Raw genomic sequence first — 121,896 nt, 5'->3', positions numbered from 1 at the left:
CTGCTTTCATAATGCATCTGCTGACCTTGCTATCTGCAGCCAATGGTGAAAACGCCACTGAAATGGGCCTTGATCACTGGTGCATCAAACCTTACACTGGTGACATTGATCTCATAAAATTTTATTTTATACCCAACCAGCAAATGATGTCAGGCATGTTCAAATCACAGTTAGCAGGGATAAAAGTGGGTTGTTGACAAGTAATATGCTGCCTTTTTTTCATCGAACATTTGATAAAATTGCATTATTTAAACACCAGTGGTTTTAAAAGAGCATTTTATATATATATATATATATATATATATATATATATATATATATATATATATATATATATATATATATATATATATATATATATATATATATATATATATAAAATAATTTGATTTTTAATAAGTCTATTACCCAAATTAATATAATTATTATAAAAAGTTACATTAAAAAAAAACTACTAAACATTTGCCATTTTGCATGTTTTGCCAAATGCAAAAAGGTTTGATTTTCTAATGCAGGTGTCAATGTAACCCCTTGCTCTTTTGTGCTGAGTATTGAGTCGAAACAAAAACACAACACCTCTAAGCACATCAAAACTATTCAAATCTCCAAACCCATCTTGCCTGAGCATGACCTGGGTCAGTGTAGTGGAGAAGCCTTTAAAAGTGTTAATGCAGTTGGTGTTTGTGAATGGGCTGCTGAATTCATGCCCTCATAGCTCTGCCTCTCTCGTTTAACATTTAAATGACACCTAACAAATGGCTCACACGGAGATGGATACCAAAGCAAAGGTGATCCCAGCACCCCATCATGGGTTTATTGGGAAAAAAAGAAGCCCACTGGATAGAGGAAGCCCCATGGACCAAGCAAACTGCTGGATTGGCTCCAGGCCATTACTCAGCTACAGAGAATGTTCTAGTTCTATTACTTAATGTCCTTGGCAAAAGCCTCCACAACATTTGTACTAGCATATAACAGTTACTCAAACTAATGTCCATAAACATGTCTGGGTGGTTTATAATTAGGTCAGTTCAAACATCATATCCGATAATGTTATTTTTAAGCTGTTAGAGCACAAGATGAAAAATCTCTTGATGTAAAACTTTCCCTTCATGATATATTTTCATTTTAAGTGCCTCAGACCAGGGTTATTACCGTTAAATAAAACTAAAACTAAAGTAAAAAATGTATGTTCATTGAAAAAAGCTGAAATAAAATATAAATATTAGATGAAAAACTCCAAATTCTTGGAGACTAAATAAAATAATTTTAATGAAAAATTATTTACGGGAAATAAATAATTAAAACTGAACTTGAAACTAAAATTAATAAATAAAACATAAATGGTATAGCCTAATATTACACAAAAAAAAGTATTTCAAAAAATGACAAGCAGATAAAATGCAAAAAAAAAACAACAACCTAAAATTAAAGTGAAAACTAAATTGATAATAAAGATAATTATATAATAATAAAATGACTACATAGCTACACACTGTTTTATGTCTTTGTCGATACATTCCTCAGGCGTATATAAAAAAAAGTGTGATCGGATGAATTTCACTCAAAGGGAACGTTTCAGATGAGTCATTATTTGTGAAACATTTACAGACATCTACTCCTTCACTATTCTAATAAATCATGCTAAATCATAGGGAAGTGGCTGTAATGACCTTTTAATTTCCATTTTCTTTATGTCACCAAACTGATCCAAATTTAGCAGTTACCCTATATATAGCTACAATGTCCCTACCTCCAGATGACAATAAAACTCCCTTATTTCAAAACCTGGTTACTTCCATGAATTCGTCATATAGGCTATAACACATTACGACAGGGTTTCCTAGAAGGGGATTTGATGGAACCCCAGAGGTTTGTGTGAGTTTAATAAAAAAGCTATTAAGTAATTCAATCATAAATATTTAAAACTAAAATTAAAAAATTGTATATATATATATATATATATATATATATATATATATATATATATATATATATATATATATATATATATATATATATATATATATATTTAAAAAAAATGTTTACCTGCATGCCATGTGTGACCATTAACCAACATCAATTTTGTTATTATTTATTATTGACTTCATTTCATTTTTTAATTGTTTACATTTATTTTTTACTATTTTAACATAAAATCTAAGGGCTTAGTAGCCTATATTAGGGCAAAGAAGTTCAGCTGACAAAAAAGTTGGGGAAACACATACCTCACAAATTCACACGCTACATATCACACCACAGCTCAGTAACAGCACCTAAACCCTGCATGGCATGTAAATAGGAAATACTTTTTACTTTTTATAAGACAAAAGCGTTTTAGAGACAATAATACATGCAATGACTCACTGAGTGATAATTCAAATAATAATTAATGTGTTCCTCAGGAGTTAATTACATATGCAATGCTGTGAAAACTTGTTAAAAGTGAAATGATTTGTGTAAATCCAGTGATCAAATGGGTGGCTCTCAGTTTTCAGTGACAGGTGTGCAATCTGTGTGTGCAATAATTCCACAAACCTGGAAGGCCTTCTGAACATATAGGCTATAAGCAGTAACGTACACCTTTATAGAAAGGATCATTTAAAATATGAATCATGAATAGTTATTGCTATTCTGAGAATAACATGTAGCCTAATCATGTAATCAATAGAAAAGTAGGCTAGTCTAAAACTAGCCTGATTACAAGTATTTTAAAGTAGGCTATCATATGATGTAATGACATTTTTTGGAATCTGAAAACGTAATGCAGGTCACATGTAATAATAAGTCACTATCCAACACTGTGTACATTAAATCAAGCAGATCTGAACTTCACAAGACATTGGGGGAGGGCGGCAGACAGACAGACACGCCCGCGCGACATCCGCTCTGCCAGTGCGCGCTCTCGCTGTGACGCTCGAGCTGTCTGAAGGGTTTCAGTCTGTGCGCGTGTTGTTGACGGTCAGACAGACTAGTAGAGGGAGAGAGAGCGAGAGCGAGAGCGAGAGAGCGGACCTGGAGCGATCATCCTGAGGCAAGTCCCTTTAAAAAACGACAACAGTCTCACCTATACACTGTGTTCATTTTTTAAATGTTTCATCAGATTCTCTACATGTTTCTGAATGGTTGGTGATGGTTTTCTGTGGTTAAGTGGTGTTTATTCCGGGCTCGCAACGGGATTTGTAGCGTTAGCTCTGTTAGCGCGTGCTAAAGGGTTTAAATGTTCTAGCCGCACTGCTAACGCTGTCTGTACGAACGAGCCAGTTTTTTTCACATGTGAAACCGGTTTAGGTGCTGTTACTGAGCTGTGGCATGATATGTAACGTGTGAATTTGTGAGGTATGTGTTTTAATGTGCCGTTTAAAAGGAACGTATTCAGTTCTCAACATGCTCATATTCACATTTAAAAGACGCGTCGTCGTGCTGAACATGTCTTTGATTTAAATCCTTAACCGAGTGAACATTATCTATAATGTTTATTATTTAAAGAAAGAAAGAAAGACACACGTTTGGGGCGATAGCAATTTAACGTTTTCAGGGAGGTCAGGTGTCAGTCTAAATGGCTTGGCAAATGATTCACAGCCCTATAGTCATATAATGAGTTAAAAATCCGAGCTTTCGATTTGACATATTTGGCATTTGATATATGTGGCCAGTTTTTCTGTAGTCACGTTGAGGGTCGCAGGGTAGGTGAATGTCACACCGCGGGCGTTCAGCGCAGCTGTGCCGGGAGAAGGAAAGGCGAGAGACGGATAGAGTCGGGGACAGAGCCGCGGTGTCTTTGCGGGGGTAAAAAGAGTGACACTTTCGTTCAGGGTTAAAAATAGACAGCATTTTTTCAGCGTTTCTGAAAAAAAGGTTATTTTACGAGGAAACGAAACGACGTCTGCGGTCAGGGTCAGTATATCCCGCGATATCACACAAATCTGGTAAAGCATAACCAGACGAAAATGACGTTTTATTTTAAGGAACTTGTATTTTTGCGCGCTTTGGCGACATGTTTAATGTGGCCGATACGCATTCGCCGTTCGTGAGACAGACGCATGCTGTGAATAAGGCATTTAACTCGGTTTTTGTGTTGGTTTTAGCTGAAACCTCACCGATATGCGCTTTGCTTGTGATCTCTCATTTTGCCTTCATAATCATGCTCGGAAATTCCGTTTCCGTCAATGTAAGTCAGGCTTTTGCTTCTGCGATCAAAATATTCTATTCAGTTTTTCCTCTATATAGATGGCGTGTTAGATTAGATATTTTCACAGATGTGGTGGTGTACAGTTATTACATCTTATTTCAAGCCTGCTGTGGTTGGACAGGACTAAATGGCTGCTAACTGTTAGTTACGGTTGCTGTTGGTTATCTCCGTGTTAAACCGACGTTATTAGCGCATTGACTCATTTTACCCTTTGACGGGTTCGGCGTGTTGCAAGTAGAAAATAACAACTCACCAAAACACTGAGAAACTAGCCTTTGATCGATCAGTCTCAAATTAGATTATCCTGATGAGGTGAAAATGTTTCTGTCTTCTAGTTCAGCTATGTCCTTAAAACTAAAACTGTTTGTTTGTTTGTTTGTTTGTTTTTTCTGCTAGATTCCTTTCATGCACATTTGTGGCTTCACACTGATTCATAATCGTTTAGAATTTTTTTCCGAAGCCATTTGGTATGCTATGCTATTTGGTGTTATAATTAGATACTTATTAGTCTTTATTCTTTTTGTTTTATTCACAGGAAGCACATCAAATTATTAATTCTTTCACAATCATGCATGTAGCTGGACGTAAAAGGATTTGCAACCTTTAACACAGTGAGAAAAGAAGAACCAACCCAAAGGTGCCAGTTTTGCCAAATATTTTCCACCCAAGCAAGACCAAATCTGTGTACGGACATGGCCAGCCCTCAGATGAGTCTGAAAACCCCATTCAAAGACCTGACGTCATTCAAAGGCAACATGAAGCGGCTGTACAGGGAGCGACTGGAGGATGCGCCCATCAAAAAGCGGGTAATGGCAGAGATGTACTTGAAACGGCGCAGCCTGGAGAATGTTTCCAAACTCCCAAAGGTCAAGAAGGAGCGTGATGAACATGCCAGCTCGGAAATGTGCATAGAGGAAAGAGAATTCCAAATCGTCGGGGCTTCCAAGGCTTTAGATCTCAGTGCCGGCCTCAAGCACACTCTGGCACAGTTCACGCTGAGCAGCCAGAGCTCCCTGGGAGGTCCTGCTGCCTTCTCAGCAAAATCGGCTCAGGAGTGCACCTCTCCTGCTGGCATGGCTCCCCTACCGTCTCCCCCAGTCCTTGGAGGCGGCCCGCTCTTGGTTCCCTCTGACAGCTCCACCGAGCTTACTCATTCTCTCCTCGAAGGAGAGTCCATCTCCTGCTTTGTTGTAGGTGGCGAAAAGCGTCTTTGTCTGCCCCAGGTACTCAATTCGGTGCTGCGAGACTTCTCTCTGCAACAGATCAACGCTGTCTGCGACGAACTTTATGTTTACTGTTCCCGATGCGATGCCGAGCAACTTCACATACTCAAGGTGCTGGGCATCCTGCCTTTCAACGCACCTTCCTGTGGCCTGATCACCCTAACTGATGCCCAACGGCTCTGTAACGCCCTGCTCCGCCCGGGTGCTGCCTTCTCAGCCGACCCCAACAGCAAACTGCCAGGCCAAGGCCTGCTGAAGGACAGCGAGGCCAGTTTCCATGTGGAACACCAGTGTCTGGGCAAGTGCCAAGGCCTGTTTGTGCCCCAGTTCTATGTCCAGCCGGACGCTCCTTGCATTCAGTGCATGGAATGCCAGCTGCTGTTTTCCCCACAGAACTTTGTAATGCACTCACACAAGTCCCCCGACAAGAGGACCTGCCACTGGGGCTTCGATTCGGCCAAGTGGCCTTGCTACCTACAGCTGGGCCGCAAGCATGAGGGCACGCCGGAGGAGCTCCAACTCAAACAGCTGCTGGATGAGATGAAGGAGAAGTTTCACTACCAGCTAAAGAGGCCTCTGGATAAAGTAAGAGTCTTTTCTTCCATGTTTGCTGATTCACTAAGGTCAAGTTTTGCTTCATGTTCACAAATGGACTTGCACGTGTGTGACCAGATGGTAATGTGTGATAGTCTGCCGAGGAGACTGTTTGCTGTTGTCTGGGCAAGGCTGTAGTTGTTTTGATAATCTAGTGTTGACCTAATTTTATGGGGTGACACGGGGCAGGTGACGCTCTGTGGGGATGTATGACGGGAGGGAAGGAATTCCAGTTGGTCAGGCTGAACGGGAAGTACATTATCTTCCTCCCAGGTCAGAGTAGGGTCATCTTTGGGGGGTGGATGGGGTTAGCACAACCTTAAATTTTACCTTGAATTTGCAAGGCTTCCTTTTTTATTCAAATTAATTCTACAAAGAATTTCCAAAGTATTAACAAAAGCCTTAATGCAGCTGCAAAAATACACCCCCACACACACATTAACCCTTTCCACAAAAAATATTAAAATATACATACGATTATTAACAATGTAAAATTGAAAATAAATATACAATTAAAAACGCAACATTAACAAATGCTAATTTAAGTTTTTAATCCCATTTTAATTTGTTTGTTTTTTCAATTTAGTTTAGTTTACATTTGTACATTCTTAGTTTTTTTTAATATGTTTTGGTTTAAGTTAGTTTAGTTTTAGTATTTTAATGCTGTTGAAATAATGTTACATTTCTCAGCACAGTCTAGTATTTTTGTTGTCTAGTGGCATTGTGTTTAATAAAATGTTTTAGGTTTTTCCAGTCATGTCATGTTAGTTTAAAAAAAAATTATATTTATTTTTTAAACACAGGCATTTTTACCTTGAATATGCAAGGCTTCTGGTGTGATCTGCATCCAGTTTTTTTTAGCTGTACAGTGTAACATTTTGTTCTACTTACACTGCAAACTGGTATTTGTTATCATTTAGCATAACTTAAAACAATTGTTTTGTAGGTTAAGTAGTTTTACCAATGAATGCACTTTGCTATTCTTCTAGTTATTTTGTAATTTTGGCTAATTAATCACAGGAAAAAGCTTACTTCCATGTAAAAAATAAGTTGGATAAAGTTGTATTTGTGACATCTGAAATAGCTTCCCTTTTTAATGGGGAAAATTGTAGTGATGTCGTTGTAATGGGAAATGCCCGCAATGCATGATTGCATAATTTAAAGCCAGAACACTAGAGATTCTTCCACTTTCATGATGCAACCTTTGAAACAAAACTCAACAAAGTGTACTAGTGCACTAAAATCTATAGAAAAGTCAGCTGGGGAAAAAAGGTCTGGATTGTTTCACTCCCATTGACCAGCCATGTCTCATGACCCCCTTGACCAAGGCAGCAAGCCAGAGCTTTTTTTGTTGTGAGTGCTCATGTTAGACAAAGATTGACCCCCTGGGTGCTGTCAGAGTTTTTTTTTTAAATGCAACTGGCAGTGGTTAATTGTTTAACAGTGCGGTAATGTTCGAGTAGACACAATTATTTTTAGTACCGATGTGAGCAAATGATTGTTCTGTCTAATAGAGGAAGAACAGCCCCGGTCTCTCCTGTGTACTTATGCAAGTGTGCCGGAAATACCGTCTGGTGTCTCGTCTAGCACCCAAACCGCATTCCTCCTTCCGCCCTCCCCCTCCACACACTTCATCATGTACCGAAACAGACCTTGAGTCTGTCAGTCATACAGTCACATCTGCTACACAGACTGACCTCACCATGACACGTATACAGTCAGTTACACTGTAACTCTCAACTCACTTATGTTTAACACACACTAATGAAATTGATTCACACACACGCGCTAAACTCCCCCAGGCATCGCCTCTGCTCCGCTCGGCTGAGGGTGAGATATCAAACTCCCAGAAATGTGAGTTAGTCAGTGACACCTTCTCTTTTCATGGTGAGCCGTTAACTGCCGAGCTCCCGACACGTCGCTGTCTGGCGTCGTCTTGCACATGTCCTGACGCTTTTTCTGATCCTTCGGTTTCTTCTTCTGTGATTTTTATTTATTTATTATTTTTTATTTCTTAATTAGTTTTATTTTAAGCTGTAAGGATCCTTCCAGGGTTAATGCATTTTAAATGGTTTAAAACGAGGGATTTGAAATGTTTTGATGTCATATCCTCCATATATGATGGTGTTTGTTTATATTGTTTTAAGAAACCATTACAAAATTAAATAATTGGCACATTTTTCCTTTCTTGTTTTCCATGGACCACTTTGCAGCCCCCAAAGGGTCATGACATGTACATCAGTTTGGAAACCCTGCTGTAAATCTTGATCTTTGTCTCCACTCTCAATGTGCTTATCTATGAGCAACAGTGTTATTTTAGCATTATTTACAGTATTTATTCATATTTTAAGTCATTTTTTTTTTATATTTTCATATTTAATTTTAATTTTAGTTTGTCATTTTTTTGTGAGCTTTTTGTTACCCCCCAATACTTACATTTAGCTTTCATTTATATATATTTTTTATTTTAAATTAGTTTTAGAATTTCAACTTAAATGATTTCAGTTAGAACCATTTATAAATTGTTTTAAAAATGTTGAGTTTTCCTCTTTACCTAATATTATTTTTGTATTTTGGCTAACATTATCAATACTGATTTGAAGACTGTCAAAAAACAAACAAACAGGTGCTTACAGTTTTGTGTCAAACGGCTTTGGAAGGGACTGTAAACAGACATATGTGCGTGCGAGAAAGGTCATTACTCAGAGACGCTGAGCTTACATGGGTTGTGACGGTAAAGAGAAACAACACATGCACACTCATCTGCTAGTGTCCATATCAAGAACCACAGTTAAGTGTGTGTGTACGGGAAGCAGGGCAGACAAGCTCATTAGTTTACTGGGTGAAATGTTCACTCTAAACATCTGTGATGCTGGATTGCCAGAACAAGTGACTCAGAGTTTCCACAGGTGGCTGTGTGGATGTGATGTGACAATCAGGCACTTTAGCTTGCTCAGAACCAGCCCTCTTCCCCTTCATCAAGGACAGTGTCTCCCCTGTCTGTGTGGTTATGGAGACACTGGCTGTGTTTCAAAACCTAGTGACCTGTCTGCCTAGACAGCATATACTGGGTGTTTAATGTTAGGCAGAAGACTGGGTCACTGGGTTTTGAAGTTACTGGTGGAACATGCCTGTTTCCTTAATAGTCTCGTCAAGGGTATTACATTTTTAAATTGAATAAATAAATAAATGAAAAAGAAAATATTTTTCAAAGCATTAAAAAAATTAAATAAATACATGAATAAAAAAAGAAATATATATATATATATATATATATATATATATATATATATATATATATATATATATATATATATATATATATATATATATATATAATATCATAGACAGAGCTAAGGTTAAGCCAGTAGGCCTTAGCTAAAATAGGACATTTTAAGTAGCTTTTATAAAAGTGCCTTAGGAAAAAATCATTACTGGTGTGCATCTTGACACAAAACAATATATAAGATATTTCAATGCAATTTGCTTTCAGTTAATGCGGCTCAAACATGCATTTTAGTCCGGGACTAAAATGGCTTAAGCCTTGTCTATAAAACGGCTATAACTGGTATAATTTAAGATCTTAAACTGTGTAAAATTTTTCTGCTCAGGGAGTTACCACACAGTTTCTGTTCCAGGTGTTCTAGAGAATTCTACGGAGGAGAGAACCTTCTTGAATGGCTTTTGTGTTTGAATATGTCTGGGTTTATGTCTGTTGCCTAGCAGTGTCTAAAGTGGTTAAAGCTTATGGCTAGATGGGCACCACCTGACCAGAGACTGTCAGAAGTGTTTTTACAGCACCATTGCGACATTTGCTGTCCCTCTCCCCTGCTGTTTTTTTTTTACACCAAACATACTTTTTTTTTTTAATCTCCACCCAAGCTTAGATTTATCTGATGTAATATTTTCTCTCTATAATGGAAGGAGTACATCCGTGTAATGGCCTGATAATTAGCTTTGTATGCGTCACCAACACGCTGTTGCGGATCATGTTGGCAACACAAGTTTGAGTCATTTAGGACACTGATTATTACCTGATCTGTTTCTCCCCATCATTTCTCATTCTTTTTTGTTTTCCTAATCATGCCACTTGGGTCTCATACAGATATAAAGTGTGTTTGTTTGTATGACTGTATGTCGGTGATAGACAGGCAGCTGTGATGGTTGGAGGCTTGGTGTGTATGTATACGTGTATGGCAGACAGATGGAGTCCTGTCGATCTCCCACAGAGGCTGAGACAGCGGCTGCGGTGCAGACACCAGACAGCTGCGTCTCTCTCTCTTTCTCTTTCTCTCTTGCTCTTTCTCTCTTTTTTGTGTCTTTCAGTCTTCTCTTTTGTAATTGTGAAATCAGTGACTTAATGCACCGCAGGCATGGAGGCCAATTCTCCACCATTGAGCTCTCCTATTTCCACTTTCTATTTTTCTTTCCTTTTAAAATCTATGAGAGAAAAGCTATCATTTTCCTATCTGAATATGTTTTGTTCTCTCATCTTTTACCTCAACCTCAAACCTTGTTTGTGACGTACCTTGCTTGACAGATTTCTCTCTCTTTTTTTCCCCTCTCATTTTTTTCTTCTTCTCTGACAGCCGCAGTCTTTCTGTTGCTTTGCTGTTTCCGTTTAGTCACGTGTCTATAATTTATTATACAACAGTTAGTTCTGGTCCCCTAATCTGATTTGATGTTTGTTTTTAAAAAAAATACTTCGAAAAAATTACTTGGAATGTTTTACTTTTTAAATTAATTTGTGTGTATCAACTGTTGATCCTGCATTGTTTGAAAATGTGCATAGTTTTGGAGGAACATATTCTCCCTGATCACACAGATTCCTATTGAAATGACTAGATTTGGCTTATGAAATTTTGCCAAGAAATGGTAAGTCTGATGTTATGATGTCACTGGATTCTTCTGAAAATATTTGCCTGGCATTTTCTGCAATCTGCAGAACACAACGTTGTATGTCGGGAGCTTTATCTTCATGTGGCCTGTGTTTGGTGAGAGATTGAAGGGTAATGAAAGGTCAGAGGTGGGAGAGGCTCAGGGTTTTGTCTGTTTGATCGAGGGCATTGAGCTCAGGGTTTGATCCAGTGTAAATATCAGAGACTCCAGTGGACGCTCAGCACCTCAAAATAAGCAACCGAATGACCTAATCAGACTCTGTTTACATACGGGGAGCGGAGGGCAGTGAGTATGTGTTTATGGGATTGAGAGAGAGTGTGATTGAGGAGAACTATTGATCTGGCTGAAGTGGATGACTTTGGAAGACGCTAACTGTGTGTGTAGGAAAAAGACAGACAAGCTAAAGAACACTGTACAAAGTATCCTAACCAGGTTAAGTTTTTTTTGTCGTCAAAAAAAAAATGCTGTGCAAAATTACAAAATCCCTGCTAATCAGAAATTATTTGATGTTTAAATAACACAAGTCTATGTGAAGCAGGATTTTTGGACCAATGAAATTTCACTAAAGGAGAGGCTTGCCAGCATGAGGCAGCAGAAATGTAAAAGTCTGGTCAGGACACAATGTCAGACTAGTTATGTAAAGAGTAGTCTGTTCGCACGCCCACATATATGAATAAATGTCAAAACGCTAATGCATACAAAATGTGTGTAATTAATATGACGAGACTTGCTGACAAATGCATATTGACTTGAATGGATGAACATAAAGAATGGACAGGTGTGCACACCCATTGGCCCCAAGCGATTATGTACCCGATGAGTGATAGGTAGATAAGGTAAGGAACAATAATGTGGTATATGAAAGAAAAAAAACACAGGAGAAAGATCAGGTTCAGCTCAGGACATGCTGCCAGTGGCTGGGCTTCAGCAACTTTTACTTGTTTCCCTTTGCTCTACTCATGGTGTAGCATTCATGTCTAAGTATCACTACAGTGCTTTGACACAGTCCATGTGCTCAGCCGGTCACACACTCCAAGCTCCGTTCATTTATTTCCAACTGTTTGTCCTCATGCACAAACAAATCACTAACTAACCCTAAAGTCCCCCAAAAAAGCGCACACTCTGTGATTTGGCAATCTGTCCTATTTATATAAAGCCCAGAGTTCCTGTTGGCCGTTAAGACAACATACTCCTCCCTGTTGGCTCAACATTCAGATGCTGTGGGCAGATTGGGGGCCCTGCTCTTTGTGCTCAAGCTGGGAATATTGTTGTACCGGTCTTTCGCCAAGTCCCTGGAGTTGAGCCAGCAGCTAGAACAGCCCCAGGACGGACTGCAGACCACGGCTAACCCAAATTTGTCAAGACATGCTTGACTATTCCGCCAGGTGGTTCAACTGCCGTGGTGAGCATTAGTTAGAGAAGCCTCATGTGTGCAAAAGACAAGAGCAATGCCTGCTGTTAATATGATAGTATTTTGTATCATATTAGCACTTAATTTTGGCAGCATTGCATGTTTTTTTTAATGGTTAGGGCATTAGCATGTGCTCAGTGCAAAAAATAATCGAAGATGGTTGATTAAACTTTTTCTTTTCTTTTGACACACATTTGTATCCAAAATGACATGCATTGAATACAGGGAATTCAAGGAAACCAATTACCACGCATTGGTATTGCTAGCACCTTTCTCTAATTTTTACTTTGTAGTAGTAAGTGCATATCTGTAGCTCAAAAAATAGTTGAAATGATTGAAAACGGACTATTTGACCCCTTAATTTGTGTGTAGGTAGGATGTATTTTTGTCTAGCAGAGTATTATTGCACTATTCCTCAAAGTCGCCTTTCCTGGCCCCGTTGTGTGAGGATCTATGTGCTATTTATGTGATCCTGCCCTATGTAGAGCATTCCATATAGTCATTGTCTCCTTGAAAAGGAACTTGCCTTCATAAAACCAGTCTTTTAACATCTCTTGGCATCCGCATGTTCTTTAAAAGACTATTGATTTAAATAATTTGTTCCCTTTCATTCCCACTGACCGCCAAAGACATTTATAGATATAATGTGTAATATAATATTTTCTCCCTGTCTTTTCTGCTTCTTGTCTGACTGCCATAAATCTACTTTATCTGCTTTATCTGATGATATACTTCTCAACCCCTCTTTGCAAAACCAGCATTGTTATTGTACATTTAACAGAGACAGAATAGGAGTTTGTCGGTCCTAACTGGGACAAAAGCGGAGTCAGTGTCCCTCTGCTCCAGATATACCCATCTGACTGTGCTGGCTAGTGATTCATCTTAATGTCCTCTTGCAAAACGTTGAGAGTGCTTCGATTATGTGCTCACACTGTGGTCGGACACCCTTTTGATGGAATGCAATGCAGAGACCGCGGTTGTCTTGCTTGATCAGGAAAGTTGCCAAAAATGGGTCACGAAGATGCTTCCTGCAGTTATCCTCATCTGTGCTTGTGAGGCACTTTTTAGTGTGAAACTGCTGTTTTCGACCCCCAGTTCACTACATTCTCATTAGACTGCATATTTTCCCCCCATTACTGCAGTGCTCTTGTTTCCTAATGCCAAGCTCATCCCAAAGGAAGATGTGTCATTCTGCAGACAGCTCCAAAGACGCACTCACAACACCACCGGGATGTGATTAATGCACTGGTACGCTACATACAGTATACCTGTTCTGTAAATCTCTCTCTTTCTCCTCCCACTTGAGACTGTATTTCCCAAACCATCAGAAAACGTGAGTGAGGGGCTGGCTGCCATAGGAGAACATTCCCCCACCATCTCGTCTGTTCCCTCCTCTCCCTGCGGAGGCTCTAAATGTAGACTTGCTCTTCTCTCCTGGCTGTATGAGGACAGTCTGTTCCAAGCTTGCATCAAGCTGGGGGATTCCTCAACCTGAACAACAGCACCAGCCTGCATGTTCATGTCTCACTGGAGAGAGCAGCACACATTTGACTCTGTTACAGGCAAAACAATGTACAGTCGTTTGAGATGTCATTGTTTTGATTGACTGTCCATCTGTCCAGTAATTATTGATCTCTAATACAAGACATCCTCTCTATTGATTTATCCCAGAAAGCAGTCCCACATGTCCGACATGCATCAGTCCCCGTCTTGTCTCAGCATGTTTCAGCTCTTTAATGTCATGATTTTTTTATTTTATTTGAGAAACTATGCATTTCTGTAAGTTTTCTATTTCAGTCTACTGTCATGAAGCGTCAGTTTGAAGAGAATGTTTAGTGGAAGAAAGTAATCAAAAATAAATAAATTATATATATATATATATATATATATATATATAATGTATATGTATGTATGAAGGTTACATTTTTTGTATGTGCTTACATTAATTCTTCCGCTACAACTTGTATATTATTTAAGCTGTAAAGCTGTTTAAATTTAAAAAAAAAAAAAAAAAATTTAAATAGGTTTTAGGTGCATCATGGCAAAAAAATTTAGGTTTAGAGTGCTTTAATAGAGTTTAATTCTATACTACTTTTCAAACGTTTTAGGCCAGTAAGAAATTTAAAAATATATATAATTTTATTCAGCGGGGATGCTATAAATTGATAAAAAGTGACATATTCTATTCCAAAAAAAAAATATTAAAAAAAAATCCTGTTTATTAGAAAACTATTAAGCAGCACAACTGTTTTTAAAATTGATAATAAGATATGTTTCTTGAGCAGCACATTTCTGAAGGCATTGATTTCACAGATTTCATGTGACATTGAAGTAATGGCTGCAAAAAATTCAGTACATCACAGGAATAATAGATGAGCGTGTTGAATTATACACGTGTACATTTATAAATTAAAAATTTCATGACATTTTACTATATTTTGTTCATATAAAGCAGCCTTGTTGAGCATAAGAATTCTTTCAAAAGCATTAAAAGATCCTATCGCTCAACATTTGAATGGTGTGGTTTTTTAACCCACGTATGTGCCTTGAGGTAACTCTATAAAGGTAATGTATGATATAAATATTTTGCATTGCAAAGAGTGTTTGGGGGTGTCAGCTGTGCCCTTTTGCCTGTTACACAGTGTTTCAGGCATAATTAAAAAAACAAACATGCACTGAATATTTGTTTTTTGTTTTTTGTTTAAAAAAATTACACCTGACGCCTGACGCATGTCGTTGTCCTGGTCTCCTCTCTTTTATTTTCCAAGATATTTATTTTAATTATTTTGTATATATGTATCAAATGTATTGAGTTGATGATTGATAGTGTGTGAGGGTTTATGTACTCTGGTAACATTGTGGATGTGTGCTGACAGTTTCCTCTTGTAGGGGATGGGTAGGACACTGCTCTCCCTCTTTCTTTTTTCAACTCTTTCTCTATGCAAAGCCAGTCACTGTGGCCCCTAACAGGCTATGCCATGCAAAATGCATGAGCCGCCTTGTGTAGAGTGAAATTGTGTGTGTGTGTGTGTGTGCGTGCGTGCGTGCGTGCGTGCGCGCGCGCTGTCTAAAGCTTAAATTTTACGTATGAGACTCAGCTCTCTGTGGGTGGGCAGTTCTCTCTCTCTCTCTCTCTCTCTCTCTCTCTCTCTCTCTCTCTCTCTCTCTCTCTCTCTCTCTCTCTCTCTCTCTCTCTCTCTCTCTCTCTCTCTCTCTCTCTCTCTCTCTCTCTCTCTCTCTCTCTCTCTCTCTCTCTCTCTCTCTCTCTCTCTCTCTCTCTCTCTCTCTCTCTCTCGTGCTGTTGAAGATGACAGAAGTGAAATGCACTGCCAGTTTTGTGTGTCAAGCTGCCATGTTGGTGATTCTCCTGTGCCATGCACACGGTTTAATGACATGCACCTATAGAGACTGGCTCTCTCTCTAACACCTAACAATATTTGTGTAGGCTTTTGAATATACATATATATATATATCAGACATCTTTAATATTTTTTTGTACCCAAATAGTCCGTCTAACTGAATATCAACAAATAATTAGACCTAATTAGAATTTACCCTGTTATTTGTTTAACACTTTAAAACAGCCTAATAATTTTTTTTAAGTCAGGTTTTTAAATTTCATTCCTAAAGAGGTCACCAAAAATATTGACTGACTGGTCAACCATCTTGGCCAGTAGTTTCAATCATGTGCTTAATTTTTCATTGGTAGAAAAACCGCAGAACAATTCAGCAACTTGCGGTCAAACTGGATCCACGGGGGCCATAACCCCCTTCATAACATGGCGCAGAGGCTCAGCTGCCACGCGAACATCCAGATGTTTGTTTTGTCCTCTTTGGTTTTTGTCCTTTTGACCACATCTCACATAGACTGTGCTTGTGTCTTATCGAGAGATGAAGGTCACATTCTGCCCCTCTTGCGTCCTACAGAGAGCAGCATGGGCCGTTTTCAACGTCAGAGCGTGTGATGACTGGTTGAGCCCTAACAGCAGCTTCTGAAATGAGCTGTAGGGTGCCACAGCCCAAAGAACACACTCCTCAGAGACTCATCTCCATCGAGACTCTGTCTGCCAATGTCTTTGTGCATGTGCGAGTACGTGTGGATGCGTGTTAGCCTAGCCGCGCCATGGGAGGCTTATGCGGTTTCTGCTTTTCACCGACACACACTTGAGAGTAGTCGGTTCTAACACGCGTACATACAGATCTCCCATTCATAGGCCTATTTAAAGCCGCCCATGTGTAGGAAAGGGAACAGGCAGAGCTCTGTTTGACTCTGTGAAATCTGAGAGCAGGAGAGGGGAGACCATTCCTCTGTGTGTATTCGGCTCTCAGCCCTCCAAGCTGATCACCGGCACAGTATGTTAGTTTTGCGCGGGCTAATATGCGAGTGGATAACTCACCCGTGTGTGTGTATGTGTGCGGCTCTTATCAAGGCGTATGTTGTAGATTAGACAGTGGATGTGTGTAGACGGCTGTCGGAAAGGGCAGACAGACAGGCAGACTGTGCACTATTGATGACCACGTCTAGACGGAATGTTCGTCTCCCTCCCTCTTCCCTTAAAAAATTTGCTCCAGGCTGCCAGCCAAATCCTCTCAGGAATGAGCACGTCTGAGCCTGTGTGTTTGATCCCCGTGAGTGTGTGCGTTTTGATATTCAGAGGCATGTTGTTTGCTCTGGTTTTTGCACAAGTGTTTTAGTTTGATTATGAATGTTTGAGTTGTTTTAGTGTGTTTTTGTAGGACATGGATTTTAGTACTCAAGTGTGTGTTTAGGCGTCATAAATAATGTCAGGAATGCATGTTTACTTTTATGCGAATCCATACTGGCCATGAGCACTTCCAGGTCAGCTTTCACTACCGAATTCACTCCTAAAAGATTTAGGTGACAACCCAATTTACATTAAATCCACATCCACATGATTAAATCAATTCACATAACAATACACAGCTGCAAGATACCAAAATGTTGCTGTATTTATTCTGTAGTGATTCTGTCTGTTCTAACACACATGGGGCCTTAATCAAGAGAAGCGAGAGGAAAAACATACATTTGTGTAAATTGTATTCCTGAGCAAGTTGTTCCATTGATTTCAGTAGGACAATTCACATAGGAATGAATTTACATTTAAATTTGTCTACTTGTGTTTCAGGAAAAAGACACATGGAATAAGACTGGGTAAACCTAGCCTGATCTGAACTCAGTCTGGAAACCTGTACATTCATTTCTACTGCTTCTGTTAAGTGTGGAACATACTCTGCAAGAACACCGAAATTAGTTCGTTTTCTCGAGGTGGCAAGAATAAGAAAAAAGTTCGTTCTTGTCAGTATATTCCATACTTCACGAGAAAAACAGGTGCCGATCATCTGCATTTCTCCACATTTAAATGTCTGACCAATCACACAGTAGTTCTCGGACACCCGCAAGAAAAAAAGTTCTGCTCAAGCGATGTATTGAGCACAAGCTGCGAGAACTCCCAAACCAGAACTGCGAGAACAAAATGACATCATTTTGTTCTCGCAGCCCTGGGAGCGAGAAGTTTTTTTCTCTGTTCTTGCGGAGTATGTTGCAGCCTTTACACTTTTGTGGTAACCAATCGCAGATCTTATTCACCTGGCTCGTTATTAGCGGGTTTAACACTATGACAGATAGTGAAACGATGGGTCGTTGCCTGTTGATCATGCCTCTTGTGGTGTGATTGGTTGAAGGACTATCCAATTGCATACAGAGTCTTTCAAATAATGCTTGTGTATCACGCCTCTTGTGCAGTAGAAAATACAGAGCAGACTCCCCAGACCAATGATCAATTTTAAATTGAGCTTGGTCTGGTGATAGCCAGACAAGCACGGAATGGTAATTTTGCGGATTTATCACATTTAAGTGTCCAAAAGTCTGTAATAATCACACATTTTGTTGATGATTGATGCTATGTGACGTTTTACATTCTTGTTAAAAAAAACAGAGAAATTGTCAGTAGAGAAATTGTCAGTGTTTTAAATCTTTCTTTAGTTCCCTCTCTTCCTCCGTTTTATCTCCTTATAGCTCACATCAAGTTGGCCTACATTTGTCCACTGTCCAGCCCACATGGAAAAGATGCCTCATCAGTATAGCACAGAGCGCACTGAGCTAAGTCTCACAATGCAAGGCACTAGACTTTTCCAGTGTGATGAATGAAATGGAAGTAATACCCGTAGTGATTTTCGTGGCTCATTATTTGATTTGACATTTTAACACACACTTGGATAACAAATGCTAAATAAAAATGTATTTCTGAGACGACAGCTGGACTCCACTTGCTGACTTAAAAGGATAGATAATTAACTCATCCTCATGTTAGATTTTGTTGCTGATTGATTGCAGTTTTTGAGATTTAAAAGTTTCCACATTAAAATAGATAGGACTTGGTCTTGGATGCCCAAAATAGCTGCCTGGAGGAGTTGCAAAATTGGCCGCTAAGTGAACAGACTTTCCTTGAAAGGGACTTTGATAGTATGCAAAAAACAACATGCTAGTCTTTCATTCTGAACACAGCCGTTGTTTCCAGATTGTAAATGATTGGTGTACTTTTCTTAAATCAACTTGGCCTATATTTGGTCACCGTTCACCCAGCTCACACGTCCTCCCTTTTTTCTCCTTTTCCCCCATGCGGTGCTAATGGTGTGTGAATAGGAGACCTATGTAGGGGGTACAGTGAGGGGCCCCAGCAGCTCTCTGTGTTTGTGACTGAAAACTGCACGTTTGCGCTGCTTTTTTCGTTTTATACCCTCTGCCAGAGCTGCAACAGATGGACACACAATCACCCTCATGTGCCGCCTTTCACACGAATTGTGCTAAACGGTGTGTGTGTGAGGTGCTTATAATGAAAAAGCTACTCACGAGTCCACACACGCTCGGCGTCACTCACAGTTTTGGCAAATTATATGCTTGCACACACCTGTACACATCAAAACAGACAGATATGCATTCCTTGGGTACACGCTCACTCTCTGAAATGTCATTGAGTAGTATGACTGTGTGAGGTTGGCCTAGATCAGCTTCATCATGGGCCGTGCAGCTTGTAATTCCCCACTTACAGTGTAGCTCATAAAACATGCTCGTGCGGGAACTGCAAAAGCCTTGCGTGTTTTTTTTTTTGTTTGTTTTTTTACTTTTTCTCATCAGCCTCTGTTATTTTTTCATGGCTTTTTTCGTCAGGGGATCTCCATAGTTGGAAATAAAGCAATGCGGTCAGGCTTGTACATGTTACAGTGTTCATTGTCAGATCAAAGTGGAATTTGTGTTTGTGTGTCAGTGACCTTATTATGCCCATTTCGAGGGAATGCACGTGCCTTTGAAACGAGGCTTTAAAGTGTTCTTAGGTAGATCTAGGATGATGTTTTGACGTGGGCGTATGGGAGATCCAGGGCAAAAAGAAACAACGCGGGCCCTAGTACTTAAGAACGAAGGGTGTGTGTGTGCAAACATGCATGCGCTGATGGGTTAGGTGGAGCGGTGGTACGTTTCAAATGAATGAGCCGCAGGAATGCTGCTAACTCCCACTGTCGTGGGCCATCTTCCTCTCCTTCTCACACACTCTTTCACAGAGTTTTGCATACCACATATGCTTGTGACGCACAGGCTTTGCATCCTCTGGGTGTTTGTGTATTGTACGTGAGGGATTTGTGTTGGCTACATTTGTCAACGGTGCACAAGCAAGTAGTGTTACAGAATATGATTGTGTGTGAGGCTGTAGCACACTAATTAAAAAGAGATTAGAGATAGCTGAGGTGTTGTGTCCCTGGAAGAGAGCGCTGAAAGAAACTCATAACAAACCTGATCCGCAGGATTTGGGATCTTGTGTGACTTAAACGAGGAATAACCGTTTGAGAAAACTGTCATTTACGAACTGTGTACATTACAATGACCTTCTCAGCAGACAATTTCTTACCACTTTGTTTATATTTCATGTCATTTATATATATAGTGGATTTATATAATGTATCTCACGTTGGTGCAGTTTGAGAGCATAAGACACCTGTTCCAGTGTAATTTTCTCATGTCCTTGAGGAGAACGAAGCAATAACTCTCTCAGTAAACAGCGCCCACAGCTTTCACACAACTATCACAATCACTACTCGCACCATGTGCTGCAGGCCAGCTAGATAAATCCTTGTTTTTGTGTGTGTTTTGCGCTAAGGTCTTGCGTCAAGGCTGCACTGCATCATGTAGTACAGCGGATGGGAAGTATAAAGCAGTGTGTGGTGTCTCTCTGGCTGTTCAAAATAGCATACTACTTTTGCTGGTTCTGCAGTGTAGAAAGTATATATATATATACTCTGCATAATATGCTAATTTTTTTGGATGCACAGAATCTCTGCATGACCTAATATAAAATGTGCTGTGTCCAACTGCTCCCCCAATGCAATGCACTTCATTTGACCTTCTATTTTCAGTATGAGGAATGAATTGAAATCCTAATATCCTACTATCTTTTTTATGACTCATTATTTATTATTTCACTGAGACATTTTTGCACAATTCTGGATTACAAATGCAAAATGTCAATATTTATTTCCTGAGATAAATACGGTTATGGAATCCACTTGTACTATTTTTATACAATATGCTAGTACTATATTCCAAACATAGCATATTGAACCAGTTTTAAACATTAGAATTATAAACTTGGCTCTAGAGAGGCGACAAGCCACAATGAAAAGCAAAAACGTGAAGGGGACAGATGAGAGACTGTGTGATTGCATGCGTCACGGGTGAGGAGAGAGTGTTGGCTGGGCCTTGAAGTGTGGAGAGATGGGCTGGTAGACATAGTGTGTGTGCTTGTCAAGGTTAGACAGGCTCACCACTGCAGTGTGCTCATTGTTTCTGCCCCCCTCGGCAGCTGCCCACCCCTCCCTCATGCTGCAGTCCTCCTCTTCCCTCAAGAAAAACAGCCCTATCTCCTGCACGCACATTTTTTTGCATTTAGCACCAAAGTGTGGGTTGCCATGTCACCTCACCACCGTACAGCTGCTTTATGTTGTGCGACGACATCGCCATTCATTCTTCAGCCTACAGGAAACAGGAGATCCCATAGTCTGCAGGAAGTTGTAATTTACTCCAGATAAAACATGTTTCTTCCTCCTCTGGCACCCACCCAACCACTACTGTTAGTGTCTCTGTGATGGAGGGACGAGGATGTGCGTTACGCGGTCTGGTTTGCTCAGCCAAATAGAGGATGTTACGGATTATAAACATTAGAAACGCACATATGAATCTTCTGAAGAGAACGGTTGTTATGTCAGATGAGTGTAAGGTCTCTTCCCTTTTGTGTCAGCTATATTAGGCTCTGTCTGTGTCTGATAACCATCAGCGCTGAGCTTGCCCTGGATTCATGCTTTGTGACTTGCACGCACGCACACACACACGTACAAGCCCCGCAGCGTGTTTGTTAAATACGTTGAGTAGAGAAGGTGACGGACAGATTGAGTGTGGTGATATGTGCACAAGCTCTCTGATATTAGATGTATTACATGTCTGAACACTTGCTGCTAAGTGTAAACAGTTATATGAATAAGGTTGTTCTCATTAAGCATGTGTTTGTGTATTCTCCCAGAAGGTGGTGGATGACGACAGTCACGGGAGGAAGTCCAGTCCTGCACCCTGCCCACCTAACAGCAAGCTGTCTGATAACGTCCTGGAGAAAAAGGTACGGTCTAATGTATTGCATCGCTTTACACCGGTCACTAAAATGCAAGCCTATTCACGGGCATCTTGGCAACACTTTTGGACGGCTATTTTCTATCTAAGCAATTGACCTGCAAATTCAGATCTTGTCTGCTTGCATAGGAACTGTCTAAAATCTCCAACACTGCTTAGTGTTAAATCACTAATAATATGAATCACTTATAATAAATGTAGTTTCTTTAGCTGATATAAACTGTACTTGTGAACACAACTGAACCACCTCCATATATCTCCAAATGAATTCTTCAAGTGGTCCGTCTCCTCCTTGCCTCCTCCTCCTGTTTACACATAGGCATAGAACGGCCTCCCCATTCATCCACACACACCCACTTCTTTATAGTCATAGCTTCTCACTATCTTGCACTCTCATACTCATCACAGGCCTCAAAACCGACCTCACCCTTCCTACCCACCCTCAGACAACTCCCTCATTTACACCCCTTCCTCTCGTTCTGTCTTTGACTCACTCACTCATTCTTTCATTCAGAAATATCTAATTGCGCATACACACCAGAGACCCAACAGTCATCTGGGTGTCACCCTGCGTCCTTCTTCTATTCATTTCCGGTGTTTTAATCACAAGTGGACAGCGCCAGGCATAAACAGAGTCCAAACTGTTTCATGCAAACTATTTTTAGAGGAGGGCCTAGTTTATTATTAACGTACGCTAACTTTCGAAAGTTCAAGCTTGGTAAGATTTATTTAAGGCTGCATTTATTTGAGTGAAAATACAGTAAAAACAGTAAAATTGTGAAATATAACAATTTAAATTATGTTTTAATATATTTTAAAAATGTTATTTATTCCTGTAATGGCAAAGCAAAATTTTCTGCATCATTACTCCAGTCTTCAGTGTTACATGATCCTTCAGAAATCATTCTAATATTGTAAGAACATCTCTTATTACCATTGCTGAAAACAGTTTTGCTGCTTAATATTTGTGTAAATGTTTTTTTTAGGAATCTTTGATGAATTAAACGTTTAAAACAGCATTTATTCGATTTCGATTAAAAAAAAATAAAAATAAGAAAAAATAATAATAAAAAAAAAATATATATATATATATATATATAAAAATATATAATATATAATTATTCTTTTTTATTGACCTTATATATATAAATATAAGGTAAAGGTAAATATAAAGGTAAATGTCGTTACTGTCACTTTTAATCACTTTTAACCTATGAGACCTATATGTTTTAAAACGAGGTGCAGACAGAGCCTCACTCTTACCCAGTATAGTTCACCTAGAATTTACGCCAAGTCAAACCTGCCTGGGCTGTTTCACTAAACACTGTCTTTCTCTTATCGTCTTCATTAATGCTCTATCTGTCAACCCATGGCCACTGATGGATGAGCTCCTCTCATGCAAGCATATTACAGAAAGATGTTTGTACTGCTCTCTTTGTTTACTCTGCTTCAGGCATCTTCACTTCCCTCTGCAAGTTTCCCTCTGTGTGTTTGTACATTTCTGTGTAATTATTGCTGTTCGACTGCTCCTGCGCAAATGCGCTTGATAGTCTGTGTGTAATGAGACCTTAAAGAACTTCTGTATTATTCATGCACAAATATGTGTAGACATGTATTTTAATGCAGCTCAAACAGTCCATTTCATATTCAAACGGCCTTAAAGTGCTTCATTAATATTGATATGCACTTGTTTTGTGTGTACAGGGTAACTCACAGTCATCACTGGTTTTCAGTCGACTCTTTCCCGATATCAAAGAAGAACCAGGACACAGTCCCATCATCAACCCGAGGTACGACCTTGTTCCAGGATTTCAATAGGAAAAAGCAACTACATATGATAAAATGGGCAAAATTCCATAAATGTCATATACACTGAATCTAGGGATGAGAATGTCATCGAAACCTGAGTCTTTTGATTTTGGCCTTTAAAAAAACACGCCTAGCAACCATTCAGGACATCCTAATAACCTCATAGCAATGCACTGGCAACCAACAACAACAGCGTAGCACTTTAATGGAATTTTCATTTTTTTAAATGTATATTTGCTAACCTCACAGCATAATAAGGGCACTTGACCTAAAGGCTTCGTGTCAGTCGACAAGAAAAAAAAATTGAATTGAATTCCATTGCCACACTTCTGGTCACAACTCCTGTTATTGCTGGAGTTTTCAGTGTCAGTGTTGTATGTGCACTAATCTGAGGGCTTATGTTTGCAGTTACTACCTGTACACATACGATAAGATGGTGGCCCCTAACGTCTCCCTGCGGAAAGAGGCAGAGGTGAGCCATGAGGTTCTGGGGGCCCTGCTTAAACAACACTACAGCAGGAGAGCACTCTCCCACGACAGCCAGCCCACCACAGGTTGGTACACTAACACTATTTAAGTTTACCTAGTAAATTAATGTACATACACGCATAGAATGTACAAGAATGATGAGGTGAGATGTTTATGGACGTGTGTGGTTGACTCACACAGGAGCTGCTGAAAGGCTCTTGCAAATGATTTGTACAACTCACATTTTATAGTTGCTAGTGAAGAGAGGGAGAGAATGAAAAGAGGCCGCTGTCCCTGTGAGTGTCAGATCGTACTAGAGTAGAGTGCTGGGGGAGGGGTCTCCAGTCTCCACCGCAGCACACCATATTTCCTCCCATCCTCCTTTGGCCTGTCTCTCTCGCTCTCTCTTCCTTTCTCTCTGTGCCTCACTTTCCTTTTGTACACTTTTTGATCCTCTTCAACCCCTCTTCTTTCATCTCTTTCACTTTCTCCACTGTCTATTTAAACTGTTTTTCTTTCTTCCTGTCTCTCTTCCTCAGTTGGTATTTGTTATATCCACTCATTTGCCATCCCGCCTCCTCTGTCTCTCATTTCTATCCAGGCTATCCCATGTCTTTCCTCTTTCATCTGTCTTTCTTCCACAGTTTGTCTCTCTTGTTTCTTTCTTCTGTCTATCCAGACTCCCCCTTTCTCTCATCCTTTATCTGTCTGTCTGTCTGTCTTTTTTCCCCTGTCCCTCTTACTCAATCTGTCTGTCTTTTTTATATGCACCTGTTCTCCACCCTGGCCCCCTTTTTTCCTCAATCTGTCTCGCTTTCTTCCATATATCTGTTTTCTATACACGTGCCCTCTGTCTTTCTTCCTTCATCTGTCTCTTTTTTTCCCCCTGTCTCTTCCTCAAGCTGTCTCTCTTTCTTCCATGTACCCGTTCTCCATCCTGGCTCCCCCGTGTCCCTTCAGTCTCTTGTTCTCCATCTCTGACTCATTCTTCTGAGTGTGACAGACATGTCTTAGTCACAGTAGAGGCTAGCAGCAGAGCGAGGCTGTTATGGGGCTCTGCAGTGCCAGACCTGCAGCCTGCCTGTCCTACATTTAAATGAGCTGCATCTCTTTTAACACACACACACACACACACACACACACACACACACACTCTTTCTCTCTCAGTCCCTCTGGACTCCCGTATTGCTCAACTAAACGTACATGCTAGACAGCTGCTGTTTGCCGGGTGCAGGTGATTTGTATGTAGAGCATGTGTAGCACCTTAGCAGCACTAAAAAATATTTTAAACCGCCAAAATCTCCACTCTCCACAAGCATCACATTTCTGTGTGATACTTCCAGGGTTCTCCTCTATGCTGACCTTCAAAGAGAGAGACACCCACAGAGAATTAGTCACACAGACTTTCAGCACATGACGGATAAGGTGTGTGTGGTTAACTCTTTCTTCCCTTTCCCTCAGATCTTCCCGCATCTCCTTCCTCTGTCGCAGAGGAGGCCAAATCCCACCACGCGGGTGAAGCGCACGAGCGCCGCCATCCTCCTCCGCCAGTCGCCATGGAGACTAGCTCGGGCGGCAAGCAGCACGCCCCCATTCCCATGGCGGGAAAAGACAGCGGAACAGAGGACGACAAGGACAGGATCATGCTGGAGATTGTGCAGATGTACCGGCGGCAGCAAGAGAAGCTCAATTCCACCCTTCAGAAACAGCTGCAGCTGGAGATGGTGAGACAGTCAAATTAGACACATCATCCCTACCTGTCTACATAGGCAGCGACCTTCTAAGGATGTGTAATAACTCATAAGTTACTTATTGGCTTTGTACTCTTGACCTAATTACAAAAGGGACTGATGTTAACACGTGCTAACAATGCAGTATTCTAACAAGGTGTTCAATATCAATATAACTCAATATAAACTAGGGGTGACAATGTATGGTCAATGTATAAAGACCCGTTTATATTTTTTAGGGAAAAAATATTAAGCATGGTTTTAATAAAGTCAATAAAAATGTAAATATTACCTGAAGTTTTTATTTTCTATTAGGTTGATAATTAGGTTGATTGTATATTCTTTTCTGTTTGATTATTAAATAAAATAAAATAATTTATTGTCAAAAACTGGGGCTGACAATAGAATACTTAATACTTAGAATACATAATAGGTTATGCCTTGACTGTGCGCGCTCCTCCCCAAACGGACGAGGTGTTTATACTTGACGTGCTCGACGTTGTGCTATTCTTTGAAACGAAAGAGGGCGATTCGGAGTAATTGTTCTATAAACCATCAGGAAAAACCGTCGAGAAGAAGTGGGCTAATGTACACAGGTGGTGATATTTATATTGATATTACATTTCACCAATAACCACACCACAAAAGAATCGTGTAAAACTCAGTAAACCTTGGCTTGATATTATTACTTGTGACGAGAACAAAATATATGTATGCAACTAAATGAACAATCTCTTAAATATTTTAATACAAGCACCTTTGCATATCCTAGTTTGAAACCGCCTGCCTTTAAGTTTCATAAGCACATATATATAGAAAACACAATCAATAAAGTCACATTTTGAATTAGCTTTTTATCTATACATTTGTAGATAAAAATGATGCATAAATATGTGCATATACACTGCATATTCATCATTTACATTTGCCAATTTGGATGAAAATCTTTAAACTTGTCGTATTGCATCTGGGATTGCCTCATCCGCAAAATGATTCATGCGTTTCTGCCCTAGATTTTGGCCTGAACGGGTATCTTAAAACACAGCATGATTTTGCTGGCTTCTGTTTGGAGCAGTTTTCGTGTCAGGTGCATGCCTATGATGTTTAAAAATGCTCGTCTAAATAGGCAACTCTCTAGAGGTCCAGGGAGATTTCTAATTATGTATCTGAGGAGCTCTTTTGTGATCCTGTAAAAAGAGAATGACCTTGTTATAGTGAGTGTAAATGTGAAGGCCAGAGCAGAATGGAGTATTTTCCAGTTGAGCTTTATCACCCTCGACTCGTCCACTACAAACCCCTGACCTTTGCCACACATTGTTTGATGCATGTCTTGATGTGTGTGTGTGTGTAGGAGCTGGAGGCAGTGCGTGGGGGCGAGGCAGCCAGGCTGAGGGAGTTGTCTGCGGAGCAGCTGGAGCTGCAGAACGAGCTGGAGGCGGTGCACACTGAGCATGCTCAGAGACTGGGGGAGGTGCGGCAGGAGCAGAGGCAGCTGGAACACCGACTGGAGCAGCTCAGGCAGCAGAGCTGTGCATGCCAACCCAAAGAACAGGAGGCGCAGTACAATGCGCAGGTAAATATGGGGACCGCCGTAAAAGGACGGAGTCTATCTGAGTGAGCCCGAATTACTTTGTGACACAACGATAAACTATACCCAGCATGAATTATTCCTGTGCCCAATCCAATATGCTGCATGTATCAGCACAGCTCATCTGTGTGTGGGAGTGAATCAGTAACGGGGAGAGAGATACGCATGCACACTGAGATGAAGAGCTACTGCCTGGCAGACTTGCACTGATTTCAGCAATTAATTAGGGCAGTGGTTCTCAAACTTTTTTTCGATTAAATATCCGGTCTAATCAAATCAGACCTTCTAAGTACCTCCTAACACACAAGTAGCCTATTTGTACTGCTGATGTTACTGCACAGGCATTGGGGTGTTTTGATTACATGTGTAAATCTATCAAAACTAAAGAATTGCCAATTGCAAACAAAATTTAAATAATTAAATTCAGTAACATTTGCATTATATTATTTCCAGAATTGTGTTAGAGTTGCACATTTTCAGAACCATTGATTTAGTGTTTGTTTGTGAAATCATGAGTTGTGTTATCTTTTTTAACCAAAAATATAAAAAATTATAACCAAAAAACAGTAATATTTATAATAACGAGAAAAAAATATTGCCTTGGCAACAAAGTAAAATAAGTTAAAGTACTAAAACTGAAATAAAAAAATTATTCAATGTATATTATAAATATTTAAAAAGCACATAACAAAACTAAAATAAAAATCTAAAAAAAAGCTAATTCAAAATATTATTAAATAACTGCATTAGATAAGAAATTGCTTTAAAACATTTTCTGAAAGTAGTGACTTCAGATTAAATTCATTAACTGCACTGAGGCTTTTATACTTGTAGCTTTATAGTATAGTTTTATAGTGAAGTAAAGATAATGCAATAGAGCGAAAATTGTATTTCACTGTAGACAGATGTTTTACTATCATATTCAGTTCAGTTTTTTTGCCGTGGGGCTACAGATTTGCTCTGCTGCTGAAATGCGTTGTGCAGAATTCGCTAGTGTTCCGTTTTAGTGTTTTATAAAATATTCTGTGCATTCCTGTTTGTAACTCCTCTCGTTCTGTCTGCAGCTGTGCGAGCTGCGCTGTCGTCTCGAGCGTGCTGAGGCGGAGCGACAGGAACTGCAGGAGGAGCTGTGCAGAGAACGGGAGGCCAGAGAGAAGCTGGAGCTCATGATCTCACAGCTTCAGCTGCAGATGGCCCAGTCGGGCTCCAAGGGAAGCCGCAGCAGTAGCCCTGCCCAGCCTCCGACCCCCTCTGCAAGCCCCCAATCCCAGCATTCCCCTATTTCTCCGGCCCCAGAGGTAACCTCCGGATAAACTGCTAACCCCTTCTCTCGCACACTTCCACGCCTGTAGCCCAGGAACACGCTTGCCCACTCCCTGCAGAGAGAGACAGACGAACTCAAGACAGCCTCTGCAGAAAAGAGCAGCTCTCCCATAAACTTTCCCTTTGTGTTCCCGTAATGTTTGTTTAATTTAAAAAGACTTTTCGTGTCTCCTTTTTATTCCTCAGTCCCCCTTCCCCCGACCAGTCGTTAAGCATTTTCTTTGGATGTACATGTTTGTTTTAATTTATAGTCGTGCTGAGAGGCTGATGGGACAGAGGAGGTGTTCCTTTTACAGTACTTTTTGCCTCCTGTGGTGTAGGGACAGTGCTTGAGTGCTTTTCCTGTCTCAGCCCTTTGGACACAGGAAACAAAACTGACACTCTGTAAAATACTACCTGTCACACAGAGCCCCAGGATGCCAAACAGCAAGACGCCAGTGCCCTGCAGCAGCCAGAAACCATGTGGATGTTTACTTTTTATTTTCATAATGTGTATCATTTCTTACAGAAAATAATGGGAGAAGTTTTTGTTAATATCACAAAAATATCAGTAAAAAATATTATTATATAGAACTTTGTCACATTTCATACAAGTGATTCAGAAAAAAGGCACCCCTTACTGAGGCCCCCCCTGCTTTAAAAGCATAATTCTCCCCCTCTTCCTTTCCTTCTCCCTTCCATTTTTTCCCCCCTCCGTCTTGAACTGCCTGCCGTTTGTCTTTTCGGTCTGGTGTTGATTATATGTTTCCTGTCTGCACTGCTGACCCTTCGCAGGCTGGTATATGACAAACAACTCAGTTCATTCCTGCGTGATGCAGTAAGCAAAGACTCACATTTTCCCCCTGCTGGAGAACACTATGAAACTCGGCCCCCATTTAACTACAATATCTGCAGTGGTGAAAAATAGGTTTCAGGGTATGTACCGAAAGAGTTCCTGTAGTGTCAAAGAACTTGTTGCTTTTGGTTGATTGAGTCGTACAGAGTGCATCAACATACTATCTTATATCAAAGCACACAGTGACCTTAAATGGGTCATTTTCTTGAGAAAGTTCCTCAAGGATTCATTAGAAATGCAATCAGAGATTGCATTGAAGTACGTCAAAATCACTCTCAAACCAGAGCTGATTTCTTTTCTGAACTTTTTGTTTTTCATATACCCGCCTCTTCATTCCTCTGTGTCATTATTCCGGATGACTGAACAAACAGGTCTGACAGAGAAAAGAAAAACAGACAGGGGGCCAAGGGAGGGACATTAAGGAATTAATGCTGTCACGTTAGCTCACAGTCAATGGGGGTCAAGGAGGTGCGCTTTTTCTCCATAGAATGGGGCCGCTGCCTCTGATGCCCACCCATACATCAACCGTTAGACGGATAAAGAAAGATGGATACGGGAAGTGAAGTGTTTTTGCCAGAAGTGCAGTTCGTTTCATCTTTCTTTAGTTCCAACTGAGTTTATAAACCATTTTAGACAGAAATACGGACTTCTTTCATCATGTACATATCTCCAATAGAACATTCCACTGTGCACAACTCATCGATTTCCAAATCAGCCAAGCCGCAGCGTTTTTCTAAATCTGATAATGTGTACAGTGCAAAACCTCTTAGACGTAAAAGAGGAGAACGTAAAGAAACACCCTGACTTATGTGAATATATCCAGCAATGAAGAATCAAAAAACAAGACTATATTGTAAATGAGTGCTTTGCCATTTTTGAAGTTTTCTTGAAATTATTCTGAAATTATTTAATGTAATAACTAATAAAGATTTATATACACTTTGTACATACGGTAGTCATTAATATATTAACTAAATTCTTATAAATAATCACACTGATCACATTTGCAAAAGCTGGGTGTAGCCCAAGCTCTATTGTTTAATATTGTTTTTGGACTGAAGAGTGATTGTTGATAAAGTGTGTGTTGTGGTGTATGGGGTGGGATGCATGATGCTCAGAAAAACCCCTGCACTCCATCAAACGGGGAATGGGACAGTGGCGTACACTATCCGGTACCTCAGTGTCTCCCTATAGTCTCATCCATTTCATTGGAGCTCACTGAGTCTGACAACCTGTTGTTATTTTGATGGTGTTCGCTTTTCAGCTTTTCCTTTTCCCCATATATAATTTAAAATTATTACAAAGAAGGGAGTGAAATAATGCATGCATTGTTATATACTATATTGTTATGCTAAAACAAAGGTTTATTGTTGCTCAAATGCAGTGATTTTTCTTTCTTTCTTTCTTTTGTATTCTCTCACATAAACACGCTTTCCAACAAATGTTCCTTCATATTGTATGAAAAAAAAACTTCATTCAAATGGGCACAAATTGTGCTCAAGAGCCTAATATAGATGCCAGACACTTTTGATATGAGAGACTTGAGACATGCTTATATATAATTTAAGCGATTGTAGCATTATTGTCTCTGTAATACATTACACAAGTGCGTCGACTACCATTTCTCATTTCTTTACAATCAGTATTAGGTTTCTTTTATTTTCACCACAGTTACCTCTGTAGCAGCCAGTTTCAATGCTGTTTTTGATAGTTTTGGGGTATTAAAGTGTATTTCTGAAGCTTTTTAGAGTATACCTTTTCATTTTTAACGATTCTATGAAACGTGTAAATTGCATTTTGTACACAGGGGGGCGCTGTATATCTTCTATGTAGAATGCCATGTTAAATTTGAACTATGGGCATAGGAATACAGTACTCTTTAGACTCTAGAAACAACAAACCTGTTTTTGGCTTTTGCAGTATTAAGCAAATGAATACAGAGAACATTGTACATATTTGAAAGGTGTGAAATATGTTGAATATATGATGTGTACAGGCCTGGTATAACTTAATTAGCAAAATTGTACATTAAAGCAATCTAATACTTAGAGTTTTCCAGCAAAGCTACCGTGTATTTTGCATTCTAGAGGAAAATATCCCATTTTACAGGGGATAATGAATACTGTGGCTCCCTTGAGCTGATTAATGGCAAAAAGAGACAATAGACAAAAAACTACAATTATATAAACATTTTTTTATATTGGTAAAAAATACACATAGTATACAAATAACTACCTGCCAGCACAGCATGTGTCCCTATTATCTTGATCACACTTTTTTTCTAACTGAGACAATAATACTTAAAAAATAAATAAATAAATAAAATCAAATGTGATGCCCTTATCCCCCCCTCTTTTCTTTTTTTTTTTTTTTTTTTTTTTTTTTTTGAGAACACACTCAACACTGTAATGGAAATTATATTGTTTACGACTTTTGTAAACAACAAAGATATTTAAGTTGTAATTCTGAGATATGAAATGCAGTGTTTGTGTCTATCATTGCATATGTTGCCAATCCTAAAGTGTGATGAGGTTTTTTTTTGTTTTTTTTTTGCTCTTGCATGAAAATGAGACGTTGCTCTCCTACCTCATGTTGTGATATAAGATGTTTTCTAAAGCAGATGACGCATCTCAAACTGTTTATCATGATTGATATTTACGAGTTAAATACATGTACATGCTTTTAGCTAATACCTCAGTTGTATCTAGTATTTTATTGTTTATTTCCCCTATTTCAGACATTGTAAATATATATTGTATAGAAAATGAACTTGGATTCAATTCAAGTAAAGTTCTGTAGTGTCAAACTGGTTGCGTCATTGTACTTTTTGTATTTTAAGCACATATGCTATGACAGATTTAGCACTCAAGCTATGAAATTGGAAAACACTTACTGTCAAACATGTATGATTTTCTTCTGTGGATTTCTTTTAGTACAATTCTAAAAAATACTCATTTTTAGAGAAGCTCACAATCAATAAACATTTATGCTAAGAATTAGCTCAATTAAGACATTTAAGAAGTTTTTATAAACATGCCTTAGAAAAAACATCACTGGTGTGCATCCTGAGACAAAACAATGGCACTGACATGGCCATTGGCATGGAAACATACAATATATTGCCTAAAGTTTTGGGAGACCTGCCTTTACATGAACTTTAATGACATCCCATGCTTAATCTGAAGGGTTTAATATGGCCCAATCTTTCAGAAGGCTTCCCACTGGGTTTATGGGAATTTTTGACCATTCTTCTAGAAGCTAAATGATGTTGGACAAGAAGGCCTGGCTCGCAGTCTCCGCTCTAATTCATCCCAAAGGTGTTCTGTCTGGTTGAGGTCAGGACTCTGTGCAGGCCAGTCAAGTTCCTTCACAACAAACTCGTTCATCCAAGTCTTTATGCTTTGTGCACTGGTGCACATTTTGGAACAGGAAGGGGACATCCACAAATTTGGGAGCATTAAATTGTCCAAAATGTCTTGGCATGCTGAGGCATTGAGTTCCTTTCACTCGAACTAAAGGGTCAAGCCCAACCCCTGAAAAGCAACCCCACACCATAATCACTCCTCCACCAAACATTACACTTAGCACAATGCAGTCAGGCAAGTTGTGTTCTTCTGGCAACCACCAAAACCAAACTCATCCACTGGATTGGCAGACAGAGAAGCATAATTGGTCAGTCCAGAGAATACGTCTCCACTGCTCTAGAGTCCAGTGGCAGCGTGCATGACACCTGTGCATCCAAAGCTTTACATTGTACTTGGCGATGTAAGGCTTGGATGCAGCTGCTTGGCCATGGAAGCCCATTCCATGAAGCTCTCTACGCACTGTTCCTGAGTGACTCTGAAAGCCACGGAAAGTGTGGAGGTCTGTAGCTATTGACTGGACTTCTGTGCCCTGTGCGCCTCAGCATATGCTGATCCCATTTTCCCCCATGTTTTTACGTGGCCTACCACTTTGTGGCTGAGTTGCTGTTGTTCCCAGTTAAATCCACTTTGTTATAATACCACTTAATGGTTGACTGTGGAGTATTTAGATAAAATATCACAAATGTACGTATTGCACAGGTGGCAACCCATGAGCTCTTGAGAGCAACCCATTCTTTCACAAATAAACATTTGTAGAAGCATCTGCATGCCTAGGTGCTTGATTTTATACACCTGGGGCCATGGAAGTGACTGGAACACCTGAATAAAATTATTTGGAGGGGTGTCCCAATACTTTTGGCACTATAGTGTATGTCAGTGCTAGTTGCATTCAGGTAAAACAGCTCAATAATGCATTTAATAATGAATAATGAATGATCAATAATAAATTTCAAGTCACAGGTTATGATATTTTGATCTTAATTTTGGCTAGTTTTATTTGTTTTCCATAGCATTATCTGGCAACACTGCACTTAAACTGACAGTAATCAGAAAAGGCCCTTAGCTTAGAGAATGCAGGCAGGTTATTGCTGACAGATGATACCACATTGGGTAAGACAAACGCATTATATAACAAAACATAATAACACTGGTACACAGATCTGTGGGGTAGTGGTGGGCACTTTCGAAACACTGCTTCATGAAGTTTTGAAACCTTTACAAATGTTTTGTTTAGAATGGAGTGTAGGTACCCACTGGAAGATATCAATCTGTGCCTGTGTGTAGACATTTAGATGAGCATCCACTTAGAACAAACAAAACAAGCCCTGGAAATTGATAAAAGAACATATACAGACATTTAATATTTAATAGAATTAGATTATTAGTTAACCCTCTATAGTATTCATTATGTTCTAACCATGAAATAGTTTTTATTAAATCTAACAAAACAGTACTTAGGGGAACGTTGCTATATGGCACATTTATTTTAGAAATTGATAGATATACTTAGATAAATAAGTAGATCCCTATCACTTAACCTTCAAAATGTCTTAAATCTTCAAAACTCATCCTCACTCTATAAGAAGAGATAGGAGCTATTTCCATAAAATATTGCTGCATAAAATTTCTAGAAAGAAACAATTTTGTTATTTAGGCTATACAAAAATACAACTACCATATAAACACTTCAAATAACTGCAATTAGTTATTTGCAGTGAATCCATAGCGAATCCATAGTAGCATTGATGCTACTATGTGTAAAAAATTCCAATGGGGAAATACATTACTGCATTTCCACTGTGGGACAGCGTTGCATTATGGAAACATTGATATTTTCTCAATTTACAGTAAAACTATGTTAGACAAAGTTGATTTGTTAATAAAAATATCTAATTTACTTTCCCAAGTAGAAAGTATTTTGCATGCTGCAAAAATAAATACAAATAAATCAATATTCTCCTTGAGAAGATATTTTTAGAAAATAGGTTATTAGAGCAGTTTCCGGAGCGCCTGTGTTAGGAGTTTTTGGAGGGACATTTAAATGTAATTTGACTTAAAAACTGCACATCGTTGGCGTCACATCAAATGAGTAGAAATTAATTGTTGCCAGTGGGTTTTCCGTACCATAAAAGGTTTAATTTTTGTAAAAGCTGTTTTAAGGATGTTTGGCCTGAATTGTGGTGCATTTACACTATTTCGCCAGCAGGTGGCGTTTAAACACTTCGGATCATTTTGCGAAAACAATGGGTTCAATTGATTCAAAGCTTTGTTTCTCCCATCACTAATCTGTAGAACAAGGTTACCAAATAAAATATGCAACTACTGGCAATGAAGAAGACTATGCCACAGATACAGCTTTCAATGGAATGGCATTGCATGTTATGAGATCCAACATTAATCTCCAATTGCTTTTGCACTGATTAGACATTCTGTCTGAATCTGTCTTTTTATTTTTTATTTCAGTGAGTGAAGATACAGTAGTGAACAGCACACAGCTACACTATAGCAAAAAACATATAATTATTTGTAATGTCTGTAAAATATTATCTTAAATAAAACATTTAAAATGTCTAAATCTCTTTTAAAGTAGGCCTATAGTGTATATAGTGAGTTGCATTTGTGTTATTATAACACCCCATACATAATTTCACTAATTTTCAAAATGTGGTTATACGGCCTGTTGAATTTATAAACATCATTAGTCTATTTCATATCTTTACTGGGTTAAACATCTTAGTTTGTGTACTGCTGTAACAACGAAACGACATGTAGCATTACAGAATTTTCATTTATGGAATCCCTTTGCGGTCTTAAGTAAATACTCCTAAAATGGTATCAGGAAGGTAAATAAACTGGTCAGATTGCTAGCTTCATTACAACTATAGCTAATTCCATAGCTTGCCTGTATATTTTCGATGTAAGCTTATTTTTATTGGTTCAGTTTATTTGCATGGACGGAAACAGCTCTACGTTAAGGGATACTTCACTGCCTTTTCATATTAAACTATGTTATTCCCTTAATTTAAACGAGTTGATACATACCTCTCTCGTCTCAGTGTGTGCTCTTAATCTCTCTGACACGCAGTGACGATCTGATAGCATTTAGCTTAGCTCCCTAAGGCCAGTTCATTCACTATGGAACCAAACAGAGATCAAGTTAGAAGTACCAAACACCTCCACGTTTCCCCTATTTAAATACAGTTACACGAATAGTTGAACGATCAAGTATGGTGACAAAATAAAACGTGGCGCGTTTCTAATCGGATTTAAAAGGAGAACTATAATGTATGGCGGAATAGCACTTCTGAGAGTACTTCGGCTCGGCGCAGTAAAAAGTCCCGGCCGAAACATCTTCCCTCACATCTCCCTATGCGTCCAAGAAGTCCTCGCTGCAGCCTGTAGCACGATGACGTTGCTGGATCAGATCCAACGCGTACTGGACGCGCATGCGCGGTGGTTTCATTCACAATTCGATGACGTCATATACGCATGCGCAGAAGAGTTTTGAGGACATTGAATGCACAGGAGAGTTTTGCTGGATAGATAAATACTCAAACCGCTCGCGCAAAAATAATGATTAATAACATGCTCACGCCATCAGGACACGCGTTTTGCATTTTTCCTTGAATGTGTAGGCTACTGGTATTTTAAAGTTCTTTACAGATCGTGTTGCATTGAGGATTAAAATTACAGAGACAATTACTTGACTAATTTTTCCTTCCACTCAACAGCAAGTATGATCAGAATATATAAAAAATTAACTGTTTTGCATGCATGCACAGCGAAACTAGGATAATTTAAGCATCACATTTATGAAAAGATGATTTATTAATCAATAATTACTTAATACTATTTATCAGTTCTACAACTACACAGTTTAGAACATCATCTATATACAATAATGATCATACATTATGACTAGTGCATACGCATTATAAATTAACTCAGAGATCTGTATGAATGACATTGTCATAACGATCCACCATCCAGTACGTATTGGATCTGATCCAGCAACGTCATCGTGCTACAGGCTGCAGCGAGGGGTGTCTCAGAGAGTGAGGGGGAGGTGTGAGGAAAGATGTTTCGGCCGGGACTTTTTACTGCGCCGAGCCGAAGTACTCTCAGAAGTGCTAATCCGCCATACATTATAGTTCTCCTTTTTAATCCGATTAGCGAAGTACTACGTTTTATTTTGTCACCATACTTGATCGTTCAACTATTCGTGTAACTGTATTTAAATAGGGAAACGATGGAGGTGTTTGGTACTTCTAACTTGATCTCTGTTTGGTTCCATAGTGAATGAACTGGGCTTAGGGGCCTAAACTAAATGCTATTAGATCGTCACTGCGTGTCAGAGAGATTAAGTGCACGCACTGAGACGAGAGAGGTATGTGTCAACTCGTTTTAGTTAAGGGAATAACATAGTTTAATATGAAAAAGCGGTGAAGTTACCCTTTAAAGCAGAGGAGGATATAACAGAAATTTAATACAGCCTAACTGTTTTCAGTAGTGTATAAGGAACTTACATAATGAACTGTTTCTTTGTAGTGAAGTCGCCTTTTTGAGCTGCCACAGTAACTTAGCCCTAACCGACAAATTGCTCTAGAGAACACGCTCTCTATACTGCCTCAGACATGTACCCACTGAACCTTTAAGATTTACCTGGGGTTAAAATCTCATCAGATCAAAAAACAGATAGGCTATCGGTTTTGTTTCTCTAATGTGTGCCATGTGACCAAGACAGCACACACGCCACACGCACACTAAAATATTACATTCCCAAACAGGTAATTCCATAAATCTCGCCTGTAAACACAGGAAATCTGACGTCAACCATAACTAGAGTAAAACATGGCGGACGACGGACAAGAGTAAACTGCATGTTTGGGCGACCTCGTGGTCCCCGGTTCAATTAAACAACAGAAGGTGGATTGGTTTTTATCAGTGTTCATCACACCATGGTAACTGACACGCGGCCTAACCTGCTCTGGAGCAGGTTTTTTAATGGTTTAGAAGAGATCGCAAGGCATCTCATTCCAAATGAAAGCAGTTTATAGGCTGAAAAAACTTGTGAAATAAAATTTTGCATCTTTTGGTGCTAATTATTTATTAGCCTATATTTATATAAATTATAATCACTTTAAATTCATATGTTCATATAAATATTATATTAATAGAGTGCCGAAGTCATGACGTCACTTTGTAGGCCAACCCGGAAGTTAGCGGCGCATGGGTTCTCTCGGATCAAAAGCCGATGCATAGACATTTGGACAATCGCAAAAAATAAGATCTGTGTTACAATCGTATGTCATTTTCCCTGGACGATTGATCATATATCGAGGAGAGAACCACTATAAATCTGGACAAGTAGAACGGCGCAGCTTTGAATTCATTCGGTGAATTCAAAACGTGAAAATATTTAGAGGCTTTGTTAACCACAGACCTTATTTCAGGCGATTTAGCAAAAACCCATTTAAAAAACCCATAGACTTTAGTGCGAGGGAACCGGAAGTGCTAAAATGCTAACTCACTTCCGTGTTTTGGCCTACAAAGTGACGTCATGACTTCAGCACTCTATTGAGAAGTACCCAAATAGTAATATAAATATAATACATGCATTAAATTTCAAACGTAGCGATTAATTTGAGCTCTTTCTTAACCTAATTATTAGGCATGATTCACAGCATGATATATAGCCATATATTCTTTCAGCTGCCTTCTCAAACTCTCGCTGCAGGCAATTCTTTACTTGTAAACACATTTAATTTCATAATAATTTTTTCAAAATGACCTCATCTTCAGAAGAGAAGTGAATCAAATGGTCACTGTGATTGGCTGTTTGCCGCACGTGCCATACTTTCAGGTGCAGGCGCAGATAAAGAGTTGACAGATAAAGTTTATAAACGGCTTTGAGAAACGATTGAACTAAATTGATCTAAACACGGTTGGATTTATCTGTATTTGTCAACTCTAAACCTACGCTGAAACTCTAGCTAGCTTCATGCATCAGGCTAGAGGAGGATGTACGAGATCAGTGTGACCTGACGTTCTGCCAAGCATTCGATCACTCTTAAAACACCTTGCACTGCAGAAAAAAACTTAAAAAATGATCTAGAACAATTAGCCTACGTTAGCCTATGGATTTTAGGCATTTCGGAAGGGGAGATTAGGCCCCAAACCGGCTTGTTTACCTTGTAGTGCTGGTTTTAATTTTACCTCAGTGGTCTTTGGAATGTCTGACTTCCCACTTCGAAAGTTGTAACTAATCGCATTCAAATGTTCACTTGAGGAGCCATAGCCTACATTTTCTTTTTCAACTAGGAATTCCGCATATTGACGATTATTCCGATAGCACGTGCATCCGTATTATAAAGGGTTGGTTCACCTTAAAAGAATCAGTTTAGCAAGTCATTTGTAATTTACAAACGCACGTGTTTAATTTTTCTTTTTGTAATGCACACAAAAAGCAAACACGCATATAGGCTATTCCAGAATAAACGGTCAGGCATTTATGGTGTGACTTTAATATGGCCACTTTGTTGTCCATAATTCCACTCGTCATCTCCATATGTAAAACAAAAGTACCAGGAACAAAACACATCTGTAATGGTGTCGCTTTTCTTGGAATTCGATGCAAAAGAGTGGCCACACAGTGCCAGAGCGACAGAAAAACTGTTGAGGAAACTCAACCAGACGACGTTTAACTGCAGGTGCGCGTCCATCTCTATCAGCGGTGAGATGATCATCAGAGCGAGAAATGAGGCCCATGTGCTGAGCAACGTATGCATAACACGCCTTAAACACACCAAACAGTATTGTTGAGTGGAATGCAGAGAAACCGGCACCCTCCATTTCTCAAACGGAGCGTATGAGTAAATAACGACACAGGTAATCGTCAGTAGCAATGCAGCGAGAACCTGAGAAGTCTGAGGGCTGCTGAACAGCTTGCAATGGTGCTTCTCATCATCTCCTAAGAGTAGAGCAACGTCAGGGACCCAGAAAACATACAAAGCTGCTAGGATCCAAAGGAGACACACCCCTGCAATGTAAGTCAGCTTTTGTGTCCAGGATGTATTTCTTGAGCTTGATATGGTCCAGAAGTTATCTAGTCCTACAAGGAGGAACACCGGCCAGTGGAGTATGGAGTAGATAAAACAAGCAATCTGAGTCAGTAGGCATATGTAGTACCTGGTGAAGTGCCAGCCTGAGATGTTAACATCTTCCAGATAGAAAATAGCAGAGAGGACAAAGCTCAAGAGACTGTCAATCAGTGCCAAGGAAATGCAGAAGAATCCTGAGAAAGTCCGGATCATGTAGTGTCGCTGTACCACGACCACCAGCCAGTTCAGCAAACTCTTGAGCCACAGAACCAGCAGAAGAGAAGGGACTGATGTGTCCATGGTAAGGCATAGTCCAAGGTAGAAATCACAACTGCCACTAAATAGTCTTTCTTGTAACTGGCCAGTTCCTCACTGAAACCGTTTACACCAGTTGTCAGTAGACACACCCTATTGAGGTAAAGGCCAGCCCTACCCATAAAACAAATAGCCCACTTTCATTGGAAGTTCATTATTAGCATATTTGTCTTTCCCCACATATTTAAATGTAGGTGTAGTTTTGCCCTTTCTTTTATACGTTCATCTGTTCATACTGGTATTTAGATGGTAGATATATTAAATTGAAAATGAAAACTTAACTAGAGTAACCATACCAGCTATACAGTATTCATTTTCATTCATAATTTTAATATTAATATTACATTTACAACTATGATCTAAACAAAGTTTAAACAACATAAACAAGAACCATTTCAACATTTATTTACAAAATGATTTATATCCATCTGTAAAAGATGTATAATTTAAAATATAAAAGAAAATATTTATTTGTAAAAATATATAAGAATAAAAATACATTTTATAAAAGAAATACGTATTTGTTTGTGGCAATAATTGCGTGACAAACAATTTTGTCCCATAAGGTTTCCCCCCTCCCAATTAAAGGGATAGTTTACCCAAAAATGAAAATTTGATGTTTATCTGCTTACCCCCAAGGCATCCAAGATGTAGGTGTGTTTGTTTCTTTAGTAACTCAACTCTAAAAAGAATTAGACCCAATTGGCATGCATTATTAGAGCAACGGTTGGAGTTAAAAATCTTCATTTGCGTTTTACTGAAGAAACAAACACACCTACATGTTGGATGCCCTGGGGGTAAGCAGATACACATTTTCATTTTTGGTTGAAGTACCTTTAAATTTCCACAATGGAGTGGCAGCTGTAGTTGCCAGAATTAAGAATAGTTAATTAAGAAGAATAGTTGCCAGTGTTAAACATATTTACAAAACAACCTATACATTTTACAAATGACAACTGTAATTTACAGAAAAAAAAGAAAAACATTTATCCAGTAAATCCAAACAGTAAATAATTTTTCTGCTGAATTGGCAAGCCCATACTGCTACTAAAATATTTTTTTATATACTGACAACAACCACAATACCACTGGTGGTACAGAGAAAGCCATATAATAAATCAAAGTTAATCACAAGCCGCTTAAACATGATACAAACAGGTAAATATTAATATATATTAAAGGCATATAGTCATGCATACATACAAAACACTGTGATGGTAAGCCAACACTAAAATAATATTAAATAATAAAAACGTGGATGTAACATAAAACCCTAATGTGCATATCTGATAACAAAAACAGCATAATTATTCAAATAAAATCAAAAATGTGAAGTGTCACACATAACTCACATAGCTTTACAAAAAATCCCCTCTAATGCATTGTGTCCACTGTTGGACATTTGTTAGATAAAAAATAAGGTAAGAAATGCATTTAAGAGAATTTATTATTACAAGTCCACATTATCTCTTTGTAACATCTAGCTAAGGTTAAAATATTGTGCAAGAACAAGAAGGAGCTTGACTTTAAAAGGGAGTGGTTACTGGGATTAAGAAGAGGCTTAATAAAAAAATATAAACTGGCCTTTGCTAAAACTGCCTTTTCCAGACAGATTTGGAAATGTCTGACATAAGAAGGCATGTTAAGTTGGCTCCACCCTTCTCTGAGAAAGATGAAAGAATTATTTCCAATGTTAAAAACTTGGTTGTGTCATTGCTGATTGTTCTGAGCTGGGCATAATTACACAAAACATTATAATAGCTTGGTTTCCATCCCTGGGGAAAAAAATGCTGTGCGCCTGTGCCTGTTCACATTTTACAAGGTGCAGGTGCAGCGCAATCCTTATGGCTGTCCAGTGAGCCCAAGACAGGCTTAATAAAAAGGTTTGAGATGAAATGATTTACAGTGGTTTACAAAACAAACATTTCAACTTTCAGACCCCAAAACCGGTTTAAAAAAAGGCATTTCTTGGAACAAAGCTGCAGAAACATTCAACCATGACAGTGAATGTGATTTCACCAAAAACATGTTTCAGGATCAACATTTGTTAAATTCCACCCTCAGACATAAGATATAGACTACTTTTTGCCATCTAGAAGATTCTTTCCATTGCTTCTCAGATTCTGCGCAGCAGCACAGCGAGTCACGATCAGCCTCGTGACGTCATTGTGGACATCCCATAATAATATCAAGCTAAGCCTAAACATGGTTCAGTAGAAATAACGTTCCTGTCAAGATAACGCGGTCTAGTGTATTACATTTCTCAGGTTGTGAAAGACTGAAGTCCAAAGGGGAAGTTTCGCGGTGTTTCCTGTTGTGGTAAGCTCATAAGCTCTGGGGAAGTGTGTTTAGCTAGCTCCGTACCGCTAACTTAGCGGAAGTTTTGGTCGATGGATATAATCCGCTGACGTGTTTTCAGTGCAACGTCTCGTCTCTCTTAACTTGTTCAAGATTATTACTCCTTGTCACCGGACCGCGGTCCTTGTTAGTAGCTTGAGAGTTTGCATGTTTAACGTTAGTCGTACGAATAAATCTGCCTTTGCTTGTTGTGCAGCTCAGATGTGTTTGCTGGGCTGGCTATTCATAGTAATGAAATGCATGGCAGGTTAACTGATTTAGGTTTTCACTCCTTTACACCTTAAATCACCTAGTTTGTGCTAAATTGTATTGTAACATGGCGAATTATTTTCAGATATAATTTGTGTTATTATTAAATAACACATATTTAATGTAATCTCCAAATTAAACTAAAAGTTGCATGTATAATAATAAAATGCTAAATACAAGACATGTATATGTAAATGACACCAGCTGAATAGGTTTGATTCTTCTGTTCTCATAAGCCATTGTTTTGGCTATTTTGTTCAACAATATCCTGTATAAAGCAGGGGTGAGATCAAGTCAGGAACATTGACTCTGGCCCTTTGATGAGGGTGCTAAATTAAGTCTTCTCAACTAATTTTTACAGTTAATTTGATTCTTGTTATAATGGTGAATAATTGTATTTATTATTATTATTTATTCCCCCCCCCCCCCCCCCCCCCATAAGAACTGCAATGGAAGACGGGCTGCCCTCCAGAAAGGCGGAGGAAGGTGGTTTAACTAAGCGGTCTCAGAGACAGCAAGAGCGGCAGGGGAAACTTCCTAGAAGACGGAAAGAGGTGAAGAGGTCTCTTCGGAAGCTGGACTGTCCAGAACACCTGCCGGGGGGAAGCGTACATAGGTTGCCTGAGCAGCACGAATCAGAAGCCTCCGCATCAGCGGAGGACACTGTTGATAGTTGCCCGAAAAGATGGGATAGATGCAGGTATATAAATTGCCGTTTGATTTAGATCAGTGTAACTCTAAAGATAAAAATGTGGAGTGACTTGAGTGAAGTGTCTGTTTGTTGCAGACGAGGGCACTTTCTACATGGACCATATCCTGCTACTCACTTCGGACCCAAAGCTTGCGTTCTTCCCAACCCGACCTCAGTCATGTAAGTAAGCGCAGTCAGGCCTACTTCAAGTAAGGGAAGGCAAGGGTCACATCCCTTGTTACTGTTTAAACATTAAATCAAGCAAAGGCTTGGACAAACAAGTGATAGGGCCATGTGTGCTGAGTTCTGATTTAAAAGGCGGTTTGGATGGAGTTGGAGAGCAGTGCAGTTAGATACTGCTGTTTCTGTCACAGGAGCGTTCATGCTGGAACTTTCTAACGCACCCCTTCCAAAAGCCCTCCAGCACTATGCCTGTTTTACGTCCTCCAGGACAAAACGCTCGTAGAGGGTAATGTGGGGTTTTATGGTTTGATGTTGTTTTGAACAAGTTGCTTGGGTTTTATCATTGTTAGCTGAATGTGTTCCAGTACATTTCAAGTCAAGAGAGATGATTAGAGTGAATCTAAAAAGGATCTATTCGTAACATATTGGAGTTATGGAAACTTGTCTGTTAGCCTTGGTTATTCTTTGGTACAATAAGTAAAATGTGTGTATTAAAGATTTATGTGAATTTTTGACAATTAAACATGCACTATGTAACTTTTCCATCCGCCCATTCAAAATAAAAGCGTAGTTTGATGCCAAGTTTGAGCGGCGAATCTTGGGACAGCCCGTGGAAAAGAATCGGGATAGGACTCGGGCAGAAATCACGTTCATGGATGTGATTATTAACATTACTGTAGTATGAAGAGCTGGAGCAATTGTTAATAAGATTAATGTGACGCTCCTTGCGAGCAGCGGGACTTTTTATTATGACGGAACACAGTCGCTGGCGCCATTTCTGCTTTTCTGGTCATGAGTTTGAGGTAATGCAGATCTGTTTATGATTAGATACATTTGAGTGTGTTGAAAAGGGTTATAATGTTACTCTGTGCATTTGCTCTGCGGCTGCTATAACACTTGTTTTACGCTGCAGTAAGAGTGAAGCGTTTCTGCAAAATAAAACCGGGTAACGCAGATATGACGCAATCGACAGGCGACTGCCCTCATATGTCCCGGTTCATTGGTTAAAATGGCAATTTTCTCACGATTTACAAATAGTTGGAAACGTTTCGGATATTGTAAGTACTCAAATGAACAAAATATATAGCACTGGCTTAGTGGTTTTTGGATATTTTACTGATATTTCACTTTTAAAGTAAAAATAACTGAATGTGTTAAATGTCATTATTATTGTTATTTTAATTTATCAATACTGAAAATGATCTGATCCTAGAACTGTCAGGAACTAAAAGCAGAAGTCCACATTCACAGTGCTTACAAATGTTTGTCCATGACTGTAAGTTGTGTAACGAGCGTACAAAGTACATGCAGTGTTTCTCTGTGTGAAGTGCAGTGCCAACTCTCACAATGTTTGCCTACTCTGTCGACTTTCCCTGCAGGCATATTCAGGATCCAGCCAGCCAGCGGCTCACCTGGAGCAAACCACCACTCAACGTTTTGGTCATCAGAAAGATCAGAGATGAGACCCTGCTGGAGCCATTCAAAGAGCTTTGCAGGTTCCTCGTGGAGGTAGGTTACACAGAATCCAAAAGCCACGCTAGTTGTTGATTTACAGGCTATAAAGCTACAGTTTTTTGACAAGGACCCTCTTGGAATTACTTTTCATTGTATTATATTAGATTTATGTTTAGATTTGGCTGTACAATTTGATCTAAATTATTTCTACCATCAGGAGAAACATCTGATGGTTTATGTGGAAAAGAAAGTTGTGGATGATGGCTCTCTTATGAGTGATGAGTCATTTTCGGCCATCCGCAATCAGCTGTGCACATTCAGGGAAGGTACTGAAACCTCATAGCTTTGGATTGGATAGGAGTGAGTCGGCAGGTTCACCAGTAACATGGTTTACATAACCCTGACACACCATTAACCAATAATGGAGTAGGTGCTTTAGGAAAATGAGTGATTCATCAATGTGTTTGTTCGTACAGGGTATGATGACATCTCGGACTGCATTGATCTGATTATTTGTTTGGGTGGAGATGGGACTCTTCTCTATGCATCATCTCTTTTCCAGGTATTCACTCATCTCATTTGTTTGTGCACAAGAGTCTCCTACTAGCTCATTCTCTGATCAGCTGCTTTCTATTGAATGGTCTCTCTGTGTGCCATATAAGTTGAGAGAATTTGTATATGCAAAAGTTAGTTGGAAATTTAAGATTCAAATGTGGTTTAATCATCCCAGGTGTATTGTCTCATTTGTTTAAGGGCAGTGTTCCCCCGGTCATGGCGTTCCATCTGGGTTCCTTAGGATTTCTCACACCGTTTAAGTTTGAGTCCTTCAAAACTGAGGTGGATAAAGTTTTTGAAGGTAGACTGGTTGAAAATGTCTTATATTTGACATCTTTGAAACTAGACAAACTCTAGTTTGTAACGTGCTGTTTGTTATCTGAAGTGTTTGTGTCTGCGTTGTGTAGGTAATGCTGCCATCATCCTGCGCAGTCGTCTGAAGGTTAAGGTGGTGAAAGGCATGTTCCAGAGGAACGATCAGCTGTTCAGCACTCAGGAGAATGGAGTAGTGCCTCATAATCACATAAATAATGATGCAGGCAAAATCACACTGCAGTTACAGGTAACGCAGCACTCGATCAAAATATTGGGCTTGAGACAAAGTCTGTCTTTTATTTGCCAACACATTTTGACACACAGGCCTTCATCAGAGTACAAATGACAAAAGGTTATTTAAATACAAATATTGACAAAATTCAAACTTACAATCCACCAATAAGGTTGTTGTGAACAAATCTGATGATATGGTGTCTACCTGTCACATGACACCAAGGGAGAGGCCATAAAACAAGCTAATGACCTTTTTCATGTCACACCATATTACTTAGTGTTTTTTTTTAACCAAATAACAGAATAGAATAAAAATGTATATTAGAATGATTTCACTTCTGAAGGATCATGTGACAGAAGGCTGGAGTAATGATGCTGAAAATTCAGCTTTGCCATCAAAGGAATACATAACCATTTCCATAACTATATAAAAACGACATATAATTTTTAATTGTAATATGAGTAAATTTACCTGTTAAGCTCAAGTACCTATTAAGCACACTATATTTGGAGTATATATTTTATATATAGAGCTCAGATTATAAAAAGGGAAAAAATAGTTTATCATCCTACTTGATGTCTTAACCAAATTATGTGTTTGTTATTATATGCCTCCTGAAATTTCAAGATAATCAGCCCATTGCTCACTGAGTTATGGGTATTCATGTGTTCACACTGTCTGGCGGCCATTTTGAAAATTGTCTGAAAGCTTTTACTGATGTGATTGAGTAGCCCCTTAAAAGTTTATATATATATAGAGAGAGAGAGAGAGAGAGAGAAAGAGAGAAAGAGAGGTTTAAGTCTTTATTTTGGATAAGTAACTACCTACTGCCAAATGAAGAGATTAATATTTAGACTTTTGCATATTATAACCTGGATATGGGAAATAATTAGATTTCCAAAGGAAATTTTAACAACAGTGCAGATGCTACTGAACATTGTTAACTTACTAGCTGTATAAGACTGCCTACACCAATATATTACTTCACAGGCATTACTGGCTTATACTTTTAAATCCATTATATTATACATTTACAGTTCATTGATGTTCTGTGGTTTTACAGTGCTGCCATTTTTACAGATTTCATATTATTTTACGGTGAGCTTAAAGGGTACACTATTATGAAAAGCAGCTTCAGTGACATAAATAAGAAACAGTATAATTTCATAGATATTTTCTATAATAGCTGTTCATATTAAAATATGAACTTAATACATGAATTGAAAATTGTCCTTTTAAATGTATATATTTAATATTTATTAATTAAAAAAAGGTTTTCAAAACTTTGTATAAAGATTGTTTAAATAAACAAGAATTTTCACCAATAAAACATGTTGCGAGCTTAATGGGAACCCTTGGTATGGTTAAAGGGTACAAACATGAACCCATTAAGCACAGCCAGACTTTTTGGAGTTAATGTATATCTTAATGTAACCAGTTTTGTCATTTTAAAATAAGTTATTTTGTGAGAGATTTAGCTTTTATTTTAACATATCTTACCCTGTGCACTAAAATGTTAGCCTGACAAGCCAGACCCACATCAAGATGTTTGGTCTGGAAACTCACCATAGACAGAGCTCAATCCGAGGGGCGGGATAAACGGTTGTCTTTCAAACTCCCTCTGCACGCGATAGGATAGAGCTACAACCAACCAGAGCAACGAAGGTGAAACAGAGCTTGTTGATAGATTAAACATTCACCGTATCCGGTCGGCAAAACTCCGAACACATCTTCCCTTTTTAAGAATGACTTCAGTGCCGTTCTTTGTTCTTTTCTCAGAGAAAAGCTTAACTCCAAGTCTTCCAGAGTCGCGGTCAAAGCTGATTCGAAAGACCGTCGCCGTTCGCCAGTTTCTGTGTTTACTAGAAGCACGCAAACGCAACTCAGCCGTCATCATTATGGCCCTGCCCGCCGACTCTATACACGATGTGATTGGCCCGTCCAGATTGAGAGGAACACAGCTCAGAAGGGTATTGAGAGTTCCTAGACGACACTTGCGGGCAGATTAAATTTGCTGCCGCTAGGGTGCGTCTAGATTTCTAGGCTACTAAAATGTCTCAATGTAGATTTTGTTGAGCTTAGGGTATGTTTACCCTATTTCACAATTATATGCAGCCTTGTTGCATATAAGAGACTTTCAGAAGCAATTGGTAAAAATCTCCTGACCTTAAACTAATTGTTTTGTATATTTAGAAAATAAAGGAGCTTTTTAGGCCAAAGAAGCTTAAACAACTGTTCAGGCCTGTCTAATTCTATATTTGATGGTAAAATGAGTGACATTTTTCCATGGTGACAGACATAATAGGAGTTATTTAAAAATAATAGCGGCCCAGTTGCCATAGCAATAACACTGTCATTGACAACCTGTGCTTTTACGTCTGAGATGGATATTCTTGATCAGAGTAGCATGTGATTTGTGCAGAAATACTCCTGCTTGTTAAATGCATTTGTGTAATTCATCCATTCACCATCTGTGATATGATGATATTATGTGTGTGAAATGAAGGTGCTAAATGAAGTGGTGGTGGACAGAGGGCCCTCATCCTACCTGTCCAATGTTGATCTTTACCTCGATGGACGTCTCATCACATCTGTACAGGGAGACGGTGAGCACAGACTATAAAACATATTATAATGTACAAATAATGCTCAACTTTCTATCCATCAACGAATCCTCAATTTTTATTTTTATGGTTTCCACAAAAATATTAAGCAGCACAAGATTTTTCAACATTGATTATAAGAATTGTTTCTTGAGCAGCGAATCAGCATATTAGAATGATTTTTAAGGGTCATGTGACACTGACTGAAGAGAGGAGTAATGATGCTGAAAATTCAGCTTCGCCATCACCAGAATAAATTCCATTTTAAAATGTATAAATAATTATATATTAAATTTGTAATTCACAATATTGCTGTTTTTACTCTATTTTTTGTATGATCAGTAAGTGCAGCCCGGTGAGCTGAAGAGACTTTGTACAGACTCTTATCATAGACGCATCGTAGTGTTTGATTTGTTTTTTTTCTTGCCATGGAAATAGATGTAAATATGTGGCTTGTTTCTATGCAGGTGTAATAGTTTCCACCCCCACGGGCAGCACGGCCTACGCTGCCGCAGCAGGAGCCTCCATGATCCATCCCAATGTCCCTGCCATTATGGTGACCCCCATCTGCCCTCACTCTCTCTCTTTCAGACCCATCGTAGTGCCCGCTGGCGTGGAGCTCATGGTGAGAATGCGATATTAAAGGTTTAGGTCACCCAAAAAATGAAAATTCTGTCATTAATTACTTACCATAATGTTGTTCGACACCCGTTCATCTTTGGAACACCAATAAAGATATTTTTGATGAAAAAAACAACAACTAAAAAAACAAAAAAAAACAACTAAATAGCGACTTATATAGTGATGGGCCGATTTCAAAACAAAGATTTGAACCGTTATGAATCAGCGTATCGATTCGGATCGCCAATGTCACTTGATCAGATCACGCAATCCGAATCATGAATCAATATGATGATTCATAACGGTTCGACACTTTGTTTTAAACTCGTCCCATCACTATATAAGTCATAATTTAGTTTTTTTGCGCACACAAACTATTCTTGTCCCTTCTTAAAATAATTGTAGAGCCACTGTAGTGAGATGGACTTTGAGATGACGTCTTTAGTGCCTTTTATTGGTCTTGAGAGAGGAACTTACATTGGTGTCCATGAAGGCCTTTCAGAGCCATCGGATTTCAACAAAAATATCTTCATGTGTTCCAAAGATGAACGGAGGTCTTACAGGTGTCGAACGGACACTAAAGTAATTAATGACAGAATTTTTGAGTGAGCTAACCCCTTAACACTTTAATGACAACTACATTTGCCAAGAAAATTTGTAATTTTCGTTTATTCATCTAATACGAGAGCTTCAGAAGAACAGTATATTCTTACGACTAACTGTATTTATTTTGCAGATAACTCTATCGCCGGATGCTCGCAACACAGCCTGGGTCTCATTTGATGGCAGAAAGAGGCAGGAAATCCAGCATGGGGACAGGTGACACTAAATACACAATCCCACAAGCAAACAACTTTTATCTCCCACATAATCCACTGATACAACAACAGCTGTGTAACGGTTATGGAAATGAGCATCAACAGTATCAGTAGAGATTAACACTCAGCCTTTGTGCAGTTCAAATGCAGCTGTTTTCATTAAGAATTATTTGGTTATGCATAGTAACAGATAAATAGATCATTCAGGTTAAATCATCTCTTGAACTCGCACGAAAGTCACATCTGTTAATCATGCGTTTTGTTCCCTCCCCCCCATAGCATTAAGATCACGACGTCTTGCTTCCCGGTTCCTTCTATCTGTTGTCATGATCTGGTGTACGACTGGTTTGACAGTCTGGCTCAGTGTCTTCACTGGAACGTCCGCAAGAAGCAAACTCGCTTAACAGATGCCAGCGACTCTTCAGAAACGGAGAACTGAAACCACCGTAAAAAAACAAGCGCTCTGTCTGTTGACATTCCAAATCAATACAGATTTTCACCCTGGCTCACTTTAAATTTATATACCTGAAAAATAACACATCAACTTGTTAAGAGTATCTACTTGTAATGTATCGGCAACTAAACGTTTGGTTGGTTAAGAGCATCTAAAATATAATGTATGATTGCTAAATGGCGTTATGCAGACAGTGTTTTCTACGTTGTGCTTCTCACAATTAATACCATGCTGAAGAGAAACTGATCCAATTTACTATTGAACAGTTTTTTTCCCCTTATACCATTTATTAACACATTTGGTTCCTCCATGTTTAAATAATTGTCCACTGAATTTTTTCAGCACATACTGTTGACTAAATTTACCCCACACGATCTTGGCTTTCTATGTGGTTTGTTACGACAGTAGTTCCTCTTATGTGGTAATATATTCCATAGGAAGCCATTTGTCTATGTTAGGGCTTTGTGCATTATATTAGACACCAATGTACGTTCAACTACTAATGATGAATGTGGTTTAGCAGGTTCTTTTCCTCTGTAGCTCTCTTAAGCTTATAATTGATTTCCATTCAGATCGACTAACCTGTGCGGAGCCCTTTTGTATATGAATCAAGCTCGCTCTCTTTGTCAGGTTGGGTTCCTGTCGAACACAGATCTTGACAGAGAACATTGTAGCCTCCTTGTGGCGTCACAGGATGGTGCTGCACATGCATTTTCAGAGCTGCGTTTCATAAGGCAGTTTAGTTTAATATTTACTCTAACTAAGATGTGATTTATTCATTTTACAAATGCACTGTTTTGCATTTCTCACCCTGCACGGTCCCATCACATTGTTGCATAAGAACTAGTATAGTTAAAATGTATGTAAGTCGTTTACATTTGAATGTAAATAAGATATATGTATTTATCTCATTTGTAATATTTCAATAAAACTTAATTTCTGTTTATCTTGGATGTTTTCTTTATCATTTTAAATATATCCTTATATTTTATGATTAAATTGACTTTACCACTGCAGGATTAAATGGTACATTTAAAATCCTGAGGATTGTTTTATTTTCTTATTTATAATAGAAAACATTACATTTTTCTCCCCCAATTAAACAAGTTACAAACATCGTTTCATTTGTGTAGTGATAACTTTAAGTCAGACAATCTAATGTTTGCAGAGCAATTGAATATATAAAAAAGTATTATAATCGCTTGTGAAATATAAAATTTTAAAAGCTCCCCATTTGTGACAATTTTCAATAACTGCAAATAGCTTGTGTTCTATATTTTTATTGCAATGAAAGGATACAGATACAGTTTTTGACAGATACTTAAATTATTCTCCAGATATTGCAAAAAGACAATCCTCACCATTGATCCAAATACAGACAAGTTAGTTAGTTAAAGATGCTGACCACATAAAAAAAAGATTTTATTTTTATAAATGATAACTCAATTTTTACATGACAGACACACAATGTCAAATGAAACTTCCTGCCAAAAAAACCTAATCATCTGGGATATCAGCATCTTTCACTCAAAGATAAAGGGACAGAAACAAGTGAAGTTCCATAGAAAGTAAAAACATATGTCTTTAGTTGCACGTTGTGTCATGCCCAGTCTATCCAGGTCTTCAAAGTCAATGACAGTATATTGAAAACACGCATCGTTTTTCTACAGGAACACTAAGTGAGACCCCTCTGGGGTTTTGACTGACAAGATCTTCTACTTACAGACGTGGTTAAAGATTCACACATTTGAAGAGACGTTCACTCAGGCAGGAGGGCTTTCCCTGCTCCTCGTGAACTTGACCATGAATTTTGAGGAATGCTTTAACAAGGATTTTCAATTTAACAATATACGGTAGGAAAAACACCTTCGCAACCTCGTCTTGTGCGCATTTGAGAACCACTAGAACTCAGATGTTTTTGGCATTCCAATTCCAATAAAATGTCCAGAAACAATCTATCTTAAGTCTTCAGCAGCGAAAACATAATTGGTGGTTTTTAGTATTAGTACAAAATGCAGTGACATGAACAACCTGTGTGTCTGACATTATAAAATAGAGTACAGTTCCCGCTGAACTGGAACTGCTGGCATGAATATCTCTGGTAGATTTATAGAATCCATATATAAATGATACATTTGTATTTTATCTCTTAAATATCATCCTCAGTATGAGTCAAAGAAAAAAGCTAAATGTAAAATAATACTCTAGCCAATAGTATGCAACTCTACGGAAAGATAGTATTGGACCTTGGCCCTATTAAAATGCAAACTTAAACTATTTTGGACCACAGCCGCTCGGGGAAGTACGATTGATTTATCAACCTCGGACTTTGAACACCAGATGGGAGAAACAGTGGCTATGCAGAACGGATGTGATTGGCTCTAGAGGACATACTGCACGAGCTACGGCATGACGTGTTTGAACTCTACTTATCTGGAAGTTGGTCATAATTTTAATGTACATGAAAAAAAGCATTAATATCCCACATCATTTGGCACAAATGTGGATGTAGTTTCCCCTTCTGAATGCAGTCGACCTCACTATGGAGTTTGGTTTTAAATAACTGCCTACCACAGTCAAGGATACTGCTCCCATTTTTTAACTTCTCTGTTTCCGTTAACAAGGACTATTTCTCATTAGGGTCACAAAACGCATTTGCAGAAATGTATGAAGCAGACCGTGTGTCAAGTGCACAAATATACCATTGTCATCATCGTAGCCGTTTACTGCTCGCGTTTAATCTTTAAGCCTGTCTGTTTTCACAGAGGAAGATCAACCTGAACAGAAATGGGAAACATCTTCTGAACATGACAGAAGTACGTCAGCAGGTCCACATGGAGCATGGGAGTATGTGTGCGGAGTGAGGGAAAACGTTTATGTCTGAACAGTCAAGGGCTTTGTCTCACTTTGCTCTTCTTCTTCATCTTCCTCCTCCTCCTCCGTATGCTGCTCCAGCTCTTCTCTGGTGATCATTTCAAAGTCGTTGCCGTTGCTGTGCTGCGAACCTTCGTCCTCTCGCCTGTCACTGTCTGTGTCCGACTGACGCTCTGCTCCCGCTTCTTCGCTCACCTCCATTTCTTTATTCTCGTCTTCATCCTCTTCCTCCTCGCCGTCTTTCTTCTCGCTGTCCGATTTATCCTCGCTGTCTGATTTCTGCGCTTTGCTTGAATCCGTGCCCTTGTCAGATTTCTCACTGTTGGATTTCTTGGAGCCGGAGCGGGGACCCTTGTACTCGTGCGTATAGAGGGGCCGGAAAGAGTCGATAAAGCCCACGTCCGCTGTCAAGTTTGGTAGAAACCAGAAGTGATGACGGCCACCTGTCACCACCCAGATGATCAGGAACAAGATGCACCGAGCTGAATGAAAAGAAGGAATAAGCCGATGAGAAAAGATGTCACTTGAAATTGCTGGATGATATCTAATTGCAACTAGAATGTGAAGTCGTACCAACGGCCAGTAGTAGTATGCTGGCGACGAAGCATCCTGCCGCCACGCTCAGGTAATACACGCCGACTCTCATCTCAGCAGGCCACAGAGGGAACAGAGTGGCTGCGATGACGGCAATGACTGCAAACACACACAACGCTCTGTATCAGTGCTGAGCCAGTCAAACGACAGACACTGTAGAAGAAGAGATCCTACCTAGAATCAATCCCATGGCAAAGGTTTTAAAGTGGACTGGATCGTAAACCCAAAAATAAACCTGTAGGGAAGACAAATGTTTTAAAGAACAACAACAAAAAACAGAAGTAAAAATGAAGATTTTATAGCAGTATATTTGATTAATATTTAAATAATCCAATTACATTAACAATACCTAGACAGCCTGAATATTATCAATCAATCAATCAACTTTATATAGCGCTTTTACAATCACGATTGTGTCAAAGCAGCTTCACAGTGTCAAACAGGATAATATTGCGACAAAATTAGATTTGGCTGTACAGTCGTACTGGAGAAAACAGTACATTATAATCTAGTATTATGTTCTTATATCTAATATAATCTAAACAAGTATATAATTAAGGCTGTCAGCGTTAACGCATGCGATTCATTTAAAGTCCTTCACCTGTAAAAATAATCGAACGCAATTAACACAAATAAATGACAAAAGTATGTGAAGCTCAAAAGTACCTTTGAGCTCTTGATATATAAAAGGTCATGATAATATAAGAATATCCTGTAAGTTTCAGAGCTGAAAACGTCCTTGTTAGTCAAAGAAAAGCTTTTATAGATTGTGCGCACACTGATGTCATCGTGTGGCGAAACATGCCTCCAACAGAATAAGCCCGTCTAATTTAGTAGCCCCGCCCACCGACTCATAGAGCTGTTTGGATCACGCTAGCCAGCAGCAATAAACATGCTGAAGAAGATAGCAAGATATTGTAGAAGAACACAGTCACTGCATAAGCTTCCTTTGGATCCTAATATTAGGAATGTGTGATACTTCATTTATTTTTAAAGGGGTGATGAATTGAGAAATCAACTTTTCCTTGAGCTTTTGATATATAAAGGTCATGGTAATATAAGAATATCCTCTAAGCTTCAGAGTTGAAAACTTCCTTGTTAGTCAAAGAAAAGCTTTTATAGACACCAGGCCCAGCAAACGGTCCTGTGCTTCTACTGACGTCAGTGCGCGACTAAATGCGCCTCTACAGAACGTCTAATCCAGTAGCCCCGCCCACCGACTCATGGAGGGCTAGTGCTAGATTGTCAACAACAATAAACATGCCAAGGAAGATTAAAGGTCCCGTTCTTCGCGTGTTTTCGAAGCTTTGATTATGTTTACAGTGTGCAATATAACATGAGTTCATGTTTCGCGTGTAAAAACAGTATTTTTCACACAATTTACTTATCAATTAGTTTCCTCTGTCCTAAAAACGGCCCGATGATTTCCTTGTTCTATGAAGTCCCTCCTTCAAAAAGACGTAACGAGTTCTGATTGGGCCAGCACTTCCCGTGTTGTGATTAGACAGCAGCTTAGTGCACTTTGCCCGGAAAGGTCCCGCCTCTTACCATAACGGGGAGATGCAAGCGCCGAATGCGCGCTCTTGGGAGAGCAACAAAACCACGCACCCCTATTTTGCGTGTTCTTGTGCCTAGTGATGTCATTACATCCCTGCACTTCCTGCTGTAATCCAAACCGGCCGTTCGCTGTAGGCTTTGAAAGGGAACTTCAGTTAAATTAAAGGGTTACTTCAGCGATTAGCATATGGCTTTGTATCAGTAGAAACCCTGGAGAATATTCAAATTATTGTGCTTTCCCCCCTCATATCTCCCTGAGACAAGAGATTTATGCATTTTATTTCTGGAAAAATTCCTCCTATGATGCAAAATGACGATTTTTGCATCATAGGAGGAATGTTTGCCCAGAGGCTAAAGACTACAGCCAGCAGAGGGAGCTATTTCCGCATGTTTTGAATCCGTGCATGGGGGATGGGCGATTACACTCAGCTGGCAGGGAGAGCTCAGCTTGCAGACAGGATCATTTAAACGGAGCTATGGTGAGCAATGTAAGTCTTTTAACTTCTCAAATTCATTTCTATGAAAGTTAAGCTTGCAAAGGCATGAACTGAAACGCGTGCCAGACTGAACTCGCGTTGTGAATGTATGCCGCGAGTGTAGTCGCGATTACCTCAGCTCTCATCACTCGTGCAGTTAGTGCTCAGTGCTGTGACACTCGCGCGGTGACTCACTCATTATATTGAACAGACACGTTCAGTTTTTAATTGTAGTGTCTTCTCTAACTCAGTCACAGTAATGAAGTTGGTGGTGTTGGGAATGGCCTCACAGGGCAGCGAAGCATTCTGGGAATTGTAGTCTTTCATCCCCATGGGACAAAAATACATTTTCTGTCTTTTCTCAGTCTAGAAGACACCAAATTCAAAAATAATTTCACATTTCTACTACATTGATGACCCAGTTTAAATATAGATTCATCTTCCCAGCACTGAAGTACCCCTTTAAATATCTCGCTTGGCATTGAACTTTGAGCTTTATAATTTTACAGGTATTATTTATGCTCTAACAGCAACATTACACACTAAATAAAGTTTGAAAGATGGAATCGCGAAGAACAGGACCTTTATTGCGCTATTCCTGGTTGTGGAAGAACACATTCACCGCACATTCACCCCTCTCCAAAAATGTAACATTTCAATTCTACACGGACTGCAAGCACTGTGATTAGTCTACCAGAACCCCTCCCTGCCCCTTCCTCTGCATGTGTAACTGCAAGTTGACGCAGAAGTGTAAATGGAAATTGATGCGTAGCCCACTGCGTAGAGCAGTTGGGCGGCAAATGGCGGCCCCCTGGGCCAAAAGTGGCCCGCCAGCGATAATATCTGGTCCTCGGCGCGCCTGCATCTGCCGAATCTGGCAGATTGTTTTGATAGCGGCTGGTTCTGAAATATATTTGTCAGTGTACGCGAGCTAATGAGACACGAGCTAATGAGAACTGTGCAGGTAAACTCCCATTAGTTCAAGAGACGCTCAGTTTGTCTAGTGGCCAATGGAAAATTATGCAGCATTTAGCCTCATTGTTAGAGCGTCAGACTACCGTGCAGAAAAGACCCAAGTTCGAGCCTCGCTCAGAGCAGACAGTGCGAATTTATATCAATATTCAATCAGTTTTGTCTTTAGTGATTTTGCCTTTTAAAAAAATACAGCAACGTTTTAGCAACAATGTTTAATTTTGGGATAAATTCAGAGCTTTCAACTTTCAACACAGACAAAGAGTCTGGAATAGATCACTAGACACGCCTCAAAAAGAGCCATCATGAAATGTCTGGTATGATGACAAAACGAACAGTGAACCATTGAAACGTTTGATTATATCGCGGGCCGTCAGCACCAACACGTGAACGATAACAACTCAAATTCAGCTTCCTTTTTATCAAAACATATTGACAAGAACCAGCAAAAAAGGTGCCTCGTCTCGTGGTGCCGTCTGATTCTTTGCGACAACTTCGTTGTAGATTAGACACACCATTCCCATTCTTGTTTGTATGCCCTGTTTTCGCTGTTAACTTTCCTCTTTAGACTCTTTGATAGTGCTATCTTAAATGTTAACATCACTCTGCAGTGCACTCGATAGTCGTTTAGCCTACCTCCAAAATGCAAACGATTGCAAAAAAAATACAGTTTACTACGTGAGGATGCCAAGGAATAATTATGAGCATAAAAGTATGCTGTGACGTCGAATAATTATTACAATAGGTTCCATGTGTAACAAGCTAATTAAAATACATTTATTTTTTACAATATGGAAAGTGGAAGTAATAAAACATAGTTCGTTAAGAGCAATCAAAATACCAATAATGGGCTTATTCAAATCCTCTTTTATGTTTTGAGTTATTTTTATTTATTTATTAAATTATCCCTTGACTATATTCTGGCCCGCCAAGTTATGGCACATTTTTTGTGGCCTGTGGCCAAATATATTTGATGACCCCTGGCGTAGAGGCTACGGCGCCGGTCCGACACAGAAGTATAAATCAGCCATAAGTCACAGCTGAAGGGCGTTGTTAGCCACGACGAGCATAGCAGTCAATTAAATGGTTAACTGCAAATGACAATTCATCGTCAAGTAAAATGTACAATATTTACAAGCATCTGTTAGATATGATTTTCTGAACGCTACTCATCCTGACCTCACTGCCATCCAAGAACAATTGGTCCTCATGAGGCTCCAGCTTGAACTTCTTTTTCACATCCTTTTTCTTCTTTGGAGATCCTGGACTGTCATCCTAAACATACAGAAATAAGCCTTCAAAATGAGATTCATGATATGCACATGTAACAGAACTCATCTTCGCAGATGTTCTAGTCATACATTTTTTTCCTTCTTTGTGTCAGTAGCCTCAGTATCCTTCTTTTTGTCTTTGTCTTTATCTTTTTTGCTCTTTTTCTCCTCTTCCTTGCCGCTGTCACTTTTAACCTTCTCCTTTTCTTTTTCTTTCTCCTTTTCCTTCTCTTTTTTTACATCTTTCTCTGGCTTCTTCTTCATCACTTTCAGGGCTCGGTGGAAAAACTGCTTCTTTAGGAGCCTGTGAATAGGAAGACCCGAGTTATTAATGGCAAATTAATGATTGACTGACTCAGATTTTTTTTCAAGTTTTCAAAGGGAGCAGGCCAAATATAATGAAATCAAATGAGATGTACACAAAATTATTGAACAAGACATTTGTGATTTAATAAAATATTCCGGAAAAATGTATTCAAAAGTAAAGATATGTTACAAAAAAGAAAATGTGATTCCACAATAATGTTTTTAATATTGATGAATTAGAAATGTTTCTAATACGCCAACTTAGCATACTGTTATATTTTACAATATTACTTTTTACTGTATTTGTGATCAAATTAATACTACCTTAGTGAACATAGGAGACTGCATGTTCTTTAGCATCGATATCTCAACTGATTATTTAGTTAAAGAGATAGTTCACCCAAAAATGAAAATTTGATGTTTATCTGCTTAGCCCCAGTGCAACAAACATGCAGGTGACTTTGGAGATGAAGATTTTTTTAACTCCAACCGTTGCTGTAGGCCAGTCATATAATGCATGTCAATGGGTAACGTTAAGAGTTCTATGAGAGCAAAAAAATAATAATAATTGCTTAGACAACATGCACAAAGAGCCCTGTGGCTCATGATGACACATTGATATCTTAAGACACAAAACGATCAGTTTGTGGGAGAAATTGAGCCGTATTTATATAATTTTTTACCTCAAATACAACGCTATATCCAAAAGCCTGGAACACGCTTCACTTCCGGTAAGGTCAATATACACGCTCTGGATCGTATATCTGCTCGGGCCAGAGCATGTATATTCACCTTACCAGAAGTGAAGCGCGTGAAGGCTCGTATACCTAGAACATGTATATTGACGTTACCGGAAGTAGTGTTGTCAAAAATATCAATATTTCGATATGTATCGATACTGGAATATCTGAAACGATACAATTCGAGTTTTTACAGCATCGATACCAGCTGCGCTCTCCCCTCTGACCGAAAGCGAGTTGACACACCGGCATTCTCACTCAGCCCGGTTAACCTCTGAGCACGGCGAACGCGCGTTCTGCTGGAATTTTTCCTCATGACAGTGTGTTAGTGTTAGTGTGTGATCGGTCTGAATTTTGCACGGGATTGCACATAAATTAATTCTACTAATCCCCGCAGATTTCGTGCTCACATCTGAAGCGCACACACACAGCCGCCTCTGACATGATACAAGTGCAAGTGCAAACATTTGCTTCTTTTTCCAGCTTATTGTTGGTCAAATACACTCAAAGAATTATCAGTGCACATCTAGAAGAGTATTAACGTAAACACAGTCGCAAACAGTTCAGGAAGAACGAGTAACAGGAACAGTGTTTAGGATCCATGCGTCTGTTAGTCTTAAAGGGACCGCAGTCATTTGTTATTCAAACTACAAAAAGACAAACGATCACACTGCTCTTGACTGATCAACTCGAGTAACTTTAATAGTTTCATCTGTAGGCTATTGAATTTTTACAAAGAACATTATCCAATGTTGTTTTAAATGTAATTACTATGCATTTTTTTAATTCAGTTTCTTATCTGAATGTTAGACCTACCTGAAAAAATAAAGCAGTATTTAATTTGTATCTTCTATTCTATTGCATTTATTTTTGCTATTGTTTGTAATCAGTTTATTTGTTCTTATTTTATTACTGTTTACTCGTCTTTTTAAATTCAATTTACCATTTTCTTGTGCTGTGTGTAAGCTATTGCAACACAATTACCCCATTGGAAAAAATACATTGAGATAGCAAAAATTTGTGAGATAATTTTAATAGTAATTGATCACTAATTGTTCAAATCAAAACGATGCCCAATTAGGAACATGATGGCCACGTGAATTTGTAGTAAAAAATAACAATGAATAATAACAAGTTCTGTTGTCATATTAAGCATCTTATCTTTTTTTTTTTTTTTTACTATGGTATCGTTTTAGTATCGATATATCGATATTTTAGTCTGGTATCGTATCGAAGTCATAATTTTGGTATCGTGACAACACTAACCGAAAGTGAAGCACGTTCCAGGCTGTTGGATAAAGCGTTGTATTTGAGGTACTTTTTTTATAAATACGGCTTGATTTCTCACGTAAAACGGATCATTTTGTGTCTTAAGATATCAATGTGTCGTCATGTGCCACAGGGCTCTTTGTGCATGTTGTCTAATAATGTTTTTTTTTTGCTCTCATAGAGTTGTTACCCATTCACATGCTTATATGACCTACACACAGTACCGGTTGGAGTTAAAAATCTTAATTTGTGTTCTACTGAAGAAACAAAGACCTACATGTTGGATGCACTGGGGGTAAGCAAATAAACATCAAATTGGGTGAACTGTCCCTTTTAACAGCTTTGTAATATCAAAAACCAATAAAATCCCACTCTGCATTCATAAAATGTGAGAAAAAGACTAGGTGTACCTGTTGCAGTAGTCCACCACCGACTCTCTGGTTGTGAACAAAGCTTCTTCACCCTTCTTCGCTTTGGCCCACTTTGAATCCATCAGACAGTCGACTGCTTTAGAGGCTGATGAGCAGAAAACAAACATTCGGTTTAATGACAGCCTCTGAAGCCAAAAATAAATAATTAAAAGAAACCTTGACTAAACCATATGCAGAGGGAACAGAAGCTAGCAAGACAGGAATGAGTGCACTGACCGACAAAGTAATCCACTCGATGTCCCATCATGTTGGTGGATTTGGCGGGGCAATTAAAGCGCAGGTACTTGGCCACCGCCTTCTCCTCCTTGGTAGGTTCACTGACCTCCTGAAAAAAGTGAGATCACAGATTGTAAAGACTTGATAAAACTTGTCTGCTGAAGATCTAAAGTTTCCAACTGAATTTTAAATCAGAACACATTACAATATATAGATTCAGTACCATATTAATTATCAGCAGAAATTTGCGATTTTTTTATTCATTAATACCATCAGACAATATTAAATACACTATTGTTCAAAAGTTTATGGTCAATATGATTTAAAAAGATTGATACTTTTATTTAAAAAAGACATTTTTCAAATAAATGCTACTTTTTAAAACGTTCTATTCATCAAAGAATCCTGAAATAAATGTATATACATTTCAACAAAAACATTAAACTTAAAATTTATCATAAATGTTTGAGCAGCAAATCAGTATTAGAATGATTTCTGAAGGATCGTGTGACATGGAGTAATGACAGCTGAATATTCAGCTTTGACCACAGGAATACATTACATTTTAAAATATTCATATAGAAAATGAGTCATATAAATTGAAATTATATCCCTGTTTTTACTTTGTCTTTATCAAATAAATGCAGCATTGGGAAGCATAGACTTCCAAAACATTTTAAAAGAAATCTTACAGACAGAGGACATGGATACTAAACCAAGATTCATAGTAGCAGAATTTACAAGAAAAGCTGGTTTGTTCCTCTGGCTACAACCCTTAATTCCAGTGAAAAATGACACCTAAGAGAATGTAGGAGAACAGCAGTGCAGGAATCCAGCTATCCCCTCTGAAAAAACCTTTGAAATTTACCTCCCACACTGGCAGCAGGACCTTCGGTGGTCATGGACTCAATGAATGTGAACTAATTAAAAGCCTCAGCTCACCACACACACTGATGTGCTGTGCTCTGTAATCCATACACTGAAATTACCATCTCCATTCAGACAGAGTCCTCGCTGACCCGCTTTATTAAACTAAAGATCATTACTTGTGTGACCACGCTATACAAAAAAACCCTTACAAATCCAGGCTATAGAGACATCCTTCATATAAGTAATGAATGACTACCAGGCATAACTACACTCTTAAGCCTGAGGTCTGATTGTATGCTGTAAATAAAATGTCATATGCTTAGTATGATAAGAATAAATGCTGCCGTAAATAACCTCCCAATTCAAATGTTTACGTACTTTTGTTTTAATTTGTTTGAGTGGTGAGGAAATATGTTGCTCTTGTAAATACTTGCCAACATTTTAAATACAAGTCTAGAAATGCATCAAAATAACAGCAAAGCGCAACCGTACAGTGAATTTTGAAGTGATATATTCTTGAAAATTCAGATGTGGATTCGTACAGTAATAGCTGTAAATTTGCCGCACGTCACACTTTCAATTGCACGCGCTTGAGAGTTGATCGCAAACTCTGGATTAAACCTGAGTTGACAGCTTTGAGAAACGGTTGAACATGATCTAAACCAGGTTGGATTTATCTGTATTTGTCAACTCTAAACCTACTCTGAAACTCAGAGTTTGTTTGTTAAGCTAGCTTCATGCAACAGGCCTTAGGTATAAACGGGTATGTGTCGCCCTTGTCCACTTGTGATCCAAACAACCAAAACATCTTAATACCAGGTGGTTTAAGCAGGTCCACAGTCACTGTGGTAACTTGTCTTGCAATACAGTAGGCCCTGGTCTTATCTTTACGGTTTGTTAGTGAAAGCTTTACTACATTAAACAGGCTGCAGGCTTCAAGGGATAATACCCCCAAAAATGAAAATTAATTTCTTCTCAAACCTGTAAGACTGACTTTATTCAGCGGCACACAAATTTATGTTTTAAATAATGTCATGGTCACAATTTCATTGTACGGTAAAAATAAAATAAAACCTGAAATCAACAGGTTTGGAAAAACATGAGGGTGAGTAAATGATGACAGATTTCTTTGGGGTGAACTTCCCTGTAACAGTCTAATTGGCATGATGACAGTGAAAAACATTCATTCTTTGTTTTAGCTTGGAAACTTTTACAGTCTAAAGAATTAATTCAGGGTTTCCTATTGATTGTTAAGTAAAAGTAATGCAGGATTTCTCCTCTATCAATCAGAGTAGGAATGCCATTTTAATTTACTTGGCATTTACAGCAGTACTTTAATTCAGCAAGGACAGATCAAATTGATCAAAATAACTGTAAAGACATTTATAATATTACAAAAGATTTCCGTTTCAAATAAATGCTGTTTTTTAAAGGAATACACCGACTTTTTGGGACTTTAGCTTATTCACCGTATCCCCCAGAGTTAGATCCTCCATAGGTGGATTCCATAGCTCCATTCTCATCTCTGTACCATAACTCTGTCCGGCGCACCACCGATAGCCTAGCTTAGCACAAAGACTTGAGGTAAACGGCTCCATCTAGCCTCCTGCTCAAACAGTGACAAAATAACACCAACATTTTCCTCTTTACATGCTGTGATCAAGCGGCAACCTCCCGCAATCTCTCTTGAAGCCAATACGAAATGTAAACAGCAATTCACTGACTGGCCACTAGGGACAGGCTCCAGAAGGGAGCAGAATCTTATTGAGCCCCGTATTAATATCCCCAACTTTAGAGCAGAAAAAAATATGTTTACAGCCTGGTAAAAATTGTGGTTTTGCCCTATACAGCTAATTTTGACCTTCATGACAACTGTGAGAGGGGTGAATTTTTTTATAACTCATTTATGTTTTGGTTAAACACTTTAACCAAACAAATGAAAGTAACGTGGGCAGCCCCTCGCAGACAACTGCCACGCACACACATAACACAAACACAACTCAACGTAAAATCCAGATCTGGTGATCTCTCATCCTTTATTGTTGTCGCTCGTCCTTATATGCCTCCAAGCTCCCTCATGAGAGGACTTGAGACTGGTGTGGCTCGCAGGTGACACTCATTTGCACTCACGCCCCACTTTCTCTCTCGCTCGTCCACCTCGCCACAGAAATATTGCACATATTTTTCATCCGTGCTTCTACCCACCCGCACATAATTACTTATCCGCCTGCATCCCCACCTGTGAATTTTATAAATGTCACTATCCACCCGTTTTAGCCACTTTTATGTAGGACTCTGGCGCCTGCTGCACCCATGTTACAGCAGAAAAGTTCCTTGATTATTAGGCAGAAATGAGAGTATAGTTCCTAGCCATAACAGTCTAGAGAAAATAACTTTTCATTTTCTGTCGGTCTTAGTACACAATGTAATTACAGAACAGTATTTCTTCAAAATAGTAGTTTTAAATAAATGTAAAAAAAAAATATTGAAAGTGCATTTCTGAGTGAGATGCTAACGATCTAATCAGATTCAATTATATATGCTAAGCTATGCTAAAGTGCTACTGCCAGATCTAGATATCCACTAAATGGATTCAAAAACAGTAAAACTCAACTGTTTAACTCTAAGGGGAGTGAAACCAGGCATTGGTTTTAAGTCAGTGGCAGAACCACATATTTGCAGCACTTGAATTTTTATTGACATATATTGAGGATGCTACACACGTTAATGATGGAGAATGTTTTTACAGGAATAATTCACCCAACAAAATTGACGTTCTTATGGGAAATTAAATAATAGGTTAAATGTTTTGGAATGACAGTCACAGATCACTTTTAATGCAGTAAATGGTGACTGAGGCATCCTGCCTAAGTCCATGTTTACTCAACGCAGAAAGTAAGTCAAATTAGACTGAAAAAACATGAGGGTGAGTAAATGACCATTTTTATTTTTTTGGGGGGTAGGGGGATGACTCTTTAATAGACTACAAATATGTGACGATGGTGCAATCTTTGAGAAGTTATGTATTATGGACGATGTTTGGTTAAATTCCTGAAGCACATGAGACAGCAGCAGCTGGTTAATAAGAACAGCCTGCAAACCGAACAGTCTGTGCCGAGCTAAGATGGCCAACTACATCAGCTGTGCCACCAGACACACACTCTTCACAGGGGAGAGACATTAAAATCAGGTCATGCTGAAATCAAAACATCGAGTAAGTGTATAAATGTTTAGATACCTGCCAAACGATACATTACATTACCGAAGCGAGGCGCAAAAATTGCGCCAACACTGATAAATAATCCACCTCCCATATATGAGAGCGCTGCAAAAAATAACGGCTCAATGCACAACTGTGTGTTATGTCGAACAAAACACTAACTCGAGAAACGATACAATGTCAAACAGAGATCTAAGATCGAGCATCTGATAGCTAATGTTACGTGAATTTGGTACCTGAATTCGCTTCTTGTGTCTCCTGCGTTCCGCCATGATTTCTAACTTCTGGGTTCCCTTGACGTGGTCACGAATAGAGTGAGGAGGGAGATCTCGCGATATTTCGAATAGCCCGTCACTTCTTCGCTTGGCAGATCAAATTTTGAATGAATGAATACTGCCATCTGAAGTGCAGGTGAGGCACACGAAGTGTTACACAAAGTATTAGGCTACAAAAAGGGAGCTTTTTAGGGGGGATCTGATCCCCCGAAAGAAGGCTTCTCGATCTGTATGAAGCTTTAACTGTGAAGATACATTTCCACATTTCTAGCTCTGATTGATTTTAAATCGAAATTTTGGCCACCAATATATATATATATATATATATATATATATATATATATATATATATATATATATATATATATATATATATATATATATATATATATATATATGATTTTGACAGGATCAGCAGAGAAGGCCCTGACATATATATATATATATATATATATATATATATATATATATATATATATATATATATATATATATATATATATATATATATATATATATATACACACACATTCATTGTTTGAATTTTGAAGGATGATTTGCTGTGGTTATACCATTGTTCTGCTAGCATGTTTTACAAAATACCAAGGTACTTCAACAAAAACCTTTATTTTGTCAAAAACACCATGATCAAAATTAGAGAACAATAACCAATGCAGCACACACACACACAAAAAACATTACAACTAAAATGTGATGCTTACAGCAGTCAAAAATTAGTAGGAAGTACAGAGGCCCTTGCTTTGAATGAGCTCAGCACATCTGCGGCCACAGGACATCACTAGATACTCACACTGCTCCAGCTACCCGTTTTGCAGTGTGATAGGCATTGTCATTGGCATTGTCTTCCATAAAAATTACGGGCTGATTGGGAGATGCTCGCAGTGAAGGAACCGCATGTTGCCGAAAGAGGTTCTGATAAACGGGTTCTGAGGTTCTGCATGTAGCTGTATAATAGGCCCAACTCCTGCTGCAGAAACGTCCCCTAAACCATCACGCCACTTCCTCCTCCACCTTTCATACCAGACTTCTTTGGGCACTTTGGGTTCAATCTTTCCCCAGTTTGATGCTGAACATAATGTTTCCCATCAGACATAAATAAATTAAAGTTGCATTGATCACTAAAATGAACTTTGGACCAGTTCTCCTCTGTTCACACAACATGCTCCTCAGCAAAGGTTAGTCTAGCCTTTTAATTCTTTCTGCTGATGAGCGGTTTGGTCACTGCTGAGTGAGCTTTCAGTCTGAATTCTCTTAGATGACAAGACACTGTATGGCGAGATGGATGCTTGCTGTGTTTAGCTCTGAACTGGCGAGTAATTCCAGCTGCAGTGTTGAACTGATTCCACACTGAAAGTCTCCGCATTGTCCTGTCCTCTCGTGCATTGGTCTTGCGTACCTTTTGGGGTACATTGAATGAATTAGTGTCTTTGCAAAGCTTCAATATTCTTGGAATTACGGATTTGAAAGGACCAACTTCTTTTGCAATAGCTGAAAGAGTCATCCCTTTGGCCTTCATCTGGACAACCTGGTGTCGTAAGGTTTCAGTAACCTTAGAGCGGCTTGCCATTTTGCAAAGTCAGTGAAAATTGGAAAGTTTGTTTCAAGTTAAATAGGGTTTGCCAGATTATTACGGAAATCAGCACCACGTGCTAGATTAACACCCAAATCTTGAAGGTATCTGAAAATGTTCTCTAATTTTGACCAGTATTATTTTTCAATTGTCTTATTTAAGTTGTATATACTGTACTTCAGAATATATTTAACTTCTGAAATATGCTTAAAAAACTGCCCTTCTGTTGAAATAGTTTGTTCTCTAATTTTGATCTCTCCTCTGAGTATATTTAAATATTCTCTTATTATTATTATTATTATTATTTTTTTAAACTTTTTTACCTCAGAATTAGTTTTTCTGCTGTAGCTAGGAGATAGCAACACAGACTGGAAAACCTTTATGTGGAATCATAAAGAAAGCCAGAGGAAACTGAAACTGTCACATGGCTCCGATCTTATCTCCCCTACTAAAACAATTCAGTATATCAAAGAAAGGCCTACACTAAAATGCAAAAGTTTGAAACACAACATTTTCATTTGTTGAAAAAGAAAAGTACAGATTTTATGTATTTGTAAAAAATATATTTAAATCTTTTAAAAATGTTAACATACCAATGTAAGCAAACAAATACCAAAGGAATAATATATTTTTTATTTACTTCATAGCAAACAACACATGACAAAAGAGAATAATTCAAGTAAAAACCAAAATAAAATTTTACAATAAAAAAGGGGCAAAATTATTTGTAATTGATTTACTAACTTATAATATTACAAAATATACTATACATAGAAAAATCCAGCATTCATCATTCTTACTCTGTTGGAGACCACATTTTAAACCTAATGCATTACACAAATCATAATATATTTGTGATGAATATTTAAAAATATATGATTTCAGTATTTATAGAAATGTCCGTTTCTGTTTACCTTACGCATTAGGTGTCAAAACAATAAAAGACTTTGAGGTAAAAAAAAGAAAAAAAGAAGTCCAATATATTTTTTTATACTATTTCAGGTGGTCTCACTCATCTGGGTCGGTGAGGGATTATCAGCTTCACTAATAGGCTCCGTAGATTTAAGAGCCTCTGTGTCTCTGGGGCTGCTGAGCAGCTCCACGCTGTTGCAGTTGAGGGGGGAGCTGATGTCTGATGATCTGTCACCACTTTTCTCAGGTGGAGGCTGCAGGCCTGAGACAGGCAGGGGCAAGTTCATCATGTTGTAGAACATGTTACCCATCCTTCGGGACAACTAAAAAGAGAGTAGAATAACCTATACTGAGTAAGAAGAGAGAGAGCTTATTCTTTAATAATCTTTAACCTTTAAAATATCAAGGACCTTTTGGAGGATATAAAGAACCCATAACTTCATCATGAAATTAAAGGAATATTGCTGAGTTTATTATAAATGATTTTATCCGTGCACATTTCTTTTTTTCTTTAAAAAAATAAAAAAAATAACTACCCCTCCATCTTGCAGCTACATCTCTTCTCTGATAATGTATTTATTGGCTTGACCACCAATAGCAAACCATAACTGTCCAATAAATTCCCCATGGACTAAAATCATCCCACCTTACATTTGTTCTTGTTTGAGAAGCAATTTTGATTGGATATACATCACAACAGGCAAGAAAAGACTATTGCAACTTCTGTTTCATGCTGACTTTAAAATAAGTCATGTTTCTGTACAGTTTATTTCACTAGAATTCTCCATACTTTTAATGATTAACTTGCTTATTGGGATATTACAGAGAATTTTATCCTTTTGAAACGTTGTAAATACCTGGGATCGTATCTTGAGCGCCGGCCCAAGCTTTAGCCCGAGTGTATCCAGGAGGTGCTCCTCTGTAAGAAGAGGTAACGTCTCTCCATCAATCATGTGGTCTTTGAACGTCTGCAGCGGATGACACACAAAATACAGAGATTGAAAAAAACACTTTAAAATTATAATTGCATTTTGTCATTTTACATTTCTATTAGGCTACCTGTGCATATTCAGCGCAGCTTGGCATTTCACTGATAAAGCTGAAGACGTCATCAACTGTCCATTTGCGAATATCTGGTAATGAAGACATCTCTTCTCCATTAAGAAACATATTAGGAGGTCCTAGTTGAAAACAAATACAATTGAATAGGTCAAATTGACTAATGTGTCATCATTGTCTTAATAGTACATCTGGAAAGTATTCACAGCGCTTCACTTTTTATAAATGTTTTTATGTTACAGCCTTATTCCCAAAGGGATTCAATTATTTATTTCCCTTAATTCTACAAACAATACCCCATAATGACAAAGTGAAAGAAGTTAGTTTGAAATCTTTGCAAAAAAACAAAAAACAAAAAATAAATATTCACAGCCTTTGCTCGATACTTTGTTGAAGCACTTTTGGCAACAATTACTGCCTCAAGTTTTTTTGAGTATGATGCTACAAGCTTGGCACACCTATTTTTGAGCAGTTTCTCCCAGTCTTCTTTGTTTCATCTGACCAGACTCCTTCAGGTGCCTTTTGGCAAACTCCAGACGGTGGTCATGTGCCTTTTACTGAGGAGTGGCTTCCGTCTGGCCACTCATACCTGCTTGATGGAGTGCTACAGAGATGATTGTTTTTCTGGAAGGTTCTCCTCTCTCTACAGATATATGCTGGAGCTCAGTCAGAGTGATTATCGGGTTCTTGGTCACCTCCCTGACTTCCTTCTCCCCCGATCACTCAGATTGACCGGGTGGCCAGCTCTAGGAAGAGTCATGGTGGTTCCAAATTTCTTCCATTTACGGGTGATGGAGGCCACTGTGCTCCATCTCCATTTTTCTGTAACCTTCCCCAGATCCACAGTCCTGTTTCAGAGATCTACAGACAATTTCTTGGACTTCATGGCTTGGTTTGTGCTCTAACATGCACTGTTAACTGTGGGACCTTATATAGACAGGTGTGTCAATTTCCAAATGATGTACAATCACCTGAATTTACCACGGGTGGTCTCCGGGCAAGTTGTAGAAACATCTTAAGGATGATTAGTGGAAACAGGAGCACCTAAGCTCAATTTTGAGTCTCATTGCCAAGTCTGTGAACACTTATGTACATGTGATTTTTTTTTTTTTCATTTATACATTTGCAAAGATTTCAAACAAACTTTTTCCGGGCTGTAACAACAAAACGTGGAAAAAGTGGAGCGTTGTGAATGCTTTCCGGATGCACTGTATTTCTTAAGAGAAATGTATATTGGCTCATAAAACATGTCTAACAAAGTTATTATGGTTAACTAAAATGTTTAAAAAAAATGTTTTTTAATTGAAATATAGCAACAACAAAAAAAAGATGAATAAAAACAACATAGAAATGTTGCCTTTGCATCTAACTGTTGAAGTTGAAGCACTAAATTCTAAAACTAAATAAATATTAACTATAAAAAACAACCAAAGACTAAAGCACATAACAAAATTACTAAAACTTTACCCAAAAGTAAATTGAAAATATAAAAATATAAACTCATTTAAAATATTAATAAATATTATAATAATACTAAAATAACACTGCTAAACACAACTAATGCATTTAAAAAAAGGGGGAACTAACAAACACACCAAGTGGTAGAAGTCCATTTCCTGGCACGGGGAGCATGTAGGGCATCCCCGTGAGAGGGCCAGTGGCAGATGGGTACAGAAACTTGTCTTGGAAAGCCGAGCAAGGGTTAGAAATGTCTTTTTCACTGGTGCTAGCATTGCAGTTCGTGACTTCTGCGCAACCCTCCTGTCCACTAATACATGCCTTGCGAATGCCTGTCTCTCCTTCCTTAAAACTTTTCCTACTGTTGGCTGAAGATAGCTCTGTTTCTACTTTGGTTTGGTGTGGTTTGCTGGTGTTGGCCTCAGTGCTCATTTCACCTTTCCCTTCAACTTCCTTCTCCTCCCCCGATGCACATCCTGGACTTTGCTCGATGTTCTTCTCGTCTGATTGGCCTTTGGGGAGAGTAATGTTGCTGTCTGAGCTCTTATGATTGGTGGTCCTCCTGCCTGTCCTGCGTCCTCGCTCCCTTTGCAGCGTGCTGATCGGTGGGTAAGGGCTTGACATGAGGAGACTGTTAGCATGCAAGTCTTCAAGTGTGGTGCGGTGAACGAATACATCATGACCATCCGGGAGACGCTGGCGGCCCCTGAAGGCCATTGGATTGGGTTGGATGCCCTGGTACATCATGGGATTCTCCATACCAATAAGACCCTTTTGGTGGGCGTTCTCCAACTCTTTTTGGTGCAGGATAGCATTCATCTCCATCCTCATAAAAAAAAAGAAAAAGAAAAAAAGATTATATTGATTACATTTATTAATAGCTTTGTATTGTACTCTACAAAATAGCTTTGTATTGTATTCATCCTTTTTTATCCAATTTAATATAGTTTTACATGGCAGGGAAATAGACAGAAACTTACCTGGCAATGTTCTGTTTGTGAATTAACTCTTGTCGTCTGGCAACCGTCTCCATAGTTTCAGTTTGAAGGAAGCCATAACCTGGAAATTAAAAAAATATATATATCAAATTAGATTGCTCAGTGAGCTTCCCTGATTGTGTAATATTAACCTGTATGTAATCCCATTCCAACCTGTGCCAGGGAATCCCCGGCCTGGAATAACGTTGGAGTTTGGGGTCAGAGGTGGGCCGAGGTGGGCACCCATATGGATTTGTCTAGCATCAGCTGATACCATCTCATTGGGCGGCACCAGTTCTCTGCAGCTAAAGAGGATTAATTCATCATTAAAGTCATATTGTTTGACTTCATTCTGTTATCTGATTTATTTCCATTTTCTACCACGTGTTGTAATTATATTATTGTTAAATTGTATTCCTATATTCCCATGTTCTATTTTTTGTTGTTGTTGGTATTTCATGTTTCTTGCTTATGCTATTTTTATGCAGCCTACCTTTAATGTTCTTTATATTTGCACATGATTATTGCACTCTGCCTGAACTGAGCACTATAATAGCTGAATTGTCTCATTTTTAGTATCAGAGATACTCCTTTTACGGTCTTGTTAGTTTTGGAATTCATTCTAACAAACCTTTCCATGAAGCGAGGATCAAACTGTGTGGGAACACCCTGCAGTCTCTGCTGACCCTGAGCCAGGATCTGTGGAGCCATGGCCATCTGGTTCCTCATCATGAGCTCCTGCCTTTGCCGCAACTCTGTTTCACAGACAGGGCAATAGATGAAGGTGTAAATAATAGTATTAGCTCTTTCATAGCTATATTTCTTCAAGATTGTGATCAGCTCTAGTTAAAAGTGTTTCATAGGCAGTGCCACTTCCGTGACAGACCCTCACCTCCAGCAGACATTCCATTGACCAGTCGGTACCAGTGTTTCTCATCTAGGGCGCTTTGCTCTCCCAGCGCTGTTATCTTTCTTAGCTGTTCACGTGGGGTCATGACACTACCTCCTCCTTGACTGTAACAAACGTACACATTCTCTAAATAGTACAAAACCATACACTGCCTTTTGCTTATCAACATTCTTCAGAATATCTTCTTTCGTGCTCAACAGAAGAAAGAAATGCATACATGTTCGGAACTACATGAGGATAAATGACAGAATTTATGGGTCATATTAAGATCTTATGGGGTTTTGTTCCACTGATCTGTCTTGCTCTTGCCTTCTTAACCACAAAAACTCGTTCTGTGTGAATGGCCCCTAACTTATACGTACTTATTGTTGAATGAATCAGTGTTTTGAACGAATCATTCATAAAGACTATCACTGGTCGCCACCTACTGTCGCAACAATGTAAGCTGCAGAAAGATTCTGATAAATCCCCAGCATTGATGCATAAAGTGTCTGGAACGTATGGGACATTATGTACTTGACAAAATGTAGGTAGGCCTATACTGTCCCTGAAATAGCACCGAGTGCTAGTATACACAACTGATCCCATCGGCTATTGACGGCTCATAAAACAATAGCCTACTTTAATTCTACTATTAAGCTATCTAACAGGCCTACTAATAATTACTTTTTTAGACAGTACAGTGAACAACATACATTTAAGATTCAATAAAAAATTCCAAGAACTCAAATGTTATAAAGAGTATAAATGTGTTGTAGCTAATAAATTAGCCCATCTGTTCACTTCTCCTGTGCTTTATCTCCACTCACCCAGGTGTAAGATATTTCTGTAATGTCGCTCCTTTCAGACTGACATTGAGAAATGAGGGAAAATGATAAGCTGTAACAAATTTGTCAACAACACTTTTCTCCTCTGATTGAGATTAGCTTTTGTAACCAGTTGCGACTTCCCCTGTGTAGAGCCAAAAAATCCAGAGCTATAACAATTAGTAAAATTTATATTATTATATTATATGTAGTGCTGGGCAATCGATTAGTCGGGATTAATCGCCTCCAAAATAAAAGTTCATGTTTAATAATAATATATACGTGTGTGTACTGTGTACTATATAAAATGCATTCCTTCATGTATATTTGCATGTATACTGAATCTATATTTTTCTATTTTTATAACATATTTTCGTAAAAAACATACAAGAATGAGTGTATATTTATATATACAAAATAATTATACACAGAACACACACGTATTTTATGTAAAGATTAACTTTTATTAACTTGAATTGTGATTAATCGATTGCCCAGCACTAATTATATTATCATATGTTATATAATATTATCATAATATAAAATTATTATATTATATTATATTATATTATATTATATTATATTATATTATATTAATGATTGTCGGCTTATTTAAAAAAAAATCAAAATATTATTGAAGTGTCTATTTCTCAATCTGCAAGAATTTTTTTACTGGAATAATAACACGATCTAGATAAATCTAAACAGATGTTAATTCTTGGATAATTCTCCTGTATTCTGCATGGGACTGCCTCTGTTATAAGAAGCTGTTCTAATCTGAGTCCAGTAATCCTCCTGTTAGTCCAGCAGTCTGCCTGCTACATCTGCTGACCTGCATGCATGTAGCCCTGCTGTCAGCCAACCCCCAAACTACCTTCAGGGCCCCTATTCCCCCCACAGATCCTATTAGCTAAATCCTGACTATACAGCATTTTAAAGGGATGTGTTGGAGGTAATCCCAGAGTTTAGAGTTTTACCCTCAGCAAACCTTGCCTGTAAGCATACTGGACAATACACCCTAAGTGCTAAGCCTATTAGCCTCCATTAGCCCCAGAGATGTCCTAAAAACACCTTGGGGATAAATCTGGGATACAATCGGTTTATGTGTTAAATGTGGTGCAGGCAGACACACCGTCAACAGTGTTAAAACCCTGCCTGCCTGATACACAGAAGAGTGTTTAGAATGATGGAATGATATTTATTATCTATATTTATTATTTACATACATATTTGTGACATTTTTTTAAATACTTTTCCAAAATTCATATGAGAACTTTTATCAAAATGCACCTGACTTTTAAATATTACCCCCAAAATATAAATTTGCATAATTTGAAAAAACATAGACATAGGTGCATGTCATTAAACGTGCTTGTATCAATTGATAATTTTGGACAAACAATCATTTTAATTTAAATATGACTCCCTTTCGGAACAATAAATGTATTATTCCATCACTTGTCGCACATGCGACAAGTGATGCTATATCCAAGTCACAGACTTGAACTAGATGGATTTGCTTGTGTCTAATCTCATTAAAGGAATAAATTAAGGGAAAACTGCTGACGACTTAAATCAAGCCTTGCATTTGGGCAGGTCATAGATAATAATCATCTGGTCTAATGTACTTCCTTTGTACGATAAGGGCATACAGTAATTCCAGTGGTTCAAGTGTAAGAACAGAACTACCTAAACAGTTAAATGTGATGTTAACATGTAAGGGAATAGAGGTTAAGGTTCAAACTAATTTTTGTTCTAGTCAAGTCAAGTCACCCTATATAGCGCTTTATACGTTACAGATTGTTTCAAAGCAGTTTTACAGTGAAACAGCTCTAAAAAGTCAAGTGTCATATACGGATGATGCATATGTTAAATAATATACTGTGCTATGAAATTGTTGCACATAGTTGTAATGGATCTACAGTGAAATTAAATGTTTAAAATACAGTCTAAATTGTTACCTTACATCACAGGTTAAACATATACAGTATAAACTGTATAAAAACAGCAAATATTAGAAGGAAAAATGAAGATATAAAGACAGACGAGACATTGGACTCACCTCTGAATGTCTGCCAGAAAAATGGGAATCTGTCCAGGATCTCAGTCAGGAAGTAAATATCAATACATTCATTCCAAACAAGAAAAATGATTCCAAAATGAGCATGAGTCCTGAAGCTGCAACAAAAAAGGAAGAAAGCCCACAACTATTAGGACTGCCAAGTCTTCGTTCCTGCCGCAGATGCCTTGGCCAACAAGTGCCAGCTCCTTGTCTTAACTAAAAAAGACCTTTAATTACAGATTCAAGTTATCTCTATTAGCTTGGCTTTATCTGCCTGCTTAAGCCCCCCCTTACCTGACATCACTATGATCTCTCGTCCAACTGCATGCGGGACACTCTGCTGAAATGTAATTAAGAGCACTGCCTAAGCACAGTGGCTAAACCTCTTTCAACATTTACCTCAGTAATCCGATGTTAGCACTTTAAGACAGAGGGTAAGATACCTAAACGCTCAGCTTCCTTTTCCATGGAAAAGACAAGCAGTACGTGCCAGTTCCTTTCAAGTGCAACTCATAGAAATCATTCTCTGAGTGTTAATCAGACTATATCGGGTGGCAATAATTGGGCCCCTGCCCTCCTGACTATCCTATGGATGATCATGTGCTCAGACTTGTTAATCTGACAGTTTGTGCTCACCACCCGCTTATGCATCGTCTGCAGTTCCCAGACTTATATTTTTTAACACTGAGAGGATCAGGGAGAATTAGTACAGGGATAGGTGTGCGCACAATTGGGCGGCATATGCGTTTTTGCAGGAAAACAGATTCTTGGGGAGATGCAGAGATTGGCGGCAAGTGTTCACCTCCCGCGAGGATAAGCTGACAGAGGGTTGATAAAGCTGTTTTGCTGGTTATTATAAATGGCCTCATGCACACACCACCTTCTGTGTTTTGCAGAGCTTTGAAAGAAATGATTAAACAAATGCTTGTGAAGCTGCAGGAATCTCAAGTGCTTATTGATGACATTACTATAGTATTTCATCAAATAGCATTTGAACTTTAGGCCTTGTAAATTACAATATAGAATATACCATTTAAAAAAAGTTAAGGGTCAGTAATTGATACATTTATTCAGTAAAGGCATAATGTTACAAAATTTCTGTTTCAAATAAATGCTGTTCTTTTGAACTTACTGTTCACTGAAGATTCCTGAAAACAATATGACACTTTCCACAAAAAATTAAGCAGCCCATCTTTTTACAGCATTGTTAATAAGAAGACACGTTTTTGAGAAGCAAAACAGCATATTATAATGATTTCTGTGTCACTCATGTGACACTGAAGACTGCAGAAGAAATTACATTTTAAAATATTTATTGTTATTCTTTTTTTTTATTTAGTCAGCTAGATGTCTTTCAAAAACATTAAAACATCTCACCGACCCCAAGCTTTTGAACAGAACCAGAAAAAAATCAGTTTTGACAAAAATCAGATAAAATATTTAAATAATATTATTAATCTTAATATTTTTTAAATAAATTATATATATATATATATATATATATATATATATATATATATATATATATATATATATATATATATATATATATATATATATATATATAAAAACACACAAATGTCTTGTTCACTATCTTTGTGGAGACTCTTCATAGGCGTAATGATTTTTATACCGTACAAACCGTACATTCTGTCCCCCTACACTGCCCCTGCCCCTAAACCTACCATCACAGGAAACATTCTGCATTTTTACTTTCTCAAAAAACTTATCCTGTATGATTTATAAGCCTTTTGGAAAGTTAGAACCGCTGGCTTGTTCCCACAATGTAGGTGATCTCAGGTTTTACTATCCTTATGGGAACATTTGGTCCCCACAATGTAATATAAACAAGGGCGCGCACACACACACACACACACACACACACACACACACACACACACACACACACACACACACACACACACACACACACACACACACACACACACACACATAGTATAGTACACAAAGTATAGTATAGTACAAGTCATTCACACAGGTTTGACTATACACAATTATATTATAATAAAATTCTGAAAGAACTAGATCTGATAGATCTCTAGCCTTTTTACACTGGAAAAAAAAAATCTCATTAGATCTTAAATTTAGTACATTTTAATTTTTAATTATGGTTTAATTAAACTTTTTTTTACGATTTACTTTTTTTTCTCAAACAACAAATCAAATCTATGATCTATCTATGAATCAATTCTATGATCAGTTGAAACTAAAAATACTAAACCAAAGATGTTTTTTACATGAATGAATCAGAATCAGAGAGAGCTTTATTTCCAGGTTTACACATACAAGGAAATTGTTTTGGTAATAGAAGCTTCCACAGCAGTGACAAGGCACAATAAAATAAATAAATAGGAAATAACAATATACTAGGCCTATACAACACAATATACAAAAATAGACACTAGACTGAATTACTGTTCTGAAAAAATGAAGCATTTTTAATGTGTTAAGACCCGCTTTTTGAATCAAAACTCAGTCAGATGATTTGCAGTGTGGACTGCTATATGAATCGTGTATGGTGCGATTGAATAACATAACACTTCACACAACGTATTTCAGACATCAGCTGTTTTTGTTGATTACCAGATGAGTGTTTGGCTGTTTGGTGAGATGTACAATTAGATGTTGAACATGTTGTGGACTCATATCAGGCATATCAAAAGAGAGAATCACAAATAAAGTGCTTAGTCTCTGAGAGAGCAGAGTATTAAGACATGTAAACCACTAATTTAAGAATCTATGTGGAGTAAGCTTTTTAAGACGGATTTCTGCCCAGCCTGTTTGTGCAATGTATTATGGAGTCACATTGAGGCAAAGGGATAACGCAGGGTTTAACCCCAAAACCACTCGGTAAAGACTCTGCTTGGGAAGTCTGAATTATGCCAAAGGATAAAGAAACTCTCCACAGAAATTAAACAGGTAAATAAACAGACATATGAGAAATAAACACAAGGTCAGTTTTACCACAGACCACTAGATGCCACATACAGAAGACCTGTGACCTCTGCCCGCTAGGCATAGTTACAGACCTGCAGCATGTACTTACTAACACTTCTTTTAGACAGATGGATATACTGCTTCAGTTTCATAATAAATTATTTTCATAATTCTTCACACAGTAAAAGTAGACATAAATTCTGCAACTACACTCTAAAATCTATCTATCTATCTATCTATCTATCTATCTATCTATCTATCTATCTATCTATCTATCTATCTATCTATCTATCTATCTATCTATCTATCTATCTATCCATCCATCCATCCATCCATCCATCCATCCATCCATCCATGCATGCCAGTATCACGTCAAAGTGTGTAATACACACGCTGGTCCACTAGATGATGCGTGTCAATGTCACGCTTTACCTCCTCTAGGTGTGAAAATGCGCATGTGTGTATGTATGTATGTGTATGCATGAAGGTGGAGTACCAGCAGAGGGCGACAATTTCCTACTCCTACTCCGAATCGATTTGAAACACGACACAATTTCAAAATATAGCGAAGGGGGGCATTCAAACATCATCTTGGGTGTGATTTTGATTCTAGAAGGATATATAATCCATGATATCTATTTTTACTGAATTGTGGCAATAAACCCTGCCCTCTGGACTACAGTTACATGATCACTTTCTTGGGGAAGTTTGGGGCTCTTCACATCTGTTCATACAGGGGGCTTGTGTCACACAAAGGTCATTCAAACAAACCTTGATCCTTTCATAAGCGGAACACAGTTGTATTTCTCAAGAAGAATTGGTTACATGAATTTTATCACATTCAACTGACATTAATACATGGCTAAATAAATGTAATAGTTCTCAATGAGTGTCAAAACATTACTCTTAGTCTTAACAATATGTAATTGTGTAAACATAACATAAAAAGTTATGTTTACATGTTGTGTAACAAAAGCTCCTTTTTTGGCATGCATCCAGAAAGTTCTCATTTTATGTCCTTGTCCCTTCCTTTGAGTCCAACTAAATATTACATAGATTAATTAAGATTATATAGGCAACATATTTATATTAAGGTTTATAATGTGGCCAGAAAGGATAATCTGTATTTTATTTGTGCTAATTATTTGATTGCAAAGACATCAAAAATGTTAGATGTTAGTTTTTCAATTACATGTGATTAATTACGAGCATGCTGGTTTTAAACAAATGTCAGACTGGGCCCACACACAACCAGACTAATAAAAACAAGACTGTTGTAGTGTTTCACAGCTCTGAAAAAAATGACGAGACCACTGCAAAATTATCCGTTTATCTGGTTTGACTATTTATAGGTATTTGTTTGGGTAAAAATAACATTTTTGTTTTATTCTATAAACTACTGACAACATTATTCCCAAATTCCAAATAAAAATATTTTAATTTAGAGCATTTACTTGCCGAAAGCAACAACTGGTCAAAATAACAAAAAAGATACAGTGTTGTCAGACCTTAAATAATGGGAAGAAAATAAGTTCATATTCATTTTTAAACAACACAATAATAATGTTTTAACTTAGGAAGAGTTCAGAAATCAATATTTGGACAATTGGACTCAGAGAAATTGGACTCATCAGAGAAGATGACTGTAATAAATCAAGTCATAGAAATGGAAAAGAAGGAGGCAGATCCGGCGAACGTTCAACAACTTTAATCAAATAATAAACAAAACGAAAGTAAACGGCGGGCAGCCCCTCACGGACGACTGCCCGCACGCACATAATAAAACATAAACAAGACTCGACGTAAAGTCCAGGCCTGGTCCTCTCTCGTCCTTGACTGGTGTCGCTCGTCCTTAAATGCCTCCGAGCTCTCTCATGAGAGGACTCGAGACCAGTGTGGCTCGCAGGTGATGCACTTTCGCAATCATGTCCCCGGTCTAGCTCGCTCCTCCCATGTCTCTCGCTCGTTCACCTCGCCACAATGACCTTACTCCAGTCCTCTACAGTCCAATCCTTATGGTCTCTTGCAAACCTCAGCCTGGCTCTCTTTTCTTCTCATTGATGAAGGGCTTTTTTCTAGCTTTGCACGACTTCACCCCTGCCCCAAGGAGCCCGTTTCGAACCGTCCTCGCCATGCACTTAATCCCAGCTGCCTTTTGCCATTCTTTTTGTAGGTCACTTGATGTCATCCTACGGTAGTTGAGTGACATTCGAATGAGTTGGCGGTCAGTCCGGTCAGTGGAGTGTCGTTTTCGCCCTCTGCCGGTCCAAAACGATATGGTACGCGGTTTTTTGCGTGCATATGACACGCTCTTGGGTAGGTTTAGGGTGGTGGGTTCGTATGTATAATACGCCATAAAGTGCGTCTCATATGCACGCGAAAAACCTCGTACCATACGCACGCCAAAACTCATTTTGGCGTATACATTCCACGAGTATGCAAACTCGTACTATTTATACGCATTTTCGTGAGATCCGGCTCGCCGGTCTGTAACTTTGTTGTCTCCAATGTCTGCTGCTTGACCTTGTTCTTATGAACCGCCATCTTTGAAATTTTAAGAATGGAAGCAACCTGACGCTCACTGTATACCTGTGCCAGTAAAGCCAGAATTTAACTATTCTTTTCATCACTCAAAACTTTCCTTTTAAACTTTTTTGGCTTGGTCAATAGTTTTTTTTTTTTGGGATTCCAATTACTTTTGAGGTACTAAAAGCACTTTTTGCAATCAAGCTGGTCCTACTGCAAGAGGATAGTGATGACCACAGAAGTGTTTAAAAAAAATACTTTTCCTTATTAAAAAAGATTTGGTTCAGGTGATCACCTAATCAGCAGGTGTGCCTGTGTTGGAATTCAACAGACATTGGGCTGGAATGGCTTCCATACTTGCAGAGATGCTAAATTAAAAAAAAAATTGCAGTGGTCTCTTAAAGGGATCCCCTGGTGTTGAGACTTGTATGGCTTAATATGACATAAATGATGTCTCTTACTGAATTATGTAGTAGAAAACCCATGAAAGATCTACGTTATTTTAAAAAATCGATTTTATATTTGGAGCATGGGCGGCGCCATTTTGTTTGTGTTCTAGGTTGATGACATAGAGTGGTTGAACTCCTCAATCAGCTGGCGCTACCCGTAGCTATTTTTACCACAACGCAACTCGAAAATTGTTTCAGAGTTAAACAAAACCAATGAATTGCTTTGTAATTGTACTTAAAACACACTCAAACATACATGTGCACACAAACTCACCTACACAAGTCACAAACAGATCGACGGCCGGGCACACACCTGACAGACTGCGCGGTCTCAATCGAGATGTTGGGCTGCTCAGTCTCCACGACAGGGGCTGAATCCGAAATCGACCCCCTATACCTTGAAATAGGGCATTATTTGAAGGGACGGCCATTTGTAGTGTTGTCCGACACCATAGGGACATGTTCGAGTGCAGTCATTCAGTCTCACGTTCTCCGCAATAACGAGTGTACAGCCGATTTACAACAGCTGTCCGACTTCACGCACTCGATCGTCTTCATTCACTCCTTCAAGTTGTATTAGTGAACAAAAGTAGCGAAAGTAATTTGTGTCTTAAAAGTGAAAGTTTAAAGATTGAGGATTGAGGATTGAACTTTAATGCACCAATCCCATGCATCATCACCAAAACATCCTGCCTCTCTTCCTCACGTTAACTTTATCCCATCATCCTACCTAGATATTTCCCTCTGCTGGATACATTAGGCATTACAGTTAATCTACTGCATATCAACAGTCTATCTATGATATCAACACAGGGAATAGTGATGTATGCGCGCACGCAGTGCGTGTGTGTTCGCGCCGATCTGTTCGCGCCTCGTGTGTGTGTGTGTGTGTGTTCGCGCCGATCTGTTGGTGTGTGTGTGAGTCTGTGTGAGCGAGAGAGTTTGTGTCCACATGTTTGGGTGCGTGAAGTCGGACAGCTGTTGTAAATCGGCTACACTAGCTGCGGTGCAACGTGAGACTGAATGACTGCACTTGAACATGTCCACTATGATGTCGGACAACACTACAAATGGCCGTCCCTTCAAATATTGCCCTATTTCAGGGTATAGGGGGTCGATTTCGGATTCAGCCCCTGTCATGGAGACTGAGCAGCCCAACATCTCGATTGAGACAACGCAGTCTGTCAGTGTGTTTTCCCGGCCGCCGATCTGTTTGTGTAGGTGAGTTTGTTTGCACATGTATGTTTGAGTGTGTTTTAAGTACAATTACAAAGCAATTCATTGGTTTTGTTTAACTCTGAAACAATTTTCGAGTTGCGTTGTGGTAAAAATAGCTACGGGTAACGCCAGCTGATTGAGGAGTTCAACCACTCTACGTCATCAACCTAGAACGCAAACAAAATGGCGCCGCCCATGGTCCAAATCGATTTTTTAAATAACGTAGATCTTTCATGGGTTTTCTACTACATAATTCAGTAAGAGACATCATTTATGTTATATTAAGCCATACAAGTCTCAACACCAGGGGATCCCTTTAATTTTTTCCAGTGCTGTATTTAATTACTAGAGCTTTTTTTTTTTTTTGTTCATAAACAATTAATTTGCTCATTAGTATTTCAGTTAGTCATAGACAAACAGCTGTTTGTCAGGTTAATATAGGCTTTATGCTTTAAAAAAAATCAGATACTTTAAAACAAGAAAAAGGTTTCTTTGTTATTTAAACGCAGATATTTAAACTTCCTCAGTCCTCAGCGGTTACACACTGTAAACACAGTAACAAGGACATTGATTTTACCATATCAATCCGAGCGTGAGTCCAATGATGAAACATTGGAAGAGCTATTCAACCCAAAACTCTACCATAAGGAAGACTTGCAATGTTGCAACTGTAATTCCTCACGTGCATCAACAAACCCATGTGTATATTTCTAATGTATTGCAGTCCACATGCAGGAACTGTATGAACAGTGCTTACAAGAACAACTGTATGTTTCATTAACTGTACTATGGTACTCTTTCCTGAGATGGGTACAATTGGAACATGAATTATGCATAGGTAGGCTAATATTGATAATAATTATAGTAGACAAATAAAATAAATATCACATGAAAAATTACATGTTTCTAATTTTAATTAAAAGGCCAAAAGCATTGGTTGACAAGCTACTCCTAATTTACAAGATCTGTAATCAAACATTAGCGGTGGACAATCAACCCCGATTAATTGCTGGATGCTCTGACACATGACCTGAAACTGGTGACTGACGTCAATGCTTAATTGAGCAAGGCTCATTGAGCTTTGCCTACCACAGCTTAGATTTTTTTTAGCTATCTATAACTGGTCATGTCTTTCCACTCATCCCAGAGTGCATGGGTTTGGCATGCTGTTTAACATGGGAGGTGGCAAAGGAAATTCTCAGGGTATTTCTTTGCCCACAATGAACAAATGTTCAGATCCCTTATGATTCTACAGAGTTTCTTTATTACCTTTTTTCCCCCTTTGACCTGTGTTCCAACTCATCATAGAAAGAGCGAATGGCATCTATGTTATCCCACTCGTCCCAGTGTTCATAGCAGGCTTCACTGTTATAGCAGAGCTTACGTCATGGACACATCACATCTGACTGGCTCTCTAGTTTTCCAGCATAGTCGACTCGATTGGCTCCTAGAGCCATCATCCCATGTACTCCAGTCAACATCCTCATCCCAGGAAAAAAACAGTAGTTTGGGAAGAGCTTTCATTAGGCATGAAATCACCACCGCTAAAGAGAAATGACCCAATCATTTTTGCAATTGGTGGCAGCCACAGCACTTGTCCATTCACAATGCGCATGGCAGGACAGTGGCTCAGCCTTTTAAAGCTCTTCTGCTCCTGAACTCTTCTCTCTGGACCGAGATTCTCCTCCTGACTCCAGTCTATCACTTCATCCCACTTGAAATCTATTATATGTTGATGTTCCAAGGCAAAGCACTATCCATCGCTAGCTGATCAATTTCACAGCTGCACTACTCAGACAAATCATGAAGAGATATAAATCATCTGACCAGAATAGTGATAATTTAGAGGATTGGTTTGATTTGCAAATATGTTAAACTTTTCTTTTAGTATATATATATATATATATATATATATATATATATATATATATATATATATATATATATATATATATATATATATAAAAATATACAACCCCAAATCAGAAAAAGTTGGGACAGTTTGGAAAATGCAAATAAAACAAGAAAGTAGTTATTTCTAAATTTACTTTGACTTGTATTTAATTGCAGACAATATGAACACAAAATATTTCATGTTTTGTCTGGTCAACTTCATGTCATTTGTAAATATGCATCCTTTCCTGTCATTCAGACCTGCAACACATTTCAAAAAAAGTTGGGACAGGAGCAATTTAGGGTTAGTAATGAGGTAAAAGGGTTAAATAATGATCATGATGTCAACAGGTGATTGAAATTATGATTTGGTACAAAAGCAACATCCAAGAAAGATCTAATCCTTTAGGAGCAAAGATGGGCCGAGGATCGCCAGTTTGCCAACAAATACGTGAGAAAATTATTGAAATGTTTAAAAACAATGTTCCTCAAAGAAAGATAGGAAGAGATTTGGATATTTCACATTCAACAGTGCATAACATAATTACAAGATTCAAGGAATCTGGAGGAATTTCAGTGCGTAAAGGACAAGGCCTGCAAGCCTAAGCTGAACAACCGTGATCTCCGATCCCTCAGGCGGCACTGCATCAAGAATCGTCATTCATCTATAAGCGATATCACCACATGGGCTCAGGACTACTTTGGCAAACCTTTGTCAAGTACCACAATACGTAGTTACATCCACAAATAACAGTTAAAACTGTACTGTGCCAAAAGGAAGCCTTATGTTAACAGTGTCCAGAAGCGCTGTCGACTTCTCTGGGCTCGGAGGCATCTGGGATGGACCATCACACAGTGGAAATGTGTACTGTGGTCAGATGAATCAGTATTTCAGGTATTTTTTGGGAGGAATGGACGCTGTGTGCTCCGGACCAAAGAAGAAAAGGATCATCCAGACTGTTACCGGCAACAAGTCCAAAAGCCAGGGTCTGTCATGGTATGGGGTTGTGTCAGTGCCCTTGGCAATGGTAACTTGCACTTCTGTGAAGGGCACCATTAATGCTGAAAAGTACATAGAGATTTTGAAGCATAATATGCTGCCTTCAAGAAGATATCTTTTCCACGGACGTCCATGCATTCTGTGTACATTCTGCACACATTACAAAGTCCTGGCTGCGGAGGAAGGGGGTACTTGACTGGCCTGCCTGCAGTCCCGACCTGTCTCCAATAGAGAATGTGTGGCACATTTTGAAGCGCAAAATGCAACAACGAAGACCCCATACTGTTGCCAACCTTAAGACTTGTTTGCAGGAAGAATGGGACAAAATTACACCTGAAACACTTCATCACTTGGTGTCTACAGTCCCTAAACGTCTTTTAAGTGTTGTGAAAAGGAATGGCAACATTACAAAGTGGTAAATGCTTTACTGTCCCAACTTTTTTTGAAATGTGTTGCAGGTCTGAATGACAGGAAAAGATGCATATTTACAAATGACATGAAGTTGACCAGACAAAACGTGAAACATTTTGTGTTCATATTGTTTGCAATGAAATACAAGTCAAAGTAATTTTAGAAATCACTTCTTTTTTATTTATTTGCACATTCCATACTGTCCCAACTTTTTCTGATTTGGGGTTGTATATATATATATATTTACTCACCTAAAGGATTATTAGGAACACCTGTTCAATTTCTCATGAATGCAATTATCTAATCAACCAATCACATGGCCGTTGCTTCAATGCATTTAGGGCTGTGGTACTGGTCAAGACAATCTCCTGAACTCCAAACTGAATGTCAGAATGGGAAAGTAAGGTGATTTAAGCAATTTTGAGCATGGCATGGTTGTTGGTGCCAGACGGGCCAGTCTGAGTATTTCACAATCTGCTCAGTTACTGGGATTTTCACACACAATCATTTCTAGGGTTTACAAAGAATGGTGTGAAAAGGGAAAAACATCCAGAATGCGGCAGTCCTGTGGGAGAATGGGCAGACTGATTCAAGCTGATAGAAGAGCAACTTTGACTGAAATAACCACTTGTTGCAACCAAGGTATGCAGCAAAGCATTTGTGAAGCCACAACACGCACAACCTTGATGCAGATGGGATACAACAGCAGAAGACCCAACCATTTACCACACATCTCCACTACAAATAGGAAAAAGAGGCTACAATTTCCACAAGCTCACCCAAACTGGACAGTTGAAGACTGAAAAAATGTTGCCTGGTCTGATGAGTCTTGATTTTTGTTGAGACATTCAGATGGTAGAGTCAGAATTTGGCGTAAACAGAATGAGAACATGGATCCATCATGCCCAGTTACCATTGTGCAGGCTGGTGGTGGTGTAATGGTGTGGGGGATGTTTTCTTTGCACACTTTAGGCCCCTTACTGCCAATTAGGCATCGTTTAAATGCCACCGCCAACCTGAGCATTGTTTCTGACCATGTCCATCCCTTTATAACCACCATGTACCCATCCTCTGATGGCTACTTCCAGCAGGATAATGCACCATGTCACAAAGCTCAAATAATTTCAAATTGTTTTCTTGAACATGACAATGAGTTGACTGTACTAAAATGGCCCCCACATTCACCTGATCTTAGCCCAATAGAGCATCTTTGGGATGTGGTGGAACGGGAGCTTTGTGCTCTGGATGTGCATCCCACAAATCTCCATCAACTGCAAGATGCTATCCAATCAATACGGGTCAACATTTATAAAGAATGATTTCAGCACCTTGTTGAATCAATGCCACATAGAATTAAGGCAGTTCTAAAGGCGAAAGGGGGTCAAACACAGTATTAGTATGGTGTTCCTAATAAACCTTTAGGTGAGTGTATATACTGTTGTCTGAGGTCAGCTGGTCAGCTAATGATGTTTGTTTGGTTTTTACATTCAAAAACATCATAATGAATAAGTAATAATAATCTATTTTCATACAGTGGTTTTGAGGCTCTCTCCAGAGCGCTGGGTTTTGATGGGCGTGCCACACTGGAGACTTAGAAGTAAACGCCCATGGCTACGATTGGAGAAGATTTGCATATTTAATGAGCTTCTTGTCATTTTACGGGAGATATTGTTTTGAAAGCGGCAATTGGAATAATTATCTGACAGGGCTCTCAAATTGTATTTATAAAACAAACACAATGATTTCTTTTTTTATTACTTGGCCCGGGCGAATATAAGTGTGTGCTCTTCAAATATCAAGTCAAGAGAGAGAACATTATCAACGCAGATCAAGAAATGAATGTTATTTCACAGTTTAAGATTCACCGGCCCGCCAACGTGCTTATGTTTTGGTCTGGAAAACAGATAGTCCTGGGACGTTGGGCTTTGCGAGCCATGGTCCAAAACATCACATATCAAAAAGACACGTTTTACTCACATGAGTGTGCTGCTCCATTCATGTCGGATCCAATATAGAAGGCACAGCATTATGTTTTAATCTCAATATGTCTGCAAATCCAGTGTCGACCTGTGTATTGTTTACAAATTATTATCTTGCTATCTTCGCATCATTATTGCTCGGTAATGTGATCAGTGTAGCTCCACGAATCAGTGGGTGAGGCTACAGAGGCGGTTTCACCTTTAATAGATCATTGATTTTAGAGCCTTGTTTTCTGGGCCTGGTGTCTATAAAAGGTTTACTTTTACTAATAAGGAAGTTTTCAGGCCTGAAACTTACAGGATATTCTTATATTACCATGACCTTTATATATCAAAGGCTCAAGGGAAAGTTGATTTCTCAATTCATCACCCCTTTAACATAAGTTAAAACTATAAATTTGCTTTAAGACTAAAGTTTATTTTACCTTTGAGAGCATTTCTTTGAGAGTATTTCATTGTTTCTCTTCAGTAACACATATTTTTTCAAATTATTAATGTCATGTCATCATTAAATTACTTATTGGCAAAACTGTAGAGTGCATGTTTTGCAAGAGTAGCCTCCAAAGATTCCTCAATAGCTATATTGGTTAACTTTATAATGCCATTTAAGAGGCATATCTATTACCTTATTGTGTATTGTTTTGATCAAAAAGCAAACTTTGTACTACAAAATAACTGGTGGTGATTATACAAAGCATATGCCAAGACTCTTTTCACAACCCTATATCTGACATGGCCTAAACAAACAAATGACAAAAGGCAGCATTTTGATATTTTGTGCTTTATTTAAAGACTGATCCAAAGTGGACACAGTGGATATTATCTATAGACAACAAGAAGAAAGTAAAGTACATCAGCAATGCATAAATAGGATCAAACTAAAAGCTTTAGTTTACATTGCGACCTACAGTTCAGAACAGATTTATTCACATTGTCATGCCATAGACCACTGATTAAGAATATGTTGTGGGAATATTATGTAAAACAACTAACAAAACAAATGTAATGTCTTTAAAGAAAACGTTATTAGACCACAACACATCTCACAGTAGCACATTTTATAAGGCAGCTGTATTAAGGCATGCCGCTGCACCGCTCCGGTGTCTGGTCCGTCTCTGTAAAAACATCAGTGTTAATGTCATGAGATTTGAGGATGTCTAACAGCTCAGAGACGGTCTCCTTGGGAAGTGTGCGGGTTCTGCTCATGATCCAGGAATACTCAGCGTGAAAGAGACCGGCGAAATCAGAGCACGAGTAAATCAGGGTGTAGTCGTCATAATCAGTAGCCAGCACCCAGTAGGGGCCAGGAGGAGCATCTAAAAGAGAACATATTGTGAATAACTCAAATCAAAGATTCACACATAAAATCAAATAAACCAGGTGAAAAGAATGATTTGTTCAGACTTACTTTCAAAGAAGCTGACTTCAAGTTTGGCAGGCTCTGATGCATCTACAATCTTGGCAGTTCCCTCAATGAAGCTGAGAGTGCCATTAGCACTGAAGATGTGCAGAGAAAAGATATTAGGTTCATTTAAGCCATTCCAGAAGAAAGTGCAAAACTATTATGAATATCAAAATTATATTTTATTTGTAATTTTATGTTATTTTATTTACTTACAGAAGCTCCTCATTTCGAACCAGGACAATGCCGTCACTCAGAGTGTAAGTGGCCTGGCAGCAGTCTCCTACCTGGAACGGGGCTGGAATCTTCAAGATCTCGTGCCATCTGCCCATGTACTTCAAAAATAAAAAAAAGAAGTTATGCATAAGGATATTTTCCTGTGATCATATAGGTCATTTTGTAGCTGAAACTGAAATTTAATTAGAACAAATACTATTCTACTATTTTTGCATTAAGTTTTATTATCAATATGGGATTTATTTATGTTCCTCTTGAATTTATAATGATAAAGTGGTTCATAATGAATGTAGCATGAAACTTAAATAAATATAAAGATTAAGAAACATTTACACTGTAAAAACTTATACGATCAGTAAGTCATGGCAAATCATGTTTTACATTACTTTAACTCATCAAATAACTTTTTAATGAAAATTATTTTTTATTTTACAGTGTATAAGCAAAAGTTTACCCTAGTAGGATCAAAGTTTTGCTGAACAGGAGGCTGTGGACATTTTCCAGAGCTGATGGATTGAGCGCTGACCGCCAGCACAGACAGCAAAGTCAGAGACAGAACCTGAAGAGCCTGCATTCTTTCAGTTTGAACCTGAAAAAAACAAACACTCATAACGATAAGCATAACAGTCACAGCGTAACAAGAAAATGTGAATTAAAGGTTTGATAGTTTGCTAGTAAAGCATCACCTTACCTGTTTTTTTTCAAGAGTGGAACTTATGATTAAGGTAAAGAACAGTGACAAAGTTTGGTATATATAGACCGTTACATCTATTTGTTATATCACTAACTCCTCCCTCAACTAAAAAAACGTAATTCGAGCAGGTTTGGGGAACCTGAGCATCTGCTCAAACAGATGTGAAGATTAAGTAAATTCTCCTTGAGATGACCTTCTGAGAAGAAGGTGATGAACGAGTCACGGGTAGCTGTCCACATCTTTGAAACAACAATCAAACAAACAAACTCAAAAGGTTTCCTCCATGTGCCAAGAATCCATGTGCTTTTTTTCATTTTTTCTTTCATTTTAAGCTTAAGACAATCAAAAAGCTGATTTAAAAGGCAATTTCTCATTTCAAGAAACTACCTGAATCCATCACACTTTAGTGACAGTGACATGACATTTAGCCGAGTATGGTGTTCCGTACTCGGAATTGTGCTCTGCATTTCACCCATCCAAATGCACACACACAGCCATAAGTATTGAGCACACAATGAGCATTTGGGGGTTACATTCCTTGCTCAAGGGCACCTCCGTTGTAGTTAATGAGAGTGAAGAGAGGACTGGTCATTCACTTCCGCACTTACATTTCCAACCAGTACTGAGATTTTAACTCACATCCTTTGGGTTGCAAGTCCGACCCTCCAACCATTATGCTACAGCTTTAGTTTCACAATTCACTTAAGTTGGTTTATGACAAAGCACTTTGCTTTCAAGTCTGATAACTTTTAGGTGCCCATGGAGGTTTAAAAAAATAAAAACTTGGTTTAGTGTGTTACCCATTAAACAAATAAATAAATAAACCCTGCATTTCATTTTTGTTTCGTTTTTGAGTGCTTCTCATAACAGCCAAGAAGTTATACAATATTTTTCCATTCATCCTTTTGTTATAAAAGCTGTGTCCTGAACTGGAGGTTAAACCACACGTGAATCCTTCACTATATGTTCTTATCACACTTGTTTGATTTCTCACAAACACCTGCAACATGCAGAACACACGTGAGGATACTTTCCTCATGTAAAGACACATGGGGGGGGGGGGGGGGGGATACACGTGGCGGTTTTTATAAAATTTAAGAAAGGGAGTTCATGTGCTTGCTTTCCCCTTCCCCCCACTCTTAATGGGCCCAATGAGTGGCTATAATAGTAACATACAGGACCCTGAGAAGAGGAACAAAAGAAAATTCCTCAGTTTAATCAATGCTTAAGTCCCACACAACATATCAGTAGAAACTAAATATTAGTTTTAAAAATGGTCAGTTAAGAATTGATTCAGAAATAAATAAAAGCCACAATGAAGTGTCACGGCTTGATTTTGACAGTGAAGAGTTTCTGATCAGACAGAATGCAGTGATGTGGAAGTTTCAAATTTCAGTATTTTATTCAGAAAACAACATAGATGACATATCAAACGTTTAAACTGAGAAAATGCATAATTTTAAGTGGAAAATAAGTTGATTTTAAAATTCATGGCATCAACACATCTCAAAAAAGTTGGGACAAGGCCATGTTTAACACTGTGTGGCATCCCGTCTTCTTTTTGCACGTCTTAGACCACAACTAATAAATAAAAACGTCTGGGAACTGAGATTGTCCCATTCTTGTCTAATACAGGCTTCTAGTTGCTCAACTGTCTTAGGTCTTCTTTGTCGCATCTTCCTCTTTGTGATGCGCCAAATGTTTTCTATGGATGAAAGATTGGTACTGCAGGCTGGCCATTTAAATACCCAGACTTCTACGGAGCCATGATGTTGTAATTGATGCAGTATGTGGTCTGGCGTTGTCGTGTTGAAAAATGCAAGGTCTTCCCTAAAAGAGACGATGTCTGGATGGGAGCATATGTTGTTCTACAACTTGGATATACCTTTCAGCATTGATGGTGCCTTTCCAGATATGTAAGCTGCCCATGCCACACACACTCATGCAACCCCATACCATCAGAGAAGCAGGCTTCTGAACTGAGCACTGATAACAATTTGGATTGTCCTTAAATGAGCCTCGGCCCAGAGAATACGCCTGCGGTTCCGGATCATGTGAAGATATGGCTTCTTTTTTTACCTATAGCGTTTTATCCGGGAGCGGCGAATGGCGCGGTGGATTGTGTTCACTGACAATGTTTTCCGGAAGTATTCCTGAGCCCATGTTGTGATTTCCATTACAGTAGCATTCCTGTATGTGATGCAGTGCAGTTTAAGGGCATGAAGATCAAGGGCATCCAGTATGGTTTTCTGGCCTTGACCCTTACGGATCTTTGGATAATATTATGCACTGTAGATGATAACTTTAAACTCTTTGCAATTTTTCTCTGAGAAACTCCTTTCTGATATTGCTCCACTATTTTTCGCAACAGCATTGGGGGAATTGGCGATCCTCTGCCCATCTTGACTTCTGAGAGACACTGCCACTCTGAGAGGCTCTTTTTATACCAAATCATGTTGCCAATTGACCTAATAAGTTGCAAATTGTTCCTTATATGTACATATAACTTTTCCGGCCTCTTACCTGTCCCAACTTTTTTGGAATGTGTAGCTCTTATGAAATCCAAAATGAGCATTTGATATGTTATCTAAATTTTATTGCGAATAAAATATACGTTTATGAGATTTGTAAATTATTGCATACTTTTTTATTCACAATTTTTACAGTGTCCCAACTTTTTTGGAATTGGGTTTGTATATACACCAATCAGGCATAACATTTTGGCCACTGACAGGTGAAGTGATAAACACTGATCTCTTTATCTCTTTATCACGCCACCTGTTAGTGGGTGGGAAATATTAGGCAGCAAGTGAACATTTTGTTCTCAAAGTTGATGTGTTAGAAGCAAGAAAAGGGGGCAAGTGTAAGGATTTGAGTGAGTTTAACAAGGGCCAAATTGTGATGGCTAAACGACTGGGTCAGAGCTCCAAAACTGCAGCTCTTGTGGGGTGTCTGCAGTGATCACTTTCTATCAAAAGCATTCCAAGGAAGGAACAGTAGTTAACCGGCGACAGGGTCATGGGCCAAGGCTCAATGATGCATGGGGGGAGTGAAGGCTGGCCCATGTGGTCTTATCAAAAAGACGAGCTACTGTAGCTCAGATAGCTCAAGAAGTTAATGCTGGTTCAGATAGAAAGGTGTCAGAATACACAGAAGTTAAAACAGTAAACATTTTGCTAAAGGCTCACCTTTGAGAGCAAACCATTGTATTATCGGTTACACTTCAAACCAATTCACTTTCAAATGATGTAGCTATTATGTAAATGGTCTGCATTTATATAGCGCTTTTAACAGACACTATGGCCATCCAAAGCGCTTTACATTTTTGCCTCACATTCACCCATTCATACACCAACGGCGATGACAGCCATGTAAGGCGCCATCCAGCTCGTCGGGGTTAGGTGTCTTGCTCATGGACACCTCGACACTTGGTCAGGTGGAACCGTAGACAACCTACATGAACCACTGAGCCACTGCCGCCCCGATTATTATGTCATCATTAAATTACTTATTTAATCATTGGCAAAATTGCAGAGAGTGCATTTCTTGCAAGAGTAGCCTACAAAAATGACTCAATAGTTGAATATTGGTTAACTTTATTATGCCATTTAAGATAGCTACCTTATTAGCATATTGTTCTGATCACAAAGCAATATTTTTACTACGAAGTATAACAGGTGGTGATATACAAAGAATATTCCAAGACTCTTTTCACAACCCTATATCTGACATGGCCTAAACAAACAAATGACAAAAGGCAGCATTTTGATATTTTGTCCTTTATTTAAAGTCTTTTTAGTTATCTATCTATATATGTAGACATCATTCAACTGTTTAAAGAAAGAAAAGTGACATCAATGCATAACAGGATTAAACTAAAAGCTTTAGTTTACATTGCAACCTACGATTCAGAACAGATTTATTCACATTCTCATGTCACAGACCACTGATTAAGAATATGTTGTGGGAATATTACATAAAAAAACAAACAAACAAAAAAACACGTTATTAGACCACAACACATCTCACAGTAGCACATTTTATAAGGCAGCTGTATTAAGGCATGCCGCTGCACCGTTCCGGTGTCTGGTCCGTCTCTGTAAAAACATCAGTGTTAATGTCATGAGATTTGAGGATGTCTAACAGCTCAGAGACGGTCTCCTTGGGAAGTGTGCGGGTTCTGCTCATGATCCAGGAAAACTCAGCGTGAAAGAGACCGGCGAAATCAGAGCACGAGTAAATCAGGGTGTAGTCGTCATAATCAGTAGCCAGCACCCAGTAGGGGGCAGGAGGAGCATCTAAAACAGAATATATTGTGAATAACTCAATTTAAAGATTCACACATAAAATCAAATAAACCAGGTGAAAAGAATGATTTGTTCAGACTTACTTTCAAAGAAGCTGACTTCAAGTTTGGCAGGCTCTGATGCATCTACAATCTTGGCAGTTCCCTCAATGAAGCTGAGAGTGCCATTAGCACTGAAGATGTGCAGAGAAAAGATATTAGGTTCATTTAAGCCATTCCAGAAGAAAGTGCAAAACTATTATGAATATCAGAATTATATTTTATTGTCATTTTATTTTATTTACTTACAGAAGCTCATCATTTCGAACCAGGACAATGCCGTCACTCAGAGTGTAAGTGGCCTGGCAGCAGTCTCCTACCTGGAACGGGGCTGGAATCTTCAAGATCTCGTGCCATCTGCCCATGTACTTTAAAAATAAAAAAATTATAAGAAGTTATGCATAAGGATATTTTCCTGTGATCATATAGGTCATTTTGTAGCTGAAACTGAAATTTAATTAGAACAAATACTATTCTACTATTTTTGCATTAAGTTTTATTATCAATATGGGATTTATTTATGTTCCTCTTGAATTTATAATGATAAAGTGGTTCATAATGAATGTAGCATGAAACTTAAATAAATATAAAGATTAAGAAACATTTACACTGTAAAAACTTATACGATCAGTAAGTCATGGCAAATCATGTTTTACATTACTTTAACTCATCAAATAACTTTTAATGAAAATTATTTTTTATTTTACAGTGTATAAGCAAAAGTTTACCCTAGTAGGATCAAAGTTTTGCTGAACAGGAGGCTGTGGACATTTTCCAGAGCTGATGGATTGAGCGCTGACCGCCAGCACAGACAGCAAAGTCAGAGACAGAATCTGAAGAGCCTGCATTCTTTCAGTTTGAACCTGAAAAAAACAAATAGTCATAACGATAAGCATAACAGTCACAGCGCAACAAGAAAATGTGAATTAAAGGTTTGATAGTTTGCTAGTAAAGCATCACCTTACCTGTTTGGTCTCAAGAGTGGAACTTATGATTAAGGTAAAGAACAGTGACAAAGTTTGGTATATATAGACCGTTACATCTATTTGTTATATCACTAACTCCTCCCTCAACTAAAAAAACGTCATTCGAGCAGGTTTGGGGAACCTGGGCATCTGCTCAAACAGATGTGAAGATTAAGTAAATTCACCTTGAGATGACCTTCTGAGAAGAAGGTGATGAACGAGTCACGGGTAGCTGTCCACATCTTTGACACTAAAGAAAAACTAAAAATTACAAAAGGTTTCACAGAGAATCCATCCAAGAAAAAAATTAACAATTGATTTTGTGACACAAAACGCTTTAACTTGTGCTTTAATGTGATTCCCAGACACTTCAGCCTGAAAAATCAAAACACTGATATAAAGGGTAGCAACTACATTCTCCAACACGTCAGAGATGTTAAATCATTGTGCACATCTATGACTATGATTGACTTATGTTTTTCTCAAGTAAACAGCCTGAATCCATCTAGCTTTATTGTTCCACAATTCAGTAGAGATTATGTTGGTTTATGACAAAGAATTTTGCTTTCAAGTCTTTATTCTCATTATTCCATGAATTTGGATTTTATGTTTCGCACTGATGTGGTGGTGATGGAGGAGGAAGAATTCTTATTCTATTCTATTTCTTAAATGATATAAAGATATGTGTTTCCCCAAAAATATATGCAGCATATGTGATATGTCCTTATGAGACAGTATACTTATACTTACTTAGGCTACATAAGGACCGTATCCTCACGTGATGTTCTGCGTGTTACAGGTGTTTGTGAGAAGTCAAACAACACTAGTGTGATAAGAGCATGGTGAAGAATTCACGTGTGGCTCGACCTCCAGACCTCCACTTCTTCTTTTATATCATTTAAGAAAGAAGAAGATTCTTCTTCGTCTACTTTTTCATCATCATCATCACCGTCGTCGTCTACTTCTTCTATGGCAGTTTGGCAATGACCAGTAACGAATTAGTTCTATTAGTTCACTTGTGTCTGCTTATACTACCTTGTTTGTACCACTAAGTTCCTTTGTTTCCTCAATATCAGTAACCATGACAATTCATACGTGGCGGGAAACTAGACAACTGAAAAAAGTCCATGAAAATGAAACTTATTAAACAGAACCTTGACAGTCGCATTGCATCTTGAAACGTTTAGGGTTAATGTTTTTCCTTCTAGATAGGCCACATCAACACGAAGCCAGAGCTTTCCCTATATGATTCCCCTCAAGTTATACAATGTTTTTCCATTCATTTTTTGTTTTGTTACAAAAGTTGTGTCCTCAACTGGAGGTCGAGCCACACGTGAATCCTTCAATTCTTATCACACGTGTTGTTTGACTTCTCACAAACACCTGCAACGTGCAGAACACACCAAACGTGAGGATGGTCCTTATATGAAGGCATAGCCTACAGTGTCATAAGGATATGCTGCATACAATTTCGGGGAAAACACACAATTTTTATATAATTTAGGAAAGTGAATTTATGAGGTGTGCCCCACATCACTCCTTATATGGCCAAACGAGTTGATACAGGACCTTGAGAAGAGGGACAATAGAACATTCCCCAGTTTAATCAATGGGCAGGTCCCACACGACATTACAGTAGAAACTAAATATTAAAACGGTTGATTAAGAACTTATCTATAAAAAGAAATAAAACCCACGATGAAGTGTCACAGAATGTTTTTGACAGCAAAGCCTTTGTGATCACTCAGTTGAGCATCCTCATTCGTCATAAAATATACACATACAGCGCCCTCTATCTGTCAGCATCACCATTAAATCCACTCATCTGCTGAAGTGGTCACAGATCATCACAACTTTTCCTAGACAGTAATGCCGTAGATTTAGGTGAATTATGTTTGGTTGAACTTCAAAAACACAAATTGTATGTTTATAAAGAAGAAGAAGAAGAAAAAGAAAAAAGACAGTTTAGGCAAAGCGACTGTATAGTTTATAATATTCGTTAATGGAACATCTTCTCATGACTTCAATTTGCTTAATCACTTACTTCATGTTGGGAATAAACTGTGGCCTCACAAAGACTCCTTCACGACACGTCTTTTCTGCAGTCATATGACCCAAGAGAGAGAATAATTCAAATAAATACTCGGAGCAGTCCACAGACCATCTCGTATTCAGCACAACTTTAAGAGGTAAGGCTTTGTTTAATTTGTGCTTGTCAAACTGTCTTCTTTATAATACAAAATAAATGCAATATGTACACTACAGTTCAAGGGTTTGGGGTCAATCTTTTTTTTTTTTTTGGGGGGGGGGGGGTACAGACAGTTGTAATTTTACAAAAGATTTATTTCAAATATATGCTGTTCTTTCAAAATTTGTTAATCAAATAATCTTAATCTTTTAAGGTTTACACAAAAATATAAAGCAGCACTAGTGTTTTCAACACTGATAATTCATATTTCTTGAGCACCAAATCCGTATATTAAGAGTGATTTCTGGATGATCATGTAACACTGAAGACTGGAGTAATGATGCTGATCAATTCAGCTTTTCCATCACAGTAATAAAATATATTAAAATAGAAAAATATTTTAAACTGTAATATGTCACAATATTAAAATCTTTACTGTATTTTTGATCAAACAAATTTAACCTTGATGAGTGTAAGAGACTTCTTTCAAAAACTTTTGTGGTAGTGTATATACAGCGCAAATACAGCATCTTGCTGTATAACTTCAATTAATAAATTCAATTTATTGACAGTATATAATTAATATGACAGTAAGTATATAATAAATAATATGACAGTAAGTTTTGAAAATGTTTTCCATCCTTTGTGTCAGCTGTTGAGAATGCATGCACATATTTAGTTATCGACACATAATATTTGACCATTCTGTTCTATCCTTCTTTTTTTTGGCAATGGGTATAAAAAGTAAAATGAAGGCCCTTCTGGTATTTGTGGCCCTTTTTCTGCCAATCATAAATGCCCAGGTGCCTCACTGGGGGCCATGCCCAGAACCTTCTACTCAACCTGCCTTTAACCTAAAGAAGGTAGCGTATTACACCTCAACATATGCAATGATCAGGTCTTCTATTCTGCTCTTAATCTTTCTTATAGTTTGCTTGTCTGCATCCTTATGTAGTTTATGGGCAGGTGGTTTGAGATTGCTAAACTTCCAGCACAGTTTGAGCGAGGGAGATGCATTGAGACTAACTTTACCCTCAAGCTGGATGGAACGGCTCATGTAGTGAGCTCTGAAATTCTGTGAGTACAAAGTCGAGGGGTATTTAAAGGATCACTCTTATAATTTGTTTTATTGTACTACACAATTATATACACAAAATTATAAATACACCAAGTTATACTGTAAACTGTAAACTTTATTTTCATCAGAAAAGGAGAGCTAAGAACAATTGACGGGACAGCTGTGGTGGAGGACAAAAAAAATCCAGCAAAGCTTGGAATCAGTTTCTCTTATGGTACGAAGACGGTTGTTTGAGCATTTGGACGATCAAATTTCCATTAAATGCTTATCTCATGCGTATCTCATGTTTTGCATCTCTGCTTGAATTGACAGTTTTGCCCTACACTCCATACTGGGTTTTGTCCACTGATTATGAGAATTCAGCACTGGTATATTCATGCACTGATGTCTTGAGACTGTTCCACGTAGACTTCGCTTGGATTCTAGGCCGCACCCGATCCCTGCCTGCTGCCACCGTCGACCACGGAAAAGAGGTTTTTACCAATAACAACATCGATGTGAGCCGGATGATCTTAAGCAGACAGCAGGGATGTGACAAAGACCTTTGAATGACCAGCTTACTGGAAAATCTGGTTTTCAATGTTGTGATGTTTTGTGTTGTACCATCTGCGGACTACAAAACTAGTATACTATTCAATTTAAACACTGCTTGGATTATGAAAACTTTTAATTTAACAAAGTCTTGGATTTATAACTTTTCCCTCAAGCTCCCAAGAAGCAAACATGTAATCAATCTGTTTTGTACAGAATTGAAAACACAAGTTTCCAATTGATCAAAATAAATTAGAGCACTAACTAAAACCATGTGAACTTGCTTGCCTTGATTGTTGTACATTTAGCTCCTCCTTGTGGTCAAAAAGAAGAAAAAAACATATCTATGACTATGAAATAATCAAGTACCTTCCAACATTTACTCCTTAGTAGCGTTCAGACACATGAAAATTATATAATGCCGTTGTGAGTTATTTTAGAATCATTGCTATATTATTATAGTTTCTGTTAATATTTTGAAATAGATTTAGTTAATAATTAAACGTTTTTGTAATTCTGTTGTACATCATGTTGTCAATATGCATATAGTTTCAGTTGAACAAAAATTACAAAGATATTTTAAACAAAAAAATTAAATATTGTATTTCAGTTAATGTTTAACCCTACATGATGGAGAAAAATACTGGTCAAACATTTGTTCACCAGAATTTTATTTCAGTATTTATTAAGTTTCACAGGAAATAAAACTTGTTTTTCAATGATTGACAGGGTCAAAGATGTACAATTAGTTATTTAGATTAAATGAAATGCAATTATACAGACTGTAGAGATCTTGGATATATAGAAAGGACAGCCACAGAGAGATTAGCCACGTAACAGGATATTTTCTAGAATATTCTGATCTCAAAGTTTGTTACTTCATCTTATAAATGAAAAGTACATGTAAGAGAATAGCATATCACTTTTCGTCCATGCTTATGCAATGCATGTTCAACGGAACTGCAGCGGGCTGACACGCAATCCAATCACATCTTTACCAATCTCGGTTACCTAAAAAACAAGAGAGAGACAGCCAATGAAATGGATTCTTCACTTTAGAGCACCGCATGATGAGATAAACCATTGAACAAGATGAAAAGTAGAGCTGCTTTCTCACATACACATTTATCACATACTGACAATATTAGTCTTTATCCCTTCAATAAACTAAAACTAATAATTAAACGCTGACATTACAACAGCATAGAACTAACCTGTGTGACCCTGCAGACCTCGCCTTTGTATTTGGGACAGTAGCAGGCTCCAGACAGGGGACATTTCTCCACTGGCTTTCCACGGTACAGGGGAGTGTAGGAGGCGGCACAGATATCAAAGGGATTGTGGGGGTCGTAGTTCAGTTGGTGAGCATCTGTCAGGCTCTTCTCACATGCTGCAAGAATCTTTCGTGTCTAAGTAAAGATGGGGAACAAGAGGTTATGAATTACAGATAACGTACACATGGGGATGGTGTTGTCAAAAATACTGACATTCGATATGTATCTATACTGAAATATCTGAAACTGATTTCTAGACTTTTTACAACATCCTGTCAAAATGTCTGTATTGCCAAGTATTGAGGATAAATACAGTCAGTTTTGGGACATAAATGTAAATAGTTAACAAAACGCATGTGAGAGTATATTGGATCTTAAAGTGGCAGCAGCCTAATAAACTATATCTGCTGTCTGCGGTTGTTTTGTAAATTTAATTGTAATAATTAATCTGTAATTTTTTACAATCAAGACCATCCAATATTATTTTTTACATTTAAACTTCAATTTCTGTAATATTTCTTACCTGAATACTGCTAGATTTTTTGTTGCTTTAATTATATATTTTATTACTGACTGTTTATAATTGTCTTGTTTTTGTAAATGTAGATTCAAATAAAGCCTTCCTGTGCTGGGTAAGCTATTGCCACACATTACCCAAATCATGAGATAAATGATTGGTATGGCGGTATATATGGCAGCTCTACCAGTGGCATCAAAAATTTGTAATTTTCAAGGTATTGTATCGAAGTTTGAAATTCCAGTATCGTCACAACACTACATGGGGACTATGTAACTTTTCCGTCTGCTAGAGGTCACCTATACAAAAAGGCATAGTTTAATGACGCCACGTTTGAGCGCAGAATCTTGGGACAAGTGGTCTTCACCTCACAGCCCATGGAAGAGAATCAGAATAGGACTCGGGCAGAAATCATGTTCATGGATGCGATTATTAACACTACTTTAGTATGAAGCAGAACAGGGCAGTGTGTTGTGGGAGTTGAGCAAGGCCACTGGAGTGATTGTTAATGAGACAAGTGTGACACATGGCTCACGAGCAGCGGGACTTTTATTATGCCACAGTCACCAGCGCCATTTCCGGAGTTTGAGGTAACACCAGACGCAGTGTTAATACTATTGTTACTCCACAATAGTGGAGTGGAGTGTCAGTAGTGGAGTATTTTTACTTTCCAAGTAATTTTATTTTTCAAGTATATGTACTTTATCAGTGTTCTTCTTTGGAAAACTTTTACTTCACAACATTCAAAAACTAAATAATCATTTCTAAATGCACTGCGTTTCATATTGAATATAATTTAATACTTAATTACATTAAAAAAATGTAGTGCTGTATACATTTACTCAAGTAAAAGTAATTAAAATTTTACTTATACAAGTAAGAAAGTACTATATGTTAAATTAAGTTTAAAAATGTTCCAAATAAAAATACTGATATAGCATATACTTGAAAAATGTACTTGAGTAGAAAGTAAAAACACTCCACAATTGTCTACAGTTCTGTTTATCATTTGTGTGTTGAAAATGATGAAATAATTGAAAATCATGAAAATGAAATTTGTTATGAAGCTTTGTGCGTTCGCTCGACGGCTGCTGTGACAACTGTTGCACACTGCAGTAAGAGTTAAGCGTTTCTGCAAAAGAAAACCGAGGGTAACGCAGATATGACACAATTAACAGGTGACTGTTACCCTCACATGTACCAGCTCATTGGTTAAAATAGCAATTTTCTCATGATTTACAAATAGTTGGAAATATTTGGGATATTGTAAGTACTCAAATTAACAAAATAGCCGTATAAAATATGACGACAAAACGTGGCTTGGTGGTTTTTGGATACTTTACAGATTTTTTTTTAATTTTTTACATAGTGCACCTTTAATTACCTTAATAATATCATTTTTGTTGATCATTAGCCTGGATGCCAGCCGAACTTAGCCCCGCCCACAAAATTTGTAGGTCGGGCAGTACAGTCTGGCCTTGCTCCATAGAGGAGTATTATCTTCGTACAAAAACTGTTCGGACCAATAAAACCATCAATGGATTATATTTGTTCAAATCTTAAACGGAGTGCTTGTTAGTATCTGCATTCACCTCATTTCTCTCAAAAATGATGATCATGTTGGGTAAGTACTCTATGTATCATTCAATTCTCCTATTTTTTACAACACCGGCAAAGATCGTTTATTCCAGCGCACGTGCAGACAGGGTTGCCAAAAACCCGCCAACTACAAGCCCTAAACAATAGCTTCTCGGGGGGTTCTCCGAAAAAAAATGGTGTTTGGGGGTAAAATGTGTGTTATTTTGGCAAGGTTGCCTGCTAAAATTCGCACTCATGGGTCTATATATCACATAGCAGTCGCTTCAACCCGCGGACATAAAAAACAACCCGCTGAAAAAAAAAAAACGCGGACTTGGCAATACAGTGCAGACTCATATTCTGACTAGAATTGAGTATGACCACGTCAGGCTAGTGGATCATACCATCCAATCACATTTTAGCATTCATTTTTGATCTGATGTCAAGGGCTTAAAAACATTCCTATCTATCAATAATTTCCCTTCTGTTATTATTATGGGTCTCAAAACACTTCCAAGGGGCTACAAGATGGTTTAAATATATTAATCAGTAATATTTTGTAATAATAATAATAAAAAATTAAATTAAACAAAATAGCACTAATTTTAATGTTTAATTGTAAAAAAAAAAAAGTCAAATTCATTCAAAATGAGAAAAAATATAACAAAAAGAATAACCAATCAAAACTTATTAAAAAATAATTGCAACAATTATTTGTTTACCTGTTGTGCCACTTCTGGTTTGGGGCCAAGCTCAAGGAGACGGCGAGCAAAGCCTGCTGCTGTTTTGAAGTTGCGCAGTTTGAAAAAAAGATTGAGAGCCGTTCTCAATACCAACACCATGTGGACAGGCTGCAGACTGCAGTGCGTGAAATATGCTGCCATCTGAAACAAAAAGGAGAAATTTTAAATGTACATTAATAAAATCTATACATTTTATTGTTTAAAAACAAATGCACCTACCTCACAAAGTCTCTTTTGTTGTTCGAGAGTGTCTTTAGGAAGTTTCTTCCTCTCTGTTTCCATGGTGAGGCCAACAATATATTCCCTACAGATAGTGATCAGCTGCTGTGCCTAGGTGAAAGTAAAGAGAATGTTTAGTACTCAAACCCTAAAAAAACCATGATAAAAACTCGGGCTGATTCAAAACAAACCTCTGCGATCTCTTGTTTGTTGTCAACCACAAGCAGTGGTACGGAGAGGAGAATGGCTCTGAAACGATCTACTGCATCTTCAAAGCGCCCTGCTGTGGTCAGCTGATAGCACTGCTGCAGGCGTGAAATGAGATCAGCGAGACGCAGGCCCACCGCTGGCAGACCCGCTTTAGCCCCACTGTCCTTCCAGTTCCTCTGGGGGTAACTGTGCAAGCAGGGCAGAGATGGCAGGCCCAAGTAACAGGTGTGGCCACGAGACAGAGTTTGCATAAACAGCTGCTTATAGGATCCAAACTGGACCACACCAACTTGGTCATGTAGTAACTGTTGAAAAGAGTATGAAATGCATTAGAGACAGCAAAACAACACCTGGTACATTTCAGTTTTGTAGTTTAGGCGCATCACTGTACATTCCCTTCCTGCCTCAAAACCCTTATTTCTAGAAAAATATATCTAGAAATCAGACAAATTTCAAAGCTATCTTCAGTAGAGATGGATGACAAAATCCATCGTTTCCACCACAGGAACTGTCCCCAGGAACTAGGGACTTTTGGGGTGGTACTCTATGGGTTTCGACCGCAGGAATCAAGGTCTAAATGAAGTTCCTGGTAAAAATTGTACCTACTCACGAGGTAGTATTTTTTCAAAGTTCAGGAACTTTCAGCGTGCGACTTTGGCAGTGAACATGCCGATTGGTTGAGTCATTTTTAACAGTCTGTTTAAGTGCATGCAGTAGAATTTGCTTGCTATTCGAATGAACAATGGCGTTTAAAAAAATACGACGAGACATAAATAACTCAGTTTAAATACACATTCATCTTCCCAGCGCTGAAGAAGCCCTTTACGCTAATATGTGGAGGACGAAATCCAGCAGAAACTGTAAAGTCACACGCAGTCCTACGTCACCGGACTAATTTGCCTAATCTTCACGGTACTTTAGACCACAATGGAAATGCAGGCCGCAACAGGTCTGGGGGAAAAAAAGTTCCTGGGGAAAAAATATCTGGGTCATTCCGGTGGAAACAGGACTTAATCGCAATAAACCGAAATCGCAATGTGGCTTAGGGTGATAAAATCGCAAAGGCTGGAATTTACTAACAAATACATGCACATCCTGTTTCAGAGTGATGCTATGATCTTTTACAAATGATCCGATGTTTTCAGTGTTTTGGAGCGGCTTAGTTGCAAAAATGCTGCTCCACCTCTGTAAGAGCTGTGAGTTTGGGTTGCTTTTATCATGTATTTGACAATGCAACATGCCTCAACCATCTTCCCAAACTTGTAACGAGAAGAGCTTATAAACTGGCTGATGTCACTGTGGTTTTCGGACAGAACAGAAGCTAGATGCTTTAATGATTGTATATGAAGTAATTAAGATTAACAAATATCTAATTATATATCATTACAAACATTATCGTAATTTTACAGTTGTACTATTACTATATAAAAGTTTCTTAAATAATGTTGTCAGTGAAATATTACAATAGTTATATTACTAATATATTTTGTTTCATATTTTTATTTATATATATATATATATATATATATATATATATATATATATATATATATATATATATATATATATATATATATATATATATATATATAAAAAGCAAACCCCCACACCAAAATCAAGTAGTCCTAATGTTTTGTGAGATCCCTTTACCCTCATAGCAGTCTCAAAAGAGCCAGCCAATATGTGATCCACAGCCAGCTGAGAGTTGTTGCACCACATTTGGGTGGGGCTTGTGCCCTTGGTAGGCGGCACAAAGAAACCTTCACCCTCTGCGCCACTTCCACCAACTGATGGCACATCCTATTGGTTAAAGGAAAGGCAACAAAATGAGGTTACTTAAAAATCACTTGTCTGTAAATGAACACGGATCTTATTTGTTTTACATAAAACCAACCAGTTCTGGTGGGAGGTCCAGATCTTCTTCAACCTCCCATCCTCCGCCATCATCTTTCCCAATAGCTCCCTCATCGCCCAGTCCCTCTTGAGCATCCATGAATCCATCTGAGGAGAGCATGATAGATGAGTGTTTCGATCTTAAGACAGTGGGTGTAGGTGGTTGCCAGGGTGTTACTAAGAGGTTGCTAAAGTGTTCTGGGTGATTGTTACAGAAAGCCTAAATCTCTGCTATTCTTGTTCCTAAAGGCGTGTTCTCACTAAGAACGATAACTACATGACACTAACAAACAATTTTGTTCTCTGTTATTACAATTGCACAGCAGTAGTTGTCATCTGCCACTTTAAATGCTTTAATGTCAAGTGGATTCTAATTGGCTATCAATGTTTTAATCATTCAGCAGCTGGAAAAATGTGTCTAGACATATTTCATGTCTAGACATATTTTGCAAAATGAAGCAATGGAAAAGAAGTAGGCCTACTGTACTTGTGGGATTATTTCGACAGAAAGGGAGACAAAGTTACTTGCAACATAAAATATAGCAGTAGTACAAGCTTCCTAAGGCTGGTCACTCTAGCTAGGCGTTATCTGTATACCCGGTGCATCAGTGCCATCTGAAAACCTTGTTTAAAGGGTTAGTTCACCCAAAAATGAAATTAATGTCATTAATGACTCACCCTAATGTCGTTCTTCACCTGTAAGACCTCTGTTAATCATCAGAACACAGTTTAAGATATTTTATACTTTAGTCCCAGAGCATTTGCAGTCTATGCACACTTTACTGTGCATGTCCAGAAAGGGAATAAAAATCATCAAAGTAGTCCATATGTGACATCAGTTGGTTGATTAGAATCTCTTGAAGCATCGAAAATACATTTTGGTCCAAAAATATCAAAAACTATGAATTTATTCAGCATTGTCCTCTCTTCCCGTGTTTCTCCAAAGAGATTAAAAAGGTTAATGAATCAGTGAATCGATCAATGATTTGGGTCGCAAATGTTACTTGATTTCAGCAGTTTGGCGGTTTGTTGCGATCTGAACTGCTGAAATCACTTGACATTGGCGACCCGAATCATTGATCGATTCACACCGTTTGAATCTTTTTGGAGGAACGCAGAAGAGAAGACAATGCTAAATAAAATCATAGTTTTTGATATTTTTGGACCAAAATGTATTTTCGATGCTTCAAGAGATTCTAATCAACCAACTGATGTCACATATGGACTACTTTGATGATGTTTTTATTCCCTTTCTGGACATGGACAGTAAAGTGGGCATTGACTGCTCTCGGACTAAAATATAAAATATCTTAAACTGTGTTCCAATGATGAACAAAGGTCTTACGGGTGAGGAACGACATTAGGGTGAGTCATTAATGACATAAATTTCATTTTTGGGTGAACTAACCCTTTAAGGCTTTTCGTAGTGTGGTTTTGGTTAAGCTAACTAAAGTAAACAGTCACAAATATGTTCTTCTCATTGCTGTTTCCTGAAGATTTATAGAACAATTACTCTGAGTTGTCCTCTGTCGTTTCAAAGAAAAGCACAACGGCAAGCGTGCTCAGTCAGCGGAGGCTTGAGAGGGTGTTTTCTACCACGGGTCAAACTGTCAACAGGCTGCGCTCCAGACAAACCCCACATCACGCTGACATGTTACTTGATTTAAAAAAAACAACATACAAGGTTTGGATTGAGTTAGGCCTGCTATTTTTAAAAACTGACGGAAAAATTTTGGTTCGTCATAGCTTCAAACGGATTCAGTGCATTTTAGTTTTGTCATCTTAATTTGGTAATTATTTAAGTGAAAAATATTTGGTGTAGGCCTATTTATTTTATGCTTTTTATTAATATTTGATTCAGTTTTTCTATGTTGTCAGAAACGCTGCAGTTCTGTTGAGCGGTTCTGTATGTTCTGCTGTTAGCACAGCAAAATTAACCTGTGAACAAAAGTCTCCTTTTAACGGGTCACAGACACACATCAATTGTATTTTAATTTAATACTAATTCAATATTATAATCACATCAGTTAATAGTTAATAATCGGATAATGAGTAGTGTCAGTCTGGAAAATGAACCGAAATGAGCATTCCTAATTCCAACAATATTGATACTGTGTCATTATTGTTAAAGCTGTAGTATGAATTTCAGTAGTCTCATAGAATTCAAAAGTATTATTAAAGTGTTTATAGTTGTCATCCTTGGAGTGAACAGCCCTCAAGTTTGGTTTCTTCCTTCAAAAATATTGTCTTATTGCATAATAGTGTTTTACTATAAAATACTACAGTAAATACCATCATCCAGATGAAGCTCTGCATCTTCTCCCCAACCTTCTACTGGAGCATCCATGTCCATTTCAGCAACCATCTGACCTGCTCGTCCTATTCATACATACATACACATTTATGTTATTCTAAAAAATTGATTCATCCAACTTCATAAATCCAGGTAACACTGTGAACAAGTATGAGCATCGTAAATAGTCAGCCACCTTTGGCAGCAATGGCTCCCTCGAAGAAGCCCTTGGAGACAGTTAGCAGAGGCCAGTTGGTATCTAAGGGGTTGATGGGAGGTGGTGGCTGCAACAGTTGAGCATTGGGGTCTACCTCTGGCACCTGCACGTAAACTCCAAACACTCAATCATGCATGTATGAACGTGTGCATCTGTAGTTGCACAAATGTGTGTATGTGTTAGCAATGATAATAGATCATACTGTGGTGTGGCAAGCAGCGGGGCGAGGGACCGCGAGAGCGGGCCGGTGATTAACGTTCACGAGTGCCAGCTGCGTGGCACACCGGTCTCGTCTTCCGCTGTCCTTGCTCCTCCTTAAATGCTCCCGTCACATGGCCGCGAGACGAGACCGGTGTGCCACGCAGCTGGCACTCGTGAACGTTAATCACCGGCCCGCTCTCGCGGTCCCTCGCCCCGCTGCTTGCCACACCACACATACCATTTCCTTTTCAAGATCAAAGGTCTCCTTCAGGGCTTCAGCCTCCTCATCCATCCCATGAGTGGCAGCAGTCAGGTAAGCCAGAGACTCTGAGAATTAATGTCATACATGTCACATTTTCATTCACGATTGTTTTAATGCGATTTTATTGAATGAAAATGACATCGCTCACTCTGTCCACAGTTCTTCAGGATTCGCACACGCTCGCTGACGTCGCCCAGGTAAAGAGCACCTTGATAGTGTCCACTCATGTCCTTTCTTATCTCAGCTGTAACAAATCACTAACATCATTCAAATAATCCACAGGAATAAATTCTAAAAGAAACATACTTATTTTTTGAAAGAGATTAAAACCTTTATTGATCAAGGATGCTTTAAAGTTAAAAAGTTAAAAAAAAACATTAATGCCCCAATGTACTTCAAGTATAATCATAGAATGAAATCAGGCCAAAACTAAATGTGTTTGGAGTTTGTTCCGGGAGTTAGAAACAGCTTGCCAAAGTGAAAATTCCAGGTTTCTCTGGCTGGTAAACACCTTTAAACTAGCATTGATCCATGACAACATTACATTATAGATAGGTGCAATCTGGGGCTCAGCCCTCTTTAATGTGGAAATCTTATTAATATCCACAAGTGAAAAACACTGGAGAGCTGCTTGATAGTAGAAACTGAAGTGCAATTCTAATTCAAAGCAACACTGACACAGTTTTTTCATGACGCTACTTGACTGGAGTGTCGAATTGCAGAGCACATCACTATGATCAGATGCTTTCTTAACTGCGGTTTTCTCACTGTTGTGCGTTTATTTTGTTATGGAGAGACATATTTTCATATTAATTTACATGCCACTTTTAAGGCATTGGGATGTTTGCTAACAGTATACCACTGCAAAGGTATTTCTTTTTACCCTTGAACAAAGAACGAAAAAGGACTTCATAGTGAGAATATCGGGGTCTTTACAGTTTTCACAAAAATACTAAGCAGCACAACTGTTTTCAACATTCATAATAATGAGAATGATTTCTGGAGGATCATGTGACACTGAAGACTGGAGTAGCTGCTGCTGAAAATTCAGCTTTGACATCACAGGAATGAATATCAATTTCAAATTATTTAAAACCCACTCATTTAAATGTTTATATTTCACAATACTTTGATTTTTTGATGTATTTTTGTTTACATAAACATACAAGACTTCTTTTAAAAACATTTAAAATTAAAAATAATCCTAACAACCCCAAACTTTTGACTGGTGGTTTACTGCTATTTTCATCGTCACTCACCTATCTTCATCATCTTCCTGAGCTTGGCCAGGTTGCCAGTGATGAGGTACAGGAAGGTGAGCTTGTCGAAGTTCTTGGTTCTCTGGTAGCACATCTCCACCACCTGGTGATGGCCCTGTAGAAGCGCAGCCTCACCGAGACGCTCCCAGCAGCTTCGTTCATCCAGGGCTTTTGCAGCCTCCAGCGCCACCTTCAGAAAATAGCAAATCAAGAATGAACATCTGTTTAGGCAAAAGTGTTGCAAGCCTTTGACCTACACAAAATTACACTACTGTATACCTCAATGTTTCCACACTCTAGTGCCAGGCTGAAACGGGTCTTCTCATCTTTGACAAAGTGCAATGCAACCTCTGGGTAGCCTTTCTTTTGTAGGTAAGCAATGATGGACTGGCCGACCAGTTTAGCATTACGCACCATATGAAGAACCTGAAGGTGTTGGGTAGAAAAAAAGTTATTAAAGGCAAATCCGAGTGTGCAAAAATAATAAAAGTCAGGTAAAACACACACACACACTAAATAAGATGAAACGTTTAAATGGTTAATTTAGAAGTAATACATGTGTTTGAAATAAAATAAAATACACAAAACAAGTCTCATTGCTGAAAATACACACTAACCTCCTCATATTTGCGATTGACCAGAGCTAGTTTAAAACGGTACTCAGTGGGGTCAATATTTAGCACTCGTGGTCGGCACTCACGATCCAGGCAATACACACTGTTGCCCCTGACTCTTGTCACGTAGATGGGTAGATCCAATGTACGGATTATACCATGATCGCTGTGAAAAATAGAAAAAAGAATAACATGCCATTATCAAGTTAGCTAAAAACAGACTGGCTTTGCAAGTATGCAAAGAGTTTTGAGTCAGGCTACTGGAGCTTTACCCAGAGGTCAGAGCATATTTGATGTGGTTGGAGGTGGTGTAGATGAAGACTTCGTTTTCGGCCCAGGCGCCACTCTTTACTCTGATGTTCTCATGGATGTTACACAGGCTCTCTAACTTCTTGTTGCAGATCATGATGGCTGAAAAAGCAAGAGCAGAGGGTCAGATAGATGTGTGTGATATAATGAGTGATTATTTTGTTTAATACAAGGGTTTAGATTTTTGATTGCAAAAAATATATGCGGAAGCCTATACAACCATTTGAGTTTGCAGTACCGTGTTTGGCTAGCAGGGCCACATGGTTGGCATCCGAGCTCCACACCACATATTTGACTTTAGCTATTTTGACTGTGGCAAGGGAGCGCTTCTGCTGCACGTCAAAAAGCGTAACTCCATCAGCATCACGCAGCAGCAGTGACCCAGTTCCGGCATAAAAGATCTCCTCACAGCTTGGTACCTGGACCTTCTTCACAATCTCGTTCTTCAGGTTCTTAATCAGGAGCTGCAGTGGGATAAGTATGAGGACGATACTTGAGGTCTCTCTGGTTTACACAAGCTCAAGATAGTTTTACATTTTATTCTACTTGAGTTAAGTTTTACTTGTCTTGAAAAAAAAAGTTCCTAATAAGTTGCTAAATACGACAACAAAGGTTGTTAGGAACATTAAACATCATCATGCTGAACAGAAAAACTCAGCTACTCATTAGTTTACTTTTACAGCCATGTTGACTTTATGCTTACAATAAAACTGTTCTAAATTTTTAGTTTAAGTCTGAAAGATTCAGAAGCTTAATATTGGTTGAAGAAATGCAACTGGGGGTGTAGACAGTATATAGCCTACGTTTAGCTTTTTACTTCTGGCATTTGTATTTGGGTTTAAAAATTCATAGAAGTAAGTTATTTGTGAAGATTATCATGATGAAAATGTGTAATCAAACTTGTCACAGAGGTTATTTTCAATAATAATCCAAAAGCCTTATTGGGTTTCATCAAGACCCAGAGTGTAGCCAACTTCAGGGATGGCCTACAAAAATGCATCAATACTACAGTACACTTTTCTCATTTGATAAATATAGCTTAATTCACTTACTGAGTGCATGCGGTCAAGTACGGCAAACCGGTTCCTGGCCACCCAAACTGCAGTCAGACCAGAGGAACGCTTTCCCTCAGGAGCTGTGGACATGCAGAAGAATTGAACATTTACATTTTGCACATTAGATTAAGGACTTCTAAAGAGAAAACTTAAAATGTTACCATCAGGATTCTGGGAGTCGCTCTCCCTGGGAATGGAGTATAGATCATATGTGCTGTTTTCCAGGTTAGTAGCTCTCTGGAGGGGAAAGAGAAAGAAATGCAAAAAAAAAATAAAAAAAAATTGTATTATATACGTGTGTGTGTGTGTGTGTGTGTGTATATATAATAGTTAGTTATATTTAACTAAGCAGACTGATAAAAGTCAACAATACTCACAGTGCACAACAGCACAGCATTTTCTGCAGGGTTGTATGACATGCTGAACACTGGGAACTTGGATCCACTGCAAATATAAAAAACATTTCAACTGAAAAGTTCAATTGGACTAAACCAGTTGTAGACACACATTTAGGGTCATCAAACCCAAAGAACTAAAAAAAGACACTAAAATGTACAAACCTGCGCAGCTGCATGACGGCTGTATCCTTACTACTGTTGAAATCGAGCTGGCGCAGGAAGCGATCTTTCACATAGTACAGCATGTTACCATACACGGCGTAAGCTGGACGTTCTCTTTCCAGTTTAAACACCAGCATTCCACTGTCATGGCCTGAGAATGTACAGAATAACACATCAATGCATATAATTTAATCACCAAAACTACTTGTCTATTGTTAATAGTAACCTACCAGCAGCAAACAGATTGAGGTTGGGGTGAGCCCCCAGCACCCAGAAACGGTCATGATCCCTGCGAAAGGTCTGGACGCCTGTCCTCTTGGACATGTCCCACACGCGGATACTCTTGTCCTCGGAATTGGACAGGATAAGCTCCTGACGAGGGTGAAACACCGCACAGGACACATTGTTGTAGTGCCCCCGACAGGTGTCCAACTCCCACGCTTTAGACTCTAGAGGAAGGGATAATTCACAAAACAAAATGTAAATAAAAAGCCAATTTTTCAATATTTGAAAATATTTATTTTAATTCGGCAATATTTAAATTCAATATTGAATTTTTTGTACTAATATAGTAACACAGAAAATTCATTTATCGATATTATTTTAACAGCAAAATCGAATAATGTTTAAACAAATGCAACAAAAAGACTTTTGGGCTGACACTAGTAAATTCTATACATTGAATGTGATATATACATTTTATAGACAGGGCAGCCCGGAGAGAATACACAAGATTTTACTTTAACGGACAAAAAGAGATTTTATGCATAATGCAGAACTTTTAACATTTACATTTATGCATTTGGCAGACGCTTTTATCCAAAGCGACTTACATTGCATTCAAGGTACACATTTTACATTATTGTCAATTTTTGCTTTCCCTGGGAATCGAACCCATGACCTTGGCGTTGCTAGCGCCACGCTCTACTGGTTGAGCTACAGGAAAGCCTAAAATATTTTTTAATTATAAACAAGTCTGAAATACACTGGGGATTAATTTAGAATGTATATTGCTTTACTACATAAACAACTGCTTGGCAAAAGTGTGTGGTATTCACTGAGTAAAATTTTGTTACACCATTTACGACATTGAAGACTTTTAAGGATAGCCTGGAAACCTGGTATGAGGGACCAGGAAATTTAGGATGCTGCCTTGCAAACTGTCTATGCATCCAGCAGACAGCAGTTCTAGGTAGTTCACTAAGTTTTGGAACAGGATAAAATCTCTTTACATTTTTCCACACGAGAACACATACCATTCATCCTCCAGATCTTGACCTGGCGGTCATCTGCTCCTGACACAATGAGAGGCATGCTGGGATGGAAAGCTGCCCAGTTTACGCCTCGATCGTGACCCTGAGACCAGAGCAATAGAACACAAACTTTCATTCGAGCAAACAACAAAGATCATTCAACCTCAAATCATACTTCACAGAACCAAGACCTCTACAACCATATTCTTACCTCCAGAACATGTTTCACTACAGCATCAGAAGCCCCAAACAAGTCGACGCCAGAGATTCCACGGACCTCTGTGTCTACAGCACCCGGAGACAAGTTCTTCTTTCTCAGACCTGGAAGCAACATTTACAGTCCGACACACGGGACCCATGTGAACATTACACAGGAACACCCACATACCAGGGAGGGAAACAGAGGAACAACTTTAAAACAGCTACTCAAAAACACACGTGATGTGAGACAGCAAACACACAAACATTTTGTTGGGCTGCTAAACATTCGCTGGTGCTTGAGAACACAAACACAACACAGTCCTCCATTAGGTCTAAACCTGAGTTAAGGACGTATAGTGAACTTCAACAGACAGCAGGCAACAATCAATCAAAAAAGTTGATTACAGAAATGTGATTACAGAGAGCTCAAATTCACCACATATTGGGGGGGATGCATGCAAATCAACAACAGGGAGATCAGCCGCTTAACTCAGGTCTGGACGCAGAGAAAAGGAAAGGAGAGCAGAATGTGTGTGTGAAATCTCAGCACTCCAAAAGTCTGCTAAATGAATAGAAGTCCAACAAAAGTATCACTCGAAACCAATGTACAGATGTGGATGTTTCCAGAGGGGCATAGGGAGCTGTATAGGAAGTGAGCAGGGATGGCACTGACTGGTGGATCGATGGGGGTGGAGCGTGTCAAAATGTTCTCTGGAGGGGCGCTGGATGTTAGAGGAGTGAGGAAAACTCCAGTTAAGTCATGCATTTGTTATTGCATATTGTAATGCAGTAAGGCTTCAAACATGCATTCATGTCGTGTAAAGAATCACGAATGATTAAAGAATGATTAAATTACAGGTTTATGATCTAAAAGTTGTATGGTAGTAGATGCATCAAGTTGGATCATTATTTAGGGATGACAAATGCCATCAATTAAAATATGAACTAGGGTCCATAAATGTAAAAGGTTTATAGTTTCAAATGATCTAAAAGATGTTAAATCGATGCAAGAGATCTGAAGATGTTAAAAACATGGTTCTCAGCAAGGGGGCCGGGACGCACTGGGGGGACTCAGCAAACTTCCAAGGGGGAAGCAAGATGATTTACATAAATACAAGACAAAACAAGCATTTAAAAAAGGCTGAGAACCACTGTGTTAAATTAAAGAGAATTCAAGAAGAATTATTAGTTGTCAACGTCTCATACAATTGCATTTGCATGAATTTATATTATCCATGCAGCAACATATTCATGTCATATTTTATGTGAAGGGAAAAAAGCAAAGAGCAAGAACTTGGATTTTATATTATCAATAGTGTTTAAGAATGAGAGTATGTTGTCAGTCAGTGCAGACAGCAGTGGTTTAAAAAGTTAATGAGCAAGAAAGAGGTTCAGCAATGAAATACAAGGACACAGACATTAACAACATCATTAAAACATGCAGAATCTCCAAAAATACCTCTCACATTCACCTTTTTTTTTTAAATGACCTTTTATGACCTTATTTTTAAGTGTTTTGTGAATTGTTTGTTTGTGAATTGTTTGTAAATGTCACCTCTCTCAGTGATTTGGTTGTCTCAACATTTATATTAAATCAACCCCCCCAAAAAATAAAAAAAAATAAAAAAAGAATTGAGTATCAAATCACTAGACAGTTGCAGGAGTGTGAGAGATGTTTTTGCTTCAAGCCCACAGAGTTTTGTTCTGTACACACTGCAGAGAGAGGACATGAGGAAGAGAATGCCATTAGGCAGCCTCTATCTTCCTCCATCCTCTCTCTCCGTTCCCACCTCCCCAGCCTTCCCAAAACACTCAATCCTGTCCCAAGCCTCCTCACCGGAAATATCCCACACGCGCACAGTCTGATCCAGGCTGGCAGACACCACCAGGTCCTCAGAGGGATGGAACTGAGCGCACATCACATAGTGATTATGCCCCGTCAGCACACTACAGAGAAGAGATAAAGATAACATGTACAGGTCAGTTTCACATAGATATTAACATTCTTGCTCATGTCTGAGAAAATGCTGTAACAAATACATTTTTTTAAAAGGGGTGAGCATTTTTAGTTCACTTTAGTGCATGACATTTATTTTTTGATTTTATTTGAAGAGGCTACATCATTAAAGCTGATAAAGTGATATTTTTCCCCCTTTGGCGGTGTAAAAGTATATGACCATCCAGAGAATAATAGTTTCTGTTCCTCTCAATTCTGATTCTGTTTTAACTCCTACGGTGGCCGATTTAGTCCAAGATTAACATGGCTTTCAGTTCGACCTCGTTCATGACTGCCATCGAGTGTTAAAACGCGAAAGGCGAAGCTTGAATTTATGGGTATGTCCCTCTTTGGCTAATGTACTTTCAAGATGGAGAGGCAACATGGCAACCGGCATTCGAACCCCTCACCCGTATGTTTTCAATGGCATATTATTAACTTACGAGAATACTTCATTACTTGAAAGAAGTAAATATACATTAATGAGCACATATATTTTTGAAAGAACTAAGTGTTTTTAGCTAAGAATAAACTAAAAAAGTTACACAGTGTAGCTTTAATAAGGTTTCCAAAATGACTTGAAAATTTTGGTAACACCGTTTCAATGGTTCATTTTAAAGTATAACTTACTTTCCAAATGCATGTCAACTACCAGTCATTAGAGTATTAGTAGACTGTCTGCCTTATATCTGCTAACACTTATTTTGATGGTCCCGCAACAGACATTCTACTGACTATAAGTAACGTTGCAACTACATGTCAGCTTATTCTACTAACCTGAACACCTAACTCAAAAGGCTAATTTATACTTCTGCGTAGGACCTACTCTGTATCCTCTATGCCGCGTTGGTTTTCATTTATACTTTTACGTTGTCTGCGCCAATATGCAATTACACATGCAGACCGCTAGTGGGCAGTGTCCACAGGCATGTTGATGGCTTGTTTACACTGTCATTGCATGCATTTTAATGCGATTAAAATTAGAATGCTTTTAATACAAATTAAGCATCTCTAGTTGATTAGTAGAGTAACATAAGGGGCGATCTGGCACTGAATGTGTTCGTAAAATCATGCAGTGCTCGTGGCCGCTGTTTTCAGGTGGCTCGTGCACTGACTCGCGCTTCAATCAATTGCTGTTGCAGAGACTATTTATTTTATTTAGTTTTTTGGTCAACAAGCAAAATTCTAGTTGCAATCATTTTACACAAAATAGCACAAGTCATGTGGGTACATACATACAATTCGGTATATGCATGCACACATACTTAACCATAAAAATATTTTTTTAAATAAAAAAACTTAAATAAAAAAATTAAAGTAAATAAAGTTTACACTCTTATTGACCAAAGGTGTAGGCTGAAGCTAAAGCTTATTATGCCTACCCTTAACTCCACACAAGCAGCACTAATTGACATTTATTTAATATAACAAATATAAGATATTCTCAATGTGTATTTGGAAGAACATACATCATTATTATTATTATATTATTATTATTATTATCATCACCATCACCATTATCATTTCCCTTACCACTACCATCAGTCATCATTACAATCATCATTTGTTATATTTTTTCATTACCAGTCCTTTATAAAGTATTTTAAACTGTATTAATGAATTAGCCTTTTTTAATTCACCAGGGAAGCTATTCCACACCTGAACACCTTTAAACATAGCGTGCAAGAACTGTGGGAGTAAGTGTTGTCTTGCCTTAAACACAAGTATAGTAGTATACAAATCTACCATGTCATAGAATTTTAATGTTTTCAGCTCAGTAAACAAAGAATTTGTTGGGGTATTATATGGAGAATGTGTAATTATTCTGATGGACTTTTTTGTAATAGAAAAACTGGAGTAGTTCTAGATTTATATGTATTTCCCCAGATTTCTATTCTATATGTTAAATATGGAGTGATGATAGTACCGTACAATATATAAGCCTTGCGGAACTCCACAACTTATTCTCTGCAAAGACTCTACACCATTTATATGCACATACTGAAGTCTATCTGTTAAATCATTTTCAACCCAAGAATGTGCTATCCCCCTGAAACCATAATTTTGCAATTTATGTAATATGATATTGTGATCTATTGTATCGAAGGGTTTCTGAACAGTGTTGAACAGTGTACAGTTTTTTATTTAATGCTTGTGTAATATGTTCAACTAAATTAATAACTGCCATTGGACCTCTGTGCTCTAAAACCAAATTGTTGTTCCGTTAAAATATTATTTAATTCTATATAATTATCCAGCCTTTTCACAAATAATTTTTCTAATATTTTAGAAACTTGAGAAAGCAAAGAAATGGGTCTATAATTAGAAAACAAATGCTTGTCACCATCTTTGTGCAGGGGGAAAACTTTAGCTATTTTCATTTCATTTGGAAAGATTCATTATACAGACTCACTATTCATTCTGTTGAGATCACAAAACGAAATGCACCCATTGTGATGTGTCCCTGTTCTTGATATACAATCACTGACTACATCTTTGGTTTTAATGAGAAAATAAATTATACACAGGATCTTTGCATTTATTCACTAACATAAAGAATCTCTTCACCACAAAACATTGTTATATTGACGCTTTGTTACATATTTGGAGAGGTGCGTGTCAGGGTACAGATACGAGCACAACACATCCTACGTCGTAGCTAGGGCGTACACTCGACGCAGAAGAATAAATTGGGCTTTAGATGACATGTAGTTGTAATGTTACTTTTAACTAGTAGAATGTCCACAGTGTATTATTGGACTTAAACGTAACCAATAAAATTGATTATCTGTGTATAGGGCTGAAACGATTCATCGAGTAACTCGAGTTAATCGAATAAAAAAAATCCTCCGCTTAGTCCATTTAACTACACAGAGATGTTGCAGAAAGAATTTTTTTGTGTAGCCTAAGGAATCAGAGTATGAGCGGATTGCGGTTATATCCGTGGTTCAGGTGCGTAAACATCCCAAAAATTGCAGGTGGATGAGAGAAATCGTTAATATGTTGACTTTAATAAAGACGTGGAACTCTCATTTCACGCTAAAATGCAATGAATGCGTGTCGTTCTTTAACTTTCGTTTTCAGCTCATGTCGAGATCAAAGACCACAATGCGAGAGAGAGAGAGAGAGAGAGAGAGAGAGAGAGAGAGAGAGAGAGAGAGAGAGAGAGAGAGAGGGCATCAGCACTGGTAATATCATTTAGTATCGCTGTTTTTAAATTAAGACAACTTTGTGTTGAGCTTCAGGATGCGACGCTGAACATTTAAGTTTCATTTACGGCAGTACACGCGTAAGCTGAGGAGATACGAGCAACTCCAAACACATGAACGCGATGGAGTTTGCAGCTTTGCACATGGATCCCCGTCATTGTGATGTGTATGAAATCTTCAATGAGACTATATATCCTACTTGATAATATCTTCGAAATGCACCATTAGATGTTCTCAATGCTAGACGCAACAAACATCAGAACAAGCTGCAACGCGCGCGCGTTTGTGATGAGCAGTGCTCATGCTTTCAGAGCTCAGAGCTGCGTGCTTTCATTGATTTGTGTAATTTAAATAATCACACTTTAATCATATTTATAGCTACTAACTTAAAACCAGCTGTGTTACAATGATGAATGATTAGCTCAAAAGATCTGCATGAGTGATGTACTTTATCTAAATTAAACATAGGCCTATCTCGCGTTTGATCATGTTCTATCGGTTATTCCTCCGTGTGATGTATAGGTTGTCGACCCAGGTTTACTTAAATGTAATTTCGCCAAATAAGTTTTTATTTGTTGAGCAACCTACTTCCGTGTAGCTAATATGTGATGATAGCATCGTGCTTAACACGGAGGATATGAAGTTGTGACAATCGGGTGCGGGTGGATGGTTTGTTTCTAACAGCTGATTCGGTGACGATAGAGCTGATCCGCGCATCTCTTGTTCCATTACTATTATTTAGATTTATTGGTTGTAGGTTTAGTTTTAGATTGAACTATGTTTACCTTTTTAAAGTAATTTGAAATAGATTTTTATATAATATAATATGGCAAATGTATGCATTAAAATTGTTTAGTTTCACAGTTATTAATGTATTCAATTTCAGCAATAAAACTTAATTTTTCTAAAAAGAAAACAAATTAGATGTTAATTTTAAGATACCAGTCTTATTGTCTCTTATTGCTCTTTAATAAAGGGAAAAGTAATTATTATCCGATTAATCGATCGATTAAGTGGTAGATTAATCGATCACAAAAAGAATCGATAGCTGCAGCCCTATCTGTGTACATCCACCTATATAAAGACTCACCAGACACATGTTCTGGACTGCCAGTTCCAAATGCGAATGGTCTGATCATCTGAGGCACTCAGGATCCAGGGATACTCCTGAAAAAGACAGGCTATTAGTCTACAGCGGCATTTGCTAAAAAAAACATTATTCAAATAATTATTATTAAAGCACATCATAAAGTTGATAGTGCTCACATGATGGAAGAATGTGGTACGAATGTAGTCAAGATGTCCAAGAAGAGTGAAAAGACACCGACGCAGCTTGTAGTTCCACACCTAATAATCAGAGTCAAATAAACTGTCAGTAAATCAAAACATGTTACAAAAACTCAGTAACATTTTACAATAGTCATATTAGTTAAAGGAACTGTATGTAAGAAATGTATTTCAATTAATCATAAAATTATATTAAATTATAACTTAAACGATAAAATAGCAGTAGTCAGGTGACACATTTCTTATATTAAGAATGAGGCAAGCAAACCTTGATCTTGTAGTCATCTCCTCCAGACACAAACAGTGGCTGCTGCTTATGGAAGTCAATACCCCTGACTGGACCTAAATGAATTCACACCATCATGAGACCGCAGAATAAATGACATGGGGCAATGGAATAGTTGATCGGCTATTTCATACCATCATGCTCGTCAAATTTGTCAATAAGAGTGCACATGCGATAGTCCCACAGCTGGATGACACCATTGTGCAGACTAGCGAGAATCCAGGGCCGTTTTGGATGGAAACTCAGCCCTACAGAAAAATACAAAACAATCAATTCAGCTATTTATTATTATAAAAGTGTCAACAAGATGGTGTTTTAAATGGAGAACAATCACATTGGGATTACTTTTTACCATAGTATTATTATAAGGGTCATTGAAAAATAAAGCAATACACAATTAAGCAAGTTTCAGTTGATAAATAACATTTCAAAGTGTTAAAATCATTAGTGTTGTTTTAGACTGTTTTAATGTCAGGCGGTACAACCAAATAGTTGTATGTACCGGTAAATTGTATTTGTACCACCTGAAATGGACCAACGACCCATACTTGAAATGACCAGTTTGAGAGAGATACAAACCTTTTCACTCTGCCACAAGGATCAGTTCAGTTCCTCTGAACGATACATTTTAATACTTACTGGTTTACCGTGTCAATTTATAAT

General features: G+C 38.3%; 9 protein-coding genes and 1 non-coding gene across 15 annotated transcripts in view; 3 read left to right on the top strand and 7 right to left on the bottom strand.

Moving 5' to 3' along the window:
* The first annotated feature begins 2,874 nt into the window (after positions 1–2,874).
* On the top strand, positions 2,875–32,566 carry skila (SKI-like proto-oncogene a). 2 transcript variants are annotated; one of them, XM_067452353.1, is made up of 8 exons: positions 2,875–3,031; positions 4,725–5,997; positions 21,904–21,996; positions 23,712–23,797; positions 24,225–24,370; positions 25,746–26,008; positions 27,366–27,587; positions 28,667–32,566. In XM_067452353.1, exons 2-8 carry the CDS (start codon positions 4,882–4,884, stop codon positions 28,913–28,915), a joined length of 2,175 nt encoding a protein of 724 aa, XP_067308454.1. In that variant the 5' UTR covers positions 2,875–3,031; positions 4,725–4,881; the 3' UTR covers positions 28,916–32,566. The 2 variants fall into 2 exon arrangements, with proteins under 2 accessions (XP_067308454.1, XP_067308455.1); XM_067452354.1 differs by lacking the exon at positions 2,875–3,031 and adding an exon at positions 3,687–3,786.
* A 6,970-nt stretch (positions 32,567–39,536) lies between these two features.
* On the bottom strand, positions 39,537–40,589 carry gpr160 (G protein-coupled receptor 160). The gene has a single exon (XM_067453245.1). The coding sequence runs from the start codon at positions 40,523–40,525 to the stop codon at positions 39,635–39,637; it is 891 nt and encodes a 296-aa protein (XP_067309346.1). The 5' UTR covers positions 40,526–40,589; the 3' UTR covers positions 39,537–39,634.
* Positions 40,590–42,694: 2,105 nt separating this feature from the next.
* Positions 42,695–52,023, top strand: nadkb (NAD kinase b). Of its 4 annotated transcripts, none has more exons than XM_067452349.1 (12): positions 42,695–42,859; positions 43,590–43,847; positions 43,935–44,018; positions 45,401–45,530; positions 45,694–45,802; positions 45,953–46,038; positions 46,230–46,332; positions 46,439–46,593; positions 49,088–49,187; positions 49,652–49,809; positions 50,542–50,624; positions 50,903–52,023. In XM_067452349.1, exons 2-12 carry the CDS (start codon positions 43,597–43,599, stop codon positions 51,060–51,062), a joined length of 1,419 nt encoding a protein of 472 aa, XP_067308450.1. In that variant the 5' UTR covers positions 42,695–42,859; positions 43,590–43,596; the 3' UTR covers positions 51,063–52,023. The 4 variants fall into 4 exon arrangements, with proteins under 4 accessions (XP_067308450.1, XP_067308452.1, XP_067308451.1 ...); XM_067452351.1 differs by lacking the exon at positions 42,695–42,859 and adding an exon at positions 42,902–43,024; XM_067452350.1 differs by lacking the exon at positions 42,695–42,859 and adding an exon at positions 43,068–43,473.
* A 318-nt stretch (positions 52,024–52,341) lies between these two features.
* On the bottom strand, positions 52,342–66,208 carry sec62 (SEC62 homolog, preprotein translocation factor). Its single transcript, XM_067452348.1, has 8 exons — positions 66,110–66,208; positions 61,784–61,892; positions 61,547–61,652; positions 58,912–59,125; positions 58,730–58,825; positions 54,720–54,780; positions 54,525–54,644; positions 52,342–54,433 (listed from the first exon to the last, which is right to left on the bottom strand). The coding sequence occupies exons 1-8, from the start codon at positions 66,143–66,145 to the stop codon at positions 53,952–53,954; spliced, it is 1,224 nt and encodes a 407-aa protein (XP_067308449.1). The 5' UTR covers positions 66,146–66,208; the 3' UTR covers positions 52,342–53,951.
* A 2,254-nt stretch (positions 66,209–68,462) lies between these two features.
* Positions 68,463–76,467, bottom strand: samd7 (sterile alpha motif domain containing 7). Of its 2 annotated transcripts, XM_067453244.1 has the most exons (10): positions 76,218–76,467; positions 75,924–76,039; positions 73,038–73,159; positions 72,777–72,900; positions 72,320–72,450; positions 72,149–72,227; positions 71,306–71,994; positions 69,711–69,832; positions 69,509–69,619; positions 68,463–68,974 (listed from the first exon to the last, which is right to left on the bottom strand). In XM_067453244.1, the coding sequence occupies exons 3-10, from the start codon at positions 73,138–73,140 to the stop codon at positions 68,738–68,740; spliced, it is 1,596 nt and encodes a 531-aa protein (XP_067309345.1). In that variant the 5' UTR covers positions 73,141–73,159; positions 75,924–76,039; positions 76,218–76,467; the 3' UTR covers positions 68,463–68,737. The 2 variants fall into 2 exon arrangements, with proteins under 2 accessions (XP_067309345.1, XP_067309344.1); XM_067453243.1 differs by lacking the exon at positions 76,218–76,467 and having other exon boundaries at positions 75,924–76,201.
* A 12,661-nt stretch (positions 76,468–89,128) lies between these two features.
* Positions 89,129–90,704, bottom strand: LOC137089674 (apolipoprotein D-like). The gene is made up of 5 exons (XM_067453242.1): positions 90,688–90,704; positions 90,451–90,585; positions 89,976–90,094; positions 89,766–89,854; positions 89,129–89,673 (listed from the first exon to the last, which is right to left on the bottom strand). The coding sequence occupies exons 2-5, from the start codon at positions 90,568–90,570 to the stop codon at positions 89,432–89,434; spliced, it is 570 nt and encodes a 189-aa protein (XP_067309343.1). The 5' UTR covers positions 90,571–90,585; positions 90,688–90,704; the 3' UTR covers positions 89,129–89,431.
* Positions 90,705–94,453: 3,749 nt separating this feature from the next.
* LOC137089673 (apolipoprotein D-like) lies at positions 94,454–96,019 on the bottom strand. Its single transcript, XM_067453241.1, has 5 exons — positions 96,001–96,019; positions 95,764–95,898; positions 95,285–95,403; positions 95,081–95,169; positions 94,454–94,988 (listed from the first exon to the last, which is right to left on the bottom strand). The coding sequence occupies exons 2-5, from the start codon at positions 95,881–95,883 to the stop codon at positions 94,747–94,749; spliced, it is 570 nt and encodes a 189-aa protein (XP_067309342.1). The 5' UTR covers positions 95,884–95,898; positions 96,001–96,019; the 3' UTR covers positions 94,454–94,746.
* A 2,062-nt stretch (positions 96,020–98,081) lies between these two features.
* On the top strand, positions 98,082–100,213 carry apoda.1 (apolipoprotein Da, duplicate 1). Its single transcript, XM_067453239.1, has 5 exons — positions 98,082–98,189; positions 98,934–99,051; positions 99,144–99,265; positions 99,395–99,480; positions 99,579–100,213. Exons 2-5 carry the CDS (start codon positions 98,938–98,940, stop codon positions 99,812–99,814), a joined length of 558 nt encoding a protein of 185 aa, XP_067309340.1. The 5' UTR covers positions 98,082–98,189; positions 98,934–98,937; the 3' UTR covers positions 99,815–100,213.
* A 238-nt stretch (positions 100,214–100,451) lies between these two features.
* The window catches only part of copa (COPI coat complex subunit alpha), a 22,305-nt gene continuing 860 nt past the window's right edge, over positions 100,452–121,896 (bottom strand). The window contains exons 2-29 of the mRNA XM_067452347.1: positions 121,368–121,481; positions 121,216–121,289; positions 120,927–121,007; positions 120,751–120,827; positions 116,293–116,402; positions 114,466–114,575; positions 114,258–114,357; positions 113,232–113,450; positions 113,002–113,152; positions 112,819–112,885; positions 112,603–112,678; positions 112,439–112,521; positions 111,625–111,850; positions 111,350–111,488; positions 111,081–111,243; positions 110,743–110,889; positions 110,464–110,653; positions 109,353–109,448; positions 109,181–109,269; positions 108,721–108,844; positions 108,524–108,610; positions 106,233–106,339; positions 105,989–106,138; positions 104,320–104,643; positions 104,129–104,239; positions 103,889–104,050; positions 101,012–101,206; positions 100,452–100,808 (exon numbers count right to left, since the gene is read on the bottom strand). Of these exons, the coding sequence (XP_067308448.1) occupies positions 100,749–100,808; positions 101,012–101,206; positions 103,889–104,050; positions 104,129–104,239; positions 104,320–104,643; positions 105,989–106,138; positions 106,233–106,339; positions 108,524–108,610; positions 108,721–108,844; positions 109,181–109,269; positions 109,353–109,448; positions 110,464–110,653; positions 110,743–110,889; positions 111,081–111,243; positions 111,350–111,488; positions 111,625–111,850; positions 112,439–112,521; positions 112,603–112,678; positions 112,819–112,885; positions 113,002–113,152; positions 113,232–113,450; positions 114,258–114,357; positions 114,466–114,575; positions 116,293–116,402; positions 120,751–120,827; positions 120,927–121,007; positions 121,216–121,289; positions 121,368–121,481 (3,632 nt within the window). The 3' untranslated portion in view covers positions 100,452–100,748. The remainder of the gene's footprint in view (positions 100,809–101,011; positions 101,207–103,888; positions 104,051–104,128; positions 104,240–104,319; positions 104,644–105,988; positions 106,139–106,232; positions 106,340–108,523; positions 108,611–108,720; positions 108,845–109,180; positions 109,270–109,352; positions 109,449–110,463; positions 110,654–110,742; positions 110,890–111,080; positions 111,244–111,349; positions 111,489–111,624; positions 111,851–112,438; positions 112,522–112,602; positions 112,679–112,818; positions 112,886–113,001; positions 113,153–113,231; positions 113,451–114,257; positions 114,358–114,465; positions 114,576–116,292; positions 116,403–120,750; positions 120,828–120,926; positions 121,008–121,215; positions 121,290–121,367; positions 121,482–121,896) is intronic.
* trnaa-agc (transfer RNA alanine (anticodon AGC)) lies at positions 113,875–113,949 on the bottom strand. Its single transcript has one exon. It is a non-coding gene; the product is annotated as a tRNA-Ala (tRNA).

The sequence above is a fragment of the Pseudorasbora parva genome, chromosome 9, assembly GCF_024679245.1.
Source record: "Pseudorasbora parva isolate DD20220531a chromosome 9, ASM2467924v1, whole genome shotgun sequence".
Taxonomy (NCBI): Eukaryota; Metazoa; Chordata; class Actinopteri; order Cypriniformes; family Gobionidae; genus Pseudorasbora; species Pseudorasbora parva.
This window is presented reverse-complemented; position numbering and strand designations above follow the sequence as displayed.

Bases quoted from the DNA above. Each gene is read 5' to 3' on its own strand.
- gpr160 (XM_067453245.1), bottom strand. From the start codon at position 40,525: ATGGACACATCAGTCCCTTCTCTTCTGCTGGTTCTGTGGCTCAAGAGT.
- skila (XM_067452353.1), top strand. From the start codon at position 4,882: ATGGCCAGCCCTCAGATGAGTCTGAAAACCCCATTCAAAGACCTGACG. The intron at 24,371-25,745 runs GTTGGTACACTA...CCTTTCCCTCAG, and splicing joins CGACAGCCAGCCCACCACAG to ATCTTCCCGCATCTCCTTCC. The intron at 27,588-28,666 runs GTAAATATGGGG...TTCTGTCTGCAG, and splicing joins AGGCGCAGTACAATGCGCAG to CTGTGCGAGCTGCGCTGTCG.
- apoda.1 (XM_067453239.1), top strand. From the start codon at position 98,938: ATGAAGGCCCTTCTGGTATTTGTGGCCCTTTTTCTGCCAATCATAAAT. The intron at 99,052-99,143 runs GTAGCGTATTAC...ATCCTTATGTAG, and splicing joins CTGCCTTTAACCTAAAGAAG to TTTATGGGCAGGTGGTTTGA. The intron at 99,266-99,394 runs GTGAGTACAAAG...TATTTTCATCAG, and splicing joins GTAGTGAGCTCTGAAATTCT to AAAAGGAGAGCTAAGAACAA.
- sec62 (XM_067452348.1), bottom strand. From the start codon at position 66,145: ATGGCGGAACGCAGGAGACACAAGAAGCGAATTCAG. The intron at 59,126-61,546 runs GTACACCTAGTC...TCCTATTCACAG, and splicing joins GTGGTGGACTACTGCAACAG to GCTCCTAAAGAAGCAGTTTT. The intron at 54,645-54,719 runs GTAGGATCTCTT...GTGTGTTTGCAG, and splicing joins TGCCATGGGATTGATTCTAG to TCATTGCCGTCATCGCAGCC.
- LOC137089673 (XM_067453241.1), bottom strand. From the start codon at position 95,883: ATGCAGGCTCTTCAGATTCTGTCTCTGACTTTGCTGTCTGTGCTGGCG. The intron at 95,170-95,284 runs GTAAGTAAATAA...GCACATCTTCAG, and splicing joins GTTCGAAATGATGAGCTTCT to TGCTAATGGCACTCTCAGCT. The intron at 94,989-95,080 runs GTAAGTCTGAAC...ATTCTGTTTTAG, and splicing joins TGAAGTCAGCTTCTTTGAAA to ATGCTCCTCCTGCCCCCTAC.
- samd7 (XM_067453244.1), bottom strand. From the start codon at position 73,140: ATGACCCCACGTGAACAGCTAAGAAAGATAACAGCGCTGGGAGAGCAA. The intron at 72,901-73,037 runs GTGAGGGTCTGT...TCTGTGAAACAG, and splicing joins CAATGGAATGTCTGCTGGAG to AGTTGCGGCAAAGGCAGGAG. The intron at 69,620-69,710 runs GTAGCCTAATAG...CATCCGCTGCAG, and splicing joins GCTGCGCTGAATATGCACAG to ACGTTCAAAGACCACATGAT.
- LOC137089674 (XM_067453242.1), bottom strand. From the start codon at position 90,570: ATGCAGGCTCTTCAGGTTCTGTCTCTGACTTTGCTGTCTGTGCTGGCG. The intron at 90,095-90,450 runs GTAAACTTTTGC...TTATTTTTGAAG, and splicing joins AAAACTTTGATCCTACTAGG to TACATGGGCAGATGGCACGA. The intron at 89,855-89,975 runs GTAAGTAAATAA...GCACATCTTCAG, and splicing joins GTTCGAAATGAGGAGCTTCT to TGCTAATGGCACTCTCAGCT.
- nadkb (XM_067452349.1), top strand. From the start codon at position 43,597: ATGGAAGACGGGCTGCCCTCCAGAAAGGCGGAGGAAGGTGGTTTAACT. The intron at 46,594-49,087 runs GTAACGCAGCAC...TGTGAAATGAAG, and splicing joins AAATCACACTGCAGTTACAG to GTGCTAAATGAAGTGGTGGT. The intron at 49,810-50,541 runs GTGAGAATGCGA...TTTATTTTGCAG, and splicing joins CCGCTGGCGTGGAGCTCATG to ATAACTCTATCGCCGGATGC.